This window comes from Leopardus geoffroyi, chromosome B4 (genome assembly GCF_018350155.1).
Source record: "Leopardus geoffroyi isolate Oge1 chromosome B4, O.geoffroyi_Oge1_pat1.0, whole genome shotgun sequence".
NCBI classification, from domain to species: domain Eukaryota; kingdom Metazoa; phylum Chordata; class Mammalia; order Carnivora; family Felidae; genus Leopardus; species Leopardus geoffroyi.
The window spans coordinates 81,041,647-81,153,286 of NC_059341.1; the positions used below are offsets into that span (position 1 = coordinate 81,041,647).

The window sequence follows — 111,640 nt, forward strand, 5'->3', positions numbered from 1 at the left end:
CACTGAGCACCCAAGACTTGAGGTGTCTTCACTAGTCATCTTGTGGAGGGAATGTGCTCACACCTGCAAGTCACCAGCAATGGCTGCTGACACTCTTCTGTCTGTGATTACCAGTGTTTGTGCTGTTTTCCATTCTGTAGAAACAATCGGTGATTGCTTTAGCAAGAGGCAGAGCAAGCCCTGGGCTGGGAGTTGGATGAAGTGTTCAGCACCTAATCTGGGTGAACTCTGTGCGGCCCAAGGTGACCCGAAGTGTTTTCCAAGTCTCTGTTCCACTCTAAAATGGAAAAACCAAACAAGAGAAACTCCTCTCACTACCTCTCCAAGTACACAAAGTAAGGCTCCCTCCACACTTGGGTTGATGTTAGAGTGACAAGAGATAGAAACATTGTTGATTTTTCTTCTTTAAGAGGATCTGGGCCTCAGCTTGAATGCCCAGAAGTTGATTTTGGCCCATTAATTCATCTTAGAACTCATTTATGCTGACCAAACTTAAAAGAGCATGAAGTATAAGCCATATGGTTGATTTAATGTCCCGCATATGACTTATGGTGGCCTAGACAATCCTCTTGACCAATCAAAATACTTGACAAGTTTGGAAATCAAACATTATAACTAGACAGCTTCTTAGTGAACAGGTGAATTTTTGGATAATTTTAATGGCTAATACAACTACATCCATCTCCTTGAGACAGAACAGGAAATCTTCTTCCCTGTTACTGGAGAAATATTGACATTTTTTTTTTTTTTTGGTTGGGGAGGGGGAATCCTATGAGGATTATCTCCCCCTTTTGTGAAGACAAGGTACAATTCAATTGATTGGGTTTTAGCTCCAGCCAAGCTAATATAATTGATTCTGTTTATGTTCACTTCAGCCATTTTATTATAATTGATTAGGTTAGGGTTTGATTGTGTTAGGGCTTCAGCCATTCTACTTTAAGTGATTAGGCTGTAGAGCTTTAGATATATTGATAGAATTATGCTTTCCTGAAAACGACACCAGTTCATTTGCTACTTCTACATATGGCTGATCTCATCCATTACACTTTGGCTTTTCCTAATTTCACTTGTGGTACACAGTCTTTAGGGGGTATTTTCCCACTGTTACTGTTCTGTGCTCACTGCAAACTGAAGAACTACAGTGGTTTCCTAGCTCTTTTTGCCGTTCATCTCTCCTCGACCCCTTCCTGCACATGCAGTTGTCAAATGAATTATCTTTGTTTCTGTTTTTTTCTTTAATTTTTTTTTACATTTATTTATTTATTTATTTATTTATTTATTTATTTATTTATTTTTGAGAGACAGCACAAGCGGGGGATGGGCAGAGAGAGAAAGAGACACAGAATCCGAAGCAGGCTCCAGGCTCCCAGCTGTCAGCACAGAGTCCGCCGCGGGGCTCGAACTCACAAACTGCGAGATCATGACCTGAGCGGAAGTCGGACGCTCAACCGACTGAGCCACCCAGGCACCCCTAATTATCTTTGTTTTTAATGTTTATTTATTTTGAGAGACAGAGAGAGAAAGGGAGGGAGAGAGAGAGAGAGAGCGCGTGTGCACACGCGTGCGCACGAGAGGGGGAGGGGCAGAGAGTGGGGGACAGAGAGAATCCCAAGCAGGCCCCTTGGTGCAAGCACAGAGCCCCACTCAAGTCTTGAGAGCCGTGACATCACTGCCTGAGCTGAAATCAAGAGTCAGACACTTAACAGACTGAGCCGCCCAGGTGCCCATCAAATTAAATATCTTAAAATTTCTTCCATGCAGCCTACAAAATAGGAAAAAATACTTGCAATTCATATGTCTGATAATGGCCTAGTATCCAGAGTATATAAAGAACTCTTAGAGCTCAAGAACAGAAAGACAAACAGCCCAATTTAAAAAATGGGTAAAAAGGGGCGCCTGGGTGGCTCAGTCGGTTGGGCTTCTGACTTCAGCGCAAGTCAAGATCTCTCAGTCCGTGAGTTTGAGCCCTGCGACCGGCTCTGTGCTGACAGCTTGTTTCAGATTCTGTGTCTCCCTCTCTCTCTGCCCCTCCCCTGCTCCCACTCTGTCTCTCTCTCTCAAAAAATAAACATTAAAAAAGTAAATAAATAAATAAATAAATAATGGGTAAATTATTTGAATAAACATTTCTCCAAAAAAGATTTACAAATGGCCAGCAGGTACATGAAAAGATGCTCAGATCATTTGTCTTTAAGGAAATCAAAACCACAATGAAATACCACTCCATAGCAACTAGGATGGTCATTAAAAACAACAACAAAAATGGAAAACAGCAAACGTTAGTTATAATGTGCAGACATTATACCTTGGAAAGCAAGATGGTACAGCTGCTGTGGAAAATTGCTCGGTAGGTCCTCAAAAAGTCACACAGAGGGGTGCCCCGGTGGCTCAGTCGGTTAGGCGTCGACTTCAGCTCAGGTCATGATTCTCACGGTTTGTGGGTTCGAGCCCCGTGTCGGACTCTGTACTGACAGCTCAGAGCCTGGAGCCTGCTTCGGATTCTGTGTCTCCCTCTCTCTCTGCGCCTCCCCTATTTGCTCTCTCTCTCAAAAAGAAACAAACGTTAAAAAAAATTTTGAAAAGTCACGCAGAGAATTAATATATGATCTAGCAATTCCATTCTGAGGCATTTAAGCAAAAGAACTGAAAATAGGTACTGGAATGTTTGTTACATGAATGTCCATAGCACTACTATTCCATCTATAATAGGCAGAAGGTGGAAAGAACACAAATGTCCATCAGTTGATAAACAGAACAGTGTACGTTGAACAATGGAACATTACAAGAAATGGAATACTGATACTTGCTAAGAAATATAGGCATCTTGGAAATGTTATGCTAAGTGAAAGAAGCCAAATACAAAAGGTAAAATATGGTATGATTCCATTTGTCTGAAGTATCTACAGAGATAGAAAGCAAATTGGTGGTTGCCAGGGTCTGGAGGGAGGGGAAAATTGGGAGTGCCTTCTTTATGGGTACCAGGTATTTTTGGGGGGACAATGAAAATGTTTTGGACCTGGATAGAGGTGGTGGTTGCACATTGTGAATGTACCTAATACCACTGAATTGTACACTTTAAAGTGCTTAATGTTGTGTTTATGATTTTGCTTCAATTTAAAAAATTGCTTCTGTAATCTCATGCCTCTGCGCAGAAGTGTTCAGTGGGTTTTAACTATTTTTAAGATAATAAGTAACAATGGCAGAGCATGTAACAGTTTACATATATTTTTGACACATATTATCTCATTTAATCCTTCCAACTTTATCCCCACTTTGATATACACTTTTTTCTTCATTCGTTTTTTTTTTTTTTTTTCAACGTTTATTTATTTTTGGGACAGAGAGAGACAGAGCATGAACGGGGGAGGGGCAGAGAGAGAGGGAGACACAGAATCGGAAACAGGCTCCAGGCTCTGAGCCATCAGCCCAGAGCCTGACGCAAGGCTCGAACTCACGGACCGCGAGATCGTGACCTGGCTGAAGTCGGACGCTTAACCGACCTGCGCCACCCAGGCGCCCCTCTTCATTCGTTTTTAATTATAAACACACTCTTGTTGTAACAAAGTCAAACAAATACCAACATATATGAAGAAAACCTATTTAATAATCCACACTTTCCATCTCACCCTCTAGGGTAATATATATAGATTTAGATTTAGTTTTCTTTTCTTTTTTAAAAATAGGTGCTATTTATGTACGTATGTATGTATCTATGTAATCTCTGTACCTGAGTTGGGGTTGAAACTCATGAACCCTGAGATCAAGAGTTACATACTTTACCGACTTAGCCAGCCAGGTGCCCCTAGGGTGACCTATGTTAATGCTTTTCTTCCACATTTCCCCCTATGTTATGCTCTCTCTCTCTCTTTTTTTTTTTAAGATTTTATTTTTGAGTAATCTCTACGCCCAATGTGGGGCTTGAACTCACAACCCCAAAGATTAAGAGTTGTATACTCCACCAACTGAGCCAGCCAAGGCTTCCCCACCTCTATGTTCTCTCTGATTAGAGTGCTCTTCCCCCAGATATGAACATCATTCATTCCCTTACTCCTTTCAGATCTTTTATCAAATATCTTCTTAGTGAGGTCTTCCTTGACTGAACTTCCTGTCCTCATTTCTCCCCATTGTGAACGGTAGGGCTCCAAATTGTGCCACAGAGCAGAATGGCCCCCTAGCCTCCTCTTTAGTTTCAATTTCTCCCTAACACCTATCACCACCTAAACTCCTAGACAGTTTTCTTGTTTCTTTGGTTGTTGTCTGCTCCTGTTCCCCAACTAGAATGCAAGTTCCATGAGGGTAGGGATACTTGTTTTGTTCACTGCTATATCCCCAGTGCCTAGAGTGAGTGGCTGGCCCTCAGCTGGCATTCAATAAATATTTGTTGAATGAATAGAATAGAATAGAATAGAATAGGATAGAATCATTTACAAACATAGTTATTCATGATTAGAGTCTTATTTTCTTTAATTAAAAAATGCAATCATACCTCATAAATCCCTCTGCAACTTACATTTTTCATTCAGCATGTCACTACTACTTCTCCAGGTTAACGCATACAGCTAGAACATACTTTTTTTATTAGTTGCATATTATTCCACAGTCTGGATGTACAATAACTTATTCAACTATTCCCTTATTTATACACAATAATATTATTTCTCGCCATTGTAAACAATGATGCAATCAGCATTCTTGTATATGTTTCACTGCATATTGGGGTATGTTTTTATTTCTCTAGGTGAGGATGTACTTGTGTTTACTTTACAGAATATCACCATAATAGTTTCCAAGAGAGTGTCACGGTTCCAACTCCCACAATCATCTGGTCGCACTATAGCAGCTACCTAGGTTTGCATTCAAGGCATTTCACAATCTGGCCACAAGGTACCTTTCCAGTTTTCTCTCCGTCCTCTTCTGTATTCCTTCATTTGAATCCCCTGTGCCATCAAGTCAATCCCTCAAACATTTCTTACACAACCATGAAGACATTATGCTGAGTGAAAGAGGCCAGACACAAAGGGACAAATATTATATGATTCTACTTATAGAAGGTACTGGAATAGTCAAATTCATAGAGACAGAACAGTAGAATAGCGGTTACCAAAGGCTGGTGGTGGGGAGGGGTGAATGGGGAGTTGTTTAATGGGTACAGTTTGAGTTTCGGATGATGAAAAAGTTCTGGAGCTGGATGGTGGTGATGGTTGCACAACAATGTGAATGTACTTAATGTCACAGACTGTGCACCTAAAAATGGTTAAAATGGTAAAATTTATGCTATGTGTCAAATAAAAACATCTTACTTTGTTTTACAATTGGAAAAGAAAAAGAAAAAAAAAAAAACAAACAGATTTCTTGTACGTCCCAACCTCTATACCTTTATTCATAGCAAACTCTACCTGGCATTTCAGTCATGGCGGGCCTAACTCAACACCTCCTCTTCTCTCAGACCTTGACCACCTTCCCCAACCAATCCTGAGGGATCACTCCCTTCTTAATATCTGTGGTCCTTGTCTTTTAATCCTAAACTTCCCTTTGACACTGTTCATTCGTCTTTGTATCTTGCATTTTCGCAAATGTTCATCCCATTCAGGAAACACTGTTTGAGTGTTACCATTTGAAGGTTAGGGTGCTAAAGAAATAAAACGAATGGGACACAGATGGTAAGTCTAGTGAGTTAGATTGATGTATTATAACATGGTTAGATCCATGTGTTATAGCATGGCTATGACTAGAGTCGACAATGTCAACAAAGAGGAGGCATCTAACTCCACTTGGGGACTTTAGAGAAGGCTTCATGGGAAGAAGCTGATTTTGTCCTTTAAAAAATAGTTTATTAAAAGTTTTTTTAATACCTTATTTTTCTCCTTTTAAAATAGCACTCATATACTTTACAATTTTATCTATTTATTCGTTTAAAGTATTTAAAAATTTTTAATGTCTATTTTTGAGAGAGAGAAAGGCAGAGCGCAAGTGGGTGAGAGGCAGAGAGAGAGGGAGACAGAGAATCTGAAGCAGGCTCCAGGCTCCAGGCACAGAACCAGATGTGGGGCTCGAACCCACAAACCATGAGATGATGACTGAGCTGAAGTTGGACATTTAATTGACTGAGCCACCAAGGAGCCCCTTCATTTACTATTCTAGGGAGGGAGGGAGGGAGAGAGAGAAAGAGAGAGAGAAGGAGAGAGAGAGAGAGAGAGAGAGAATTCATTCAAGCAGGGGAGAGGGGCAGAGGGAGAGATAGAATCTTAAGCAGGCTCCACACTCAGCTCAGAGCTCAGCACAGCGCTCAGCTCCAAGACCCTGGGATTATGATCTGAGCTGAAATCAAGAGTCTGGTGCTCAATTTACTGAGCCACCCAGGCACCCCAGCACTCACACATTTTAGAACACGCGGAAAATATAGAAACATTGAAAAAAGTCCTAGCAGTTCAAAAACACCACCAGTTACATTTTGATATATTTTCTTCCAGTCTTTTTCTCTATCCCCTCTTTCTTTTAAAGATTTTATTTTTATTTATTTTTATTTTTAAAATTTTTTTTTAAAGATTTTATTTTTAAATAATCTCTACACCCAATGTGGGTCTTGAACTCACAACCAACCCCGAGATCAAGAGTCACATGCTCCACTGACTAAGCCAGCCAGTCACCCCTCCCATACATTTTTTTTTTTTTTAATTTTTTTTTCCAACGTTTATTTATTTTTGGGACAGAGAGAGACAGAGCATGAACGGGGGAGGGGCAGAGAGAGAGGGAGACACAGAATCGGAAACAGGCTCCAGGCTCTGAGCCATCAGCCCAGAGCCTGACGCGGGGCTCGAACACACGGACCGCGAGATCGTGACCTGGCTGAAGTCGGACGCTTAACCGACTGTGCCACCCAGGCGCCCCTCCCTCCCATACATTTTTAATAAATTGTTTATAATCGTATATACATGATTTTATATTATGTGTGTGTATATTTATGGGGGGGGGGCGGCGAGGGATGTATGCATTTCCTATTTGATTGATTCTAGAGGTTTTATAGGTGAAGGGGAGGTGGAAGCAAAAGGACCAGGAATGATCATAGAACTTTAACTGTAGATAGGGCCCTAGAAATCTCTGGTGGGCTGTACCTGGATGGCTCAATCAGTACAGTGTGCAACTCTTGATCTTGAGGTCCTGACTTTGAGCCCCGTGTTGGGAGTAGAGATGACCTACAAATAAAAAAAAATCTTTAAAAAGAAATAAAAATAAAAGAATTAATTTTTTTAAGACTCCCAACATGGGGCTCAAACTCATGATCCTGAGATCAAGATTCACACACTCTACCAACTGATCTAGCCAGGCATCCTCAAAAAAAAAAAAAAAAAAAAAATCTCTGGTCTGAGCCTCCCCATTTTTCCAGAAGTGGCATCTATAGTCCAGAGAGGGTACAATGACTTACATGGAAGTCTCTCAATTATTTTTTTTAAGATTAAAAAAACTTTTTATTTAAGTAAGCTTCATGCCCAGCGTGGAGCTCAATGTGGTTTGAACTCATGACCGTGAGATCAAGACTTAAGGTGAGATCAAGAGTTGGATGCTTAACCAACTGAACCACCCAGGTGCCCCAAAGATTTTATTTTATTTATTTTATTTTTTATTTCTTAAAAATTTTACTCATTTATTTTTGAGAGAGAGAGAGAGTGCATGCACCGGAGGGGCAAAGAGAGAGGGAGACAGGAACCCCAAGTAGGCTCCACACTGTCAGTGCAGAGCCCAGTGTGGAGCTTGAACTCATGAACCATGAGATCATGACCCGAGCTGAAATCAAGAGTTGATCGCTTAACCTACTGAGCTACCCGGTGCTCCCAGAAATTTTATTTTTAAGTAATCTCTGTCCCTAACGTGGAGCTCAAACTCACAACCCTGAGACCAAGAGCCGCACACTCTGTCGACTGAGCCATCCAGGTGCCCCAGAAATCTCCTACTTATTAAGTCTGAGTCACTACAAGAATTAACGTCTCCTATCCAGCCAGTTGTCTTCCCTCTACAGCACAGTCACGTAATAGCCTGGAAAGAAAAGAATGAGCCATCTTTTGGAACAATGTCTGACTGTTAAAATTTGTCAGTTACTCTGTTAAAGAAAAAGGAGCCCCCTCCCCCACTTTTCCTCCTCATGGCCTTATAGAACATCTAGCACTGGTGTAAGGTACCTCAGGTAGGACTGGAATACACAAGAGGCTCGTACCACAAATCAGAAGAGTGGATTGTCGCTAAGAACATGGTTTTAGAACCAGACCTCCTATGTTGGAATGTATGGTGGTCAATTAATCACTGTATGGCCTTAAGTCAATTTTGAATTGCTCCAAACTCTACTTTTCTCATCTATAAAATGGGAATAATAACCATCTACTTCATAAAGCTTTTCTAAAAATATTAAATAATGTATTCAAAGATTTAGCAGGTGACTAGCACATAGTAGATGGTCATTAAATGTTCATTTAAAAAAAATTAATTAATTTATTGTGAGAGAGAGAGAGAGAGTGTACACGTGTGAACATGGGAGGGGCAGAGAGAGAGGAGAGAGAGAGAGAATCCTAAGCACTGACATTGCAGAGCCCCACGAGGGACTCAAACTCACCAACCGTGAAATCATGACCTGAGCCAAAATGAAGAGTCAGATGCTTAACCCATTGAGCCACTTGGGCACCCCAAATGTTAGTTTTATCATTAAGCTACCAAGCTAAGGACAACCTTGTGATGCCAGGCACAATGCTAACTAAATATCTGAATAACTCCCCATTTGGACATTTGTAACAGATAAAGCCTAAGCCCTTACTTTCTCCAGATGTGAGGCTTGTCCCCTGGGATTTTACCAGAAAATCATATACCTTCCTTCACAGCATGTATGTTAGCTCTATAGTTTGTACCTTTCTATACATTTCTCTTAGGCCCTCTGACTCTACGCTCAAATTATTAGAAAAACTCCTGATAGTTTTGGGTGCTCTTCTTGGAGAGCTCCTGAAGACATAATTGTCAGAAATGGGGGGAAAAAAAATCCCTGTAGAGATAAGGCAATAGGTGTCCCTGACCTAAGGGGTGTCAGGACCAAGGAACCTAGCGGTAGGGGAAAGCTAGACTTCATCAAAACCTTTCCATATTGTGAAATCCCTGCGTTCAGTAAACTTCTCTTTTCTCATTTTGCAACAGCTTGTCCCTACTGGAAAACCGCAGACCCTGTCTCTACACCCTTCCTTATCCTGGACCCTCTTACCCCTTTGTCCCTCCTACTCTCTCCTCTCTAGGGTCCAAAGCTCTAACATCCTGTTTCACGTCCGGTCAAAGAAAATCTACTTTTAGAAACTCATTGGCTTCTTGTCCTTCCTTGGGCCCAGCAAAGCCTGGGACTCCATCTTGGGGAAATTGTTACTGTAGCAGTTAACTCCCAGCGGCCTCGTTTTATTTAATACACTGGGCATCTCTTGGCTTTTACTCTGTGGTTGTGCAGATTTCCGGTGAGGATGCTGCACTCAGCGAGTCTGAGGGAAGAGCTAGCAGTGTTTGCTAAAGCAACCTTGGATATCAAGGGCCTACCTAATATGTGGCTCTTGGACTGGGGACTCCGGTGCGATTCCGTCACGAGCTGTTAAGGGCTAAGGAGACACAGCGCCCCCTAAAGGGAGTGCGGATTAAAGCTGCTAAATCAGGCCTACGGATATCACGTGGTCTCTTCTCCACCAATTGAAAATTAATAATCGCTTCCTCTGTTCCCCGTGGAAACAACCCCGCCCCCTGACCCTCCCGCCCCATTCAACCTTGAGGTTTTGGCGTTGTATTGAGTGTTTAATCTGACAATCAAATGCCTGCGCCTTCTGGCTGGACACCTTGCTTCCGCTAAGCAAGCTAGTACACTGATTGGCCAATAAAGCAATAGCTGTTACGATATAGTCCAATAATCCTCATCCTGGGCGGGGTCTAATGAGGATGTAGGGCCAATCAGCGGCGGTGTTGCTTTTGCGGCTCCACGTCGGCACCAGCTGCGGGGCAAGATGGAGGCGCTGATTTTGGTAGGAGCCGGAGGGGCAGCCGAGGTGCTGCGGTGTCCAGAGGGGCTGGGAGTTGGGGTTCATCCTGACTGGGAGGGGGTAGAAAGGGGAATCCCGGGTAATCCTCGGGGACCGAAGGTCCTGCCAGCCCCTGGAATAAGCGTGTGGCCTGGTGTAGGAACTGTAGGAGGTAAAGCCTCGGTTTAGAGTAGAAAGCTCTTCCAGGGAGAGGGCAGAATCCGTGGAAAGTTGAAGGGAGCACATGGAGTCCTTAGAACGCATAGGATCATCAGCATACTGAATTGGGGTCCTTTAGGTTTCTCCTGATTCTGAGCATTATGGATGATACTCTGATTTGACTTTCTCCAGACCTCCAAACTGGCCCCAAATTGTAGGACTAGACTGCAGTTGTTTGTTATCACAGGGTCCTCCTGGTGGTTGTCATAGTTTGACTCTCCGTTGACAGTTCTGTTACATATCTTAAAAAAAACGGTTTTCTTTTTACTTAGGTCTCCTGTTAATCCCTGTTATGTAGTTTTGTCATGGTAAATGTATTCCATCAAAGTTCTGGAGTACCTGATAAGTTAGCATGGATTAAAGAATATTTTTTCCAGACTCCTTATTCTCTTCTTTTTTCTCTCCTTCTAAGGCCTTAGGAATTCTTATTGTAAGATCTGAGATGCTAACTCTCCCTCTGGTTATATGAGAATTTTGGTGGCTAAAAGAGTGTTTTAGCTTCTTTATCCGTATAATCCCTTTTGCCTGTTAAAACAAAATACTGTTACCCTTTCTTTAGAACCAGACTGGAGGATTTCTCTCTAAAGTGCTCTGTTTTACAGTCTGGGGATGTTAATACGTATGTGTGTATAGGAACTCAGCGGCCAACCTCCTTCCTTGATTAACTCCAGGCTCTTTCCAAAGACGTTTTCTTGCATCTTTTTCTGCTCTAATACATGTACATATCCAGATTTTCATCAGGTAGAAGACAGTAACAGGTTTGATTTCTTTCAAAATGGCAAAGATAGGGATAATTCCTTCTCATCATGTGAATTGATCAAGTCTAGGTAGCGAGCTTAAAATCTGAGGTTTTTAAAAATTTTTTATTTTTTGGGGCGCCTCGGTGGCTCAGTTGGTTGAGCATCTGACTTCGGCTCAGGTCATGATCTGGCACTCTGTGAGTTCAAGCCCTGCATCGGGCTGTGCTGACAGCTCAGAGCCTGGAGCATGCTTCAGATTTTGTGTCTCCCTCTCTCTCTGCCCCTCCCCTGCTCATGCTCTGTCTCTCTCTGTGTCGAAAATAAATAAAATTAAAAAAAATTTTTTTTTATTTTTTAATTAATCTCTGCGCCCAGTGTTGGGCTCTAACTCATGACCTGGAGATCAAGAGCTGCAGGCTCCACTACCTGAGCCAGCCACGCACCTCCTGAGTAGTTTTTAATAAGTTATTTTCTGTACCAGGCAGTTAGCCAGTATTCTTAACCAGTTAACAGACTAGGATAAATTCCAGGGAATTGGTTTCTTTGGAAATTTTTAGGAATTTTTTAAATGCTCCCTACATCTGTTTACAAGGGAGCCTGCTTAGAGGTATAGGAGTGAGGGACATGATGCTTGGGGAGCCGTCTTAATAAGGGATATGTGTGTAGTGGTGAGTTGTGGGAGGTATATGTGAAAATCTCACACATTTTCTCTTACCTCAGTTTTCAGTCTGCTTCCTTGTTGAAGTCTATTTCAGTCTGCTTCTTCCTTGTATCCATTTTGATCTGTACCCAAGATGCCAGATTCCTGCTACCTTGGTGAGGTACCCCTGAACTTTGCTTTTAAAACCATATTGATTCTGGGGTGCCTGGGTGGCGCAGTTGGTTAAGCGTCCGACTTCGGCTCAGGTCATGATCTCACGGTTTGTGAGTTTGAGCCCTGCGTCGGGCTCTGTGCTGACCGCTTGGAGCCAGCCTGGAGACTGCTTCGGATTCTGTGTCTCCCTCTCTCTCTGCCCCTGCCCTGCTCATGCGCTCTCTCTCTCTCTCAAAAGTAAATAAAAAAATAATAAATATAAAACCATATTGATTCTTTGTCATGAGAAATCTATGTGATGGGTTTAGGGGAAACCAAATTATAGAGAAGAGGGCTTGCTCAGGGAAGCACATACTGCAGTATGCAGAACTGTACTTTGAAACATCAATTATATAAAGCATTTATTGGGGACAAAGTACTAACAGGTATCAATTCGTGTGCTGGTCTCCAAAGTTCTTATGATATTAAACTAATATTTTCCTTCCTCTGTGTCAGCTCTTTACAATTTCATTATATTTTGGGCCCCCAATTAAGAATTTATGTATCTTTCTCATCATTCCAGCCTTTCTCAGCCAGAGTTCTAGGAGAGAAGTAAGCCTAAGGCATTCATTAATGTAATGAATCAACTTCTCTGTATCCACAATGGCACTAGTTTGTACCATCCTTGGGAGAAGTTTAAAAAAAAAAAAAAAAAAAGTAGTCATTTAAATAGTTTTCAGTATTCAGTGCTTCAGATGAGGAACCCTAGTTGAGAATCAGGTGATACTTCCTAAATGTTTATTTCTCTCTACCCTCACAAACTGGATCATGGAATTTAGCTCCATTCGATTCAGAATCACCCTTCTGCACTGGTCCTTTTTAACCTCATGCCTTCCTCTGTTTACTCAGCAGCACCTCCTGAGTACTTAAATCACCATCGTCGTGAAAAGTATGAGGAATCCCTGGATCTTACCTTAGCGTCTACTGAACTAGAGTTTACTGTACCCAGATAATATTTAACAGACCACTCCTTAAAGAGGCAGACACCTTCTAAAGTTCTTGTAGGCTTCCTTCGTTCACATTTTTGTTTTGACTGGACCTCTAGGGAAAACTGATGAATGTACATTCCTCTGTCCTCACCTCCACAAGGCACACAGCCATAGGGTATTGAGAAGAAGGGAAGAGTAATCTAGAGGGGGTCAAGAAGAAACATCTGCCGAAACTTAACCTGATTATGGGAACTTCTAAATACCAGTAGGTTCCCTTCATTTAGGTACTTTACAGTGGGTCACATTTCTGTTTTGAATTAAGTAATCTAGCTCTAGGTTTCAAGTAGATTTGTCTAATCTTTCTCAGGTCCTGTTGTCGTCTCCTAAGGAAAGAGACCCTTTCATCAACTTCCTTCCCAGTGCTTAATAGTGCTCCCAGCCTGCATCTTTGTACTTAACTTCCTCTCTCCTGCTGTTTTCTGCTGATGCTCCCTTTCTTAGCTGTGAATGGAGAGGGATCTCTACAGGTCACCATTCTCCATTAATAACCTATGAAATCTTAAAGATAATGACTCACTCCCTTCCTCCCTTCCCCCTTTACCTTATTTTTTTTCTTTTCTTTTTCCTCTCAAAGCTGAATTACTCTAGCAGTCTAGATCCTTAAATCTTTCCTCATAGGTTTCATTTTTCCTAAACCTCTCTGGATTCACTTTCTGAGTGTTTTTCCAGTGCTTTTCAGACTAGACTTAATTCCATTCTTTCTCTCCCTTTATACCATTTTTTATCCTAAAACAATGACCACATCCCAAATTCTAAGACTCCTTCAAACATCAGGGCATCCAGAGTGCACAAGAGCGTGCATCTTTGTGGAGGAGGAAACTATGCAGAATACATCAATGACTTAAAGGTTGATACTGCTCTGTGGCCTTCGCTTCCTCAATCATCTTAATGGGGCTTTTGTTAAATTCCTTTGGCACTAACAGTAGAGGTACTTGGCCTGAATGCCCCCTCCCCCTGCTCTGGGCAAAGGTATCAATTACATTAAGCCCCCAAAGCACTCCCATCTCGTTCCTGGCAGTCCCTTGTGCCCCTCTCCCAGCTGCGTCCTTGCCGGTGCCTGGCCCCTCCATTTCGTTAGGAGAAGCAATCTCCTCGATCCTGCGCCGTGGAGATATATTTCTCAGCTAGGGCGCGAGCTGTGCCAGCACTGCCCCCGGTGAGGTCCCTGGCAGCCATAAAAATTTTTATTGTGATTATGTTGGTGTCGGGGTGTCCATCTGGGTTATTGCACACCTAGTTTAATTGATTGAAGTTTAATTTATTGACACTTCAAATTAAATGATCAGAATAAACTGTGCTGTTACTCTGGCCGGCTTGTTTTAATGGTTGATTGCTGGAAGCAGACCTCGGCTTGAACTAAAACCCCCAAAGAGCAATTGACGCTGCTTCTAACTCTCTCCGTGTCTTGCCCTCCAAGAAGACCTCGTTATAGATTTCCGACGTATTTATATATATTTTTTCCCTCTCCTTCACAGTGGTGGGAAAGAGTTGGTCCCCGGCAAGGTATAAATTATATCAAAGGTCTAGGGGAGCTGTCACATGGTCAAAAGAGGAGGAGGGGGTCTCCATGTGAAGAAAGACCTTTGAGAAGCCAGGTCTTCCCTGTGAAGCAGAGGATGAATGCAATTATCCAGATATTTGAGGGAGCCTAGTGGCAGATTTAGGGTCTTTTTTTTATCTAGATATCTGCTACTGTTCTTTACTCCGCTGACACGACTTGGTTAGAGTTAGGATATTGACCACTAGCAATGGAAAGGGGAAATCAAGAAGCAAATAAAGGATCGAACAGGACTACAGAATCCGTGTCCACCTATCCGCTTACACTAGAGTAATTAGAAAGATGGAAGGCAGAGTGCCCTCAAGCAGCTGACGAAGATGGATTGGTGGGTTGAGTCCATGCGCGTCATAAGATGCCTGTACTGGCAAGGGCCCTCTCACGTTCCGTCTTCCCTGATGCTGTGCAGAATAGGTTTTCTCCCAGATCAGATTATTAGAGGAGTTCTCTTTATCCTTCGATTTCCTAGCTTTCCTCTTCTGGCGTTTGACCACACCCATCTCTTCAGAAGACTTTCCTGCTGTGTAACCTAAGTCACATGTTGCAGGTGAAATGCGTGTCTGCTTATCTGGGCGTTTAGTTTTCCCACTGTCAAGGCAGGTATCTCCACCTACAGCCAGATGGTTTGGATAGCCCTACCAATTTTCTTCAACTCCTTTTCTATTATTTGTATACTTTTTAGAGGGAGACTGAAACTGGGGCAGAGGATAGCAATTAGGCCTTAGGACATGATTTTGAATTTTGGGTTGGTAGGCTGAAAGACAAACACAGAGGCTGTCGACCCATTCTTTTAGGCTAGCAGATTAGGGGCAGGGTAGATAGCCCGAAATGTTATAAACAAGAACTCTGCAGAAATAGATCTAGTTCTATCGGATTTTTCCCTTTACTGATGATATTTAAATGAGAGCTCTTGGATTACCCAACTGGGAAGACGGGAAGTTCTAATGTCGCTCTCAGGCCTCAGGTGCCAAGTGCTCTGATTTCTGCTTGTTCGACTTGTCTCTCTTTCCAGTGCTGCTTTGCTTTGTCCTGCGTTTGTGTAATTTTTCATAATAGTTGGAGAATGGACTGTGCACCCTCTGGGGAAAACTTCTCCAGGTGAGGTTTTCTGAAATTAAAAAATAATAATAAGTTCTAGGCTCAGACTCACAACCCTGAGCCCAAGGGTTGCATACTCTACCGACTGAGCCAGCCAGGTGCCCTGGCTTTCTCAGTTTTAAGAGAGGACCTGAGATTTTGCATTTCTGAAGAGCTTAGGCTCAGTTATCTTTGTCCTTGCCTGTCTCACAGCCACCAAGTTCAGTCACTGAAAGCTGGAGGGGTATGGTGCCGACCTTTGCTCCCCCTGCTGGCTGTGTTAGTTTTCTCAGTCATATTTATTAATTTATGAAGGCCACACACATATTTATTGAAGTCATTATTTGGTTCGAGGCAGAGGAGAGGGGGTGATTTTCAAAAGTATCATTCATTTCCCCCTTTCCCCCTCCCCTCTCCACACCATCTTATTATCCTCACAAAGTAACATATTTAATTCTAACTGGGCTCCTTGAAATCATAAGAATTTGTGAATGTGTAGTTTTCTGGTAACGGGGTCCATAAATTTCATCAGCTTATCAAAAAGGTCTGCAGTAGGGGCGCCTGGGTGGCGCAGTCGGTTAAGCGTCCGACTTCAGCCAGGTCACGATCTCGCGGTCCGTGAGTTCGAGCCCCGCGTCAGGCTCTGGGCTGATGGCTCGGAGCCTGGAGCCTGTTTCCGATTCTGTGTCTCCCTCTCTCTCTGCCCCTCCCCCGTTCATGCTCTGTCTCTCTCTGTCCCAAAAATAAATAAACGTTGAAAAAAAAAAATTAAAAAAAAAAAAAAAAAAAAAAAAAAAAAAAAGGTCTGCAGTAACTTAAGGTATTAACCTTAACTGATCTAGGTCAGGCCTCTCATTTCTCTGATGAAGAAGCAGAGTCCCCCAGAAAGCTAGAACTCGAGTTAATGGCCGACCCAGATTACAATAAAGGATTTTAGGAGTTCGGAGACGTTTTCTCCTATAGTGGTTGAGTTCTTAGTGATCGTGCTTTCACATTTTCTGTCTCCGTCAGACAGGAAGATTCTTTCTAGGTGTCTCTTCCTGACATCACTTCTTCCTTCCTAAGGGTTGTGATCACTTTCCTCTTTATAACCGGTATTTGGTCTCATGGCAACTGGGTAATGTTCTGTGGTACCTGTGGCTCCTGGTCTTTCCTGAGTTGTGCTTGAATCTAAGCAAACCCTTGGGTAGTGTGTGAAAACTATGCTTCCCTGTCAAAGCCTGGAGCTAATTCTTCTTTTTGTTTGAAGTCCCTAGGCTTGTGGCTGGCAAATTGGAGCCCTCAACCCCAGAGGAGCTTTTCATGTTAAAGGAGTTGGCACAGAGTCAGGGAGCAGAATACCTGCTTAGCTACGTAGAGCAGCTGGGAGTGGTATCTAGGGATTTTTCCTTCTAGTTTTTACCGTCTTGGTTTTGCTCTATAAATAGAGTTGGGGCACCAGGGTGGCTCAGTTGGTTGAGCATCTGACTCTTGATCTCAGCTCAGGTCCTGATCTCAGGGTCGTGAGTTCAAGCCCTGCGTTGGGCTCTACGGTGGGCATGGAGCCTACATTAAAAAAAAAAAAAAAAAAAGCGTCGAGGGAAGAGCGTCTTGTTTCTTGTTGATCAAGACCTGTTGCCAAGCCAGGGTACTACTTTTTGGCATGGCCATAAAGATTTCTTTCTAAGTGGGAAATGAAGAACTTTCTAGGAATTTCAACCAGGTTCTTACTTGCGCCTCTTCAGCTGTGTGGATAGCATCCTCTAGCTCCACAAAGCCTTCTTGGTCACGTTCCCCCCCCCCCCCATCCCCATGAATTAAATAAAAATAATTGGTCTTAGCCCCCAGATATCCTGTGTGCCTGCTGCAAAGATTCCTCTCTCTCCACCCGCCCCCCCTTTCCTCTTCTGGTGACATTTCATGATCTTACCCCAGAGTGCCTTCTTACTCTGTACGCTGTGAACTGACTTAATTCAATGCTTTTTCAGAGCCTATCTCTCCTAGTTTGACTTACAAGACACACAGAGAACTTCTATCCAGAGCTGCCTTTTTAATATTTTTGCTGATTACACTGCTGAGGAAGCTGCAGGTCATTTGAAGGCCCACAGGGGGCAGCACTAGGAATGACTTCCCCTGTAGTCCCCCGTGTGCTAGTCGCCGGGGTACTGGGAGGTGTTTTTCACCAGACCACAGAAATCCTCTGATTGAGATCGGAGACTCCTTTGCAGCAGGCTGGTTGCTTGTTTGGTGTTGTTTCAGCGCTCCTGAGGAGTCCCGTCTAATTTCCTTGACAATAAAAACGTACACGAAAATCTATCTGAGCCACCCAACCTCCCGCAAACAATCTGCCTACATGTCATTTCCAGGCACTATTAGCATTTGAGGTGAAGTTCTGTTATACACTCAGGCTGTGGCTCTCTGAAAGTCAGTGCATCACAGAACTTTGTCTCGAAAGCTTTCTAGCAGCTACACATTTGGGAGTGGGAGGGAAGAATAGACCTTTTAAAGCCTTTGAACATGGCCTAAGCTTGTAGGGTCTTTTTCAGTAATCAGCATTTAATGTGTTACAAGGTGAAACCTAGTCCATTGTCCAGGAGGCCCATTTCTCAATAGCTAGGAGTTATTTATAAACTTGCCCTTTGCAAAAACTCAAAATGAAATTACATTACCAGTCATGGTTTCTGGGGCCTTTAAACTGGCTAGTTTTATGGTATGAGAGGAACTCTTGGCCTCCCCCGCTCCCGAGAGGTAAAGGCCCCAGGCTGAAGTGGCACCGGCTGTAGTCAGGAGGTGGCAGGAGACAGACGTAAAGGAGACGCTGCTGGCTCCAGCTGTAGCAGAGTTGAAGCAGCATCCGCTCATGCCTCAATTCTTGGCTTTATTGAGTATGGTTATTCCCTCGTTTGAAATGACCAGCCTTTCCTCCAGTGCCTTCTTACCTCTCTGAGTCAGATCTGGTCTTCTCCCTGCCTTCCTTTGCCTGCCTTTTATCCTTCCCAGTAACATCCAGTTCCTATTTGGGGGGTTTCCTTGATAACATCTTCTAGGAAGCCAGCGAGAAAGGCCCAGGAATCTCTTTCTGTCTTTGCCAGCAGTTTCAGGCACTCATACCCCAGTGGCCACAAAGGGCATTGTCTCTCTCCTAGTTGGCTGGTGGCTATAAGGGTTTTTCTTTTCTTTGGGATCCATCCCATTCTTTCTAGGGATGCCAGACTCTATGGCTGCAGGAATCAGTTATCTATGCCAGACTAATGCCCAGTTTAAACCATTAGGAAGCTCTCCAAGGTTTCTGTGAATGTGGAGAGAAGAACAGAGCCAAAGATTTCCAGGGGAAAGCAGGAAAAATGCTCTCTTCCAAATTTCCTTCCCTGTGGGCTTCTTTTCCTCTATGAAGGAAACTCATTCCCACTGGTGTCTCCCTTTTGGTCATTTGAGGTTGGACCCTCAAGTTGCTATGGAATTAAGCCTGCTTTATGGGGAGATCTTTCTGTGGGGGTTAGGAGTGAGGAAAGCTTCTCTATTTGTGACCTTTTAGATGAGACTCTAGAAGACTTGCCTCTGCTAGACACAGAGTTCCTTAGTTTGAGACAGACTATTTATTCCAGGGAGTAATGTGTATAGAGTGGGCATCTCTATGGAGTGTTGATCAGAGCAGAGATATGTTGGTAGTAGTATCACCCCAAATGGCCACACCAGAACGTATACCGATACATGGAAGTCTAATTATAGGAGTTCCCCTAGAGGGGTGCCTGGGTGGCTCAGTCAGTTGAGCACCTGACTCCAGCTCAGGTCATGATCTCATGGTTCGTGGGTTCGAGCCCCGCGTCGGGCTCTGTGCTGACAGCTCAAAGCCTGGAGCCTGCTTCGGATTCTGTGTCTCCCTCTCTCTCTGCCCCTCCCCCGCTCATGCTCTGTCTCTCAAAAATGAATAAACGTTTAAAAAAAAAAAAAAAAAGAGTTCCCCTGGACACTTACTACTTCAAGAGATTTTTGCCTTATTCTCAAACTTCATTTCTTGTCACAATTATCCAGTAAATACTGAGAATTTAGTGTGTGACATGTTCTGGACACTTGGAATAAATCAGTGAACAAAAGACAAAAATTGCTATTGTCAAGAATTCAGGTGAGGAAAGCTTACATTCTTCATCACCCTGTTGTCCAAACACTGGGTTCCCTTTACTCTCATTCTTAATTCCCCGAGGCAGGGTTGGCTCTTTGCGTGGAACCAGAAACCTCCTGGCGCCTCATGGGACAGTTTACCTTTGTAGAGGTTGCATTTCCTGGATCCTTGGCAATAATTCTTTCATGCTCACTCTTGGGTCTTTATTAAACACATGCCACATGCTTGGAGGTTACATTTGGCCCCTGTGAGAACCGCGGGTTTCCTAAGCAAGGCCAGGAAAGGGAGGCAACAGCCCTGTCTCACAGCACAGGGGAGGGAGAGCAAGGGTAAGTAATGTTGATTAGAAATTCAAGGAATGTGGGGCTCCTGGGTGGCTCAGTCGGTTAAGCGTCCAACTCTTGTTTCGGCTCAGGTCATGATCTGGCGGTCCATGAGTTCGAGCCCTACACTGGGCTCTGTGCTGACACGCGGAGTCTGCTTGGGATTCTCTGTCTCTGGTCTCCCTCTCTCTCTCTGCCCCTCCCCTGCTCACTCGCTCTCTTCTCTCTCAAAAATAAATAAACATTAAAAAAAAATTCAAGGACTGTGAGGTGCGCCTGGCTGGCTCAGTTGGTGGAGCACACGACTCTTGATCTTGGGGTCGTGAATTCGAGCCCCACGTTGGGCGTGGAGCCTACTTAAAAAATACATTAAAAAAAAAAAAAAAAAGAAAATTCAAGGAATATGAGCCTGCAGACACCTTCTACACACATTAACACTGCCTCCCTTTCCTTCCTTTTCCTCTCCTGGTTAGCTGGTTCGTTAGAAGTTGCAGGAGTAGAGGAGCTTTTGCAATGTGATATGCTTTGCAGTTGGATGTAACCATTAAGGCTGAGGCTGTGGTTCCTTTACGAGAGCCATTATCCTCAAGATTTGATTGTTGGTAGTGAAAGAACACTCCCCTCCTGCTCATTAACTCCAGGCTCCCGGCTTCTTAGACCCTCTTCTTACTGCTGCTGAACTCCCTCAAAATTCAGAATGGTTTTTGTCTTGGCAAGTTAAGCGGTAGTGCTGGGAGTATCGTAGAGGAACTGGGATCATAGGGGAAGTCTTGGAAGATGGATGTCTCACTGGGCTGCGTTCAGAACTGGTGTGTCTGTGTGCACGAGTGTGCACACGCATGCGTGTTCGTTTCCCTCTGCTCAGTGTGTGGGTGGTTCAGGGAAGGCTTGCTTTATGCCTCTGCATTGCTACTGCATTGGGACTGCAGAAACTTCCAAGTACACTAGGGCATTCAATCCTATTTTCAGATAGCCTCGTGCAGTGCCTATTAATTAATCTGGTCACATTCCATACCTACCTGTACGTGGGAGAGCAGGGAGGGAGGGTAGTTGGGAAAATAACTGTAGCATAATGTGTGGAAATAACATTCCATGACCTACCTTGATTAAATCCTCTGTGAGTCCGGCTCAGAGACACTGTTCCTCTGATGCTATTTTGGAGTTCTTTGTCGAAATGCCCCCTCCCTCAATTCAGTTCATTCACCACTTGATCGTTCTTGGCGGGAATTGTCTACATCTAACCAGGCTGGGGTAGGGGACATGCAGAGGCACCTCTGTATCCCCTTGCAGCCCCAGTGGGACTAGGGGAAGGTAGCTGGTTTGCCACTGGTAACAGGAGCCTTCAGGACTGAAGGTATGTTCCTATCTCTTCAGGAACCCTCCCTGTATACTGTCAAAGCCATCCTGATTCTGGACAATGATGGAGATCGACTTTTTGCCAAGGTGAGATTCCCTTTGAAATTCACTGAGGAGCAAGACAAAGGCTGATTCTGAGATTTGGACCTGGGACTGCCCCCACAAACGCCTATCCCTTGATACTATAATTTTGAGAATTCTTCCATTTTCCTGTGACCACTCCAGATGAAAACCCAGACTGCTTCTGTCTCTGAGTTGCCCTGCTTCCACACTTGCCTTCCACAGATTTTGACCTCCTTTGTTGTCAGCATTAGAGCAGGGAAAACCTTGGGAACCTTGGTTTCTGAACAGTACAGTGTCTGGATATGAGAAGCAGGCTGCCCATGCCCATCACTCTTGTCCCCCTTCCTTTTGCGTTGTCACCCTGCCTGTGTTTTCCCAGGAAATTCTCTCGCAGTTCCAGGGTTCCAGCCCTAGGTCTGCAGTCACCACCAAGCTTGTTACCTCTTGATTTCCCCAGTGTGATGTTTCTAACTTTGGATCTATTGAAAGAGAGGAGAAAGGACACCCCTCTCCTCTCCCTCCATAGTCTCCCCCCTCCTGTGGAAATTTTTTCTGTCCCTGGTGTATTAACTCCGGGCGAGCACAGCATAAATCAATCAGCAGGTAGAGATTAGTTTAGAATTCACCAGCTGTTCCTCCCTGTAATTGGATGTAACTATGCAGGACACCTTTTGAAACAGTTATCCAGTTACTAAATGCCAGACCTGTCATAGGTCTTCAGCTGACTGCGACGGATTAGCCCCTAAAGAGCAGAGCGATTTAGCAGCCTAGTATCTCCGCCCTCGTGCCAGGGAGAGCTTGGGAGTGGGCTCAGCAACGTGCTAGATGGTCTCCTGTTTTCAGTTTTCAGAAAAGAGAGCTAAGCTACGAGAGCGGTTGGATAGGCTTTGCCTTTCTTTGGAGGAAGGAGGTTTTTTGCAGCCTTTCCCCCATTCCTCAGTTTCATACTGTGCATGAGGGTCTGGAAGAAGTGTTCTGTGCTTCTAGTGTCTTTTGCAATTCTTTAGCACTGCTCCCCCGATGTAGGGAAGCTCCTAGGAAGCACTCCATGAGATCAGTCTCGGGATTGCTCTCCTAGAGTGCAGACAGGGGTAGAGCTTCATCGTAGGGCTTGTAGGCCTCTGCCCTTACAGTCTTAGAAGTGTGAGGTGGGCTTGCCTACGGCAGGGTCCCTAAAAATTTTTTTTTTTTTTTGGTATTCAATTACTCACTGCCCATTCCCTGCCTCCATAGTTCTTCCTTCTTCGTGTCAGTGTTTTTCCCTCACCCCATGCCTTGAAGGAAAGAAATCCAAGATCCAGGGCAAAGCACAATCACTAATCATTCTGGGCTCCCAGCTCTAATGACCCAACCCATCTCCTTTCCCTCTGACCAGTACTATGACGACACCTACCCCAGTGTCAAGGAGCAAAAGGCCTTTGAGAAGAACATTTTCAACAAGACCCATCGGACTGACAGTAGGTCATTTTCCTTTCACTGCTCCTGGTGTTGGGGGAACCGTGGGGGGCGGGGGGGGGCAGCAGGACTGCAGAGAAAGGATAAAACGACTGCCTCCTTTTTTCTCTTTTTTCCTCCTCCCCTCATATAATAAACTCTTCAGAAATGTAATGGGGAGGTGAGTGTACCTCACGCGGGAATACCGTGCTGGAAGGTTGGCTGTTAGCTACCTGTCTAGTCCCTGGATTTATGAGCCTCACTTGACAAATTTAACTGCAGCTCTGCTTATTGTACCGCATCCATTAGGGCAGGTAAATGGAAGTCTGTAAAGGTGACCGCTCTGCATTTTCACCTCCGAAGGATCGACTAGTATCCTGTCTCATATACAAGGAGGGAAATAAGGGTAGTTGGCGGGGGAGATGGTTAGAGGAGAAGATACGTTTTGATTTCCCCAAGTTTATACTTCCCTTTTACCACCTGGAAAGAAAAAGCAGGTCAACTTTGGTCTTTGGACTTTATTACAACCTACCTTCCTTGAGCCCAAATAGCTGGATGCCAGGAATTCATGGGAACTCCTTCTACCTACTTCCTTATCTCAGGCCACCCACTGTTTCCACCTTCCCCCCACCCCCAGGTGAAATCGCCCTCTTGGAAGGCCTGACAGTGGTATACAAAAGCAGTATCGATCTCTATTTCTATGTGATTGGCAGCTCCTATGAAAATGAGGTGAGAATCCCCATCGCTCTTTGCTATTGCTGACTCCACTTCCTAAACCATAGGCAGGACAGTTACTGGTTCTGGACCCTAGGAGGGCCACGTCCCTCTGGCTTCTGACGGGGCTAATGAAGTTATCACAGTCCTGCTGCCCTCACAAATGTGGCCTAGCAAACAAATCGACTTAGGGGCCCCTGGGTGGCTCAGTTGGTTGAGTGTTCACTTTCGGCTCAGGTCATGATCTGTGGTTTATGAGTTCGAGCGCCACGTCGGGCTCTGTGCTGACAGCTCAGAGCCTGGAGCCTGCTTGGGATTCTGTGTCTCCTTCTTTCTGCCTCTCCCCTACTCGCACTCTGTCTCTCTCTCTCAAAAATAAACATTAAAAAAATATTTTTTTTGGGGCGCCTGGGTGGCGCAGTCGGTTAAGCGTCCGACTTCAGCCAGGTCACCATCTCGCAGTCCGTGAGTTCGAGCCCCGCGTCGGGCTCTGGGCTGATGGCTCAGAGCCTGGAGCCTGTTTCCGATTCTGTGTCTCCCTCTCTCTCTGCCCCTCCCCCGTTCATGCTCTGTCTCTCTCTGTCCCAAAAATAAATAAACGTTGAAAAAAATAAAAAAAAATATTTTTTTAAATCAACCTAGAATGCAGGTTTTTCCCCACTTGCTCTTTTTTTTTTTTAAGTTTTATTTATTTATTTAAGTAATCGCTACACCCAACGTGGGGCTTGAACTCATGACCCCAAGATAAACAGTCGCTTGCTCCTCCAACTGAGCCAGCCAGGCACCCCCCCCCCTCCCCATTGCTCTTTTATCTTCACGTTGGAGACACCAGATATGTTTTCATACATACTGATATACGGTATCAAGGGTCTTCCCTGCATAGTGTTTTCAGAGGTAGATTTCTGAGGTGTGGTCAAGGTCAAGGGGATGCTTGCTCCTACTATGAAGGCTCCACATCTGACTGAGCTTGGGTCAGTTAGCCAACATTCAGGGTCATGTTGAAGCCGTACATTCTGAATGGGTCACTTGAGAAAACTGTGAATATAGTCCTAACCTGCTTCCTATGCATAGGAAAAGCTACTTACCTCAGGTAGCGACGTCTAGGAGAGTAGATAAGTAAAAATAAGCCCCCACCTAATTTGAAGCAAAAGTAAAAGTTTGAGAGAACCAATTCTTTCTGAGCTTTTACTACTTTAAGTGCTTTGTAAGGTACATTGTTACCTAATCCTTACAGCACTTATGTGAGTTGTGGGTATTAGTGTTCTTGTTTTATAGATGAGGAAACCAAAACATGAGGAACAATATGAAATTGCTTGCATATGACCACCGTTGAACTATAGAAATGGCAGTTTCATATGGTTCAACCTAATAACTTTCCCAGGGTCACACATATAGAAATGGCTCAGCTGGGATTTAAGCCCAACTCTGTCTGACTCCAAAGTCCATACTCTTTCCACTAACTCTCTGACCTTAGTTACTGTTTGGTTAATGAATTCTTTACCTAAGATCTCCGGTAACATATACGCAGTTGGTAAAGACCTGTAGAGGACTGCAATAGGAAAGTTTGAACAGTCTGGTCAGAGAGAGGTCTCAAATTGTGGGATCGTGTAGCAGAATTTATTTCTGCGAGAAACCACAGTTCCTCTTCCTGTTTTTGCTCTGACTTCCACCTTATGCTTTTGGTCCTTTGTGAAAGCCCATGTCTTTTGATGCTTAATGAATTGGCAGGTTTTGTTTTCAGGTAGCAGCTTTCAGGGCCTTGAACCTTATCCTTCTGCTTCTCCTGTCTCCCAACAGCTGATGCTCATGGCTGTTCTGAATTGCCTCTTTGACTCATTGAGCCAGATGCTGAGGTGAGCAGGCCATTCTTGACATCTGTTTGGGAGAGAAAGTCACTATTCATCAGGCCCAGGAATTTGTGGGGGAATTAGCAGAGGCTCCAGGGAATTGATTTACCTTGAGAAGTTAGGCTTATTATTTCAGAGTAATTTGCACTGATGGGGAAGACTGGATGGAAAGTGTGTCCCACCTGGGGGATAATTCTCCTAAGAAAGGGGATTGGGAGGGAGCAATGTCTGTCTACTCTCATATTACCCAGTGGCTCTGTCAGAGTTCTGAGTACCTTTAAGGTGCTTTTCTAGACTTCATTAGAAGATAGGGAAAGGGCAAGTGTGGGGACGTGTCCCAGATGTAACGTCAGTACCCTGGGAATGGAGGCAACACTCCCAGTTTTTAACTTTAGTCCTTAGTTTTTCGTTTCTATAGGACAGGAAGAATATGCCATTTACCCTCGCCTCCCCTCCACCTCCCCAGCAGCCAGCCCTCTGTTCCCCATGTAGATGGGCAACAGAAGAGATATAAGATACTTTCCTTGAAAACATCCAGGGCTCTGAACTTCATTCCCCCGGCAGCTCCCAAGTGAACCCAGTACAGACAGCCATCCGCCATCCGGAGCAGAACAGCAGGCGCTCTCAGCCCCACAAAATCAGCAGGGCGAATGGCTCAGATTTCCTCAGGAAGGGGATGATTTATTTCTTAGCCAGGTGAATGAATAGACTTCATTTCAGTGATCTAGTGAAAGAGTCAAGCTGACGGATGTGACTGGCCACATGTACAACCACCGGATCTGAAGCTGGTGGATGAGGGCCCTGACTGTTCCCAGCCCCCTGGTTGGGCTTCTTTTCAAGGCCGGAGAAGAGCTGGTGAGGGAGGGGGACGCAGGGGGAGCAGCGGAATGGGGAGAGGCTTAGAAAGTCTGTCAGAGCTTGAGTGCAAATAGAGTTTGCACTCAACTCCTCTCCACCTCCCGCCACCCCCAGATTGGATTTAGCTGTTTATTTGCTTTTTTCCTCCCACTGATGGTAGTGTTTATGAGCAGTGTCATGAGCAGCATCACGGTAGGTAGGGAAGAAACAGTAGCTCTGGATAATCAACTCTTGGATAGTCAGAAATTGACTATTTTTTTGATTCTCTTTCCTGACATTCCTGATCCTTACTTAGCAGCTAAGAATAGGAATAAGCTTAGAGTGGATTAGCCAAAAAGTTCTTATTTACTTACTTAACTCACTTTTTAGTCTGTGCGGTTGGTGGAGGTGTTTTGTTGGTCTAGTTTAGGATCCCCAACTCAGACGGTGTGCTAGGTTCCTATGTGTCTTAGGCTGATTTTTCTCTTCTCTTGGGGACTCAGGAAAAATGTAGAAAAGCGAGCTCTGCTGGAGAACATGGAGGGTCTCTTCTTGGCTGTGGATGAAATCGTAGATGGAGGGTGAGTTTTCTGACCTGCCTGGAACCTCCTTGGAGCTGGGGTGAGAGGGTGGGATCATTGCCTCTGTCCTAAGGCAAGTGGCCTTAGTGACCAAAGTATCCCCACAATGAGTCTGTCCTTCAGGCCAGAGTGAACGATGGTCTCTTCTTTGTCTTCTTAGGGTGATCCTAGAGAGTGATCCCCAGCAAGTGGTACACCGGGTAGCGTTAAGGGTAAGCAAGAGTGTGCTCCCCTACATCCCCCGTCTACTCACCCTCTAGGGCCTGACCTGCTAAATTTATCTAAATTTAGAATACATACTCGTAGAATACATACAACCTTCTCCTCCCCTTTCAATTTCTCATTGTCTCAAAGAGGGGAAGCAGAAGGGGCATACTTTTGTCCCTAACCTGCTACCTAGCATCTCATACAGTCTTTGCCCAGAGGGGACATTTAGTACACACTTAATTGAATCAAAGATGAGTAAAAGAAACTTTAATATTAATGATTCTGAAACTATAAAGGAAGTTGAGGTTGGCTTATACTTCCTTTGGGGATGGATCCCAATCAAGTGAGGCAGAGGAGTGTCTTTCTTGTCATAAAGTCTTTACATAACTAAGGACAGCACCTGTCTATCAGGAAGCATTTATTTGCAGAACCTCAGTCCTCTTTGGTGCTAGGGATACCAGAAAGGGGCCTTTGGGTTAACCGTAGAAGCCTCCAGGTCTGCTGGGGAGAAAATGGTGGGTGTAGAGAGAGCCCACCAGCAGACTGTGGGGTGCCTCGATGTTTGAGCAAAGCAAATCTCCCCATTCATAGAATGTCCCAGCTCTGACCTCCACGGAGTGAAGGCTGACAGTGCCGGGTAATGGGAAATCTTCTCCCTTAACTGCCGTGGGCTCCATTTGCATAGTTTAATCTTCTCCTCTAACATATGTCTCTATGTGGCAAGAGAGAGGGTCCCCCCCACCACCCACTCCCGCCTTCCCCTTCTCAGGCTGCTGTTGCAGCAGTTTATTTCTTCAAATTAACATGCTGTCGTTACCCATCAGGCCTTGCGGGATCCATTAAATTACCCCTGGCTCCCCCTCATCCTTTCCCTGGCGATATTGATATTCAGGGAAGGTCTTCTCTGACTAGGGAATCAGGTCCCCCACCCCCAAGTTGAGGATCAGATAACCTGCTGATTACTTGGAATGGAATAAATCTTTTAAGAAGTCCTCCTGCCTTAAAACAGAGGATGGATGAAATGACCCTTTTCTGCTCACAGTCCCTCTGGCCAAGTAAAATTATGGCTGTACCACCTAGAAGGGATTGAGAAGTCGGGCATCTGCCTTTTCCTGCTCCACTACCAAACTTCAGTCAGGTCTCACTCCAGCTTTCTCCCATGCTAAATGCTTGTTTCTCCGTGCCATAGGGTGAAGATGTTCCGCTTACGGAGCAGACCGTGTCTCAGGTAGGACTTTCTCCTTTTCTTCCTCTCCAGATGGACTGGGTCACTAAAGAGACTAGAATAACACTCCACCCTAGCCCAAGTTGGAATGAGTCTAGAGACTGAAGACACATCTTTCTTGGCTCCCTCTTATTCCAGAGAACTGGGACTCCTACAGCCAAACACTCCCTACCCCACCCAACTCCTGTCCCACTTCCCTGTGAGCAGTGGCTGTCAGCCTTGCTCTGTACCCTTCAAACCCTCCCTGCCTGATGCCTCATTCAGTGATTTATTCCCCAGCAGAGGCTTGCCTTAAGCAGATGGTCTGTGTGCGTGCGTGTGCACGCGCGCGCGCACACACACACACACACACACACTCTCTCTCTCTCTCTCTTTCTCTTCTCTTATTATTCAAATGAGGGCTAAGCTGGAAATGCATATTCTAGAATAAGCAGGTTTTGCAGATCCATCCTGCTACTTTGCAGATAGACTGTCTACCTGATGCGGGAGGCAAGGGAGGGATTCTGTTTTCTACCTACTTGGAATTCTCACTAAGAAGCCCATCTGGATGTGGTAACCCCTCCTTTCTAACATATGTCCAGTAACCCCCAGTTTTTTTCTTTCCTCCCAGGTATACCTCTTCTCTCTTCATCCCCCCAGTGGATTTGAATTTTTTTGGAATTTCCCAAACTGACAACCCTCTAGGGCCTTAGAGAGCTTCTTCCCATCCCTCTACCCTTGGGGATTTTCTATTTGCCATTCTTCTAAGGACGGGGAAGGCAAGTGCGGGGAAGGAGAGCCCCAATCTCTGTCCTTGCCCCGCCCCCGCCCCCCTCCCCCAGGCAAGCCCCTCACTGCCGCTCTTGTCCCTGCAGGTGCTGCAGTCAGCCAAAGAGCAGATCAAGTGGTCACTCCTTCGGTGAAGACCTCACTGTTCCTGGCTCCTCACCCCCTCAGAAAATCCACATATCTGCTGTGACTTCTCATCCAGTCCCCCAAATGATGCTCTCAGGGTCATCTCGGGGATCACAAGGGATCCTTAAGTCTCCATCCTCTCTGTGGTTGCTCCCCCAAACCCCCACTTATGCTTCCTATTCTTTCACACTTTTTTTTTTTTTTTTTTTAACAGCCTGGGAGTAAAGCTCCCATCAGATTCAAACGCAGGGTAGTAGGGAAAGCACCCTCTTCCTTTCTACACCGAATTGTGCTCTCATGCTCTCCTACACCCCCCCCCCCCCATATTTTCTTCTCAACTTCGGTGCCCTTTGCTGCAGCTACACTTCAGATCAAAGCAGGAGAAAGAATGCGCTGAGTGTTTTCCTCCCTTTGCCTTTACCAGGCCTTCATCCCAACAGCCCATATGTTAGCAAGGGGAGGGAGGGAGAGAATGTTTTTTCTATAGAATGAGTGGGGGTGGCATATTCCAGTCTCAGCCACAGCCCCACTCACTCACTGGCCTCAGCGTTTCCTCCCATTCCTTCTTACTGCCCTGTCCTCCAGCCTTGGGAGAAAAGATGGGGAACAGCTCGTGGGCAGGGGACAGAGTGGAAGAAGTAGGGATTTAAATGTTATGGGATAGGGCTTATAAAAGTCTGTATTTCAGTCGCAGCTGCATTCTTAACCCTGATCCTGGCTTCTAGCTTCAGAACCGCTGTGGGTCTGTGAGTGTTCACTGTAGGACTGTCCATCTCCTGGTCCCTGGACTACCTGGACTCTGTCCACCTTCGCCACCCCTGGGATCTTTGCCTGGCCTGTCCTCTCTGGGCCCTGGAGCAAAGCCGGTCCCTGAACTAAAACTCCCATTTTCATCCTGGGAAGAAGAGGTTTTGCTCAGAACTGGGGAGGGGGTGGGATTTGTGACTTGGGCCTCTGGGCTCTGTCCCCTTCGCTCCCCCCACATGCATTTCACTCCTCTGCCCTGGGTCTGCAGTCTCTGTTGCTTAACCCCCTCTTCTCTCTGCCTCAGCCTTACATCCAGGCAGTAGGTCTGCGCTCTCTCCCTCCCTGGGTCGCTGAGAGAGGTGCCTTTCTTCCGAAAACCTTTGGGATTTGGATTCCCCCAGGAAGATGGGGGACGGAGCACCCACTCTTGGGTCTAATCTTTCCCCCTGACCCAAAACTTCCCACAAAAATGTCTCAAAAAACACCTTCCTGAGGCTTCACTCTGCCCCACCCACTAACTGCCAGTTCTCCAAGACTGAAGTGGGGTGAATAACCGGGCATATCTAAGGGGACGTTTTTGGGGTCAGAGATGTATGGAGTCAGGAGATAGCCACCCTCATCTACTGCTGTGCGCAAAGAGGAATAAAACAGATTTTTTTCCAAACTGCCTTTGTGTGATGTTTCTGTTCCTCTTCCTCTCTTTTTGGCAGCTGCTTCTATTCCTCTAGCCCCCCCCCCCATCACTCCCCATCTTATAATATTTCTTCCCTCCTACCTCAGAGACTCCCCAGCATTCCACCTCCCCCCACCCCCACCCCTAATTTACGGGGCTGTTTGCCTCCTTGGCATCCCTCCGTCCCCTCGCCTGGAAATTGGCGCCAGGGGTGGGGTGGGGGTGGTATTTTCTCAGTGGGAGTCCTGGGGAACCGAGCGCTCCCCCCCCCCCCCCCAAAGCCAGCTGCCGGCTCCCGCCTCAGCCATTAGTAACCCGGAGACGCGCACCTGCGTGGGGGCTCTCCTCAGCCCCTGCTCCCTTCCTGCACCTCCCACTCCTGCTCTGAAATGGCGCTGAGCGGGTTATTTATCGGAGCCAGCGCTGCTCCAGAAGGTCAGGACGGTGGTGTAAATAACCTCTTCTCGCCATTTCCCCGTCCCTCCAGAGCCTGCTCCCCTCCCCCTCCTCCACCTTTATTCGCACAAATGAATGTGGCTGGGCTGGCTCAGAGCCTGGCCCTGCATCTTAATGGGGCGGTGAGCTCACAAGATGGATTTAGCTGGGGGTTTTATGGTTGCCGCGGCGACAGGAGAATGCTTTGGTTTTCTTTCCCCCTTCCTCCGCAGGATTTTAAGGAGGGGGGAGCGTGGGGAGCCCTCCTCCGCACTGCAGTTTTGAAGGGTCTCCTCAGTCACCTCTACAGCTCGTAAGATGGGCCTTCAATCCCAGGAGTAAGCCAGAGAGACCACATTAGGACCTCGGGAAAGGAGGAGGGAAGGAAGGTGATGGGAGTGGGAAGAGCCTCTCCAGCATCAAGACATGAAACCGAGTTGTCCAGTCTTGCCTGCTGTATGAGAACCTGGCAGTTAAGCTCGTCAGCTGTGGGGCACCTGTGCCCAGAATCCCCCCTCAGCAGGTAGAAAAAAAAGAAAACGCTTGGGTTATCACCTCTGTAGTCCTGGATTGAAAGTTGGGGTATGGGGTGGCGGGCGGAGCGGGGGCTGGATGAGGGCTAGGGATCTTTGGTGTTGCCTGTCTGAGACGGGGAGGAAGCAGTGTCCGGCCTTACCATCCTAACCTTTCTACTTACCACCACCCAGCGTTGACCCTGGTTGGGGGGGCGGGGAGGGGAAGGCAGGTCAGTGCGAGCGTTGAGGGGTTGCTGATCAGTGACAGTGTGGAGAATGGAGCTGTATCTCAAACTTGAAATGCTCTGAGTTTGTTTCCCCAGCCTGGCCTCGTTTGAACTTTTCCTGCCTCCTCTGTTTCCCACGAGGAATGGAACTCTGGTGCCCCGGCCTGCCCTGGCCTACCCAGTCCCTTGGCCAGCAGCTTTCTTCCAGGACTATGAGCAAACCCTTCTCCAGCACTGACTAACGCAGAGAAACCGGGGACAGGGGTCTGATCATTTCCCTCCATTGGTCTCTGATGCTGGGTCTCTTGTTTTGTAAGCTTTCCCTTCTTCCCCAGGGAACCCTGGGAAGCCCCTCCTCCCCTCTCCCCCTTCCTCCCCTTTGGCTGGGAAAGTGACTGCAGCCTGAACAGTGCCAGACACCTGCCTGCCAGATGTGGCGATTCCCCATTCTTCTTCCCCCCCCCCTCCCCAAATGTCTATCCTCTACCCACCCCACTGAGCTCGGGCAGAGGGAGCCCCCCCACAGGGTGATTTAGTGCTACAGTCCCTCTTCCTCAAGTGCCCCCCTCCAGCTTCTCTCCCTTCCCCTGGTGCCCATGCCCCCCTCTTTTATCCCCCATGTCCTGCAGATGGCTTCCTGGTACAGACTCCCTCCTCCTCCTCCTCCTCCTCCTCCTCTCACCCTAGGGTGCTGGCATGTTTAAGCCCCAGCTCCTGGACAGGGAATGAGTGGGTGGGGCAGAGGTGACTGGCCTCTCTCTCACCCATGGGAGAGTACATCAGCAGGGCTGAGGACAGCGGCAGCCACAGCTGATGTCACTGGTGGGGAGGGGAGGTGTTAGGGGAGGAGGAGGTGAGTGGGGAGGGAACCGGCACTCCAAGACTGTCTGCAGGGGAAAAGAGGTCTGTGAGACCTTCTCGGGTAGGTGAGAGAACCCAGAACTGTGGCTGCCTGCTGGACCTCACATCTTTGTTTCTCTGGCTGAGTCTCCAGATCCAGTTGCTGGATCTGTATGACTCAGTAGATGCCCCTCAGCTCCTCCCATTCACACTGACCCAAAATACACTTACAGGGAACCTTTAGTCCTTACCCTCCTCTCTTTAGTGTTTGCCCTTCTGCAGCTTTTCTCTCTTCCTTCTCATCTTTACTTTTCCTCCCTTAGTTGAGCTAGTCTCCTTGGTCATCTGGCTTCCCTGTCCCCCCTTCCACCCCATATCCTAACACAGTATGGTCCCAGACCTCCCACCAAAGCAGGCACTCATTCAGAGCCTCTACTCTGAGGCTCTGGGGTGGCAGTGAGGTAGTGGGGCTGAAGAGAAGCAGAGGCAGGACGGATGGAGAGTCCAAGGAAATCGGAGAGGGGGGAATAAGATCGAGAAGCACAACGAAAGAGAAAAATGACTGACAAACAGGCAGAGTCTGAGAGTTAGCAGAAAGCCAGCATAAGGAACTGGGAGAGTGGGAGAAACCAGGAAAGAACAACCAGCCTGGGAGCCGAGAAACAGAATGGAGAGATGGAGATAGGAAACTGACAGCAAGAGGAGACAGCTGGGGAGGGGCCAGCCAAGGGGCAGGCTGGCTCTCCTGGGCTCCGGCTCCCTCATGCTGATGGGTCATAAATCTTGGGTGTGTGTGCGCATGAGTGTCTGTCTGTCTGTCTCAGTGTGTTGAGTGCACAGCACATTTGTGTAGGGGTCGGTGGTGGGGACAGGTTCTCATTCACCCATTTCTTTCAGCAGCCTCCTTCCTTGAAGAACCCCACAGCAACCCCGTGTCCCAGTGTTTCTGATTTCCCGGGGGCCATTCCCAAGGTCCTTCCGCATCTTAAGAATCCTGGCTTTCTTGCTCAGAATGCTGGCCTGCTGGAATGTGCAGTCGGGATCCGTAGCATCAAGAGGCCCCAACCCCTGGCCGCCCACCCCCAGTGCCTGCTCACCAGCTGCTCCTGTCCATCTTCTCCTCCCACTCTTGTGTCTCTCCCCCCTCCACCGCGACCCCTCCCCCAGCCTCTGACCCCCCAGCCGCCTGGGGCCCCAGGTTGGAGGGGAGACAAAGACAGGATTTATCATCAGGACAGAGAGGCAGCCAGAGCGCAGGGCTGAGGGCAGTGGCTGACCTCCCTGGGATGGGAGGGAGTGCTTGGCCAGATGCTGGGAGGCTGGAAGCCTGGGTTCTGATGGCTTCGGCTCACAACCCCCAACTTTTCTCACTCCAGCCTTGCTCTCTCCCTTGTCCCTGAAGAGTTAGGAAACAGAGAGAGGATGGCCTCGGGGTGATTTTAGGCCTCTGAGGGAAAACCCGGGAAGAGGGAAGGGAGGAGACTGACATCTCAGGGTCATTCTCTTATGCGTACAGAGGAAGATTCGGGAACCAGAAGCAATCAGGCAGCAGTTGTTTCCAGGACTAGAAAGGAGTTCAGGTGTATAACTGCAACCGATGAGATGCAGGCCTCTAATACAGAAGGACTTCTCCAGAACAGGCCCTGATTGCCAGTAGAGAGAAAGAAAGGTCCTTCCAGATCCTGGAAGATGGGAGATCCAGGCTTACCTGAAAGCGAGGGAAGACATGGGTCCCCCCAAGGGTTATTAGCTCCAACCCCTCTGAGGAGACCTTCCTCCCTGAGATCCCCAACTGCCTCCTGAGAGGTTGTGAGGAGCAGCTGGACCCTGCCTTTACAATAAAGAGACTATTGGCCAGAAATCGTCTCTACTCAGCAGGCAGGGTATGTGGGCAAGGAGAGGGAACGGTATGATCCAGGAGTTTCCGAGAAACCAGCCCATGTATCTTTCCGTGGACAGCTGCAGCTCCCCTAGCTGCCCTTGGAGGCCCACGAGCCCGTCTAGCACCGAGTCTAGCACCTCAGTGCGTCGGAGGGCTCCACAAACTCAACTCTGAAGCTCTCACACCCATTCCAGCTCCTGGCACCCGATATCCTGCTTCCTGCCTCTTTACCCTCCTGTCCTGGGAGAAGGCCGCCAGAGTTATCCCCAAGTGAGAAGAGGCTGGGAGGAAGAGAAACTGAGGCAACTGGGTGTTTCCAGCCTCCTGGCCTCTCACCACAATCCCGCCAACCCATTCCCACCCGGGATTTGGTGAAGGAGACCTTCTCGCAGTTTCCTTCTACAAGCTGAAATCACTGTCTCAATTCCTGTGGAAAGCCACACGTTTGGAAATTTTAGTGGCAAAGGGTCATGGATTGGGAGAGGACAAAAGAAGTGGGGTGGGGGATGGCGGATGGTGCATGGGGGATGGCGGATGGGGAAAAAAAACAGGAAAAGGGAAAAGAGAGCATCTCGTTTTTCCTCACTCCCCCTTCCCCCAATTGAGAAGGCAGATTTACAGCCTTGGTTTGGGGGGGGTGGTGGTGAGCATAAGGAAGACAGATCTGCAGTTCTGCCCTCTGAGTGTCTGGGTACTTAGCTTTAACTCCCCCATTAGCATCAATCCCCATCTTGCTGCCCATCCGTCTTCTGACATCAGCTCCTTCCCCTTTCTGTAGCCCAGGCTTTCTGACCCTAAGTGGCTCTTAAAGGGCCAGTCTAGACCCTTCTCTCCCTCCCTTTTCCCACTCCACGCAGCAGAGTCTAGTGTGTGCGCTTTTGTGCACGCACGGTGGCCATCCTTACTAAAGCCACAGTGGATGGAGGGCACAGTGTTGTGGGGGGGGGCACCTCTTCTCCAGCTCTCTCTGTTCTCTTTAGATACTCCCCCACCCCCCATATTACTGACCTCTATCTTTGTTCACTACTTATCCAAGCCCAGAGTAAGCCTTCTGACTGGGCTGGGGGTCACAAACACATGGTCCTTGGAGCTAAGGGGCTGGAGAAGGTATGTGGATCACAGGACAGATCCTCTCCCTCCCTCATTTCCTGGAGGCCCAGGGCAGGGAGTATCAAGGACTACTGGCTGTTTTTAATTCTCAGCCAGCAGTGGGGGTGGACAGGTTGGGGGCTGAGACTCCTAGGAGATGCCCTGAGCCCCACATTCCTAGCCTCCTTTCCCAGGGACCCAGGCTGTGGTCTGGGGTCGGGGAGAGGCGGGGGGATTTCAAATCTTCCTCTCCCTGTGAGGGACGTGAATTGCCAGAGAAACCTGCCTGTGAATTTCCTGGCTCCTCTCCTCCATTTCTCAGCAACTGAGCTTAGGGGGGCAGAGGGGAAACTGGCTTCTCCCCACTTCTCTCCATCTTCTGCAGAAATGGTGTAACTGCACTCCAGGGGCTATAAGAATGCCAGGACACTTGGAAAGTTCCTCCCCCATCTGCCTTCAATCCTTTCTGCTGCAAAGATCTGCAGTCCTCTGAGGGGCTCTCCAGGGCAGTCCAGACCCCCTTCCTGATATCTGAAACCCATTCCCCACCTCCCTCGGTGCTCCCTTCTCTGGCTCAGGATGAGAGGGAATTGGTGGGTGGGGGCCTTGGGAAAGTGGCCACGCTAAAAATAGGAGCCCCCAGCTGCACCCCCCCATGGCCCCTTATTTATCACCTTGCAAACCTCACTCTCAAAGAAGCATAAATATTCCTAATTCCTGAAGGCCAGCCCTGAACTCATAAATTTAACTGGGGTGGTGGGCAAGGGGGAGGAGTGAGGTGTAGGGAAAGGGGAGCCCACCGCAGCCTTGAGGTAGAACGTCTCCTGGGGGAGGCGTGGGACTTGCCCTCCACCCCCCCCCCATCCCCCGCCCCTTGCAGGCGCCTATGGGTCTTTCTAGAGAGGAGGAGTAGGCTTCTCTCAGTCGTTCCTCTGGGGATTTGGCTTCTCTCACTACACCCCACCCCCCACCCCATAAAAACCAACCTTAGCTCTGTCTTCTCTATTAGTTCTCCATCCTTCTCTCCAGTTTCTTCCCCGTTACTTTTCAGTTCTCTTTCCCTGCCCCTCTCTCTCCCCTCTCTTATTGCACCTTTGCTCCTCTAAGCCTCTGCCTCTTCAGAGCTATTGTCTGAAGGGAAATTTCAGTCTCTTATGCAACAGTCTGGATAGCGAGGTTTGAAAAGAAGTCTCTCAGTTCTCGGATCTCCCCCCCCTCCCACCGCTCCGCCGCCCCCCGCGCCCCCCCCCCACCCGCTTCAGCCCCGTTGCCCCTTCAAATGCGCCCTCTTTTCAGCCCTTCCTTTTTTCTCTTCAGAGCCCCTTCTTTCTGTCCCTCAGTCTCCCCTTTCTCCCCAGGCTTCCTTTTATTCCCGTCACCCCTTTCATCCCCTCAGTTTCCCCGCTTCACTCTTCAGTTCATTCTCTCTCCCTTCTCAATCTTCTCTCCCTACTCTACGCTCACCCCACCCCTACCCCTCAGATTCGCCCCCCCTGCCTATATTTACCCCTCCAGACCCCATCCTCTGCTGGGGATCCCCCCCCCACCATCACCACACCCCAATTCTCCTCCCTGGGGGATGAAAGAGCAGAGAGGAGGGGGGGCTCGAGGAACAGGTACAGTGAGTGCGGTTCCTCGAGGGGAGGAGAGCAAGGGGAGCAAGCAGAGGAGAGGGAGACCGAAGCTTTGGCGAGGGGAGGGGCATCCTGACTCCCCCGCTGCGCCCCCCCTCTTCCCCGAAGCCACCGAGCCATAAATCAGGGCCAAGGCTGTTTGGCCAATGGTGGAGTGACTCGTAAATCGGCCTGTCAAGCTCAGCCAATGAGAGGAGGCGTTAAATCAAGTCCTGTCAGCGCCTGGCCAATGAGAAGCCCTGGGCTGACCATAAATCTGCCGGTGAGAGACAGCGAAAGAGAGAGAGCGTGCGAGCGAGCGAGCGCTGCCCGGGCGGGGGACCGGGGAGGGGGCGCGGGGAGAGCGGGGAGGGGCGACGGGGAGAGGGCGAGGAGGGAGAGAGAGGAGTTGAGGAGAAAAAAGGCGATAACGGAGGTACCAGAGACGAAGACAGCCTACAGGAGAGACGGACAGATGCAGAGAGACAAAGAGAAGCCGCGAGAGATAGCGTCAGGAAGTCAGCGATTAGAGATCCGGCTCGCGCCGGGGACTGACAGAGATAAAGAGACCAAGAGAGACAGACACTGACTCCCACTCATGAGGGCCCCCAAGTGCACACACTTCCCCGAGACACGCGTGAGCGCCGCCCCACGAAGGACCTCGCGCGTGGACACGGACGCGCCACGCACACCCGCATGAGAAAGACTGAGAGACCGCCTTGCTTTTCCTCCGCCTCTTTTTCCTAAGTTGTTTGTTGAAACTAGAGGCGGGTGGGGGCGGGGAGGGCGTCGAGGGTGAGAGAGGAGGGGGTTGTGTTCCTGCTAATATCTGACCTCTCTGGTCTCAGACTCCAGGGTTTCCTCCTGTGCCCCGTGAGTCATTTTTTCCCAGCGACTGAGAATTGGGAAGTCCCTCCTTAGGTCTAACTTCAGTCTCTGTTGCTGCTCCTTTCTACTTGCCAACGCTTGTGAACTGCCTTCAAGGAATATGAAAAGTGAACCCTTTTACAGACCTTCAGAGAATTGCCAGCTTCCAGAATCTTAGAAGGGTGGAGCAGGAAGCACTTTTAGGAATTATCTGGTAACTTGATTCTAGTTTTAGGAAGGCAGCTGTCGTGTAGTGGTTAGGCATGTGGGCTGAAGCGAGACTCTCTGCCCTCAAGTCATGGTCATACTACTTCCCAGCTGGACAAATTGCTTGAACTATTTGTGCTCCGATTTGTTCACTTGTGAGAATGAGATTGTAACAGATACTTAATGGTAAAATTTGTACGAATTACATGAAAGAATATATTTACAGGGTTTAGGACAGCACGGGGCACGTGGTAAGACTGCGCCCCACCCCCAACTTTGCACCCGGGATAAAGCCTGTGGTTCAGGTGGTCCAGGGTCCTGCTCACCTTCAAAGAGCTAATTATCAGAGAGCCTTGACGAGAACCCTTGTCTCTACATTCCCAAGCTGATGTTCTTTATTGGTCCTGCTGTTCACCCCACCTGTCTGGGCCCCTGCCTCAGCACCCTGAACTTGACTCAGTTTTGAGGCTGCTGTGTGATCTTTGTTCTTTGGAAGAAGAACTCTCAGAAGCACGTGTTCTGCGTTAGGACACAGGATTCCTGGGACTTGGAAGTGGGTTGAATGTGAGGACATTGATCTGTCCACCTTGACCTATGGTTCTTTCTGCGCTCGTCTGAATCCCTCTGGACTTCACTTTGTTCCCTCCAAACCATGGACTTGGGAGCAGGGAGGGGACAGCGTGTAGCCAGAGCAGCGGTACTGTCTACATGACTCTTACATTCCAGTGCTTGCCCAGTGCCCACCTGCTCCCCCCATTTCCAACCAAATAGACAAGAAATATCTCATGAGTAATCATAAATGTCTAATTCTTTACTTTCCCGCTTAAGCTTTGGGGGGAGGGGGGAAAGGGGTGCAGATCTCTGGGTCTTTGCCCTTGCTGGCTGGGTGGGAGGCGGTCTGTGGCCTCCCGGTCCCTCTGACACCTTCGGTCCTCAACAAGGAAACACAGAGAACCAGCGTCACCTGGTGGCCACAGGTGCTTTCTTTAAGTTCACACGGGTGCTGACTAGGGTGACAGGATGTTGGTCGTGCTAGAGGAAGGGAACATGGTCTCCCCTCAGCTGGACCCCTGAGCCCTGTTAACTAGAGTCTCTGTTCTGCTCTCATAACCCAGGATGACAAGAACAAGTCAGGGGGAAGTGAGGGGCCAGGACTTGGGTTGATTTAGGTCTGACTGGTGTCACTGCTAGGGCGGCCGGAACCCCTCTCTGCCATTGCCTCAGCTAAGCTCAGTTCATGTCCACGGAGCAGGGGATCCTCTCCCATGACCATTCTCTTCAGCTAGGACAAGGGCCAGGGCGTTGGACTCACAGGAGTGTGGCTATCAAAGCTGGATTACAGGGTGCCTGGGTGGCTCAGTCGGTTGAGCTTCCGACCTCGGCTCAGGTCATGATCTCCCGGGATGTGAGTTCGATCCCCCCGTCGGGCTCCGTGCTGACAGCTCAGAGCCTGGAGCCTGCTTGGGATTCTGTGTCTCCCTCTCTCTCTGCCCCTCCCCCACTCATGCTCTGTCTCTCTCTGTCTCAAAAATAAATAAGCATTAAAAAAAAAAAAAAGCTGGATTACAAAACTTTTCTGAGCTGAATAAACCTGTTTGCGGGGATTAGGGGACTGGGGGTGCCGATCCTGGCAGCAGTAGTTAGGGGCAGGAGCCATTTCTGGGAAGTTAAATGAAAAGACAGGTGGATCCTCTTAAACCAACTCACATGTTTTATGCCCGTAAACCCCTCAGCTGAAAGCTGTGTCCTAGGCCCTCTGCTTCCCAACCTTGCCGTGACCTAGGTTACCCAAACCCTCAACTGTTAGGTTCCAGCTGCACACCGGTCCTGGCCTACTATTCCCCAAAGACCACATCTGAGCCCTAGAAGGATCGAATTCATTTATTAATAATTAATAATGCATCTTGGGCAGCCTCGAGCTGAAGCATCGATCAAGGGATGGAGAAGCCTGGTTTGGGGATGGGGGGAAGTTGTCTGTGAAAATGCCCACAGGCCTTCCTTGCGTCTGCTCCCCTACCAGCTGGCCACTTTAGCTCTGTTCTGGAGGAGACAGTGCTGGATCCTGGTGACTGGGGAACACAGTTCTAACGGAGCCTACGGAAACTCTGGGGCCCTCGTCTTAGAATGGAGCCGTAGGCTTGGCGGAACTGACGGTTCATGGCTGCATAGAGCACAGGGTTGATGCAACCGTTGAGCCAGGTGAGGTTGGCGGCGAGCATGTGGGCAACCCGAGGAGCGCGGACCCTGGCATCCAGGATGTTGAGCAGCAAGAAGGGGATGTAGCTCAGAGCGAAGCAGAGGAACACGGCGAAACACATCCGGGTCACCTTCCCAAACTCTGACGGAGAGTCCTGAGTTCTTTGGGCTCTTTTGGTCGGCCTGCTCTTGGCAGGTGCTTCTGGATGGCTTTTCTCTGCCGCCTGCTGACCTACCTCCCTGCTGGGATGGTCCTCCACCTCTGATGAGTCCCCTTCCAGGGTCTGGGTGGTGGCAGCACTGACCGGCTCGGACGAAATCCCCTCGCTGGGCCTTCCTGATGCCCGCCCGCTGTCCAGCTCCTGGAAACGACCAGGTGTGGCCTCATGTGTCCCAGCCACATGGTTGGAGTGGATACTTGACTGCTTATACTGATCCAGCGCCTGTGCTGCTCGCTTCACTTGCCGGTGGATGAGCCAGTAGAAGATGCCGACGCTGCTGAGCCCCAGCACAAAGTAGATGCCCATGAGGATGGTGGTGTAGGGCCGGCCTCGGATGCGGTCAAAGCTGCAGGTGCAGACTACAGGCACCAAGATGTAGATGCGCCAGAGAGGGGCGAAGCTGGCCACGCCTACCACCCAGGTACTCACCAGGGCCAGCACCATCCCCTTGGCACTGAAAACTCGGGGAAAGAGCTTAGGGTGGGCAATGAGGAGGTAGCGTGCCAGGGCAATAAGGCAGAGGGTCAGGATGGAGACGGAGTTGGATGCAAAGAGGAGGAGTCCAAAGACCCTGCAGAAGGTGGCGCCGGTGCGCCAGTGCAGGTGGAGGTAGGTGTCCACAGAGAAGGGCTGGAGAAGGGTGCAGTACAACAGATCGGCCACTGTGAGGTTGGCGATGAGCAGGTTGAAGCGGGTGCGGAGCTTGGGCTGGATGGCCAAGGCCAGCAGGGTGAGGACGTTGCCCACGGTGCCTGTGACAGCTACCACCACCCCCCAGCTAACTGCAACATAACGATAGCCCAGTACGGACTCATGGTAGCAGGAGAAGTTGGCTTCGGAGGTGTTCCACATGATGGAGGCTGAAGAGGAGAGTGCGAGGGGAAGAAGGAGTCAGAACCGCGCCTTGAACTTAGGTCTCTTGGACGGCTCTGGGGCCCTGGACGCCTGAGCTTTTTCACAGGCTTGCCAGCCTCCTGAGCCATTCCCAGGCCTCTTCATCCCCAACCTTTCCTGAGATCCCCAACCCCCCTCCTTCGGCTCTCTCGGTCCTCTCCCATTCTCAAAGATTTCCCCCAAATTCTTCTCTAAATATCTTTTGGTGTCCGCCCACTCCAAACTCCAGGCCTCTTCAATATCCATCCAGATGTTCTCAGTAACCTCGGTGCCCTCTGACTTTTTAATCTTTTCTCTTTCCCCTAAGACCACCCAGGAACTCCCTACCTCTATTCAGGATGCTACTGGTCCCCTCTGCCCTTGTCTGCTACACACACGCAGGTCTCAGGTCTTTTGTTGTTTCGTTTTGTTTTTTTCATCACCCGGGACATGAGGAGACAGAGTAAAAGTACACCCACCACAAAAGTACTCACCTGAGTCTCCCAGCCTTCAATTCTCACTCCAGTGGAAGAAGTCCAACTCACTTGAGTAGTCTTTTCTGGTGGGCGGTCAGGCTCCAGGACATGGTCGTGTGTCTCCTATTAATAAACTAGACTGAACGGATAAGAAACTCCCCAGTTTCTCAACCTCAGCCACTTCCTCCCTTCTCTTCAGTCCTACTCATTTTGCTTCGGCTAGTGCAATCTGGGCTTCTCTGGTGAAAATCCCCTGCTACTTACATCAAAGCTGTTTCGCTCCTTGCTAAAGACGAAGGTGTTTCTCTCCCCTCTTTGCATAGCAGGACACCTACAAGCTCATGGCCAAGAATTGTCTGGACAGGGAGACAGGCCATCAGAAGACCTGGGCCACTTCTCTAGGGGCCAAAGAGAAGACCAAGTTCCAGGAGCAATTCTCGATGCCCCGGAAGCCTTGCGTTTGTCAGGAAGGAGCACTGCCTTTCTTCTCTCCAGGACTCAGAGACGGTTCAAATCAGGGGGTCCCATGTGATACCCTAACACATCTGATAAAAGGAGCCAGGTGAAAAAAGGTGAGAAAAGAAGTATCTGGGATTCTGGCTTCATTCCCCACAGGAGCACAGGCCGCCGTTCAATCGTTCATTCATTCATCTGTTCACTCAACAAACACGTGCTGAGGGCCTACTATGCACAAGACTCTGAGATAGACTCTAGGGATACAAGAAGTTGTGACACATGGGCTTGCACATAGTCTAGCAAGGGACACAGATATATAGATCTATAAATGCTTAATTGATTCTCTAAGGGGTCAGCAAACTTTGGCTTATGGACCAAATCTGGGCTGTCATCGGTTTTGTTTTTGTTTTTGTTTTTAAACGTTCATTTATTTTTGAGACAGAGAGAGACAGAGCATGAACGGGGGAGGGTCAGAGAGAGAGGGAGACACAGAATCCGAAACAGGCTCCAGGCTCTGAACTGTCAGCACAGAGCCCGATGTGGGGCTCGAACTCATGGATGATGAGATCATGACCTGAGCCGAAGTGGGACGTTTAACCGACTGAGCCACCCCGGGAGCCCCTGTTTTTGTTTTTTTAAGTAAGCTCTATGCCCAGTGTGGGGCTTGAATTCATGACCCCTGAGATCAAGAGTGGCATGTTCTTCTGACTAAGCCAGCCTGGCGCCCCCACATCTGTTTTTTTTTTTTTTTTTTTAATGTTTGTTTATTTACTTATTTTTTTTATTTTATTAAAAAAATTTTCTTACATTTATTTATCTTTGAGAGACAGAGAACAAGTGGGGGAGGGGCAGAGAGAGAAGGAGACACAGAAACCGAAGCAGGCTCCAGGCTCCGAGCTGTCAGCACAGAGCCAGACGCGGGACTCAAACTCACAAGCCGTGAGATCATGACCTGAGCCGAAGCCGGACACTTAACTGACTGGGCCACCCAGGCTCCCCAGTTTACTTATTTTTGAGAGAGAGAGAGAGAGCGCCAGCATGGGGAGAGGCAGAAAAAGAGGGAGAGAGAGAGAATCCCAAGCAGGCTCCCTGCTGTCTGTGCAGACAGAGCTCAATCCCATGGACTGTGAGATCATGACCTGAACCGAAATCAAGACTGACTTGAGCTACCCAGGCACGCTGCCCGCCCCACCACCGTCTGTTTTTGTAGGGGCCATGAGCCAAGAATGTTTTTTTTTCCCCCACTTTCAAATGGTTCCATTTTAAATGGTTGTATAAGTACCTACATAATACCCTCCCTCAGTTTTGCCTCTTGGCCTGCACAACCTATAATATTTACTGTCTGGCCACTTAAGAAAAAGTTTACCAACCCTTACTCTAAAGGGTAGCAGCGACTTAAAGGAGCGAAATCGCCAAGGAGAAGGTCAGGAAAGCGTTCACAGAGAGATAGCTGAGCTGGGTTTTGAATAATGAACAGTTTTTTGGAGGGAGGTAAGTAGAAGGACATTCGGGGCAAAGGGAACAGGATGCATAGAGTCGCAGAGGTTTAGGTCGAGGTGAACAAATACTGGGAGGGAGGGAGCAACAGAGAAGATCCTGGACAAGTGAGCAGGACGGGGGTGGAGGAGGTCCTTGTGCATCGTGTGAGGAGCTGGGGTTGTATCCTGGAGGCCATAGGGAGGTTTGCACTCAAGAAGCTGTGAGTAAGGAGTGAAAGCGTGCAGGCCAGCAGTGAGAGAGACCAGTAAAGAGGCACCAGTTCAGACAAGAGCGAGGCAGAGCCTGAGCTGGGGCCAGGGCTAGCTTCAAAGACATGCCACATATGTGATCACACGGGGCCCTGCACTTACAAGGGGCTGGGGTTGGCTTAACACTCCACACTGTCTTAAGATCCATTTTGAACAAGAAGTCCTGCTTTTTCCTCTTGCACTGGGACCACGAGCTACGTAGCCAGTCCTGGTTAGGGCAGTGGCTGTGGGTATACAGAACAATGATCAGGATCCATGGGTCAGTAAGAGGTCAAATTAACCGGGTAAGAGGATTTATTTAGTGCTTTAGTGGATGAAGGGTTAGGAAGAGGGAAGACTAGGCTGATTCCCAGTTTTCCCAGTGGCTGGTGGTGCTTTGCATCAGGAAGATAGGGAATAAATAGGCAGAGCAGCAGGCTTAGGGAACGGGGTGAATCATGAATTCAGTTTTTTTTTTTTTTTTCCCGTTTATTTATTTTTGGGACAGAGAGAGACAGAGCATGAACGGGGGAGGGGCAGAGAGAGAGGGAGACACAGAATCGGAAACAGGCTCCAGGCTCTGAGCCATCAGCCCAGAGCCCGACGCGGGGCTCGAACTCCCGGACCGCGAGATCGTGACCTGGCTGAAGTCGGACGCTTAACCGACTGCGCCACCCAGGCGCCCCACATGAATTCAGTTTTAAACCAGGCTAGAGGTATGTATCTCAGCCCTCCTCATTCTAGTCTCTTCTAGCCTCCATCTCTATCCCCACGTGTGATCCAGCCCCTGCTTTTCTCCACCCTCTCTCTTATAGGACCACTCTTGCCTCTTGGACTTGGACTTCTGGATCTCCAGTCTCTGCTTTTTTTTTTTTTTTTTTTTTAAGCTAGATGGCCTGAAGAAACGAAACACAAAAACCTAACCATCCTAAACTTGTTGGATTCCATTTCTAAACCCACAGTGAACTCCCACCCCCAGCTTCATAGCTGACAAACCCAGGAGGCCCCTATTTCCCTTTCCTTCTCTCTCTCTTTTTTTAATATTTTTAAGTCTGGTTACTTATTTATTTTTAAAAAATGTGTGTCCACTTATTTTGAGAGAGAGAGAGAGAGAGAGAGAGGGAATGAGCAGGGGAGGGGCAGAGGGAGAGAGAGAATCCCTAGCAGGATCCATGCACAGTGCCCAATGCAGGGCTCTATCTCACAGACCCTGAGATCACGACCCGAGCCGAAATCAAGAGTCAGATGCGTGCTTGGGGTGCCTGGGTGGCTCAACAGGTTAAGCATCTGACTTCGACTCAGGTCGACTTAGGCTCAGGTCATGATCTCACAGTTTGTGAGTTGGAGCCCCACATCCGGCTCTCTGCTGTCAGCACAGAGCCTGCTATGGCTCCTGTGCACCCGCCGCCCCCCACCCTATCCCTGCTGGTTCTCTAAATAAATAAACTTAAAAATTTTTTTTTAAAAGAGTTGGATGCTGAACTGACTGAGCCACCCAGGTGCCCCTATTTATTTATTTATTTATTTATTTTGAGAAAGAGAGAGAGTGTGGGGGAAGGGCAGAGAGAGAGAGAGAGAGAGAGAGAGAGAGGGAATCCCAAGCCAGCTCCAAGGAAAGGAGAAATCGAGACCTGAGCTACAAGTGGGACACTTAACTGACGGAGCCCCTCCCTTTCCTTCCTCTTTAACAATCTTTATTTCACCTTCCCTCCCCCTTTCCTCTGAAAAACTGGAAGTGGGTGGAGGGGGGAAGTGAGCAAAGGAGATGCAATTCAGGGGGACCCTTGGGAAGATGCTGGGCTCTGGTCTGGCCTTTCTTTCTTTCTTGCCACCCAGCAGGGCTAGAGGGAAGGGGTTACAGAGTCAGGACTGTTCTTGGGAGTGTGACTGAGCTAAATTCTGGAGATAATAAAGAACATCTTCCCCCACATCATGTGCCAGGCTGCTGAACAGAGTGCACGTCTCTGTCCCACAGACCTGTAGGGGACCCAGAGGAGAAGGTGTTCTAGCATACCTGCATATCTGTAAATGGCATAGCCTCAGTTCTTTAGTCTCGGAACATGAAGTCTCAATGAACTTTTAAGAGACCCAAAGCTGTTCATTTTGCATATGGGGAAACTGAGGTCCAGAGAGGGGAAGGACTAACTCAAGGTCACTATATGGGGCCCAGCAGTGCCTAGAGCTCAGATGCCTAGTCCCTGTCCCAGCGTCTTCCCATGCCTTGCGTGTTCCTGGCGTGGGTTTCCCATCAGAGGCACAAAAGCCCGGATTCTTTCCTTTGTCTGAGGCTGGATCTAGACTTGTTTTCCAGAATCTAGAGACACATGTGCCACAGGAGCGTCTTAGCCTAGGGGAGACTCCGTTTCCATGTCGTTGGCGCCGCCTGGTGGTGGAGTCGTGGAGAATTCTCAACTGCCGCGGCTACAGTCCGGCTACAGTCCGGCTACAGTCTTGAGACCTGGACTGGAAATGATTCCCCAGGGCCCAGGTTTACATTAGATCTGGGCGGGAGTGGGGATGAGTGGTATTGGGAGCCTCTGCTCGCCTTGCACAGGCTTTGGATCTTGCCTTCTCCCACCCCCGTCTTTCCGGACCCCTCCTTCAGGCTTCCTTTCCCGTGTACCCTTACCCTTCACCATGCAGACAGATCTCCGGTTGAATAGCTCCCATATCGGCGGGCAAAGATTGAGAGTCTGAGTCTGGGGGACGGAGGGCAACGAATCCAGACTTTATTGTCGGGGAGAAGGAAAAGGGAAGACGTGGGTGGGGGGCCGGGGTTGCTACATTGTCAAGCAGAAAGAGTTGATGGGGACGGGAAGGCCAGTGGGGGCCCGTCCCTCTCCCGTGTCGGCTGCTAGAAGGGCTGACGATACGGAAACCACAGAGGGGTGGGGTGGGGGGAGGGAGGTCACGCCCCCGCCCGAGTTGTGCAGTGGAGGTGTCTGGTGGGAGGGACAGCCATGAGGTCTAGGAGCTGGGACGGGGAAGGCTACAGACTCAGCGAATCCTGCGGAAAGGGGAGGGGCGGGGGCGAGGCTTCTATTGCTTTTTGCTCACAGTTTTGCGGAAGGCGAGGCGGGGGTGGGCTCGGACTGGACACCCCTTGCCCCCCTCGGTACCCCTTGGGCGATGGGTGCTGGTGAAAAGAATGGAATCCAGACTGGGGAGGAAGAAGGTGAGGGAAGGGTCTGTAGGGGCATCTACTTGGTCCCACCCAAGTGCCAGAGATGCCCCCAAGTGCTGCCCCCTATGATGGGCCCAGCTAGACCTGGGGCTGGGGCATGGTGCGGGGCGGGCACAGTGAGGTTGCAGGCGGTAAAACCAAAGTGCTTCTGAGGGACCCAGGATCCCGCCTGCTCCCCTCCCCCTGCGGAGGATGGGGGTGTTCACGGAAGCGCTTCAGTTTGGGGGCAGGGGCCGGAGTCCCAGAGTCCACTTATTGCCAAGAAAAATCCATTTCTGCCCCCCGGACTCCGACCATGGCTTGTGAACCCCGTTTTGTGCTAGGTTTGGGGGGGAAGGGCTGAATGGACATGGCTTTTGGGAGGGGGGGTGTCTCCAAGGGGGCTCGGGGGTGAGACGGCCCCCCCTTTTCTAGGGGAGAGGGAAGGGCAGGGGGCGGGGTTCCCTGAGATCTGGGGTGTTCCCCCCCTTCTGAAGCCCCCCTCCCCCGCTACCCCTCCCCTTTCCTGGAACCCCGTACCTCGGGGTGGGGGGGAAGGAGAGAGAGAGATCATTCAGGGAGTGCCGGGAGTAGGGGCAGGCTTGGAGCCCGGAGGCCTGGGTCCCGGCTGGAGGTGGGGGGGGGGGAGGTGTTGAATGGGAGGGGGTTCGGGGTTCAGGTCAGTAGGGGGAGAAGAGGATGGGTCCGTGCGCAGTTCGGATGGGCCCGGGTGCCGGGTGGAGCAGGGGGTGGGTGATCGGCGGTCCCTGGAGAAGAGGTGCGGCTGGGGCCGGGCGCAGGGACAGCGGGGAGCCTGCTGCCGCTGCCATCACCGCAGCCACCGCTAGGGGGCTGGGTAGCAGGCCTCCCGCCAGGGACTTGGGCAGCTCCTTGGAGAAAGTCAGAGTGCCCTGCAGCGGGGAGAGGGGCGGGGAAAGGGAGACCGAGGAGTCACTCGGCGGCCCGCAAACCCCACCCCTCCCCGTGCCGACCCGCGTCCCCTTCTCCTCCCAGCTCCGGTCCCCCAATTGCCGAATTCTCCAGCGCCCAGGCCTCACCGCCAGCTCCCCCGCGCCTCTAGGTTTCTTGTGACGGCTCAGCAGCGGGTTGGGCTTCCCGGCCACGCCGTCTCGGTGCCGCCGGCTGGAAATGTGCTGCGGGGTGGGGGTGGGGGTGGGTAGGGAGGGGCAGTGGGTAAGGGGCTGTGAGCCACCCGGAAAGGAGTAACCGACGAGCCGGTAGGCACACCCAAAACACCTGGCCCCGCCCCTTCTGTGGTCCCAAGGAAAGGACCTGAGAGAAGCGCCCTCACCCAAGCTCCCTGTTTGTGAGTAGAGCTCCCTAGAATTCCCAGGAAAGGCCTTAGACCCACCTGTTTCAGTTGGACCTCCGAGTTGACCTTGACATTGCAGATCTCACAGTGGAAGGTTCGGTCCTGGGCAGGGGCCTCTGGTTCCCCAGGAGTGGGGGGCCCCAGACGAGGGTAAGCTTTGATGGGGCCCAGCCCACTTCTGGCCTCCAGAATTGTCTTGTGCTTAGTACCTGGGGCCCGCAGAGGGCAGAAGGTAAGGGGTGGAGGAAGACTTCTCCAGGCCTCCTCGGCAGCAAATAACCCACGTTCCCAATTAAAATAGGGGGAAGCATCAAGTGTGGGGGTTTTCCAATCCCCTTGGGACACCCCCAAACACAGGGTAGGTCAGGGGAGAGTCACAGGTCGAGGAGTTAAGCAGAGGGAGAACTGAAGAAGTTAAGTGGGAGATGATTAGGGAGGGAGATAGGCTGGTAAGTCTTGGAGGGGCCCGGATGTTGGAAGCCAGGGGCGTTAGAGGTGGGGAGCAGGAGTGGGCTGAGGATAGGGGAATAGGGGTCGGGGTAGGAGAGTCCTTACCTTTGTTATGAGCCTCAAGCTGGGACAGGGAGTTCACTGCCACCTTGCACAGGGCACAGTAGAGCAGCCGCTTGGCCTTTTCCTCCTCTTCCTTGCTGCCTCCAGGCAGGGAAGCTGGGGCTGGAGTGCCCCCTTCGCCCTTGGTTGTACCCTGACCAGTCTCCGGAATGCTGGGAGGGGATGGGGAGCCAGGCTGTTTCTCTGGGGATCCTGGGGCTGGACCCAGTCCATTCTCCATGGAGACTGTTGTGGGGGGAGAAACATAGGGGTCACCTCAGATGGTTTTTGGAGGAGATTCTTTATGTGGAGGAAACCCACCCCCATTTCCTGGAGGGCAAGGGCCCAGGAGTCCCCACCCTGTGACAACATGCATGCTCTCATGCCCTGGGCCCGAGCCAGATGTGGTCTAGCTGCTGCAGGCTGGGTGTGAGGCTCCAGTGCCTGGCCCATTCTGGAGAAGCTGGGAATGGTTGAGGGGTCCAGCCGCAGTGGCTTCCCCTTCAGGTTGAAGCTGGCAGCCAGCCTAGCCCTGGGGAGAGGCATGGAACAAGGATTCACCCCTCAGTGGCCTGCCAGCCAGCCTGGGCTTCCTGCCTGGCCAGCCCCTTCCCAGAGTCCTGCCCAGTCCCCAGGGAGGCATGCCAGAGAGCTCTAGGAAGGGGCAGAGGCAGCGTGAGGAGAGGTCGACAGAGACAGTCGCAGACACGGCAAAAGGGAAACAGAAACAGCAGAACTGGAGAGGGAACAGGAATGCAGGCTGCTCTATAATTCATGGCTTGATTAAAGATGCACAGGCCCCAGGCCTCAGCGCTGGGTTCTGGCCTCTGTACAGGGGAAACTCTAGCACTCCCATTCTTGCTCCAGCAGCCGATCCAGTTTCCGGGTTGTGAGACCGCAGGCAGTGGGGGTGGGGCACTGGCAGAAAGGGACCTCCTGACCCTTGCACGTGTCCCTTTGCTTGTCCATCCTGTGATCTTTCCCTTTATTTCTCTTACTCGTTTGACATCCTCGACCTCCATTCCGATCCAGATAGCACACCCACGTCTCAAACTGGACAGGGCTTCGTGGTTTACAAAAGTAGGGCAGGTATCATTATCTCCTTAGAGATAATCCTGTCGGAACTAACTAAATGAGGTAATATGCATAAAGCACCCAGAACATGAAATGTTATCTACCACCACCACTATCAGAGTCATCCCCATTTTGCAGAGATGTTGCCAAGTTAAAAAAAGGTGACCAGGCTAAGAGCAGCCAGAGCACAATTAGAACTCAGCTCACCTGCCTGCCTTATCTGTGCATCCCTGAGGGACGTATGTATGTGTGTGTGTGTGTGTGTGTGTGTGCGCGCGTTGACAGTGGGATCCTGGTTCCCAAGCTGCTGATGTGGATGCCTGGTTCTCATTCTATTTGGGGTGGGGCCGAAAGGACAGGCAAGGATAAGGAGGAAATGGGGATGTTCAGTCTTTCTGGAGTTGATCATGACTGATATCTGATGTGGCAATCCCAGCATGAGGGGGGCTCATATCCTCCTGTCTTGATATTCCTTCCTTCCAATTTCTTGGCTGGGAGTAGGACTGAAGATGGCCACCAGCCATGAGGGAGAAAGTCTCAGAGTTGCTTTTTGTAAACCTGGGAAAGACCTCCAAGATCTTAAGGTCTCACTCCCAGGATGCAGACTGGGCCAGAGAGGTCAAAAGATCAACCAAGATCATCCGGGGTGTTGCTTGAGTGTCCTGAGCTCTCAGTCTCCCCAAGGGGAAGCCCAGTGGGCAGGCCCTCAGATATCCTGATTCCCTCCCTGTCCCTCTCCCCAAGATGAAGAGGCCTCTCCCTAGATTTGATGGTTCCCTTTTTCTTGAGGAAGTTTGCCAGGTGGCCTCACCCTAGCCCCTCTCTGAGTCACTGGGCGGTGGGGAGGACAGACAGTGGGGACTCTGTTGAGAGGAGCTGGGGCGGGAGTACGGGTGACAGGATGGAAATTTTGTATCACTGTGTTTGGCTCCAGGACTCACCTTGGGTAGGGGTGGGGGGGGGGTGAGGAAGAGAGAGATGAAAGCAGAGAATTCTGGGAAGCGGGCAAAGAACAGAGACGAAAGCAGTTGAACAATGTCGGGGTATTCAAACACACCTGGACGGGGGGCTACGCCATCCCCATTTGGGGGGGTGCTGCCTGGGGGAGCTGGGTCTCCAGGTTCCCGGACGCCAGGCTCCCTGCCTCGGGTCTTGGCAGCCTCGATGCCTTTGACTCTTCGGGCGTGGCGATTACCCTTGTAGTGTGCCTCAGCCTGGCTCTTTAGGGATGAAAGAAAAAAAGGGAATCTGAGATCACCTTTCATCCGACCATGCTCCCCACAGAGTTCCTTCAGGTCCTCGGGGTGGTCTCAGGAGGCTGCAGCGAATCTCTTACTATACCAGTGGGATGTAAAGCCGTGCCGAGGAGCCCTGGTTTTTCCTGGGGCTCAGACTAGCTTCTCAACCTTGAGTCGCTGGGAACTTGGATCCTCACCTAGCCCAGACTCCACCCTACCACCACACCCAGGGCCTGGCTGCTGACTCAGGCTTCTCACCTAGTTCTGGGTGAGGGAGGGTTACCCCAACCTATAATAGAATTCTAAATGGGAGGGGACCAGCAGTCCAGCCAGCTAGCAGTCTCTTGGCCCCCTGGCCTTCTATGCGTGTGTCGTGTCTCCCGGCCTCTGGATCCAGGCTGCACTGCTTCTACACTCAGGCTAAGAGTCCCAAGAGCCCTGAGGCCTGGGCCCTACCCTGACTACTCCCCCCTGGTTCTCATTTTTCCTGAAGCCTCTGTGGACACCCTGGAGGACCCTGGCCCCAAGCCCAGCTCTGGAGATAGAGACAGCAGCAGAGACAGCTGTCAAAACAGAGCCACTTGGTGGGGGAGGGAAGTGGAGGGCTGCCTACTATTGGCCCCCTGCCCCTCTAGTCCTCCACCCTCCACCAGGGAGTGGAGCCAGGGTTGGGAGAGGGGATGCCTGGGGTTGAGGTAACCGAGAGGCCTAAAGCTGGGTTGGTCCTGGTTCCACCCCCACCCCCACGTGCACCTCCTGCCTAGAACATACAGTTATGGAGCCACAAGGTCACCCAGACAGGGATAGAGTAGAAATAAAAAGTATGGATAGGTAGGGAAAGAAAATTGATACCCCAGAGGTGAGGCAGTGGTGTGCGGAGCCTGGCAGCATGGTGGGTGTGTGCGCGCGCGCGCGTGTGTGGACTGGGTAGAGAAACAGAATGTGCTTTATTTCCCCCTACTCAGCAGAATGAGGCTCTGCTGTTTTTCTCCAAAAGCTCTCCGAACCTGCACCCCACAAAGTCTCCTCTCGACCCACACAGAAGTCCCAAGGGAGCCTCACAAGGAGGACAGGACAGCTGGGAGGCGGGACACCTAGGTTCTGCGTTTTGGGTGGCTTCTCTCCATGGAAAGTCCCCCACGGGAAAGGACAGACAGAGGAGGAAGCCAGGTTAGAGTGAAGTGGGTGGACCAGGGGAGGAGTTGAGCAGAGGCCCCGGAGGGCACAGGCGGCTCTGCAGGGGAGTCAATGACCTAACTCAGCCCAGTGCCCAAGGACCAGTGGGCCAGAGGCCACTCTTGCACCCAGACATGATGGCCACCTGTGTTCTAGGAAATTCTGAGCCAGGGATGCCTCAGTCCCCAAGGGAGGGAAGGGTCAACCTGAGAGGACTGGCCGACTTCACGTTGAAATTACAGCCACCGCTTGTCCCTCTCAAGTGCCTTCCATCCGCCCCTGCCCCTCCTACAGTGTCCCCATTCCCTGCTCTTCCCGACATCCCCTTTATCTCTGCCCCCCGCCCGAGCTCCTCTGCCCTCTGCTCTCCCGAGATCTCCAGGCTACTGCTGCCCCACCCATTTGGAGCAGCAAGGCTTCTTACCTGCGAATTGAAGCGGATCTGACAGACGTTACAGGAAATGATGGGCCGCTTGGTCTTGAGCAAGGGTCCCCCAAAAGTGTGGGAGAGCACAGCCTTCTGCACAGGGTCCATCTGCGGAGGCAGGCTGGGGTGAGCCAGGAACCCCAGCACAAGCTTATGTCCATCATCCCCCACATTGGTTGCAGCTGGGTTGAACCAAAGGGCTCAGAGTCTCGTCCCTATCCCTCAGTTTGCCTGAGGGTTCTGAGCCTCAGTCCCCTGATCCCCTCCAAGCCCAATCCTCACCCTACTAGAAGGGCCTTGAGAGACCAACTGGCCCAGTGCCCCCATCTGACAGAATAGAAGTGGTTGGCCCAAGGTCACACGACCAGTTAATAGCAAAACTGGTACTTGAACTTGGGCTGCTGTCTCAGTTCATCATACCATGAAGATCCAACTCTGCCTTTTTGATGTACAGCTCGGCCAACCCACCAAAGGCCCACTGATGGGAAGTCCCAAAGCACCCTAGATACTATGGCCTTCAGCTGAGGCCTCTGAACTCTTTGGACCCACTCCGGGGCAAGATGTCTACCAAGCCAAGCTTTTGGTCCCAGGGGACAGACATTCCCAGCTTCCCATCTCTGGGCCCCAGGTTGCCCTAACATACTCCCTAGATCTCTTTAAGGCAGCAGGTCTAAAGGGAGTAAAAGAACTCAGGAGAGAGTACATGGCTGTAGTGAATAATGGGGGTTGGGGAAGGGGGGCAGGACCTAAGAAGCTGGGCTGGCCTGAGGCAGTGGAGAGATCTTCTGAACTCTTCCTCCCTTGATCACAGGGCTTCTGGGGCAGAGCTGTGGGGCTGGGCGTGATTAGGAACAGTCTTGCCCCCACCCTGGGTCAGCAGATGTCTTTGCAGTCTCCTGCCAAGAGTTCACATGAGGAAGGGAGAGGATGGGAGTTTCTCTCTGAGGCCTTCAGCTATCAAGGGATGAAGCCAGGGGCCTAGAGGCATGAAAACTGCCTCCCTGCACAGTCCTCCTCCCTTCTGGCCCCCTAGGCAGCCAGGGAGAGGCGAGACTGGAATGCACCCGAGGCTGAAGAGGATTGGGTGATGGCTGGGACCTCTCATAAAAACAGAACGAAATTAGAACTGAAGCCTGGTCTTCCCGGTGGAAGGATCAAGTGAAAAATAGTTTCTGGGACCCGAGGGGTCCTTAGCTCCTCAGCTGCGGCCCTCCCCTATGCTCAGGTCTTCATGGTTCCCAGTAAGACACTGGTGAGAGACAGGCATGTGAAGCAGGGAGAAGAAGGTGGCTGGAATCTGGAAAGTCCACAGATCCTGGCTCTCCCCAGTAGTCTCACTGGCTGGTTGGAAGGGGGCTTTAGCACCCCTGTGACATGGGCTGCCTCATTTGGTAGATGTAGAGGCAGGAGCCATGACCAAGTTCAGATGACTCGTCTGGCTGACAAGTGTCCATCTCTTGGCCTGCCCTTGGCTGGAAGCAGCCCCTTTCAGTAGCTCACTTTTCACCTCCTGGAAGCCCAGGTCCTATTCAAAGAAAAGCCAAACAGGGGAAGAAGGGGTGTGACTGCGGGTGTCTGGGCAGGCTGTGATCAATCTGTGCATGGGTGGAGTGTGAAGGAGTGTCATGTGCTGTGTGCACATCATTTATGTATCAACATTTCTGTGTCGGGGGCTTTGCCGATGCCATGAATGGTCAGGTTGTGCAATCTTCAGCTGTGTGTTTATCTGTGTGAATGTATGATGTGTTTGGCAGAAATAAAGACAGACCAAGTTGGAGACAGGCTTTAATCAGAAGGGGGAGACAGATGCCTGCTCTCAGCTCCCAGTCTCCAGGTGTCAGTCCTCCCTATGCAGAGACACCCCCCTCCCCCTGCCCCAGGGTTCTCCTCAGCCCCTGGACTTCCTCATATGCTGGGTGGGGAATGGAATTCAGCCCAAACAGAAACCCAATCTAGGCCAGGAAACCTAAGTCGATGACAGCACTAGGGAGAGAGGAGTGGGATGGAGAGGGGACAGCAGAGGCCAGGGTTCTGTCTCTGCCCCACCCATCACCCCAGCCTGCTTCCCACAGTGCCCTAAGGACGACCTGTGGGCTGACCATGCCTACATACATCCCAGGAGAATGGTCCTTGCCCCGCCTGGGTCCCTCTTCCAGAGTGAAAGCCTTTTCTCTTGCATACACCCCTCCTCAGGTTTAAGTCCATAAACACCAACCAGGGGTTGGGGAGTGGTGAGAAAGAGGGTATCAACCCAGTGTGCCATGGGTCCTTCCCACCCTCTCCTCCAGGAACTGAGGAGACACCAGGCTGAAGGTGAGGGCTCCTGGGCCCAATCCCTGTGCAGGTGGAACGTGAGCCACTGAAGTGCCGCTCCAGGCCAAGGTCAAGAGGCCCTGGTGACCTAGATGAGGGCTCTCTGGGGAGGGGTGGAGGCCAACATCTCCCACAGCCCATCCCACTCCAGAGCCCCTACCCTGGGATTTTGGCCTAGACACTGCCTGGAAAGGGCCACAAAACATTCCTCTCCCACCTGCCCTCCAACAGCAGACATGAAGGGGAATCGCTCCCTAAAGCTGGGGCAAAATGAATCAGGAAGGGCAAGGGGGAGGGAAGGGAGGAAACCAGATCAGGAACAGGAGAGGGGGCCATGATTATATTTCCTTCCATTGCCCTTTATCTGATGGAAACCGCTGCCCCGTGTTTGACCACCCCACTTCCCCATCCTCCCCCCCACCCCCAAATAAAGGTGAAAAGAGAAGGAGGGTGCAATCTCGGTGATGGGAAGACCAGAGGGACAGGAAGGATTGAAATAGGAAAGAGAGTGAGCTAGGGGGTGTCTAAAGAGCAGGTGGAAGCTGGTGGGGGAGGGATGCTGGGAAAAGGAAAGATGCCGGGATGGGATAAGAAGGATCTAAGCGGCGTGGTGATTTGAGGGTACATGTAAGACCTGATGGGAAGTCTGAAGATTTGGGGGGACTCCAAGGATCTGAGAAGCAGAGGTGGGGGTATCCAGTATGGTGGCAGTAGTCTGGGGGTGCCAGCTGGGATCCAGAGATTGGCAGGGACCGCGCCAGTTATGGGGGATGGGCCAAATAACCCGAGGACCGGGCGAAAGGAGAGGTAGCCCGCCCGCCAGGGGCGGGCGGGGATAGGGTGGGGGGGCGCTGCGGCAGCGGCGGGAGCCAGGGAGAGAGGAGGGGCCGGGTGGCTTACCCTGCGGGACCCCGGGGGCCGCGACTCCATGGCCCGGGGTGGCGGACCCGGGCGGGGCACCCGAGCCTGGCCGGGCCGGGCAGGCCGGGGACGCGGCGCTCGTTGCCCGGGTGGCTCGGGGCTGTGCGGCCGGGCCGGCCCGAGAAGGGGAGGCGGTGCCGGCCGGGACCGGAGCCCGCCCCGGAGGCGGGGCCGAGGGCGGGCCGCGGACGGGGGCGGGGCTAGGGAGCCTGAGCAGGAGGAAGGGGGGCTAGGGTGAAAAGAGGAGAGGAGAGGGTGTCCGTATCCGGATACTCGTTCCAGGGTGGTAGACCTTGTCCTGGTGAGGGGCTGCTCGGTCCGGCGATCGGGCATTGACCAGGTGACCTCGGCTTCCTCCACTGAGGATCCTTGCTGGGTTCCTTGTCCCCACCAATCCTAATGGACGGCTCTATTTCTCTAGCTCGGACATTTCTCCTTTCTTCCATCCTTTCCACCCTGGCCCTCGCTCCCTTGTTGACAACCCCTTTTCCGAGCCCCCAGACTCGTGTTCCCTCTGCACACGGCCCCTGTGCCCTTTTTACATGTCACTTCCCTTACTAGGGATGGGAAATCGAGCCCAGGTACCTAGGTGTCAGGCACTGCTCTCTCAGTGATTCCTCTGAAAGGTGGAGCTGGGAGGCGCCCAGAGCAGAAGCGACCTCATACTGGGGACAACGTCCCTAACCTCTTCTTCCTATCTCCTCCCCTCGCCCGCCACCTGCTGGACAGCTAGGTTCCCAAAGAGCTTATGTTTCGTGCACTTGCTGCCCTCTGGCGGTCAAGTAGGAGCAACACTGGGGGCTCAGGGGCAGGAGGGCAGAGCCGCTCCCTCCCCCAGACACCTCCTCATCCTCTCCGAATAGGTCTTAGGATTCCCGCTCTACCATCTCTGGTTCTCACCCTCTCCCATTCCGTCTAGGACAGAGAGATGAGTGAAGCAGCGGACTGAGTGTAGAGAGAGGCTGTCTTTGGGAGACAATGAGAGACGTCCAAGGGCAGAGGAAAGCATAATACAGGGAAGGGTCTAAGGGGTAGGAACTGCCCCAGTAGGAGAGAGATCTGGAGGTATTGTATTAGTCCAGAATCCATTAGCCATGAATAATACCACCACCACCACCACCACCACCACCTAATGTTGACTGAGCCCTTGGAATGTGCCAGCCTCTGTACTGAGCTCTTTGCATGGATTATCTAATTTAATCTTCACAACCACTATTCAGAATAAGTACTATTATTATCTTCATTTTATAGACGAGGGAACTGAGGTTTAGAGAGGTTAAATAATTTGCCCAAGGTCATAAGCTAGTAAGTGGCTGAACTGGGATTTGAATTTAAACCTGGGCAGCCTGACTCCAAAGCCATGTACTTAACTGCTGCACAGTACTGCCAAAGGTCTGTCTGCAGCTTTTCTGCAGTCCTCACTCCCCTGCAGAATTTGACACTATTGATGCAGCCCGCCATACTCTCTCCCTTGGCTTCTCCAACTCTACAGGCACCAGGCTGCGTCCCTACCCCCCTCCAGTGGCTCCCCCACATCCTTTGCTGGAGCCTCCTCCTATTCCTACTACTTAATTCTGCTTATTCCAAAAGGCTGAGTCTTGGCCTTTCTCTCTCTGGTCCTCTCTTAAATAAAAATAATAGCAATGACATAATAATAATCATAGCCGCCAGCACCAGACATCCACTTTGTGCTAGCTATTCTGATTATGTAATACGATTCTCGCAACAGCCTTGTGAGTCGGTACTATTACTATCTGGTAAAATTCGGGTTTAGAGTAGTGAAGCCATTTGCCTAAGGTCACACAGCCAGTGCTCTCGGAATGTCAATTCAAATCCTGCCAGTCAGATGCCAGAGCTGGTGCTGCTCAACACCCTGCCGCACTCTCCGAGCTTATCAGGGCTCATGGCTTTAAATAGCTAGTCCTCACTAGAGGCAGTCGAGCCATGAACCCTGGGGGAGTGAGAAACCCTGAACTACCCATGCGAATTGCCTGGCTTTGTGACCTTGGGCAAGTCACTTAACCTCTCTAGGTCTGTGTTTCCTCATCTATAAAATGGGGGAAATGATGAGAGACCTAAGGGCAAGCGTCAATGAGGTGTGTAGATGGGGGAAGTATTCCCAGCACCTCTGCTCCAGTCAAACTGAATCAATTGGACCCTCTCAAGTGCTCTTTTCTAGCTCTTATTCATGCTATTTGCTTCAGTCTGGACTGTTCTCTAAGGCCCCTTTTAAAATCCTACGAATAATTCTTCAAAGCCCAAATCCTATGTCACCTGCTCCGGGTTGAATCCCTTTTTCCTCTGTTCTCCTTTTCCTGCTCAGCTCTGGTTGGTCCCTTAGGCACCACCTCATTCAGCAAGTCTTTCCTGACACCCCTTTGGACTCCCATACAAGCTAAATGCCTCTGACGCAGCTCTTTTCACCCTACAGGGTAACTGTTAACTTGTTATCTTTCCTACTAAACATGAGCTCCCCAGGGGCACAGGCTGAGTCCTGTGTCCCTGACACCTGGTACAGTGCCCAGCACATAGTAGGTGCTCAAAAAATTTTTTTGTTCACTTGAACCATCGTTGGTTTCTCTGTCACAATATTTATAACTCTGCCTCTGTTTTGCGTTCTAGATTGCTGCATCCATTTCTATATTTCTCCCCTGAATGCAAGCTCCTTCCAGACTGGACCGTATCAGCAGGGCCCGGGGGGCTCAGTCGGTTAAGCATTGGATTCTTGATTTCAGCTCAGCTCATGATCTCGCGGGTTCCTGAATTTGAGCCCCGCATCGGGCTCTCCAGCTGTGAGCACGGAGCCCACTTGGGATCTTCTATTCCCCTCTGTCTCTGCCCCTCCTCTGCTTGTGCTCTCTCTCTCTCTCTCTCTCTCTTAAAAGTAAACATTAAAAAAAACAACAACCCACAAACTCTTAAAATTGAACCGTATTGTGTTTACCCTCACGTCTCTATTTTATCTAAAACAGTGCCTTGCTTATAGTCAGTACTCCATTTTCTCATCTGTAAAATGGATTAAACAATAGCTACCCTATAGGGTTGCTATAAGGACTAAGATATGAAGGATACTTTGTAAACTCCAGAGTGTAGTGCAGATGTTGGTTTGGATTCTTTGGGAGGAGTTTGGAGGAAGCAGCTGTGGTGTAAAGAGAACTCCATTTGGAGTCAGATGCTACGGGTTCAAATCATACCTTAGGCACATACTATGTCAACGTAGATAAATTGCTAATCCCTCCCGAGCGAAACAGGAATAACAACGTCTACTTTGTTGGGTTGAGGTGAAGACGAAATGAGATCAGGTATAGAAACATCTATGGCAGTGCCTGCTGCATGGTTGATACTCAGTACACGTTTTGCAGCTGAATATGGTTTGATGGTGGGTTATTTGCGTGGACTAAAGCCGACTTCCCCTGAACCTTTAGCTCTAGCCCACTTTCTAGGACCCAAATTCCAACTGTCTGCTGGACGTTTTTGGCTCAATGTCCCACTGGTTCACCAACTCGCCATGTCCTAAAGTGAGCTTTACAGCTTCACCCCAGACCAGCTTCTTCCTCTAAACCCCTGCCTCTGTCGAGGTGACTTCTCCCTCCTAGCCACAGACGTTTGAATCTTGGAGTCAGCCTTGACTCATCCTCTCTCTTCTCCCCTACCCCCAAATATCAGTTGGTCACCATGGCTTAGGAATATTTCCTTGGAAACAAACCCCTTGCCCTTCCCCCTTCCTATATACTCACACTGCCACTACCACTGGCCTGATGTGGCCTTCCAGGCTGCCCTTCAGGCCCACCTCGGTGGGACAGCCTCCTCCAGCCTCTGCTCCCTTTCATCCAGCTGTCCCAATCACCTTCCTCAAACACTGCTCTGACAAAGTCATTTTGTTGCTTAACAATGGATAATGGCTCCCTATTTCATACTGTATTAAATCTAGACAACTTTGCCAGGCCTCTAAGCCCTACCCCACTGATCCTCCCCACCCAACTGTGGGTTCCAGAGAGCTAGAATTTACAAACAGGCAGGCTTGTGACCCTGCTTATCCCTTCCTTCTGGATTCGGCACCTGTCGCCCCTCCCACCTCCCTGCAGTCACTATCACCCATCTGGGTCTCTTGCTTCTCTAGATGGTGGACTCAGTGAGACGATTCATATAAAACATGTAGCACAGGGTCTGGCTCAGCAAATAGGAGCTATTATTGTTATTGTTGCTAGTAGTATACCAGATAGCCAACAACGCTTGTAACTGACTAGAGACTAGAAGTCCGGGGAGATGGGGTCCTAAGGAAAGATAAGGAAGTAGATAGGAGAAGCAGGGAGGGGTGAGTCAGAGTGAAGGAAGGAGCTGGGGTCTCAGGAGGGTAGGGTGGGCAGGCAGGCTGCTACTCACAGTGTTGTAGTTGCCGAAGAGGCCCAGGGTGGGGGCTGGCTCCAGTGGGAAGGGCAGGATCTGCTTGAGGTCCAGTGGGGGCTGCATGATGGGGGGCTGCCGAAGCAGAGGGAGGGGCCCTGCCCGGCTCAGGCTGCCTGAAGGGCAGAGAAAACATTACGTGGGGCAGGAAGATTGAAGCTTGGGAGCCCCACCCAAACCTGTCTGTCCCACTCCCCGGCTGGGGCCCCCACACTCAGAAGTGTGACCCCCATGCGCACACACACTTCCCCTGCTTGCTAGCTCCGGAGCAATGGAGCACGGTGCCCTGTGGGCCCAGGGGAGAGTGCAGACCAGCCCTTCCCTTCTGGGTGGTTTTCACTTCCCCCTTCTCCAGCCTCCCTCCCCCAAGACCTTTAGGCATTTTACAAACCCAGGAAGAGGACAGACCTTCTCTGCTGGATCAGCAGGACTCAGGGAGCCCCACGGCTCTGGCCACTCCCTTCTTCTGGTTTTGTTTTTCCCCAAGGAATCCCAAAGGCGAGGTCTCACCCCAGGGGGGACAGGGTCAGGTGGGTGATTCCTCCCACTGCCCAGAGGGGAATGTTGAGGTCTCGATTTGGAGGAGGGCCGCTGAGTGTCTCGGGCTGCCCAAAGAACTGTGATCTGTCCTGGCTGTTCTTAGTTAATTGTTGACATCTCTGGGGGTAGGTGATAAGTGAGTGGCGTTTGCCCTGGGAGGTGGACTGCCTGGGCCCATTCTCAGAGCCCCTTCTCCCAACCTTCCTGTCTCCCCCCAAGCCCCCTTGTCTCCCTGAGAGTGTTCAGCTCCAGCACCGCAGGAGGAACCGCCACCCGGGCCTCTGGAAGGGGAATGCCTGGGTCTGACCCCAAGGGGAAATGAGAGTCCAGGCCAGCCACTCCACTACCCACCCTCCCCTGAAACTTTTTCTCCTCCCCTCAGAGCCATGGGAGGAACCTTGCCAGGCTCCAGTGGGAGGAGGCCAAAGGCCCTGAGGACCCCCTCTGGGCTTCCGCTAGCCCAGCTCCCTTCTGTGACCTCGCTGTCCACCAGTCAGGGAATCCTGGCTGCCCTTCCCTGCTCTAACAACCCCCTGCCAGCAACAGGGGTTCCCAGGAACAAAGGCAAAGCCAGGAGGCTGCAAGTTTGGCCCCGTCCTCCCTTGACCTTACTGGGGCAGAGGGTACCCCAGGATCCTTCCCTGCTCCCTCCACAGAGACTGCCCCTTTGCATACCTTCAGTTTCTGGTGCCTGCTGCCCCCAGGCAGTGGCCTGGCCCCGGCCCCCCAGGGGCCTGGGCCTGACAGCGTCCCCTTCCCTTGGTTCTGCCCCCTGCCCCCTCCCTTGCCAGCCCCCTCCCCCCCAAGTCCAGTCAGTAGAATCAGCCAATCAGAGTCCTGGAAAAGTGGGGCAGAGGGGAGGGCGGGGGAGCAGGGATTAGGGAATCGGAGGCGAGAGGGAGGGGGTGGGGAGGGCTCAGGCACAGCTGGGGGCAGGGAGCTGGTCCAGAAAGGTCTGGAGGGGTCTGGCTCTTCTGCCAGGGTGGGTGGCCAGGGTCCCTGAGGTCAAGGCTGCTGGGAGCTTGGGCTCTAGAGGGCTAAGGGTTTGAAGAAAAGGGCAGGATGCTTGGCTTTGGCTCTTGGGCAGCTGGAGGCCTGTACACCCTGTGTCCATTCCCTCCTCTGCCATCTCAGAGTTAAGATGGGGTAGGGGGAGAGCAGAGAGAGAGAGAGAGAGAGAGAGAAGAGACAGACAAAAGTGAGTGAGAGAGAATGGGGAAAAAATGACAGAAGCCGGAGTAAGTGATTGAGAAAAGGGACAGAGATACTGAGAGAGAAAAGAATAGTGAACAATGGAGAGATGGGAGACAGTGAAATGAGAGAGAAAAAAAGAGACTGCAGAAAAGCTGGACACAGAGCTAGACCCCAGGGTGGAAAGACTGACAGAGAGCAGAGAGCAAGAAAGGGAGCGAGAAGAGAGGGACAGATGGTCTGAGGGGCAGTTTGACCACCTCCCCTTCCTGGTCTGTCCCCTCAGGGCTCCTCCCCCCATGCACAACACCCCCCCTCCACGCCAAGCCTGGCACACCAGACCAGGGCAGCCTTAACGAGCCCCGGGCAGCATCAGGAATGGTGAGAGAAACCTGAGCGCTCCCAGAGTCCCGGGCACCCAGCACCCACCCCTAGCAGCTGGTTTGGGGCTGGCACTTGCCCCGCCCCAGAGCAGCCCAGCTCCTTGACCCTTTTCCCAGCTCTAGATTCTCTTAAGCCCCCATCCCTCAGGCCCCCATCTCAGAAGAGACAGATGAGTTCTGGAAAAGGGAATAGAAGAAAATACGTATTGTGGAGCCGCTATGTGCCAGGTAATGAGTTCTGAGTATTATCACATTTAATCTCTGAGGCAGCTATGATTCTATGGGGGTAGCTGATACTATTTTTCCCACTTGACGTGCGAGGAAACTGAGGCTCAGAGGAGTTAAAAACTTTGGCTCAAGTCACATAGCCTGTAAGTATCAGAGCTGGGAGCTAAATCAAGATCTGCTGCAAATTCTTTCACTGCTACATAACCCCCGAGGACTCTAGTGTCACTCAGAAGGGATGGAGGTCCCAGCACAGACTTCCATCTTGTTCAAGGAGAGGAAGGTCCCTGCATCTTCCTGGGGTTGGAGGAAAACAAACAGCAGTGATTCAGTGCCCTATGGCCAGCAACTCCTCTCCTCCAGGACAAGAACCCAGGAGGGAAAGGGGTGGGGGGGAAGGGGGAGGGAGGATGGAGTGAGGCAAGGAAGCAAGGTGGGTAACTGGACATTCGTGTGTCTCCCCATTTTTGGGTCTACTGAGCTATGAGACGAGGAGAGGGGCAGATGGCAGCTCACGGGCCGAGTGGGCAGAAGCAGAGCTCTCTGGTTTCAGGTAAGCCCAAGCCTCAGTCCCCTCTCCCTTTTTCTGAGAATACTAATAGTTGCCACTTGTTTTTTTAACGTTTATTTTTGAGAGACAGAGAGAGACAGTGCGTGAGCGGGGGAGGGGCAGAGAGAGAGGGAGACACAGAATTCGAAGCAGGTTCCAGGCTCTGAGCTGTCAGCACAGAGCCCACGAACCGCGAGATTATGACCTGAGCCAAAGTCGGACGCTTACCCGACTGAGCCACCCGGGCGCTCCATAATAGTTGCCACTTTTTGAAGGCTCTTTACGTGCCAGTCACTGGACATACACCGTCTCCCTGAGGTTGTCTCCACTGCTCAGAAGCTGGGGAACTGGCTCATTTGGCAAATGAGAACAATAGTACTGCCTCAAGGAGTTGTTGAGAGGATTGAATCTATGTAAATTGCTGGCATGCCACAAAGGGAGCTAAATAAATGTTTGTTAAATGAATGAGTCCTCATCTTATCAATGAGGACAATCAGCTTTGAGAGGGGGAATTACTTGACCAAGGTCACACAGCTAGTGAGGGATGCGAACCTGTCTGTCTGGCTCCAGAGACAGGGTTTTCAAGCACTACACTTTTGTAGGTAGACTAGGGATGGGGTATTGGAGGGAAAGGCAGGTACATAGTAAGGTCTGGGGAAGCAGGAAATCCAGGGCTTCTGACATCTGACTAGGTGAGGTCTTCGAGCAGGTTTGGAGGGGGTAGGAGATCAAACTGGCGTGAGTGCGTGCGTGTGTGTGTGTATGTGTGTGTGTACACATGCATGCACGTGTTCTTGCATGGCGCACAAGTCAGGCAGGGCAGGGAGGAGCTGGGGCCTGGCTGGGGCAGGCCACTCCAGAGGGAAGCTCATTAGAGTAATTACCTCCAGCAGATAGAGCCCCACCCAGCTCTGTGGGGGAATTGCCAAATGCTTTATTAAAGACAGTTCCCAATGCACTTTAGAGGGGATGAACTCTCAGACCCTTGGATGGATGTCCATCTGGCTCTTTCTAGGTCCTACCTAGCCCTAGGCCCTTTGATCCCGCTCACACCGAGCCACAACCAAGCCACATCCAACTCCTTCCAGCCCACTGAAGTCTGGTCTTTTTCTTCCTCCCTTTCCCAGAAATTTTGGCCAGGTCAGAGTCTCAGCCCCTTGGCTGCCTTAGGTCAGGTCTGGGGCCTTGAGCCCTTGTAGTAAAGAATGGGAGTGTCTGCCTTGAGCTAGCTCAGGGAGGGGTCCTGTCTGGTAAGAACAGGAGCCAGGAGAGGTGTTAGGGTAGGGCCGTGGGTTAGTGCTGGTCTTGGAGGTTGGGCCAGGATGAGAGTGAGATGAGATATATGGTTGGCGTTAGGGTTGCAAGTTGTATTAGGGCCCTAACCCCAGGTGGTGAAAAGCCTGGATCAGCACTGGGTTAAGATGGGGGAATTAGACTCTGGAGCCAAAGGAGGAACTGGATTGGAGACTGGACTGGGATCTCATCTCTAATCCATCTCTTTTTCTCTTCAGGCCTTTTGGCCTCTTCTCCCTCCCCAGCAGTGCCTAAAACTGGGGAATGAGGGGAGAGCCTTGAACTCTTGCGTCTTGGGTTCTTGACCAAATCCCATGTTTCTGTTCCTTTCTGCCTTGATTTCCCTCATCTGGACAGGAGGCAGGTTGAGGGCTGGAAAGGCTTTGAAGTCAAAGATTAAAGGAACAAGGGGATGATTATGAACAACTACTTAAAACATCATCCTTAATAACCCCAGGGTGGATGTAGGCGGGGGCGGGGCCTAAAGGGAGGAGGTGGCCAGGAAGGGAAGAGAGGGAAGATCCCTGGGAAATCTTCCCAACGTGACAGGACAGGGCCTTCTTCAATGCCCCCTCTCCCCATGGGACCCAGTTGGAGAGGACAGTAAGAAAGGCCCAGAACAAGGAACGGAGCCCAGAACCACCATCTGCTTAAACCTGGGCCCACAGTCTAGATCTTAAGCAGGTAGGCCGGGCCCCACCTGCAGGTCAGGGCCACCACATACATGGACTCAATGGGCCTCAGTATTTGGAAGCTGAAAGCCTACAATGGCATGGCCCGGGGCGGGGGGTGGGGGGAGGGGGGTGGGCAAGGCCTGAGCCCTGGCTGGCAGTTTCCTCCCTCTCTCCTTTCCTCACAGAGGGCTAACGTGCGTGTGGGCCAGCAGGCTTCCCGCCCCCCCCCCCCGTAGGTGGGCACAAGGAGGGAGTTAACTACAGTGTGCTGTCCCACATCAGGCAGATGTGGTGGGGGTCCAGTTGGCAGACCCAGGCATTTTTCCTGTGGTGGGGTCTTGGTCAGGCTTGAGCAGGTCTCGGAGGTCGTCTTTAGAGCCCACTGACCAGGGGAAGTGTGGCTCACACTGGTTTATTCTGGAAAAGCACGATGCTCCCTCTGGGGCCCGTGCCCAGGGTGGAGCCTGCGTCCAGGGTGGGGCCAACAGGCAGGGATTGCACACGTTGGAAGAATGTGGGGCCTGTGCTTTGGGGACCTGAGTCCCAGATGTGATGGTGAGGGTCACTTTAGGCTGGGGATAGTCTTCATAGTTGGGTGGGGAGTCTCTTCTTTGCTGGAGATACTCATGGGAAGGAGGCAGGCACCAGTCATTCACGCCTCTGTTCCCTCATTCACTGAATAGGTATAGTGGAGTGTTAGGTGGAGCGGGCAGACGTAACATGGTGAAGGAGTGAGGAGGTCCAGGAGGAGGAGAGAAAGAGAGAGAGAGGAAGGAGGGCAGAAGGGGAGAAAGACCACTAGTGGGAAGTCAACAGGGATCAGAGGAAAGAAGGGAAGCCAAAGAGCAAACTGCAGAGGGACCCAGCAGAGGCCGGGCAAGCCCTCCATTGGGAGGCAGGGAGACCACAGGTGTCTGGGCCCGGTTGTGGGGGGGCATCTCCCACCATAAACAGGGCCCAGGAACCGGCCCAACCAGGGCAGAGGTCAGAGGTCAGAGGACACAGCAGGCCGGCCTACTATTGTGGAGGCAGGGGCCTGGAGCCCCTGGAGCTGAGGAGGAGTCCAGACGCACAGCTAGTCCCTCTCCTCCCCCACCCAGGGGCTCCCTCGCGATGTAGGTCATGAGGATGGGGTGGCTGTGGCTGAAGGGTTGTCAGAGTCCCGCGGGGGCTCCCCTCCCCCATCCTTACTCTCTCCATTGCCCCTTGTCTCCTGGCGCCCCTGGCCCAAGGCAGGGGTGGGGGTGGGGGAAGAAGGAAGAAGAAGGAAGCTGGGAAGGAAGGGCCCAGGCAGCCAGAGCAAGGAGAGAGCGGGGCAGGTCCCGGCGTGTTGGGGCAGGATGGCTGCGGAGACAGGATCCGAGCCGCAGGGGCCCCGGGAAGGACAGTTTCCCACCCCTGCTTCTACCCAGCCCCCTTATCTCCAGCCCTCAGGTTCCCACCTCCCACCACACACACCTCGAAGCTACACCCACCATCTTCTCCCCGCCCGCCCCCCACTTCCTCCTTTCCCTCTTATCCTGGGCCCAGAAGGATGTCGGAGTGTCTGAGCTAAGGGTGGGGGAGGGAGAGTGTGTGCGGGGACGGGTCAGAACCTTTCCCTCAACTCCACTAGGCCAGGACCAGCCCTCTCCCCCAGCCTCTCGTAGACCGTCATATAATATTCATGAGCCTCATGAATACGCAATATCCTCATTATGGGGCGGGGGTCTCACTCGGCTCTGCTCTCTCCTTCACCACTCCCTAAATTACCCGGGGAGACGGCAGCGTGGGGAAGAGGGGACCCCCAGATGTGGAGCCAGATGAAGGGGGAGGGGGAGCCGGTCGCTGACGGGCGGCCGCAGTCACCGCGGTGCCGGGAGGTTGGGGGGGTGACCTACTGAGAGGGACCCAGGAGCCCGGAGCCCAGAGCCGCAGAGCCCACTCACCGAGGATCATGCTGGGGACCCAGGCGCCCGGGGTTCCGCGTCGCTCTGTCCCGGGGGCCGTTCTGGCCGGGCTGGGGGTACAGGGGGAGGAGTCGGGGGAGGAGCAGAGGCCGGCCCAGGCGGAGCGGGGGCGGAGCCCGCAGCAGGTGAAGACGGGAGGAGGGGGAACCCGGGCACCCTGCGCTCCATGAGGGGGCGTCTTGACGGTTCCTCGTCCCTTCCTCTCCTACTGGCTGCCCCTGGGTCTCCTGGATTTACCGTGTCACTGCAGCCAGGGCCCGGGGAACAAGACATCTACAAGACGGTGTGAGGTGACGGAGGAAGCTGGGAACTAAGATGCCTGGGTTCCTGGGAAGGGCTGAGTCTGAGTGCAGGAAGTCTGGTCGTGGGCTGATATAGGGTGGGGGATGCCTCAGTCCTCTGGGGAGGGATGGAGCCTGGGATGGGTGTGACACCTGGGTCCTCTCTGGAGTGATAGGCTGGGCAGGGTCGGGGTGGGGGGAGTGCAGAGAATGTTAAGGTCCTTTGTTTCTTTGACTTTGGAGCAGGATGCCTGGGGGCTGGGTTTCAGGAATGAAATGTGGGGCTGAAGATGGGTCCCAGGTTGATCTCTGGCTGGGGTTCAAATGCCTAGGTCCTCAGGGAAGGTCTGCATGAAGAGAGTTGCAATCAATGCAAAGAGGTGGAAAAAGAAGCTTGCCACCGAGATGATTTATTAGGGCAATCAGAAGATGATAGAGGATCCAGAATTGAGGCTCAACCCTGTAGAGAGGACCTGAATTGGGGTGGGGATGGGAGCACCCATCAGGCATCAGGGTCTGAACCCAGGGCATTCACCAAGGTGAGTGTGGATTGTAGAGGACTAGTGTGTGTGGTGAGGTGGAGGGGAGGATGGAGAATAAGGGCGAATGTATGGGCTGGGGAGTGTTGGGGGGGAGTACAGGACACTGGATGTATTTTAAGGACCAACAGGGGACTCGATTAGAGGTGGGCAACTGGAACCCCAGCATGAGGCTGGAGTCTGGGAGTCTGTGAAGTGTCTGGAGAAGATGCAGCTGCCACAGCCTGGACCTGTCTGTACCTGCCCCTAGAGGGAGGGCGGCAGGAGGACTTCCCAGAATGCCACACGGCCAGCTTCAGGCCAGCCCCCGCGCCAGAGGGAAAGGAGGTGTAACTGGGAAGTAGAATGCTTGGGATATAAGGAGGGTGGAGGCAGGGAGGAAGAGGTTGGTAGAAGGGTGTTGAGACTGGAGTCTTGGAACAGTCAGGGAAGGGGACTGGGGACTGGCATTCCTGGGTTCAGCAGGGAAGTTGGGACTAGATGGCTAATTAAGGTACAAGAACTTCAAATTCCTGATTCTGAGCTTCAGCGGTCTCTTGCCTTTACCCCACTGATCTGGTTTGACAGAAAGATGTTCCAGCTCAAGGGCAAGAGAATGCTGGGGATTCCAATGCTTTGGTCTTGTTCTGATCCAGAGGCGGAGATTTCAGGGGACTGTGGCCTTGCTGCCCAACTGTGGCCTTGGGGGAGAATGTAGGGTCTCTGAGCCAATCAGAGGAGGTCTTGTTACTCCAGCTCCAACCTGCCACCATGTTGTTCAACTCTAGTGTCACAAAGCCTGCTTCTCCCCAGGCCCTGTTATCTAGCCTCCCCCCACCCCACCCCTCACACCTTTCCTTTTCTCTTTCCATTCTTTCTCCTCCTTGGTGAACTCAGAAAAAAACAGAGTCAGCATCAGGTGTGGTTGATTGGTGATACAGACCCCTTTGCCCTCTGATTTGTCCACCATCCCATGCTGTCTCCAGGGACTCTGAGTTAGGGAGGTCACAGAAGAGACCTCTCAGAAGAGGGGTTGCTTAGCTTACCAAGGTGAGGCAGCTGGCTGGAGGGCGGGGTGACCTTGCAGGCAGCTGGGGGTGGGGGCAGTGTGTGGGGTGAATTCATTATTGATGAGCCCTGCACCCCGGGCTACTAATGAGCCCAGGCTGGTTGCTCTAATTGATGTCAAGAAACTTGAGACCCCCAGATCAGCTTCCCGCCTGCCAGCTGCCTCTCCTGAGTCCCCTCCCCCTCCCTGTACCCCCAGCTGCTGTTCCCTTCCCAGGGCCTCCTTTCCATCGACACACAAACAGATAAGGATAGGGCTCAGGCCTCCTAGCCCCCTACCCTCATGTCCCTCTGGATCACTCAAGTCTCAGGATGAGAGGCAGACATTCTCTGGAAGGGCTGGGAGCTTTGGAAGGGAAACAGACCAGAGCCTGAGAATTACAGTTCAGGGGCAGAAAGCCTGGTGCTAGATTACAACTGCGGCATTTCTGAGCCCAAGGAATTCCTTCCTTATGTTGTGCACCCTCACAAGAGACCTTGTCACTCTCTGAGACTCAAAGGTACAGGCACCACACAGACACACCCATGACCCAGCTGAGTGGTCACAGTTCACTTCCCCTCCTCGTTTCCTCCTGCTGATGGTGTAAGAAATCTCAGATCTGCCCCCTGGAATTTGGATGATGCCAATCCCAGCCCTCCGCCGAGAAGGGGAGTATGAGATTTCCTTCCTTGAGAATTCCCAGTGTCTTGTTATGCTTCAGCTGCAATCCTTGGAAATACTGGGTAGCTCTTGGCCTCACTAGGTCTCTTCCTCCTTATCAGTCCCTCTTCATTTATGGGTTCTGGGAAGAAGTTCTAAGGTACAGAATTATCAAGAAGTCACGGATTGGAGTGTGCAGCAGCCTTGGTCTCCCAGGAGAGATATTTTTAAGGTGACGTAGGCACTGCTAGGCAGGAGCCTAAGTTAAAAAGAATAACCCCGGCGATGGGGAAAGAGAACGAGATGGACTTCACGCATTCTCCATCCCCCAAATTCCCACAAATTTGTGGCTATGCTGCCCTCTGGTGGCTGAAGTCTGGTCTAGCATGACATGGACATCTGCCTCCGACAATCCATTAGAATTTCTTCACCCCTCTCCTTCCTCTTCTGGCACATTAGGACAGGCCTTGAAAAGACAGAGGACCCCGAGGGGCTCCCTTACTTTGATTTCTCTTCAAAGACCTAAACCATGTTGGTTAAGAATGAGGGCTTTCACAGTCAGACAAGGCTAAATTCGACTATGCTCTCACCCTCACTGGGTGACCTTGGGAAAGTTATATAACCTCTCTGGACCTCAATTTTCCCTCATGTAAATGGGGTTAATAGTACCCACTTCACAGGATTATGGATAGAGAAACGAAATGAGATAAGGTATGCAAACTATTTAACACCCTCTCTACCTACCAGTATACAATAAGCAGTGATAGCAAAACAAAACACAACAAAAACCTAACTGGCTTTCTTTTGATTTAGTTTTGTGGCTTTTTCTCTCAAGCCATTTCGTTATTCTGATTTAGGGAAGCCCAGGTGAGCATTCTGGACCATCGTCCTCCACCTTCAACTTGGACCTCCCCCTTTGCACTCTTCCCTAATGCTCAAACCCAAAAAGAAGGAATTCTTTCCCTTCTCTCCGGGAGGCGCTGGGAACCAGATCTGGTGGAGCTGGGTGATGGGCAGAGGAGTCAAGTCCTCCATTCACCCCTTCCATCATCACATCATCTCTTTCACCTGAGAGAAGGGAACCCAAAAAGTAGTTTATAGTTCCTGGGGGTCATACTCCTGGCTCCCAGTGGAAAGAAGCTGTGAAAAACAGACATTTCCTATCCACTGAGCCATCTGGTTCCAGGATGGGCTTGGAAAGAGTGGGGTAGGACACAAATTCCAGCTCTGGTCAGTGGGGGCACCGGGCCGGGTTTATTGCACTTGCAACAGAGTTTAAATAAGTCCCGGATGTCCGGAGCTGAGGTGAGGGGGGGTTGGGCAGGGAGAGAAGGGGCAGCGTCAGTGCAGCTGGTGGGCAGAACCCAAATCCTGCAGGCCCAGGACAGTGGGCTCCCCTTTTTCTGGGGGACTGGGAGGGCCTGCGTCTGGCCAGGCTGAGGTTCCAGATCTGTTGCCATCATGGCCCCTTCAGGGTCCTGGGCAATTCCTGACTTCTTCTGAGTCAGAGGTGGATTGGGCCTCCAGGCCCAGGTCTGGAACAGGCTCAAATGTAGTCCTGGATCGGCTTGGTTAGGTTACCAATGTCTGAGTCTGAGTCCCAGATCAACCCCAGGCCCCAGGTTCGATCTGGCCCCATTAAAGTTCTGAGTCCCCTTGGAGCTGGTTCTGAGCCAGCATCGATCCTCGTTTGGGATCTGTCCTGAGCTGGGCCTGGGGCACCATCCACGGTTAGTGTTTCCTTGTCGGCCCACCAGGGTGGGGGCTGTCCAGAGCTTCCAGGTCTCACTCCCCAGGTTCCAGGTTCTTAGCTGGGGGGCTTCCTGTGGATCTCTGGCAAGGCTGAGAATAGATCTTTGCAGGCTGGAGCTGGACAGTAAGTCCTGGTGGCACATCTGGCCCAGATAACTGGGACTGGATTCCCCAGGTCTGGTTCCAAGTTGTTTTCAGGAAACTCTCTCCAAAATGCAAAGGCTGCAGGGAGGCTGGGGCCTCTATCCCTGGATCTGAGTTCCCCTCTCCATGAGGAGGGCATGTGTAAACGAGGGTCCTTCACAGTGCATGGGGGGAGGGGATCCCCAGCTCCACACCTCCCGGCTCTGGCCCTTCAAGTATGTCTCTGGGCTGGGGAGAGGAGCTTCTCCCTGGCCCTCAGCACCTTCAGGAAGCGCCCAGCCCCCTCCCTGTCAGTAGACTGAGGGTGGGGGGACTGGGCCTTGAGGCTTGGGAATCTGGGACTGGGAGGAGTCAGGCATCAGAGGTGGCTGGTGGCTTGAGTTGAGCTTTTTCCATGGCGGTGCCGTATGGGAGGGAGCGTTTGAAGAATCCGAGCTAATGAAGGGGGGAAGAAGGGAGAGTTTAGATATTCTGGCTTCCATTTCTCCCCAGATCTTATCCTAAGCAGAAATAAAGATGATTCTAGTGCTTCTAATCTCCCCATCTTGGGAAAGTGGCCTAAATTCCTGGCTGTTAAGACTCCCTCTCCAGGGGTGCCTGGGTGGCTCAGTCAGTTAAGTGTCCAACTTTTTTTTTTTTTAGTTTGAGAGAGAGAGAGAGAGGTCACAAGTGAGCAAGGGGCAAAAAAAAGAGAGAAGCAGGGCTCACGGGGGCTCGAGCTCATCCGATGTGGGACTGGAACTCATGAACTGTGAGATCACGACGTGAGCCGAAGTTGGATGCTTAACGACCGAGCCACCCAGGTACCCCAAGTGTCCGACTCTTGATTTTGGCTCAGGTCATGATCTCACAGTTTGTGAGTTCGAGCCCCGCACTGGGTTCCATGCTGACAGTGTGTACAGCTTGGGATTCTCTCTCTTCTTCTCTCTGCCCCTCCCCCATGCGCGTGTGCACTCTCTCCCTCTCTCTTTCTCAAAATAAATAAATAAGTAAACATTAAGAAAAAAAAAAAAAAAAGACTATCTCTCCAGTAGGTCCAATGGGCCAGGAGGGCTAATGCTGGGAGTGCTTTTGGTATACGGGGTTCGTTCATCAGTGCTGTGAAATTGCCCCCAGTTAGGCCAGGGTTGGCGAATAGTTTTGAATTCAAGATCCAAGTCTGACTGCTTAATAGTAGCTGCCTCTTGAGAAGGATTCTGAGGCCACTTCTAGGGTATAGTCAAGTGGTGATGGCTGCCATTAATTTTTGTAGGAAGTGATATCACAAATGCCACATATTTGCCACTTGTGAGTAACATTGCTTTTTTAAGTCTAGGCAAGCTTAGCAGCCTGGGTCAAGAGACTCTTTCTGGGCTAAGGGTTTAGAAGGGAAGGATCCGACAGGCAGGGTCAGGATGGCATGCCTGTGGCCAGGGCAGAGGTAGGGACACGTGGCTGGAGAACTGGTCTGGAGATAGATGCTTGGGACTACGTTGGGTTAAGGGCAGAACTTGACGAGAGGGCGGCCAAGTCACGGGTAGGATGTGGCTGACCTTGTAGAGGATGTAGATGAGCAGACCTAGGAGCAGGAGGCCAATGAGGATGGCTAGGATAATGATCCACAGTGGGACACCGTGGCTGCCTTCTGCCTTGGTCCACTGCACAGCCGTGGCCACCTAGGGAGCAAGTCAGGAGAGGTCACTGAAAAGTCCTTAGTTCTCCCCACCCTACGCTTGGCTGCCACTTGCCATCGGACCAAGACCCACCTCTTACCTCCCATGTTGGGCTGACACAATTCTGGACATTATAAATTCCTCAAAGGTGCATCATTGTCTCTTATTTTTGGGTCTTCACCCCTGCTGACTCCCCCTCCCCAGAGAATATACCTTTCCTGACTAATTAGCTTGGTAGTTCCTGTTTATTCTTCAGGTCTCGGCTGAAACATCACTTCCTCCAGGAAGCCTTTCCTGACCCTGCAAGACTGCATTTCACTGTCCCCGTGATGTGTTCCCTTAAATATCCTGGCACTTGTCACACTGTGTTCTCATTGCCCACTCGACTGTGAACTCCAGGAGTGAAGATACTCTGTCCATCTTGCTAATCGTTACATCTCCAGGATCCAGCCCAGGCTCTGGCACTTAGTAACGCTCAATAAACATATTTTACAATAACGAGGCCGGCCCCCACCCACGTCCCTGTTCTAGTGCCAGGCCCAGTACTCTAAGCCCTGGTGTCCTTGGCCCAGACCTCTGGCCCAGGTTCACCTGAAGTTCCTTTCGGGGAAGCTGCTGAGGCAGGATTCGGTAAGGCATCTTCAGGGCTTCATACACGGCTTCACACTGCAGGCTGAACGGCTGGTGCTCCCGCTGTGGGTGGGGACAAGGTGTTCGGGGCAGCCCCCCTTAGGATCTAGAGGACACAGGGGCTTCCCCATGATCTGGCTCAGGTTGCGATCTTTCCTATTTTGGACCCATTCTCTCCTGAATATCTGTGTTCCTTATATGAGATAACAGATGTGTAATTAAATAGGTGTAACTAAATAATGTATAATTAGATGATGGCATGTTCAATAAAAAGGTTTTTTGAGGGGCGCCTGGGTGGCTCAGTCGGTTGAGGGTCTGGCTTTGGCTCAGGTCATGATCTCACGGTTTGTGGGTTTGAGCCCTCCTTTGGGCTCTGTGCTGACAGCTCAGAGCTTGGAGCTTGTTTTGGATTCTGTGTCTCCCTCTCTCTCTGCTCCTCCCCCACTCATGCTCTGTCTCTTTCTCTGTCTCGCTCTCAAAAATAAATAAACATTAAAAAAAATATATACATATTTTAAAGTTTTTTGAATCATTGATGGGGTTAAACAGCCAGGACACTGCCTGGCCCACAGCGTTTGCTCAGTAAATAACTGCTCTTTACTATTCCTACATCTGCTTGCCTCTCCACTATGGATTCATCTTCCATCTCTGTTGTTTTTATCATTCTCTGCATGCTGGTCTCTCTCCAGTTCTCCCTCCTCTAAACAGGCCCGGAGAGGGAAGCTGTCACTCCCAGTGTGGCCACCAGGTGGCACAAAGGACACACAGCCCAGTCTAAAGGAGGGTGAGGGATGGGAGTGGGAGTGCCTGGGAGCAACTCCACCAAAGGAGTTGGCTTAAGCACTAGGGAAAGGGAGGGGAAGATCAGGAGGCTCTGAAGGTCAAGGGTCAGGGCTGAGGTAAGGCTCCCTCACTTGCAGGAAGGTCTTGGCCCACACTCGAAAATGCAGCTGCAGACTTCGGCTCTCTTGCCGGTGCAGTGGCCCGAGCTCACAACGCAGCCTAAAACACTCTGCCTCGGGGCATTTCTGGGAAGAAAGGAGAGGCTTGAATGTGGAGTTCTGCCCTTCTGGTGGCTCTGAGAACCCAAGTCCCAGTGTGACTTACCAGGATCTGAGGTCCTGAGGAGGCAGGGCTCCGGCCTGGAGCTTCCCGTCTCTGTAGCAGGTGGTGCTGGGAACCCTCAGGATCCAACTGGAAGAAGAAAGAGACCATTAGGGACCACTCTTGCCCCATCACAGTGTTGAAGTCAGCCAGCACCTGGGTTCCAGAGCAGCTTCAACCTATGTTTTTTTTCAACCTGTTCTTTTCATCCATCCAGTGACCATCTCCTATGGCAAGGCAGCAAGCTCGGTGTTGAAATACAGACACGAACTAAACTTGGTCCTTGGAGTTTACAAGATGTGTAAGTAAATAGTTAGGTTCCCATCCCTGCCTCAGGGCCTTTGCACTGGCTGTTCTCTGCTTGGAATGCTCTTTCCTGAGTCTTCACAAGCAGGTTCATCCTTGTCTTTGAGGCCTCAGTTCAACTGTTACCTTCTCAAGAGATTTTCCCTGATGACTTCATTAAAAGACTCTGGTCCTCTAGCCTTTCCATGTTAACACTGCATGTCGATTACTTTTCAGTACCTGTTAATCTTTCCCTTTTTAATGTGATGTAATATAATGTAAATGTAATTTTTTAAAATGTTTACTCTTTTTTTTTTTTTTTAACATTTATTTACTTTTGAGACAGAGAGAGACAGAGCATGAACGGGGGAGGGGCAGAGAGAGAGGGAGACACAGAATCAGAAGCAGGCTCCAGGCTCTGAGCCATCAGCCCAGAGCCTGACGCGGGGCTTGAACTCACAGACTGTGAGATCGTGATCTGAGCCGAAGTCGGATGCTCAACCGACTGAGCCACCCAGGCGCCCCTGTTTACTCATTTTTTGAGACAGAGAGAGTGTTAGCTGTGGAGGGGCAGAGAGACGGGGGTGGGGGGCATAGAGAGCCCGATGCGAGGCTTGAACTCACGAACCCTGATATCATGGCCTGAGCTGAAGTCGGGTGCTCAACTGACTGAGCCACCCAGGCGCCCCTCCCTTTTTCATTTTATTTACTTATTTATTTATTTATTTATTTATTTATTTCATTTTAATTGTCTATTACCTTCTACTAAAATGTAAGCTCCATGAGAATGGGGGCCTTGTTAGTTTTGTTCGGTGAGATATTTCCTGAGCCTATAACAGTGTTCAGTGTAGACACTCATTTAATTAAATGTTGCCAATGGGTAAACAAACTTTAAACCAGGCATTAGGGCCCAGGGAAACAGGTCTGAAGGGGCCTTCCCAGAGAAGGTGGGACAGAGATGGGCCCTAGAGGTATGCCAGGGCCGGAAGGAAGGGAAGGATATTCTAGGCTGTGTATAAAATGGTCTTTTTCCCTCCCACAGCCTTGAGGTGTCTGTGGTCCTTCTGCCCCTTGTTCAGTGACCTCAGTCCTAAGCTTCAGGCACATCCTGGTTCTTCCAGGCCCCCAGGGACCTTCTTCAACCCCCCTAGCCTTGGTCCCTCTCCCCATGCCAGTCTCCAGGCCTCTCACCTCCAGGCCCTGTGAGTTGGGGGGGTGACTGGTGGTGCAGTTACCAAGTCCTGTAACCCTGGTCATGTAGAGAAGTTGCTGACCTTCCAGAGCCTGGGGACAGCTGAGTTCCAGCACACCCCGGCTAATGGAGCTGGGGCCCAAGTTGATGAGCTGAGGAGAGGAGAACACAATCATTCTGAGAAGGAAGGGAAGGCTTCTGCCCTGTTGAGACCCTGGGTCACTCCGGCCTGCCTTCCCCTCCTGCATGTCTCCCACCTCGGAAGTGAAGGAGGAGATCAACAGGTAGAGACAAAATCCTCTACAGCCAACACTCTTGGAGCTGGATCCATCCTTCCCTTCCAAGTCACTTAACTGGCTGGTCTCTCCTCTGGCTTTCCCTCACAAGGACCCTGTCCAGGCCTCCCCCTCCCCCTCCCTCCTCTCTTCTTTTCAGTCCCTCTCTCTAGTCCCAGCCATCAGTCACTTACAGCGAGTGGCTCCCCTTTCCCTGTCATTCATTCTGGTCCCACCCCTCCACTCCCAGCAGCCTGCCGGGAACCAGCCCAGTGCCTCCCCGCCCCCGCCTTGACGGTTCCTCACCTCATAGACGTGGTGGACAGCAGGACCCACATCTCCCTCCTCCTGAGGCTGGTCTCGGGGATGCCAGTCGCTCACTGGGAATAGCACTGCCTCGGGTTTGGAGACACTAAAGAGGAGGGTGGTTTAGAGGACAGTGGAAGGGATCCCATATGCACCCTTTCCTAGAAGTATCTCCCCTCCCAGAAAGGCCCCATTTTTGCCCCGGGGAATTTACCCGTTAAGGGAGACCTGGGCCTGAGCCTCCACTGAGAGCCTGAAGGAAACCACTTCGCTTTGGGAGTTGTTGAGATTCTTGCTGTGGGATGGAGGAGAGACTGAGGCAGTGCTGGAGCCCAGCTAAGGAGAATGCCCCCTGCACCAGGCCCCGCCCCACCGGCCCCACTGGTTCCCTACCTGAGAATCTGGAAGTCAAACTGGATGGTTTTCTTTGTGTCCCGGAGATGAGGGACTGTGAACCGCAGCCCCCCCCAGATCTGCGGGACATGGAGGGAGGACAAAGGAGCCTGTCAGACTGGGCATTTGCCTCACCCCAGTTCCAGCCCCCTTCCCTATTCCACAGCTGTGCTCTGGAAAGGCTGGTCACTGTCTTCTCAGATCCTCACTCCTGTGCCAGACTTACACTGGCTCCTGCCTTCATGGGGTTTCCCAGGTCACACACCAGCAGGCGGCTCTGGTTCACAGCAAAGTAGTCACAGCTCAGGCTGGAGAAGTTCTGGAGGTGGGGTGGGTATAGGTAAAGCTTTGGTGCCCCTCTGACGGGGTCTCCTCCCAAACCCTGCCTCAGAATCCCCTCTCACCCCTGGGTTTCTGACGAGTCCTGAGTACTCAGCCTCTGGAGGGGCTGTGACCCGAAGCTCGGCCTCATAGGCGCCGCCCTCACCCACGTTCTGGGCGTGGAAAGTTAGGTTCAGGGAGTTCTTGTCACCCAGGTACACGTGGTTCTGCTCCCTGGAGGGGGAACACCGGGTAAAGGACACTGGGAAATTAATCCCCAAATCAGGACAATGAACCATAACAATAATAAATAATAATAATAACAGATACCATTTACTGCGTTCCAACTCTATGGCCAGAAGTAGGCCAGATGTTTTATGTAGATTATTTCATTTAGTCCTTCCAAAAAGGCAGAGAAACGGATGCTATTATTCCCACTATACAGATGAAGAAGCTGAAGCTCAGAGAAGTTGAGTGACTTCCTAAGGTCACACAGCTTGCTAGTATGTCCCTATTCTACCTTTTCAGGTGCCAAGTGCTTCCAAACGCCACATGTTCTGCTATGCGACCTTGGCATCTTGGAATCCCCCAGCTTGCTGTTGGCCTTCACTTACCCAAACACTTCCAGCTGTAGGTCTGGCACACAGATATTGTCTTCTCCACAGTCCAGCAAGATCTGAGCCTGGGGAGCAGGTTAGCCTTGAGAGGCGGACTTTAGACCTCCTCCTGGGCTGAAGGCTCCCCGCTCCAGGGCACTGCCCCCAGGTGCCCAGGCCTCTCTCCTCCCGGGTCTCATCACTCCCCCATCTCCTCACCTTGTCCTCGATGCGGCTCTTGCTCTGGTAATGTAAGACTGGCCGGAGGCCATGGCTGTCCACAGGGGCTTGGGGGTCCAGGGAGAAGTTAAGGGCGATATGAATCGGGGAGAGCTTGTCTCGGAATTCTGACTCGTTCTGGGGGTGGGGAAGAGGGTTTGCTGTGTCAGGGGGCATTGGGGACTTGGTGGCCCTGCTCCTCAGCCTCTCACATGTCTCTTGGCCCATGCAGGGCCCTCAAGAATCCAGATGCCCAAACTTGACCATCCACTTTGTTTCTGAGGCCCTGACAGCCTGCTTCCCAGTTCCTCTGACAGAAGGGCCCCTTTCCTTGCCCCCAAAGTCCTAAGCCTCTCACTGGACTCTCCTAATCTCTCTCTCTCTCTCTCTCTTTTTTTTTTTTTCCAAGAGGGGCCCCAGTTCTCTGTGACGCCCTCCCCAGGCCAGTCTGTTCTCCGCCCTTGGGCCATACCCTGAGGTAGATCTTCATCTCTCTGCAGTCCTCCCGTGCCCCGTTCTGGATGAGTAGGGTCTGGGTCAGGGTCGCCTGTCTGGAGGCCAGGAACAGTGCCCGCCGTACTCCCCCCTTCTGCTTCTGCCAGTCCAACTGGAGTTCTACTGTGAAGCCTGCAGCCAGGAACATATGTTCAGGAGAATCTGTCTTTCCCTCCTAACCTATTCAGAGAGAAGGGAGGTGCCAAGGTCCCCTCCCCCTCCTCCCCACTCCCTATCCCAAGGCCTAAGAGATTCAGACAGTCTCTCTCACCAATGGAGTCAGGAACATGTTTTCCAGAAGCATTGAGGCAGAAGCTAAGGTTGATGCTGGAGGAAGACCAAGAGGAAAGCTGGTGAATGGGAACACTAGCCTCTGGCTCCCCCCCCAGAAAGACCCAGACTGGGGCACCTCCTTTCGTCCCCTACCACAGACATGGTTTCTCTGCCCACTCCCAGGCCCAGACTGAGGTATTCCAGACTCAGTCTCTGTAATCTCCTGGGCCCCTGCTCACCAAGCCACAGGGTTCCCCTCCAAGCTGCAGCTACGCTCCTCTGGGTTGAACATGGCAGGGAAGATGGTGAGGGAGGCACTGGTAGAGACGATGGGGCGACCCCTGCCAAGAGTGGATATGGGGTCAAGAGAACTAAGACTTCTCTGGAACCCTGGGCACAAGAAGCTGATGCCCAAGCCCCGGGAAGCCAGTGGCCTTTGTACACTTTCCCAGCCTTAGCCCATCTGAGACGATCCCCAGTTCCCACTTCTCCCCCTGGAATTCATACCTGTACACCACAGCCTTGTCCACACCAAAGGACCCCACGATCAGATCTGCAAGAAGTCCAGAAACTACCCCTTACAGCGAGCCCCACATTAAGGTCCTCCTTTCCTAACCCTCTCTAGTGTCATTGCTCGAAGGAGGCCGAGGCGAGGGGACAGCACCACCTGGTGGCGTTATCCTAGAACTGCACCCAGGAGCTTAGGAAAATGCAGAAGTTGGGGGAAGGGTCCGGGACCAGGAGAGTTCTCAGGTGAGAGGGGCCTGGGACACTACTCACCAGGGTATCCGTTGCCATCCAGGTCTCGGCCTCCTCGAAGGGCAGAGCCAAAGAAGTTTGGCGTGTGGCCGGCTGCCCACAGGGGCAGCAGAACCTGGGAAGGCTTAGAGCCTAGCCCCGCTGGGCCCCCAGGGAATATAAACACCACTCCCTGCTGGGTGTCTCCACCAAAGGGAGCTCCAATCGCTACATCTGCAAGACACAGAACACACACTAGTCTGGAGGCCAGGAATCCAAGAATCCAAATCTCTACCGCCAGATCCCAGAACCCAGGAGTGTTTTTTTTTTTTTTTTTTTTTTCCAATCTGTCATTCCCAGTTTTCCAATCTCTTCAAGCCCCAAGACCTAGACAGTGGGGTTAAAGTCAACACACCTCCTAGGGAAGTCACTGGGAGGTCTGGGTATCTTAGCTGACAGCCGCCCTCTCCCCAAACCCCTTCTGACTCAGGCTCCAGACTCCTCCTCAGCTCCTGGGGCCTCTGGCGCTTACCATTGTAGCCATCCTGGTCCAGGTCCCCCAGGGGCGTCAAGGAGCTGCCAAATCGGCCAAACTCATCATGGCCAGTGAGGGTGAAGGTGGGGGTGGGCTCCATGCCAGCCGGGTTCTGCAGGTAGATGTAGACCCTGCCCACTTCCTGAGGCCGCCCATCAGCTGTCCGTTCCATGAGCAGAGGCGCCCCCACCAGCAAGTCGTCCAGCCTGAGGGAAGGGGAAAAGCTAGGCACCCTGATACCCTGCCTTGCCACCTCCCCAGTCCCAGTGCCAGGACATCCTAGGCCTCCTGGATCCCAGGCTCTTGCCCACCCAAGTGAGAAGACTTGAGATCTTGTGGTCTTTTAGCTCTCAGCTCTCTCCTTGCTCCTGAGCAAGGGGATGACAGCACAGGAGGAGAACCCAGAGCAAAAACCTGGAGAAAAACTCTCCTTGGATTTTTCTGTCCTACCCCCCGCTCTTCAGTCTTGGATCTGGGAAGGGCATCATAGTGTGCCCTCTTCCCACTACTCACCCGTCCCCGTTGACGTCTGTGGCAGCCACTGCATAGCCGAAGTAGGACGCCATCTGGGGTGGGGGTGGACACAGAGGCAGCACTGGGTCAGAAGTAGGAGGTCACTCAACAGGATCGGCAGGGACTGTGGCTGGGGAGGTCAGAGACTCCAGGGAGCCTGGGCTCACTGGCTTACGCCTGGGACTTGGTTGGCAGAGGGCCAGGCTGGGTTGTGTGTGGGGGCTGTCCTCACCTGTTCCCCTGAGAAGTTGTAGAGGGATCGGATGTCTGAGCCATTGAGGATGGTGACCTGGGGATGATGAGATATACCCATTGGTCCCGGACTCCCAGACCATCCCACGGATAGAGAACAAACAGGTACAGGATATTCAGGGGGAAGGCATTTGCTGGAGACACAGACTGCTTGTTTGTTAATTCCCTCCTGACTTTGCTCTCACACCCCCATCTCTGTGCCAGGAAGCTCTACCACAGGGCACCCTCACTATTTTTCTCCATCACTTATCAACTACTGACAGAGGTTACGTTTGTCTGTCTGTTGTCCACCTCTACCCACTAGAATAGAAGACCAGCGGGGGCAGGAGTTTGGTTTTGTCCTTTGCTTTCTCCCCAGAGCCTGAAGTCGTGCTTGGTGAGCAGCAGACAGTAATTATTAGTTGAACGACTGAATGCACCCTGAGACCTCAGGCGTCCCTCATCCTTCAGGCCTCCCAAACCACAAACAGCTCATGTCTCCCTTGGGTCCCCCCTCAGTGACTGGCCCCACCAGTCCCCTGGTTGCTTGGCTCCTTGCCCCCTTCCCCACTCTCGCTGCTCCTACTCTGGGGTGAGTCCTCTCCCAGACTGCTGGATGGCCCCCTGGCTCTCTCCCTGCCTCCATCACCCTGCCCCGACTGCCGCAATTGGACTGATGGTCCCAGAGTGGATCCAGGAGGGGCACTTCTGGCTTGGAAACCCAGAGTGATTCCCTGCAGCCGCTGCCCAAATTCTCAACTTCTCGACTGGTCCTCTGATGGATGCCCTGGGGAATCTGGCCCCAACTAATCTGTTTTTCCTCAACCTTTCCTTATTCCCTTCATGCTCAGTCAGCCCACGAGTCTGCTACAATGGCCTGACTTTTTTCCTTTTCTGCCATGCTCCTGTCTAGGATGCCCTCTTGCCACATCTCCACAGATCCTTCATAGAACCTTCTCTGATCCTTTGCCACTACGTGGATGGAACTAGAGGGTGTTATGTGAAGGGAAATTAGTCAGAGAAAGACAAATATCATACGACTTCACTTATATGGGGGACAAAACAGATGAACACAAAGGAAGGAAAGCAAAAATAATATAAAGACAGGGAGGGGGACAAAAGAGACTCTTAAATATGGAGAACCAACAGAGCGTTCCTGGAGGGTTTGTGGGAGGGGGGATGGGCTAAATGGGCAAGGGGCATTAAGGAATCCACTCCTGAAATCATTGTTGCACTAGATGCTAACTAATTTGGATGTACCTTAAAAAGGAAAAGTAAAGAAAAAAAAAAAAAAAGAACCTTCTCCGATCCATTCCTGCCTTAGAAAAGTAGGTTATTCCTTCCTCTTAACTGCTATATCCTCTTAACTGCTTTTCTGAAACTTCTCATCGTGCAGAAAGAACGCTGACTTTGGACCAAGACGGATCTAGTTTTAAATCTCTCTCCAGCTCCTTACTAACTGGGTGATCTTAAACCACTTACTTGGTCTCAGAGCCTCAGCTTTCTCACGTGGAAAATGTGTATGGTATTATCTACTCCCAGAAGCTTGTTGTGAAGAATACACATCATGAGAGGACAGAGCCTGACGCAGCGGCGAGCTTGTGTAATAGTAGATACACCTCGGATTATAATTGTATGTGTGTCTTATCTTACATACTTGATTAGAAGCACCTTACGAGATGGGGTACGGTGTCTTATTCATCTTCTTATCTTTGACCTGGCCTTCATAAATGTTGTTAATTGAATGAACTCCTATGGCCGTCTTATCTGTGTCCTTTCTAAAGCGCTTGTCACGGTCTAATAATAACAGCTACCAATTGTACACCGCCTCATAGTTCACTAAGAACTTTCACAGGCGTTATCTCATTTCATCCTTACAAGAGCCTCGTGAGGTCAGAACTATTATTATCCCATTCTACAGAGAAGAATGAGGCTCAGAGAGGCTAAGTAGGTCTGGGGGTTTTGTGGAATGCAGCGGGGGGTATATGAATAAATAACAGAATGACTCATTCAGAGTAAACGCCAGTACTTGAACCCAGGTCTGCCTCCAGAGCCCGTGTTCTGATCCACTTTTTGAACCCTCACAAACTGCCGTGCATGGTTCTTTGTGATTAACCAGGGGAGGGGAAGGGGAGAGAGGGAGGGAAGGTCAAGTTGGGTCTTACATAACCATAAGTGAGGTTCCCTTTGGGCACGCCAGCGACAAAGTCTGCAAAAGAAGAGAAAGTTGTGGGCTAAGGGAGGGGAAGGGGAAATCCGACCAGCAGGGTGTCTGGGTTCCTGTGGCCCTAGGTCCTGGGTCTCCATTCGTCCCCTCCCTTGGCCCCCGCCTGGAGACACACTCACCTTCTGTGTCATCACCACTGAATTCACCCACAGCCACAGAGTATCCTGGGGGACAGGATGGGTGGATATTAGTATTCCTGGGGGGACCCCTCTGTTGTGGCCCATCCTTCAGTTCCTTCCCCAACCCTACTGGGCCTTCCTACACAGCCTGCACACAAGTAGGGCAGGGGGACAAAGGATGCCCGAATGGAAGAAGAGAGGTGGCGGGGGGGGCGGGTGCAGGGGTTGGGACAAGACCACTGGAGGTTCTTCCCCCCTATTTCCTCCCCGGGGCTCGCTCACCCAGGTAGCTGTCATCGTAGATGGAACTGGCCTGGCGGGTCTGCAGCTGTCCCTGAACCAGGTTGATCAGGTACTCGGGGTAATAGGATTCGGCAATCTGTTCTTGGGTGGCCGACAGGATCTGGCCTGGGGAAGGGGGTGAGGAGCTGGACGGATGGAGGAGGAGGGTGGCAGGGAGGGGGGCGCTGGGAGCTGATTGGGTGGGACTGCAGAAGTCTGGTTCCAGGAAGGGAAGCTTGTGGAGGGTGGTAGAAAAGGGTACAGAAGTCTCAAGGAAGGGAGAGGAGAATCTGGACAGGGAGGGAAGAGGGAAGGATGGTGACCTCAGACTGGAAGAGGGATGAGAGGCTGTGTGCCAGGGGACTAAGGGACAGCAGAGGAAGGACTTACCTTGCCAGAAGTAGCTCCCTGGTCCACCCAGGACCACGCGCCCAGTCTGTGGAGGGAAGGAGAGGAGTCCACATCTGGTCCTGACCCTCCTGGGACACCACCCACAGCTGCTTCTCTCCCAGCCCACACTCTTACCTTGGTGAACTCAGCACTGAAGCCCCCTTGGCAGTAACCCTGTCCTGCGGCCCAGCTGAAATCTGTGAGGGGAGAAGGTGGTGGGAAGGAGCCCGGCACAGACGGGTCACACAGGAAAGGTGAGAGAGCTGAACCAGAGAAAGGATCTCCCTGGACCAGACAGTGATCAGAAAGGCTAAGCGGGGTGGGGAATCACAGGGAGGAGGCAGACACAGGGCACATGCCCCTCCTTGCCCTACCTGAGCGGCAAGGTGCATACTCCAGAATTCGGGTGAAATTGTCCGTGGAGAGGTAGCAGGTGCCCACGGGATCATTCAGCGGCTCCTTCTCTGTGCGCCAGCTATATAGAGGAGCACAGGCCTGGCGGGGCCCGGGAGGAGGGGGCTTCAGGTGAGTCCAACAGGGCCTCCCCCACTCCCTCAGGCCTCTGCTCCATTCCCCTGGTCACACCACACCACACCACTAAGAGCCACTGTCAGCCTGCTGGGCCCTCACCAAAATGGAGGAGCCGTGGGCTCGAACCGTTGCTCCAAACCACTGCAAGGACTTGTACTCCACAGGCTCCTCTCCCTCTGGGCTGGGCAGTAATGACTCCAGGAGTCGAGAGCCTTGGAGAAGTGAGAAAAGGCAGTCATGCCGGGCTGTGGATGGCTGAGCCCTAGAGCGGCCCCCACTCTCAGTCTGGGGGTGCCCGGGCACTTGCAAGCCCTGAGCTCCATGACTCACTGGGAGGAGCGGGGAGGGGGTTTCAGAGTCTGCTTTGTGTAGCCTGACTCACCCCTTCCCTGACACGTGTGCATCCACGGGTGCGCACACAGAACCTAGCGTTTCTAGAGTTGCTGTCCCCTGGTGCCCCTGCCTCCTCACCCAGCTGGGACAGGACGCTTCAAGTGATGTGGGGCCACGGGGGTGGTAAGTAAGAATGGCTGTTTCCCGAGAGGGCAGTCCTCTGGCTATGCTTCTCTGTACCTGGGTCGGTGTCTCTAACAGCACCTTGTCCCATCCCTTCTTTTCTGGCTCTTTCTCACAATTCTGGATCTCTGTTACCTTATGTCTCTCTCCCAGCATCTGTCTATCTCTCCAAGCCCTATCTCTGCTCTCTATGGTACGGTTTTTTTCTTTCCTTTGATTCTCATCTGTCTTTCAGATTTAAAAACAAAAGTGGCAGGGCGGGCAGGGAGCCTGGGTGGCTCAGTCGGTTGAATGGTGGAGTGCATCTGACTCTTGATAACGGTTTGGGCCGCGATCACACAGTTCATGGGATCGAGTCCTGCATTGGGCTCTGGGCTGTCAGCAGAGAATGCTTGCCATCCTCTCTCTCCCTCTCTCTGCCCCTACCCTGCTCTCTCTGTCTCTGTCTTTCTCTCTCAAAATAAATAAATAACTAAACTTAAAAAAAAAAAAAAAATGAATGTGTTTCATGATCTTATCCCTGTCCCTGCCACCGTCTCCGTGTTTTTATCTCTCCTCTTTTCGTCCCTTTACCCCAGTCTTTATCTCTGGAGCCAGACTGTTCAAGTTCATGCCCTGGCTCCACTATTTACTAGCTGACTTTGGACAAGGGACTTAACCTCCATTTTGTCATCTATAAAATGGGGCTAATACTTCACACGGTACTGAAGTGAGTTAAGATATGCCGGGCGCTCAGGACTGTACCTGGCACAGAGCAAGTGCTCTTGAAGCGTTCGTTAGCTGTTATTGTTTATCTTTCCATCTGTCTCCCTCCCAGCCATCTCTGCATCTACTCTGGGCCTTGAGCTCCCTGAGGGCAGTGGTTTCATCATGTTTCAGTCCCCTGCAGCACCAGCACGGTGCCTGGCGTGCACTGTCACTTAGTCAGTGCTTAGTTAAACGGACTGAAAAGTCTGTGTGACTCTCCCTGTCTTTGTGTTACTGCCCTGGCCTCCCAGAGTTGTGGGTGATTCAGGGGAAATGAGAGCCACATGTTTCTGAATCATGCCCGCCCTCCTTGGGCTGGGCTGGACTGGGAACATGGTGTGAGTGCCACGGGAGTCGCTGCACGGCTTCTACACTGAGCTGGAGCACCAGAGCCTGGAGGGAACGTGGCCGTGGAACTGGACGGGCTCCACCCCTCCCTCGAGGCACCCTTCGGCCCGCCCCCAAGCCGCAGTACCACCCCCAGTCCCTTCCTGAGCTTCCCCGCCTACCAAGGAGGTTACCTTTACTGTCAAATTCAATGGGGGTGCAGTGTACCGGGCTGGTGCCCCAGGGACAGAGGTAGACGGCACCACCCTGCAGCACTCCCGGCTGGCTGGTGTTGGCCTTGGGAGCTCCCACCAGCACGCTGACCCTGTGGAGGCGAAAGGAGAGGCGGTTCAGAGTGACTCCTTCTCCAGTCCCCCCAGGCCTCTGGGCCAGGGGCTGGCCGGGGGTGGGGTAGATGCCCCCTGGGTTGTATTTATATCTCAGAAGATGCCACAGATGCCAGAGGCACAGGCTGGAGTCAGGCGGTCCCCATGTGGCGCTGTCACTAACACAACAACCACCCCCCTCCACCACCTTCCCTTGTTATTAAAGAGAGGAGGAAGCGGAGTCAGTTCTGAGAAAGGAAAAGGGGCACCAGAGGGCCCGAGCCCCATCTTCTCCATCTCCACTCTGGACCTGCCGGCATCGGATATGCAGCCCCTGGAGCTCCAGGGTCCTCTCATCCTCTCACCTAGCCTCTACCCTCTCGTCCCAAGCCAAAGTCCTTCTCTGGGCCAAGACCCAGGCATCGGGCTGCCCAGCCCTGGGGTGTGTAGGAGGAAAATGTGAGTCTTGGGAATCAGTCAGTAGAAGTGGAGAGTGGAGCTTGGAGGATGGTGAGGACAGATTCCCCTGGGCTCTGGGGTAGAGCTCCCCATCTTGGCCGGGTTTCTGTTCAGCCCCTGAACCCCTGTCTCGCACATCATCCCTAGGAATCTGAATTCAAATCTTGCTCTCCTGGGGTGTTAGCTCTGAACACGGTGCTTCGAGACGATGAGGAGAAAGTTGCCTTTGCTGGGGGTCCTATGTAATGGAGTGGTCAGAGTTAAGGTCCTGGGCAATCTTCTCACCTTCGACTCTGCCTCTATCATTGTCTTTGAGGTCCCTTGTCTCCAAGGTCTCCATGCAGCCATCAGCCCTCTTGATTTTCTCCTCCAGGGTCTCCCACAAGGACTGCATCTAGCAGCTGGGGGCAACTGGACCTGGCCCCTGGGCCGGTGTCGCTGCCAGTCTGGCCTCTACTCTCCTCCCATACCTGCCTCAGACACTGCTTCTCAATCTCTCTGTCCCTCTGCCCTTATGATTACTTGCTTTCCTCGTTTTGGTTTTTTAATCCTCTCTCTTGATCTCAAATCTTGTGTTCTTCATCTCTACTGGTTTCTGGCCCCCTTCAGCTTTCAACATTCCCAGTGTCATCCCTTCCCTGATATTTGGGTATGTTCCCTAGCTTTTCTTACCAGGAAAGAGCCCGAGTGGGTTAGTATGGTAGAGGTCCCAAAAGCTAGGGGTGTCTTCCAAGAGGACCAGGAAGGGCAGGGGTGAGTGGGGTGGGGTTCAAGAGGAATAATGGATGGAAGCAACGAGGGGGCAGGACCATGGTACTGAAGGGGGAAGTGAGGAGTGGGCAGGGAGGAAGGGAGGATGAGAACAGAGGAGGGAGAAGGCAGGGTCCAGAGGAACAGGAGGGGGGCCAGAGAGGAGAGTTCCTGGAGTGAAGGGGGGTGGGGTGCGAGCCCTGGTTACCCTGGGGACAGGAAATGTTTACTGCCTGTGGCTTCCTGTCTGTTTCCAACCTCTCACTTCTCCGTTTGTCTCCCACCCGCAGGGCCCCACCCCTCTCACTCAGGCATTACATCCAGTTGAGGGGGGTGGGAGCTGGCGACTTGGAAGGCAGGGACCCAGTCAGCTGCCAGGCCCACAGCTTGGTGGCAGGCAGAGAGTGAGTGCATTGTCCTGGGGCTGGGTGAGGAGAGAGGGGTGCAAGCCTCTCTTAGCAGGGGCAGCCCCAGAGAATAGCTATGATACAGGAGGCAGTGAAAAGAGCACTGGACCATGAGTCAGGAGTTCTGGGTCAGGCACCAGCTCAGTGTGGACTTGGGCAATATCCTTTCCCTTCTCTCTCCGGGTGAAGAGGTTGAACAGGTTGTCTTGAAGTCTCTTGGAGCTCCAACACTCCCTTTCCAGGAGAGCACAGGGCTGCAGCCAAAGGACCCTGCTCCCACTCCCAGTTTTCACACACCCCTTGCTCTTGGGGAGCAGCTGAGCCTGAGTGCTCCTGGGCTGGCTTGTGGAAGAAGCTTGGAGCCTGGCAGGGTTAGAAGGCGAGAAAGACCTTACAAAGCCTGGGAAGCCCACAGGCTCGTGAGCCAGGGGTGTGTACATTGTAGTTGTGGGAGGGCTCAGGAGATGTGGTGTGCAGGCAAGGGACACAGACTCAGATGCCCGTCCCCACTCCATGACTTATACCTGCGGGTGCAGTGGCCCTTCCATCCCAATAAACAGTGCCCTCTCCCACGTGCCAAGCAAAGTGCCTGGTGTCAGAGTAGGCACGTCACCGAGCTTATCGCTGTTCTCCCTCTCCTAGTTCTTGCTTCCTAAATCTGGCAACAGTTGGGCCCTCTTAGGGGTCCAGGAAGGTAACAGCGGAGCGTCCTTGTGCTATTTTCAATATTTCAGAAAGCCTAACGGAAATCATGCATTTACCTGATAAGGTGGCTGGGCTAATTAAAACCTCAAGGGTATCTGCTTTGGGCTATAATTATATCAACTGATGTAGGGAAGCTGGTTATATCTCAAATTAGTTGAAAGCTCTGATTGGCGGCTACAGATGTCTTCTTGTTCTAACTTCTAGTTGATAAAAAAAAAAAAAAAAAAAAGACAACAGGGAAAAGGAATTAATTATTCCTTATTAAATGCAGTTTGGCAGATAAACTCTTCCAAAATGCCGAGTTCAAGGGAAGAAATCATTGCCATCATTTCTTTTGAAACCTCAGATCCCTATAATTCTAGAGTTGGTTCTCGGAGATATGGACCACCACAGCTGCAAGGCACCAGAGAGAGCATCCACTGGGTTGAAGACTTCCTTGCAGATGCCTTCCTTGCAGACTTCCTGCCACATGACATTTGAGGAGGCCAGTTTGGTCCTGACAGTCCTCCCCATCTTCTTTTAGAGCAACCTCTTTTTCCTGTTTTATACAGAATGTCCTGGAAAGATATTGTTTGATTTTAAACAAAAATACAGAAAAAACTTGTTGTGGTTTTTTTGTTTGTTTGTTTTTTGAGAGAGAGAGAGAGAGAGAGAGCGAGCACACTCAAACAGGGGTGGGGAAGAGGGTGAGGGAGAGAATCTTAAGCAGTTTCCAGACCCAGCACGGAGCCCGATGTGGAGCTCAATCTCACCAACTGTGAGATCATGACCTGGGCCAAAATCAAGAGTCGGACGCTTAACCGACTGAGCCACCCAAGTGCCCCCAAGAAGAAACTTTAATTACAAGATTGCTGACCTAGTCCCATGTTCTCATTTTACCAAGGAAGTTAGGGAACATGGCCAAGGTCACTCGGAATCCTTCCTGACATAAGAACCAGAAGCCACGAATCCTCATTCCTAGGCTAAGGTTCTGGTCTACCCTGTTGCCAATTTACCCCCTTCTCTCCCTTCTACTATCTCCCCAGCCAGGCTTCTGATTAACCAAGTTCCTGTTCAATACATGGTTACTGTTTGACTCTGTTGGCCTGGCAAGATTGGGGGCGGGGAGTGTCAAGTGGATCAGGGCCCAGCTCCTGTAGGTCCTATAGCAGCCCTGGCCAGGCCCCAGGAGAACATCTACATCCCCCAGTGTGTTCTCAAGAGATATGTCCGGCTGCTTGGTGAGGAAGAGTTGTGGCAGTACCAGAAGAGAAAGAGAGCTGGGTTAAGGCTGAGCATCTTTCCAGCTGGTGACCTGGGCCAAGTCACTTCTTTCTAAGCTTTGGATTCGCTCCCTATAAAATGATGGATTGCCCTTGAATGGTCCCTAAGCCAATTTCTATAATTCCTGAAGCATCGGCTTTATATGTGCATATAAAATGGGGTAATAGTGTTTCCTCTAAGGCAAAGATTTTTGTAACCATCCGATGGAAAAATTGATATGACAGTGTTAAGGAATGTGAGGGACCATTATTACGACCACTACTATAAACAAATACTAGAAGTAAGTAAGAGATTGGGGGCGGGGGGGAAAGTTAGACAAAAAACTAGGTGATATCCAAGGAGGAGAAAACCAGAAAACAGAAAGCGACCCTGTAAAAATCATGCCTCCCGTGTACTGATCACCTTCTATGGACCAGGTGCCTTTTGTATATATTGTCTCATTTAGTTCTCAGAACAGGTTCATAAATTAGGTGTCTGATTCTCGTGAAAACACTTCGAAACAAACACAGAGCTTAAGTAACTCGCCCTAGGCCACACAAAGAACAAGTGGTGGGGCCAGGACGCACGCCCAGCTCTGCCTGACTTAAAGCTTGGCCCTTTCCTGCCACATAAACCTCTCTTGTGCTCACCCTGCCCTTTGATGCTGTTTCAGGGTTCCTGTGAGAGGGGTTGTAGGGGGAACAAGAACACTGAGGCCCTCCGTCTCCAGGATGATGGCCCCAGGTGGGGGCTGTGTTTGTCACCACTGGGCAGGAAGGGGTTGCAGGCCCAGCTGTGGAGGGAGGAAGGTCACTGGGGAGGTGGATTGTTCAGAGCCCTATTCTAAGGGTGTATTGTAAGAGAAAATGAGAGGGGAGGAGTGCAAGCTGGACACCTGGGTTCTCTTGGGAAGAGAGATGAGCAGGAAGGGATGGGGGAGGATGAGAAAGCGGGGTCCCGGTTTGGAAGACTGCTTTAGGGCCTGTAGGATCAGGCCAGGGGCCAGACAGACACCTAGGGAATGGGAGTGTGGGAAAGTCCAGATGTTTTAAAGGAGTGTTGGAAAAGGGAGATGACACTTTAGCTAGGTGGGGGTGGGGTACGAGCGAGGTTAAGAGCCAGACAACTGGATTTACCCTGATATGGGGGAGGATCCCATCCCCTCCCTGCCGGGTCTTCTCTATTCCATTAGGGTTGTGGTAAGCAGTTTGAGGGGGCCTGGGGGAGGCCAGGCCTGGCAGAGACTCCAGGCCAGGGTGATGCAATGGGGTTTGGGCAGGAGGCCAGGGGGGGTGGGGTGGGGGTTGGGTGGGGACCTTGAATAGCGCAGAACCAACAGCTGGGGCCTAATCATCTTTCTTTTTTCCCATCCCCACGTTCGTTCTCCAGACAAAGAAGAAATTTGTGTGCCCCCCCTCCTATTGAATTAGCTAGATTAACCCCTTTCCTCCAAAAATTAAAGAAAACGCATAGAGATCAGTTAACTGTATCCTATATAAAAACAGCTCACCTCTGACAGAACTTCTATCAAACCCTGAGACATTGGGGTTGGGGTGGTGGTGGCCGGGACCAGTGGAAAGCTCAGAGCCCAGAGACGGAGAAGGAGGAGGATTTCCCAGTTAGTGTGGAGGATCAGGAATCTGGCACCTGGGAGTCCCTGGCCGGGCCCAGGGGCAGCTAGCTACCTTCTCCTCTTCCTTCCCAACCCCCCACATTTAAACAAACACTCCTGTTCCCATGTTGCCTCAGCTCTAACTCCGGTTTCCCTAAGTCTATGAGCTCCCCACTTTCCAGGCGGTCAGGTCCGGTCTGCTTGTCACCCTGCTGAGCTGGGAATGAGGACCCTCCTTTGAGACTTCTCCAGTCCTTGATGTCCTATGTTATGACGCTCTGGGGGCCCAGCGAGCCCGCGTCTCCCCAGCTTCCGACCCCAGCCCTGGAGTCCGGTCTCAGTCCAGCTCCAGACTACAGGCTACAGGAAATCGGCATTTCTCTTCCTCCCAAGAGCTAGAGGAAGAGGGAAACCGCCCACCCCCCTTCACGCGCGCACACACACCCCTCCCGACACATCCGAGCACCCGCCCTTGGCCGAGCCCGCCACAGCGCCGGCGCCCCCAGTGCCCGGGTCCCGGGACTCTCCTCAAGTTCCCGGGTCCCCTCGTCTGAACGGAGATTGGGGGTGGTGGGCGGAGTAGGAGCCCGAGGAGAAAGGGGAGGGAGCCGCCATCCCCCTCCCGGGTCTTTCCTAGTCTGAGCGGAGGGGGAGGGGAGGATGGGGCTGGTCCCCATTTAACCTCCGGACCCCCTCAGTCTCAGACTCCCCTCTTACTACACACAGCTCATTCTACCACGACCCGTCCTCCCTCCGCACAATGGCCCTCAGGAGTCCCGAGGTCCCGCAGGGCTCCAAAAAGCCCTTCCCGGCCTCCGCGCCCCCTCTCCGCCCTCATCCGCCCCGGGTCCCCGCAGCTCACAGATCTCAGCCAGAGACCCGCTGCTCTCCATTCGTGCGTCCTCCTTTTCCTTGGCCCCGAGACCCTTGCCCAGACCTCTCCAGCTTCCAGTTTCGTGTCTTCTCCCCACCCCACACATGTCTCCCCACTGATCTCAAACTCCAGGCGCCCAGCTCCACGCCGGCCACTGTCCCCTCCCTACTCCCGCGCGGGCCCCCAACTCTGGCGCGGGCCCCCAACTCCAGCCCTAGTCCTTCCAAACTCCGCCTCTCAGACTCAAGCCTTGGTCCCCTCCAGACTCCAGCCGCGCCCCCAGTCTCCAGCCCCCCACCCTCCCAGCCCCCATCCCGCCACTAACCCTCCTCACTCACCCGTCCGTCCCCGGCCGGTAAAACTCCACCGAGAAGCCGAAGAAGGAGCCCGGGGGCCCAGCGAGCACAGCTGGGGCCTCCGCGTCTAAATTGAAGCCCCCGACCCTGGGTGGCGGCGGCAGCAGCAGCAGCAGCAGCGGCGGCAGCAGCAGCAACAGCGGGGGTCGGCGCCGGGGGCCCCAGCGCAGTTGCACGGCGTGGAGAGGCAGCCCTGGTGCCCGTCTCCCCATAGCGCCCGCTCTTCCCTGTCCTGGGGCCACCGACCCGGAGCCGCTTCCTAAACCTCCCAGAGGCGAATGACTCAACGCGGGGAGGAGTTTGCCAAACTCCCGGCTGAGCCCTCCCCCCGCCGGCCGGGGGGGCGAGAGGGGGGGCATTCCTGGGTCCTTGGAACGCTGAGCCCGCGCCCCCCACCCCGAAGGGGCGTGGGGGGGGGCCGCACCTCTCCACTCCCCTTTCCTTAGCCCCAGCTGGAGGCCGGTTGTCTGGACTGGGTCAGACTGGGCGGGTTTGGGTTTCCCCCCTCCTTCTCTCTGCTTTCCCCTCCTTCCTCCCCCCTCCTTTCCAGATGTACAACGTAAACGCTCGGAAAAGGAGTCGGAAAAAGGGAGCGGAGAATTTCCTAATGAGGAAAGGAATCACCTCTAAAGGGAGGAGGGAGCCTGTATATGTGTGTGGGGGGGGTCTCCCTCATTCCTTCAGGGAGGAGACTTTGGGGTCTAAAGAGACAGGAGACACCTCTGGCATCTAGCCAACTGGGATTCCCCTTGCCTTCCCCGGGCCACTGGGTGCCTGGGTTCTTGCCAGCTGGATTTGAGACTCAGGAGTTGAGGTACAGAGTGCTCGGGGCAGCCTGATCTGATGGGGGACCTACCAGGGCTCCTCCAGTACTGACGCCCCCTCACCCCCTCCTCCAAGCTGCTAGAATTGAAAACCCAGGAGTTGGGGATCACTCACCAGGAAGATTCTACTTCAGGTCACCCCCTTCTTGGTTGTAGGGTATGGAAACCTCTTTTGAGACCCTCCCCAGAAACTGGCAGTTGACCAAGAGCCTGGGAGTGGTTGGGAGGGGGGTGCTTTGGGCCCCTCAGTGACTTCTTGACCAAACTGGCCTGAAGAATTGTAGAATGGGGTGGGGTGGTTGGTGGTGGTGGTAGCGTCTTGCAAACGCACCCAGCCTTTAGGTTCTGGAAGCTGGAACCCAGAACCCATTATCCCCGGATCCCCTGTGAATATAGAGGAAGAGACTCTTTCTCAAGGGAAGGCAGTGACCCCCTGCCCACCCCTTCCCCCAGCCCTGGCTCTGTGTGATGAGATCACCTTTCAGGATTCTAGTCTTTATCTTAGTCTGGGGGAGGGGGACCAAGGGGCCTTGATTTTCTCCTAAACTTTCCTTCCCCGCCCCCTTCCTGCCTTTTTCCTCCAGGACTTCTCCCCTTCCAGAATAATAATCCCCCAAATCAAACCCTGCCTCTTCTCTTCCCCAGGCCCCTGACCCACTCTGGCCTGGGGGACTCAGAATGAAAGTACCCAGAGTCAATGCTTTTTCCTTCCACACGAGTCTCCTCCTCATTCTGCTACTCTACTTCCTGTCCCAAATCACCCAGCTGTTTTTTTAAAAGCCCCTCTCCAGAGCCAGCTGCAGCCCAAGGGAGAGGCCAGCTGGTCCGACTGTGGGGTGATGCCGGCCCCCATCCCACCCTCACATCTTCAGGTCCTGACCCTTTGTTAGGCGAGGAACCCAAGGAATCTCTGTGTCAGAATCTTAAGCCCACCACTGCTGCAAAGGTAACCTCTAGGTGAAAACTGCCCAAGTCAAGGGCTGAGAACCCCCTTTGGGAAGAGAGGGACTGCAGCCTGACTGCTGTGTAATCCAGCAAAGCACAAATGTATGAACCCAGCTCTCTCGTGTTTTTTTGTTTTTTTTTTTCCAGCCCAGGCACCAACTCTTTAGATTTTTCCCAGGATTTGGGAGCTTGGGGTGGGGGCGGGGAGGGGAATAGGGAGGGAGGTGTGTGACTCTGCTCCTCCCAGGAGCCCTGGTGGGGGACAGGGGACATAGTGTCCTGCCCCAGTCCTCCTCCCCACTCCACACCCCCAGCCTTGGCCAACTCAAACAGGCCCCCTCCCTGTCCATTCCTGGCTCCTGTTTATACCGGGAGCCCCTTAGTCATTCTCTGGCTGGCTTTTCTACTCTCCCCAATATCCCTCCTCTCTTGGCTCTCTCTGCCCTTATAAGTCCTCTCCCAGTGGCCCCAACACCTCCTGCCTTTCCTCTCACCATGCCTGCCTTTGCCTGGCTCTGCTTTCCTCTGCTTCCGGGTCAGGCCTGGCTTAGGGTTCCCTCCTAGTTGGAATGGCTTCAGCACAGCCCTCCAGGTCTGGAAGCTGGCCTAAAAAGGTCAGCCAGGAGGGGGTCAACCTAGAGGTTATCAGCCCAACTCTCTCTTTCAGAAGAGGAAATGGGTGGCGACAGATGAAGTGACTTATCCAAGGTCACACGGCTAGCAAGTTAGTGGTGAGTCTAGAACTTAAGTGTTTTGACTCAACCCAATGCCCTCTCTTCTTAGGCAGCTGACCTCTAAACGTTCTGTCTCCTCTCCGCTTTCTCTCTTTTGTGTATGTCTCATCTTGTCTCTGGCCCAGCCTGTGTATCTTCAAGTGTCTCTGTTTTCTCTCTCAGATCTGACCTCTCTGGTACCCTCTGTCCCATCATCGCTCCGTAAGAATGATTTGCTGTGATGACGGACACTTATTAATCACAGTCTGCTTGACGGAGGGGCAGAAGGGGTGAAGGGCAAGGGCAGGACACTCACCAGGCTCCTGCTGTCACCAGCCTGCCTGCCTGAAGGCTGGAGCCTGAGAACCAGAAGAGTAAATTTGCAGAGGTGGTCAGGGTAGTGGTGCAAGTTCTAAAGCCAGGAGCCATGCTTAGTTTCAGTGGGATGGGAGAGGGCTGGGGAGTATTGATAAAGGTTTATTTAGCATGTGCTCTGTGCCTGGTCCGGGGCTTGACCTTTAACTTGTCTTTATCCTACTTAATTCTTCCTAACTCTTCAGCATTGAGTGTATTATGATCCTCATTTTATTGTCAAGAAACTGAGGCCCACGGAGTGAAGTGACTAAGCCAAGATCAACAGAAAGAAAGGGGCAGAATTAGAATTCAAATTTAATCCCAACTGATTCCAAGGTCGTTGCTTTTCCCACTGGACTGTCAGTTTAGCGCTCTAAACTGGGCTGGTTTCTGTGGGGGAAGATTCTGGAGCAGGGATCTTTAAGCTAGGGTCACTGTCCCCAGGGTGTGGTAGGGGGAAGATGGGGTACACAACCCATGAATCCTCTGAAACTGGATGGAAGTATGCATGTGATTTCTCTGGGGCGAGACTCAGTTGTTTCTTTTAGATTCTCAAATGCCTGGAAATTCTGAGAATACTGAGGCCGGGTGTCCTGATTTCAAGGAGTAGATTTAAGCCTTGTTGGGTCTGTACGAAGCCCGTTTGGGTGGTTTGGGCTGAGTGAGGTCTTCGTGAAATAAAACTTCCTCACTGGTATGTGGTATATCACACACAAATGGGTTGTAGGTACCCCAAGACAGATACCGATCCCCTCAACCCTTGTAGCCTAGAGAGACCCGGGACTGCCAGAAACCCCCGGCTGGTGGCTCTCACTTACCCTGGTGGACTGTGCAAATATCATGTTCTCGAGGTCGCTTGATACAAACAAGAATTGGAAGAGTTTGCTGGACAAAAGGGGCCAGGCCAGAGGAGTTGGGTGGTTTATGACTCCTGGCTTTGGCCTGGGGGTCCCGCTCCTTCTGCCCTATGGTGGGGTGATGAGTGGGAGTCATTCTCAGAGAGGGATGGAAGGAGAGATACTTAGGAAGTTTATGGAGCTGCAGGGGGCTCTCTGGAAGGAGAGTGGAAGCCCAGTTATCTCAGGAGTCTGGGTCCAGAGCCTGCTAACACCGAGGCACTGCTCTGAGCTTGTGTATTTAAGAGAGAGTAATTGGAAAGGACGGGAGCAGGCCATGTGAACCCCTGGGCTCTGTCACTGCCCTGACTCAGGTCTCAGTCTAGGGGAACTGATGGCTCCATCATCTGTGAGTCACCACCCACCACCCCCACTCCCTGTCTGGTGGGGAGAACCCCCTCCCCCATGTCCTAGACCTAAAATAAACCCAGACTACCCGCCCCTTTCCACCCCCACTTTGCTCAGAGCACGGGAGGGGTAGATGAGAGATGTTTGCTAGAGTGACAAGACCAGTCCTGGGAGATAAGATGCTTGAGTTCTCTTGGTGCTCCAGGGCTCTGAACCTAGGGCTTGAGACTGTGACCAGATATCAGTTTGGTAGGAACCAAACTGGGAAATTTCCCAAGCTGGGCTAGGTTAGGGAGAGACAGAAGGACAGGAATTAGGGGGAAGGGCATTGATGGGAGAGGAGCAGGGCTGAGGAGACACTGGGGTAAAAAATATAAGATCCGGGAGTACAAAACAAGCAGATCAATGGGAAGGAATTTCCCCCATCCCAGCTGGAGTCTTCTCTTCCAAACCCTCTTCGGTTTTCTATTCTTTTTTTTTTTTTTTTCCTGGAACAGAATTCTACAGAAAATGTAACAACCCCAGATAGGAAGTTAAAAGGGAAATACGATTCTCTGGGGTGTCCTAAACGTTGACCTCATTTTATTTGCTCACCCACCCCACCCCCATTACTTTCCATCTTTTTTCTCTTCCTTGCTGCCCTGTACTTACCTCTGGACAGGAAAGGAGTGCCTGAAGCTTCTGTGCTTAAGGGCCTGGGGGCTGGAGGAGAGATCCATCCGGGGTGGGAGCTGTGGGCGGGAGCAGCAGTTTCCTGGGATGGCCTTCCCAGATGTAAGCACATCTGGAGCCCATCAGGGAGGGACCTGGAACACCAGGATTCCCAATACACATCCGATCAGGGCTGTGAGGGGCTGAAGATGAGCCAGGCGGTCCCTCCCACCTCCATAAGTTTGCCTGCCATTTCCAGCCCTCTCCTGGGAAGGATTACCAATCCCAGACAGGAAGTTAGGGCATTGGAAGGGGCTGGGAGCCGGGCAAGAGACTGCTGGGATTTGCACCCCAAACCCGGACATACTGTTTCATTAACTTCAGCTCTTTCTGGCTATATAGACATGACAACATCCTTGATCAGGCAGGCATCAGGGTGTGTGTGTGTGTGTGTGTGTGTGTGTGTACAGCACAGGTATGCCATGTGTCCTTAACAAAATAATAAAATTATGGCGGCATGAGGTTGGGGTTGGGGGCCAGCATGTGCCCCCTGCTTGCTTCTCATGAAAGGACAGAAGTCCTCCTCCCCATGAGTCTCTGGATCTTTTGCACTCCTCACCTCTCCACCCCTAAACAAACACACACACTCCTTCCTTGGCTGCAAATTCCTCTCTGTCCATCGTCACCTTGTAATGAACACATTTGTTTTCCAGGGATCACGTACAGGGCTAAGAATAAGTCTATCCCTTGCCCTTCCCTTCAGAGAGATCTAACCTGTTGGGGTGCTGAATTTGGGGGTAAGTGGGGCGCGCAGTGACCCCTGCAAGGGGGTCCAGGTGTCGCCAGCAGCCAGCCCCGAAGGGTAAAACAGAAAGTCTTTGGGGCTGAGACTCAGGAACTCACTGCTATGGAGCACTCCTGGGGAGGGGGAGGGGTGCGGGCAGAGCCCTCTCCCTTTCTGCTACAGCTATAGCTTGATGGGGAACTTCCACAAACCATAAAAGATTCTTAGCCAACTTCTGGACTCCAAGGCTGTGGTTTGCTGGGTTGAGATAATAATATAATAGAAGGTAGTGTTGTACACAGTTAACAAGCGCAAACATATATCAGGCTTCCTGCCTTACCTGCTGCAAGGGTTGAATGGGCTATGACCTTTGAGCCTCTGTCCCTTCTCACCTCTGACCTCAACCTTTGATTGGACTTCAAAGCCCCAGGGGAGAAGCCAAGGGGAGGAGTTCCCTGACCTGTTGGCATAGATCCCTTTCAATAGCTATCCAGCAGCTCAGAGGCTGGGCACCCAACACCTCCTGGCCAAAGTCTCTGATCTAGCCTTGGCTAGGGGGTCCCAGCTGACAGAACTGTGGGGTTAGGAGGTTGGGGTTAGGGCTCATGTCCTCAGGTCTCTAAGATAGAGGTGTGTGCGTGTGTGTGTGTGTGTGTGTGTGTGTGTGTGTGTGTGTGATAGAGACTGATCTGGGAAGAAGGGAAATGGGGTTTGGTAGAGAGCTGAGTGACTGGGGGAGGAAAGGTTGGAATGGAGCTCAAAGCTTTCACCTTGGGGAGATCAGCCCTTTCTTCAGACCACACCCTCACACCCAGCCAGCCACGGTTGGCTGGCCACACCCCCACAGCTGGCTGGGAAGAGATCACAACCCTACCCACCCCCCCACAAGCCAATTGCTTACAGATGTGCCACAAAAGGGGGGGGGGTGGTGTTGGAAGGAGGTTGGGTGGATGGAGGTGCAGGGAGGGAAGGAGGGGAGATTCATGGAAGGGAGAGAGGGAGAAGTTGTGGTCAAGGGGAGGAAGACTGGAAGAGTTGGAAGGAAAGAGCTGGAGAGGGAGAGGGGAAAGGGGAAAGAAGGGTCTCCTTCCCCCTGCAATTTGCCCCACTTGCTGCAGGCAAATTAATCTCCTTAAACCAAAGCTCTGATGATGTTGCTTCCCAGCTCAAAACCTTCCACGGCTCCACTCTTTTAACCAGTAAAGATGTGTCTACTCTAAAGTGCTGAGAACCAGGCAAGGCACATTGGAAGTGTGGTTGACCCAAGTCCGCCTACATTTTGAGTGCTAACTATGTACAAAGTTGAGTGGGCCATGCTCGGGGGAATAATAAAGGAGAAGAAGGAGGAGGGAGGATCAGACTATGATGGAGAATGAAATAGGAGCAAAGGGGTAGACAGAGAGGGGCCACGGAAAGAGAAAAGGCAGAGCGACTGGCCAGCAGAGCCGGTGAAACAGAAGGGGTGGAGGCAGCGAGAAGGAGGGTCCTGGAAAGATGGTAGGAGGAAAGGGGAAAGGGCCAGGAAGGCAAGAAGTAGGGGGAAGAGGGAGGCTGTGGAGGGAGGGAGGAGGCATGGCAAGTGGGAGATGATAGAACTGGGGGACCATCCCTTCCTCCTGCTGGGGCAGGAACTCTGCTGGCCACCAAGAGGCACTTTGGAGTGGGCAGGAAGCCTGCAGGCTGCCTGGTCTGCTCCTCACCTGCTCCCCATTTAGGACTTAGCTTTGTCTGTTTCTTGCCATTTTGGGGTCCTTGAATTGACTATTCTTTCTCCGGTTCCCTGTCCTCCTCACCCCCACCCCTTGGGTACCAATTTCTGAAGTCGGCTTCCTCTGAACTCATCACACCACAGGCCGGTCTCCTGCATTCCTCTTCTATGGGTTTCTTTCCATGAAGTGTGTGGGCAGGGGTGAAACAGACCCGGAGGTGCTTCCAGCTCTCGTCTGCTCTCCACTCAGTGTCTCTCCTCCTCTGATAAATCCGTCCCAGGCTGAGACATTTGTGTCAGAGGTCCCTCTGGCTCCTTTCCTGCTCCTGAATCCCTGGGGTGGTGTTTGGGGGTGGGAGGAGGGGTAAGGTCCGAGGTGGAAACTCTGACGCTGAATGCAGGCCCCCAGCCCCACTCAGACTGGCTGAGCTCATCTCTCCAAGCAACCGCAGCTGGACATTTTCCATGTGATCACCTCAGGGATGGGGGCTGGGTTCCAGAAACCCAGACAGAGCTGACTGAGTTTCACAACCAGCAGGCTGGGGGATGGATCACCCTCAGGTGCTCCACCTTACCTCTGCTGTGCTCTGTAGGGAAAGCCATGGAGAAGCAAGGCCAGAGGAGAAATAGGCCTGGAGAAGAGTCAATGCTGGGATAGATCTTGGGCCCAAGTTGGCCCAGGTTTCCGTATCCTTGAGTGAATGTTCACCGTTTGTGCTGGCTGGGCTGGGAAAAGATCCTGTGTGATGTGAATGTTTATGTGAGGTGAGAATCTGTGTGTGTGTGCGTGTGTGTGTGTGTGTGTGTGGTCTGAACACCTGCACATGTGTCCGTGTACGCACATACATGGGTGGGGGGCATCTCTGTCCTGAGTGGTCAACAGGCCACAGTTGGGGTGTGATCTCTTGTCAGTGCAGGGGGAGGTGAGAGAGCTGAGGGATGAGAGCTGCCTGTTTTCCCCACCGCCCCACCCCTTCTCTAGCCAGTGGCCTTCTCTTACAACCACAGATAACCGGAAGGACAGAGAAAGCAAGCCATAAAACAGAAGGAGGAATGGGTCACTTTCTTCCTCAGTGGAAAAAATTGGGGCAGGGGGCTTCGGGGACTGGCTGACGTGGGGCTGATCGGCCCGCAGTGGATGCAGGGGTTGCTGCGAGAGTAGCCCCTGGCCTCCTGCCACAAAGGCTGCGGAGCTGGAAGCGGTAGATGGTGTCCAGCGTGGGTCTCCACACCCTTTCCCCCCATCTCCCCCAGGCCCCGAGATGTTGGGACACTCTGGAAGAGGTGGGTGGGGGGTGTTCGGTGGGGAGGTAGAAAAGAGAGTGGGCAGGAAGCACTTGGCTGTTTGTTCCCTCTCTTTCCTGACTCCTTTGTGGCGGCAGACGGGCTTCCTTCCTCCCCAAGCCACCTTGGCTCCCAGTTCATTTCCGCTTTTATGCCCTTAGCGTAGCTCTCAGGCTGGCACAGTGGAGTTTTTCCAAGCTGAGTGTTCTGGGAACGGGGACCCCTAGAGGAGTGGGAATAGGGGCCGAGGAATGCAAATGAGATGCCAGTCCGGCCCTCTCATAACATGTTTCAAGGTCAGTAGCCCCACTTGAATGAACTGTGGGAGGGGATCATTGGCCAGAAGATGGGAAGCCCCTGCACGAAGCAGGGACCCAGGTATTTGGTTACCTGGGGCCTGCCCCTCCTGCAGCTTGGGATGTGGAGACAGCAGGGCTGAAGAGACACCCCCACCCCCCCTGCAGCCTAGCTTCCTTCTCTGTATCCCTACTTGGCTGTCCTTGCCTCGGTCTGCCCTGCCCCACCTCCCACCTCCATCCACTGCCCTACAAGTCAAGGAATGTAAGTTTCCTCTCTCACTCTCTCATTGATTAGTCATGGGCACCCCTATCCCCGCGGGAACTGTTACTCACCCCTGGGCCCCCCCTCACTGGCAGTGGTCTCCCCAGAACTGGCTGAATTCCTGTAGGAGGAGCTCAGAGTATTGGACATGGAGGGGAGGTAGTGAGGGTTGTGGGTGGTGGGCAATGTCCTAGAGACAGCCAAAGCAGGAGACCCTCCATCTCCCCAACACACGCATGCGGGGAGGTCCTCCTCCTGGCTCTGGCCACTTTAATGGTCGCGGAGGTTTAGGCAGAAGGGGTAGAACTGGGGTAGGGTCTGTGTGCTGTGACTGTGTGGAGAAGGGCCCAAAGCAACTGGGCATCTAGTCCCTTCACCGGTGCTGGCTTCGGGGCCAGGACAGAGCCTGGGGCCCGCTCTTTGGATTTGGCTGAGTGCCCAGGCCTGGCCTCTGTCTCCCAGAATTAGACAGGGGCCTTCCCAATAAGGAGCCTCCCAACTCTGGGTCTATTCCCTTGCTGCCCCCACTCCCTCTCCCCTCTAATAGCTCCTCTGCCCTAAAATGGCCACGTTTTTCCCCTCCTTTCCTCCTTCCCTCCCCCATATCCAGTTTTGGGCCCCAGGGGAGGGAAGGGGGCTTGGTAAGCATTAAGGACTGCCCAGGGGCCATATGGACTGGTTTGGAGGAGGGTAATGGGATCTCAGGAAAAGAGGGGACTCAGGCCATATGACCCAGGTATATATAGAGGTGGGAGTAGAGGCAAGGCTTCCTAGGATTACTGTCTTTTCCTATAATAATAGCGTATGCTACTGTTATATATAATATATACGATTATACATATTATAATACACACTATGTACTATACTATGAGAGCTTTACACATATTAACTCATTTACTTGGCACTGTCACTGTATGAGGGAGCTACTGTTGAACCTGTTAAGATGAGGGAACTAAGGCACAGAGAGTTTAAGTAACTAGTCCAGGGTGAGTGGAAGAGCTGAGATTCAAACCCAAGCGATCTGGCTTCACTTTAGGAGAAACTGACCCACTGGCTTTGTGGAATACTTGAGCCTCACTGGCCGAGGCATAAGGAATGCCCAAGTGACTTATAGGGTGATGCTCACAGAAGCTGCCAGTTAAATGTGACCCATTAAGGACCCTTGGGTATTAGCATGGGTACAGACTAAACACTGCCAGAGAGTCATTGGTCCGTTAAAAAAAAACAAAAACAAAACCCAACAAGCGTATTGTTGAGTGACACGCAAGTGATATGCAGGTTAGGACAGAAGCCAAATAAATGTGACTGGAGGGCCGGGGTGGGGGTGGGGGGTTGTGGGGATGCTAGAAGGGGCCCCAAATAAGATCTAGGGCTAAGAGGGAAGAATGAAGAAGAAACCACAGGTGTGTATGGAGGGACTTCCTTGAGCCCTTTTCCGGCCTTTGCTTTGTTCTAGGCATTAAAAAATAGTGACTTATTCTACCTACTGAGGTGGAGAAAGGAAGAGGAGAATGAGAATTCTTCTAGCTCTGACAGCAGGCAGGGACCCTCTGGGATGGATCCAGGTATTTGACCTGGAAGTTCCTGCTTGAGCAAGACTTTGCTCTTCTCTGGTTCTCAGTTTTTTCTTTCTTAAACCAAGGAATTGAACTAGATGGTCCCTGAAGTTCCATCTCCAACACATTCAGATGCCTATATAAGAACCCAGTGGGGGAGGGGCGCCTGGGTGGCTCAGTCAGTTAAGCGTCCGACTTCAGCTCAGGTCCTGATCTCACGGTAGGTCCGTGAGTTTGAGCCCCGCGTCGGGCTCTGGGCTGTCAGTTCAGAGCCTGGAGCCTGCTTTGGATTCTGTGTCTCCTTCTCTCTCTGTCCCCTCTCTCTCTGCCCCTCCTCCACTCACACTCTGTCTCTCTATCAAAAAATGAATAAACATTAAAAAAAAAAAAAAGAACTCAGTGGGGGAAAACCAGCGTGGGGGTTGGAGTCCTTGTGTGTGTGTGTGTGTGGTGGAGGGGGGGGGCAGGACTAAACAAACACTTGGTAACTAGGATGAGCTCAGGGCTCTGAGGGAGAGACTCTGCAGGGGGTGATGGGAAGGAAACCAGGCCAGGCCAGGCCAGACCCCAGAAAAGTGAATGGAGGATGGACTCATTCATTCATTCTTTCATTCATTTAACCATGTACCTTCAGAAATTAAAACCTCCCATCCAAGGAGGCTCTAATGAGGCTAGGAGCTCTAGACGTCTAGGAGGGGCAAACTTTCAGGTTCCTCCCCAATTTTTGAGGTATTATGGGAAAAATTAGCTAAGTACCAGGTACAGATCTGAGCATTATGCGTATATTACCTCATTTAACCTCAAAACAATCTGAGGAGGCAGCTGTTTCTATCTTTCAAATAATTTCCCTATTTAATCTTGCCAACAACCCTCTAAAGTTAACAAAGCCATCTGACTGATGAGGAATCTGAAAAAGCAGGAAAAGGCAAAATTAGATTTCTTTTTTTTTAAAAAACATTATTTATTTTTAAATATTTATTTATTTAGAGAGAGAGTACAGACGAGCAGGGGAGGGGCAGAGAGCGAGCGAGAGGGAATTCCAAGCAGGTATCCACGCTGTCAGCACAGAGCCCCACGTGGGGCTTGATCCCACGAACCATGAGATGAAATCAAGAGTCGGACACTCAACTGACTGAGCCACCCAGGCGCCCCCCAAATTAGATTGCTATTAGGACGTTTCTAAGTGGTAAAGGTGGGAGACCCTGGAAGGAGTTGTGGGGATTCTCACTTCCTGTGAAGATCTTTTCTGCTCTGGGTTTCAGGATTGACTTAGCTGAAGGACAGAGGGGTGTAATTTGGAGCCCTTGACAGACAGGGAATGAATATGCACATTAAGGTGCCTGACAAGTTACCGGTTATGGCACCTTGATACCTTTGCCTTTCGAGATAGAAGGTATCATCATAGAGTTGGGGAATTACTTTAAATTGGCCACAGGAGCCTGGGAGGCCAGAGGCTGAATTCTGAGTGAACTAGCTGGCCTTTGTTTCACCAACTAACTACTGGCTCAACAGCAGGATAGAAGGGAATTAGATATACAGAGGGACTTCCCTATTGTTTGGGTTGATAGGGGAATCTTGCCTCCTGTGGGCGATTGTAAAGTTAATAGATTGTTCCATCACCGGTCAGCAGGAGGTGGGGGTGTGAGTGGTAGCCGGCGGTGGAAGGGGGGGATGGTAGTGGAGGTGGAGGCTCCCCCGATGACCTCTGACCCGTTCGAAGAGCCTGAGATTTCTGAGGGGGAGGAGGAGGAGGAAATTTACCAAAAGGGCACTTTGAGGGGAGGAGGGTCCACGTGTTGGGCTCCAGCCTGGGGTGAAGTCAGAGACATAAATCACACCTCCCAACTGCCCGTTTCCGCTTTGAGCTCCGTTCCCAGCCAAAAGCCGGGCTATCCTGCCAGAGGAGTGAGTGTGGAGACGGGGGAGGGACCAAGGAGCTGGAAGCCAGTGGTTGGGAATGGGAATCAGCTGGGAATGAGCATCTGGTCTCAGCAGAGTCATGAAATGGGCTCAGGGTGAGGGCTGGTAGGGCCGGGAGCCTGGAGATCTTCACAAAACTGCGCTCTGGTAGATCTCGCTCTCATTCTACTTGGGACACACCCACCGCCCCACCCAGTCTGCTGAATTCTCCTTTCCCACAAACCGCACCAATGTGACATGCCTCGAGGCTCAGACCCCTACAGAGACACACCCCCACTCTTTTCCCATCCAGCTGTTGCTCACTTTTGCCAGAAAACCCCCCATCTTCCTCCGATGACCGATGACCCGCCCTGAGAAAGGAGGGCAGCCTGAGGGAGATAAGCGTATCCTGGATCTTCATTAAAGGTCTAGAACCATCCTCCTCTAGTGATCCAAAAGCCTGAGCTATGTCATTTTTTCCTCACAGGGGACGGGTCTGGCGGCTTTTCCCTCTCACTTTAGGAGAACCCTGGGGTTGGCTCTCCTCTTGGTGTGCAATGCCTCCTCGCCAGGAGGTAGAGCGGGAGGCCTGACACTCAGTGTGCCTGTTGGGTGAGGTAGATGTTTGAGGGCAGGAAGTTGAGAAAGCAACTGAGACAATGGCGTTTTTCCGCTGGCTGGGGTCCAGGTTGCCGGGTCCTGTCTGACCCTAGCAGCGCCTCCTACTTCTTCCTTTGGTCAGCTTCCCACTCAGGGCTCATTTGTGGGGAGAGATAGGAGAGGCAGTGTTCCAGTGGAGGGAAGGCCTCTTCCCCCTTTTCCAGGTGACTGTTCTGGATGGACCAGAAATTTGGGGGGCACAAGTAACCTGGTCTAGCCTGGGACCGTGCCATCCGTGCCTGGTGTTCTCTTCCATGTAAAGGAGTTTGCCGTGACCTCTCTATGGTATAGCTAGAAGTACATCTAAGGGGAGCAATTATGCTTCATTTTGGGCTATGTTTGCCCCATTCTTTTCTCTAAATTATCTGTTTGCATCCCCATTAGACTGGAAGCTTTACTGGAACAAGGACTGTGTGTCTGTCCATTGATTTGGCCCTCAGACTAGCATTAGGAAAATAATATATGTATATATTTAATTGTTTATTGTTTATTTATTTTTGAGAGAGTGAGAGAGTATGAGCATGAGAGAGGGAGACACCAAATCCGAAACAGGCTCCAGGCTCCAAGCTGTCAGCACAGAGTCCAATGCAAGGCTCAAACCCACGAACCGTGAGATCATGACCTGAGCTGAAGTCGGATGCTTAACTGACTGCGCCGCCCAGGCGCCCCAATATATATTTCTTGATATGCAAAGTGATAACATGATGATACAGGAGGAGGAGAGGGAGATCTTGGGAATGCTGGAATATATGTTTTCCTAGAAAAGGGGAGGGAGTTGGGTCACAGCTACCAGGGCCACTTAAATGGGGATAAATTGATATTGAAGCCTCCTTCCACCCCTACCTGTTTGGATCAGAAAAAGCCTCTTCCCGATACAACCTCTAAGTCAGTCCCTTGAGGCTCAATGATTCGGTATTGTTTTACTAATGTGCTGAATTTATCTTTAGTTTTCTCCTGTGATTCCAACATCTGGAAGGCACTCATCAAGGTCTGCACAAACTTCCCCAACTCCTTCTAACTCTCAGTCACGCTCCTCTCTTCTGAATTCTTGCGCTCATAGTCTGGACTACACAGTCTAGCATTTAATCATACAGGGTATTTATAAAGTCCTTGTGAATACATTTAGAAAGTGAGTACGTTTGGATGTATATATGATAGAAGCAACGGTAAATATTTTATGAAAGCATATTCCATATAATTTTTAATGCTAACGTTTGCTTTTTGTTAATATGCTTTTAATCTGTACAGAAAAGGCATATGTTATACTGGAAAAATAACCTGGGTTCGAATGCTGCCTCCCTCACAACAAGTTACTTGACATTCCTGGGTCTCAGTACCTTCATCTGTAAAGCAGAAGTCATACCTTCCTTGACTTGTTGGGAGAATTAAAGGAACATGGTGCATGTACCATCACCTGCTGCAGTGCGTGACTGCAAATATTAAAACCTCATCCAATCTGGCTGATGAATCTGAAATCTATTCAAAGTCTGATATGCTCTTTGAATGAAATGGGATGTATTTTATTGGTCAGTTCTCAGCACAGACATTACTTCCTCCTTAATCGTCTCCCAGTTCCCTAGACTTCTAGTCATTGCACTATATCTTCTTGTTTGTCTTGCCCACTGTGAGAAATAAGCCCACTGACCCAATCAAAGGAGGGACGCGGAGACTTGGAGCACAGTGGAGCCAGGCTTTCGTCAACGTTCCTGCAAAATCAAGTGTCTGATGGACAGGCATGCTCGGCCAGTCACAGCAGGCAATTTATCTCCTAGTATGCAAGTCCCGCCCCTGGTTCCTCATTGGCTGAGTACTACAGAAGTTACAACCTTACCCGGGTGTCGCCTATGCCCATATAAGGCCTAGTAGTAAGGTAAAAAATAGTCTGATGAGGGGACCCTGGGTGGCTCAGTCGTTAAGCATCTGACTTCAGCTCTGGTCATGATCTCGTGGATTGTGAGTTCAAGCCCCGCGTCGGGCTCTGTGCTGACAGCTCAGGGCCTGGAGCCTGCTTCAGATTCTCTGTCTCTCCATCTCTCCATCTCTCCATCTCTCGGTTCTTCCCCCTGCTCGTGCTCTTTGTCTCTATCTCTCAATAACAGATAAACGTTAAAAACAAACAAAAAAAAGTAGTCTGATGGGAGCAAATGTACATTTCCTGAGGTGACACAGTCTTTCAGTCCTTCCTCCCTCTGGTCTTTGACACATGCTCATTGCAAAGCCCACGAAAATAAGCCTCTGAAACGGAGAGGGTAAGAAGAACCAGGAAGTGAAGTGTTGAAGGGATTGGGACTCCATTATGGGGGGGGGGGGGGTTCATATATATTTCCAACAGGTTGTAAACCTTCTGTTAACTAGACAGCACAGCTTTTATTTGGTATTTCTGAAAATGAATCAATCCTGTCTTTTCTCACACCCACTAAACTCAGTTCTGTGAGGTAAGGGTCTTGTTTACTTCAGTTTTTCCATTGTCTAGCACATTGCCCAGTTCAGTAAATATTATTTGAATAAATTAAACCTTTTTGAAAAAGCAATGGTGGGGTGCCTGGCTGGTTCAGTCTGTAGAGCATGTGATGCTTGACCTCAGGGGTATGAGTTTGAGTCCCATGTTGGGGGTAGAGTTTACTTAACAACAACAACAATGGTAGGGGTGCCTGGGTGGCTCAATCTGTTAAGTATCTGACTTCAGCCCAGGTCATGATCTTGCGGTTAGTGAGTTCAAGCCCCACATCAGGCTCTGTGCTGACAGCTCAGAGCCTGGAGCCTACTTTGGATTCTGTGTCTCCCTCTCTCTCTGCCCCTCTCCTGCTTGCACTCTGTCTCTCTCTCGGGAAATGAATAAACATAAAAAGAAATTTTAAAAACCCAAAAAAGCAAAGGTAAACATAACAGTGATATTACAAAATTAATTTCTGAACTGTATGACAATTTTTTAATTAAAAAATTAAAACAAAAATTTTATGTTTATTTTTGAGAGTTAGAGAGACACAGAGCTTGAGCAGAGGAGGGGCCGAAAGAGAGGGAGACACAGAATCTGAGGCAGGCTCCAGGCTCTGAGCTGTTAGCACAGAGCCCCATGTAGGGCTTGAACTCACAAATTGTGAGATCATGACCTAAGCCGAAGTCAGACGCTTAACCGGCTGAGCCACCCAGGTGCCATGACAAATAATTTTTTTTAACAAGATAATCTTCTAGCAAGATAGCACTTCTTGCTATCGTGCTTTTGATATACATCCAATTCTTGAAATGTATCTGGAGATGTGATCTAACGGCTTGTTGAAATTGTTCACTTGAAGCTGTCCCCACAGAACCAGATTTGCAGGTATGGCAGAGACCATTGTCTCCCAATGTCCAGTTTCTTCTTCTTCTTCTTTTTTTTTAGTAATACCACCCTTCCACTCTGCTACCCACACTGAAGTTTAGCAGGATACATGGCTGTTGGCTAGATACTACTCTGCCCAGCCTTTCTTTCTTTCCTTTAAAATAAATTTCTTTGAAAGTTTATTTATTTATTTTGAGAGAGGGAGGGAAAGAGAGAGAATCCCAAGCAGGCTCCACACTGTCACTGCAGAGGCGGACGTGAGGCTTGAATCCATGAACCATGAGACCATGACCTGAGCTGAAATCAACAGTCAGACACTTAACCAACTGAGCTGTCCAGGCGCCACCCCCTCCCCCCAAGCCTTTCTTATAGTAGGAGTGGCCACATAACCAAGTTCTGGTAAATGGAATGTGAATGAACCAATGCGTGTAACTTCTGGGTCATACTCTTAAAAAGGAAAGCTGATTGCCCTTGGCTTCCTCTTTCTTCCTTTTGCTTGCTGGGACATCGTGACAAACTAAGTAGCCACCTTCCACCAAGCCATACAAGACTTCTCCACTAGTCACGGACTACCTACCCATCTCCTTCTGGTTTATTCCTTTATTTGAACCACTCTGTGGGTCTCTTTGTTACGACAGCATGGCCTATGTTTCTTGAAAAAAGATTAAGAGCACCATGAAATCATGAAATCTCAGCCTACTTTGAAGAATATTTTTAAGGAGTTCAAAAATCAAATTGAACCAGTTTCAATGAAAATAGAATCTGCTGAGGTCTAATTTTATTTTTCTTTTCTTTCCTTTTCTTTTCTTTTCTTTTCTTTTCTTTTCTTTCTTTCTTTCTTTCTTTCTCTCAGGGCAATGGCAAAGGGTCTAGTTTCTTTTAATGACATTTTGTGAAAAACTATGGAATCTGATCTATCGTGAGCATACTCAAATTTCTTGCAGGCGGGGGCACCTGGGTGGCTCTGGGTGGTTAAGCGTCTGACTTCAGCTCAGGTCACGATCTCATGGTTCATGAGTTAGAGCCCCGCGTCCGGCTCTGTGCTGACAGCTCAGAGCCTGGAGCCTGCTTCAGATTCTGTGTCTCCCTCTCTCTGCCCTCCCCCCACTCATACTCTGTCTCTGTGTCCATCTCTCAAAAAGAAAGAAACATTAAAAAAAAATTTCTTGCAGGCGTTTAAACATCCAACCTCTTCTATTTAGCATAATATATTATTTATGATAACCTTGAAATCCTCGATGGATTATGGGGTAGCTAGCCTCCAAGATAGCTCAATGATCCTCATCTCATGGTATTCATGCCCTTTCTGTGTTCCCTTCCTACATGGCTTCCTACAATACAATACTGTGGAAGCGACATATGTGATCTTTCAAGGCTGAGTCATAAACAGACATTGCAGCTTCTACCTTGGTGTGCCTCTTGGATCACTTGCTTTGAGGGAAGGCAGCTTCCATGTCATGGTGACACTCAAGCAGCTCTATGGTAGGTGGTGAGGAACTAGGTGGTGAGGAACTAGGGCCCTCCACCAAGAGCCAGCACCGACTTGCCAGAATTTGAGTTTGTGCACCTTGCAGTACAAGGTGACCAACCCTAGACGAGCTTTCAGAAAACTGCAGCCC

General features: G+C 51.4%; 4 protein-coding genes and 4 long non-coding RNA genes across 14 annotated transcripts; 4 read left to right on the top strand and 4 right to left on the bottom strand.

Annotated features, from left to right (window-relative positions):
• Positions 1-9,932: 9,932 nt before the first annotated feature.
• Positions 9,933-30,449, top strand: COPZ1 (COPI coat complex subunit zeta 1). 2 transcript variants are annotated; one of them, XM_045466815.1, is made up of 9 exons: positions 9,933-10,028; positions 21,255-21,323; positions 22,675-22,756; positions 23,371-23,462; positions 25,245-25,300; positions 26,635-26,712; positions 26,873-26,924; positions 28,109-28,147; positions 28,999-30,449. In XM_045466815.1, the coding sequence occupies exons 1-9, from the start codon at positions 10,011-10,013 to the stop codon at positions 29,044-29,046; spliced, it is 534 nt and encodes a 177-aa protein (XP_045322771.1). In that variant the 5' UTR covers positions 9,933-10,010; the 3' UTR covers positions 29,047-30,449. The 2 variants fall into 2 exon arrangements, with proteins under 2 accessions (XP_045322771.1, XP_045322770.1); XM_045466814.1 differs by lacking the exon at positions 28,999-30,449 and adding an exon at positions 28,755-28,911.
• Positions 25,157-26,665, bottom strand: LOC123592023. The gene is made up of 2 exons (XR_006709557.1): positions 26,506-26,665; positions 25,157-25,322 (listed from the first exon to the last, which is right to left on the bottom strand). It is a non-coding gene; the product is annotated as an uncharacterized LOC123592023 (long non-coding RNA).
• A 475-nt stretch (positions 30,450-30,924) lies between the features above and the next one.
• Positions 30,925-34,884, top strand: LOC123592024. Its single transcript, XR_006709558.1, has 2 exons — positions 30,925-31,416; positions 33,373-34,884. It is a non-coding gene; the product is annotated as an uncharacterized LOC123592024 (long non-coding RNA).
• Positions 34,885-39,996: 5,112 nt separating this feature from the next.
• On the bottom strand, positions 39,997-42,747 carry GPR84 (G protein-coupled receptor 84). Its single transcript, XM_045466816.1, has 2 exons — positions 41,918-42,747; positions 39,997-41,410 (listed from the first exon to the last, which is right to left on the bottom strand). Exon 2 carries the CDS (start codon positions 41,400-41,402, stop codon positions 40,218-40,220), a length of 1,185 nt encoding a protein of 394 aa, XP_045322772.1. The 5' UTR covers positions 41,403-41,410; positions 41,918-42,747; the 3' UTR covers positions 39,997-40,217.
• Positions 42,748-46,787: 4,040 nt separating this feature from the next.
• On the bottom strand, positions 46,788-67,596 carry ZNF385A (zinc finger protein 385A). 6 transcript variants are annotated; one of them, XM_045466819.1, is made up of 8 exons: positions 67,468-67,596; positions 60,663-60,799; positions 53,043-53,153; positions 51,262-51,424; positions 49,134-49,376; positions 48,618-48,787; positions 48,304-48,399; positions 46,788-48,156 (listed from the first exon to the last, which is right to left on the bottom strand). In XM_045466819.1, exons 1-8 carry the CDS (start codon positions 67,475-67,477, stop codon positions 47,926-47,928), a joined length of 1,161 nt encoding a protein of 386 aa, XP_045322775.1. In that variant the 5' UTR covers positions 67,478-67,596; the 3' UTR covers positions 46,788-47,925. The 6 variants fall into 6 exon arrangements, with proteins under 6 accessions (XP_045322775.1, XP_045322777.1, XP_045322778.1 ...); XM_045466821.1 differs by lacking the exon at positions 67,468-67,596 and adding an exon at positions 61,899-62,022; XM_045466822.1 differs by lacking the exon at positions 67,468-67,596 and adding an exon at positions 61,092-61,442.
• LOC123592028 lies at positions 62,229-78,870 on the top strand. Its single transcript, XR_006709559.1, has 4 exons — positions 62,229-63,025; positions 63,504-63,575; positions 75,495-75,578; positions 78,578-78,870. It is a non-coding gene; the product is annotated as an uncharacterized LOC123592028 (long non-coding RNA).
• On the bottom strand, positions 71,227-94,009 carry ITGA5 (integrin subunit alpha 5). The gene is made up of 30 exons (XM_045466817.1): positions 93,502-94,009; positions 86,983-87,113; positions 85,298-85,410; positions 85,042-85,162; positions 84,803-84,864; positions 84,668-84,713; positions 84,278-84,403; positions 83,996-84,040; positions 83,815-83,858; positions 81,651-81,707; positions 81,419-81,471; positions 80,903-81,111; positions 80,413-80,604; positions 80,140-80,185; positions 79,872-79,973; positions 79,631-79,686; positions 79,337-79,491; positions 78,865-79,002; positions 78,664-78,731; positions 78,133-78,283; positions 77,955-78,047; positions 77,729-77,808; positions 77,550-77,630; positions 77,336-77,441; positions 76,754-76,906; positions 75,281-75,367; positions 75,088-75,201; positions 74,135-74,236; positions 73,424-73,546; positions 71,227-72,326 (listed from the first exon to the last, which is right to left on the bottom strand). The coding sequence occupies exons 1-30, from the start codon at positions 93,876-93,878 to the stop codon at positions 72,243-72,245; spliced, it is 3,315 nt and encodes a 1,104-aa protein (XP_045322773.1). The 5' UTR covers positions 93,879-94,009; the 3' UTR covers positions 71,227-72,242.
• LOC123592029 lies at positions 87,477-90,049 on the top strand. The gene is made up of 2 exons (XR_006709560.1): positions 87,477-87,573; positions 89,782-90,049. It is a non-coding gene; the product is annotated as an uncharacterized LOC123592029 (long non-coding RNA).
• Positions 94,010-111,640: the final 17,631 nt, after the last annotated feature.

Excerpts from the sequence above, each read along its gene's own strand:
- COPZ1 (XM_045466814.1), top strand. Across the intron at positions 23,463-25,244 it reads GCAGCTCCTATGAAAATGAG|CTGATGCTCATGGCTGTTCT; the intron begins GTGAGAATCCCC and ends GTCTCCCAACAG. Across the intron at positions 25,301-26,634 it reads TCATTGAGCCAGATGCTGAG|GAAAAATGTAGAAAAGCGAG; the intron begins GTGAGCAGGCCA and ends TTGGGGACTCAG.
- GPR84 (XM_045466816.1), bottom strand. The coding sequence starts at position 41,402 with ATGTGGAACACCTCCGAAGCCAACTTCTCCTGCTACCATGAGTCCGTA.
- ZNF385A (XM_045466819.1), bottom strand. Across the intron at positions 53,154-60,662 it reads TCTTCGGCAACTACAACACT|ATGGACCCTGTGCAGAAGGC; the intron begins GTGAGTAGCAGC and ends CTGCCTCCGCAG. Across the intron at positions 48,400-48,617 it reads CGGAGGTCCAACTGAAACAG|CACATTTCCAGCCGGCGGCA; the intron begins GTGGGTCTAAGG and ends CCCACCCCGCAG.
- ITGA5 (XM_045466817.1), bottom strand. The coding sequence starts at position 93,878 with ATGCCCCCCCTCTCGCCCCCCCGGCCGGCGGGGGGAGGGCTCAGCCGG. Across the intron at positions 84,865-85,041 it reads GTATGCACCTTGCCGCTCAG|ATTTCAGCTGGGCCGCAGGA; the intron begins GTAGGGCAAGGA and ends CTCCCCTCACAG. Across the intron at positions 81,708-83,814 it reads GGAACCTCACTTATGGTTAT|GTCACCATCCTCAATGGCTC; the intron begins GTAAGACCCAAC and ends CATCATCCCCAG.